At 37.5% G+C, this 136,210-nt stretch overlaps 20 protein-coding genes, 1 long non-coding RNA gene and 1 pseudogene across 34 annotated transcripts in view; 9 read left to right on the top strand and 13 right to left on the bottom strand.

The window, feature by feature from the left end:
* LOC103342179 (filament-like protein (DUF869)) overlaps positions 1 to 6,013 on the bottom strand; it is a 6,249-nt gene extending 236 nt beyond the window's left edge. The window contains exons 1-6 of the mRNA XM_008245777.2: positions 5,696 to 6,013; positions 5,435 to 5,587; positions 3,989 to 4,133; positions 1,393 to 3,892; positions 1,209 to 1,266; positions 1 to 658 (exon numbers count right to left, since the gene is read on the bottom strand). The exon at positions 1 to 658 is cut by the window's left edge and continues 236 nt beyond it. Coding sequence (XP_008243999.2) covers positions 167 to 658; positions 1,209 to 1,266; positions 1,393 to 3,892; positions 3,989 to 4,133; positions 5,435 to 5,548 — 3,309 coding nt within the window. The 5' untranslated portion in view covers positions 5,549 to 5,587; positions 5,696 to 6,013 and the 3' untranslated portion in view covers positions 1 to 166. The remainder of the gene's footprint in view (positions 659 to 1,208; positions 1,267 to 1,392; positions 3,893 to 3,988; positions 4,134 to 5,434; positions 5,588 to 5,695) is intronic.
* Positions 6,014 to 16,807: 10,794 nt separating this feature from the next.
* Positions 16,808 to 17,654, top strand: LOC148921038 (uncharacterized). The gene is made up of 2 exons (XR_016123260.1): positions 16,808 to 16,934; positions 17,430 to 17,654. It is a non-coding gene; the product is annotated as an uncharacterized LOC148921038 (long non-coding RNA).
* Positions 17,655 to 18,296: 642 nt separating this feature from the next.
* LOC103342180 (AP2-like ethylene-responsive transcription factor TOE3) lies at positions 18,297 to 21,934 on the bottom strand. 2 transcript variants are annotated; one of them, XM_016796731.2, is made up of 10 exons: positions 20,868 to 21,934; positions 20,708 to 20,733; positions 20,562 to 20,592; positions 20,381 to 20,468; positions 20,051 to 20,196; positions 19,889 to 19,933; positions 19,653 to 19,747; positions 19,398 to 19,555; positions 19,058 to 19,282; positions 18,297 to 18,964 (listed from the first exon to the last, which is right to left on the bottom strand). In XM_016796731.2, exons 1-10 carry the CDS (start codon positions 21,455 to 21,457, stop codon positions 18,746 to 18,748), a joined length of 1,623 nt encoding a protein of 540 aa, XP_016652217.2. In that variant the 5' UTR covers positions 21,458 to 21,934; the 3' UTR covers positions 18,297 to 18,745. The 2 variants fall into 2 exon arrangements, with proteins under 2 accessions (XP_016652217.2, NP_001313447.1); NM_001326518.1 differs by having other exon boundaries at positions 18,746 to 18,964; positions 19,398 to 19,579; positions 20,868 to 21,457.
* An 11,238-nt stretch (positions 21,935 to 33,172) lies between these two features.
* Positions 33,173 to 38,023, top strand: LOC103342181 (CBS domain-containing protein CBSX1, chloroplastic-like). Of its 3 annotated transcripts, none has more exons than XM_008245782.3 (9): positions 33,173 to 33,628; positions 33,827 to 33,914; positions 34,001 to 34,065; positions 34,316 to 34,450; positions 34,635 to 34,683; positions 36,667 to 36,719; positions 37,050 to 37,165; positions 37,254 to 37,303; positions 37,405 to 38,023. In XM_008245782.3, exons 1-9 carry the CDS (start codon positions 33,422 to 33,424, stop codon positions 37,461 to 37,463), a joined length of 822 nt encoding a protein of 273 aa, XP_008244004.2. In that variant the 5' UTR covers positions 33,173 to 33,421; the 3' UTR covers positions 37,464 to 38,023. The 3 variants fall into 3 exon arrangements, with proteins under 3 accessions (XP_008244004.2, XP_008244003.2, XP_008244005.2); XM_008245781.3 differs by having other exon boundaries at positions 33,317 to 33,628; positions 37,254 to 37,311; XM_008245783.3 differs by lacking the exon at positions 34,316 to 34,450 and having other exon boundaries at positions 33,330 to 33,628; positions 37,254 to 37,311.
* Positions 38,024 to 39,002: 979 nt separating this feature from the next.
* LOC148921037 (ethylene-responsive transcription factor ERF011-like) lies at positions 39,003 to 40,497 on the bottom strand. The gene has a single exon (XM_089041746.1). It carries the CDS (start codon positions 39,870 to 39,872, stop codon positions 39,372 to 39,374), a length of 501 nt encoding a protein of 166 aa, XP_088897872.1. The 5' UTR covers positions 39,873 to 40,497; the 3' UTR covers positions 39,003 to 39,371.
* A 4,077-nt stretch (positions 40,498 to 44,574) lies between these two features.
* Positions 44,575 to 47,958, bottom strand: LOC103342182 (RNA-binding (RRM/RBD/RNP motifs) family protein). 4 transcript variants are annotated; one of them, XM_016796705.2, is made up of 10 exons: positions 47,462 to 47,958; positions 47,254 to 47,316; positions 46,781 to 46,865; positions 46,614 to 46,682; positions 46,293 to 46,368; positions 45,994 to 46,042; positions 45,517 to 45,629; positions 45,364 to 45,433; positions 44,878 to 44,963; positions 44,575 to 44,788 (listed from the first exon to the last, which is right to left on the bottom strand). In XM_016796705.2, exons 1-10 carry the CDS (start codon positions 47,792 to 47,794, stop codon positions 44,746 to 44,748), a joined length of 987 nt encoding a protein of 328 aa, XP_016652191.2. In that variant the 5' UTR covers positions 47,795 to 47,958; the 3' UTR covers positions 44,575 to 44,745. The 4 variants fall into 4 exon arrangements, with proteins under 4 accessions (XP_016652191.2, XP_088910274.1, XP_016652190.2 ...); XM_089054148.1 differs by having other exon boundaries at positions 46,293 to 46,365; positions 47,462 to 47,956; XM_016796704.2 differs by having other exon boundaries at positions 45,991 to 46,042; positions 47,462 to 47,954.
* Positions 47,959 to 48,688: 730 nt separating this feature from the next.
* On the bottom strand, positions 48,689 to 51,450 carry LOC103342268 (SUMO-conjugating enzyme SCE1). The gene is made up of 5 exons (XM_008245879.3): positions 51,211 to 51,450; positions 51,037 to 51,120; positions 49,619 to 49,771; positions 49,417 to 49,530; positions 48,689 to 49,011 (listed from the first exon to the last, which is right to left on the bottom strand). The coding sequence occupies exons 1-5, from the start codon at positions 51,277 to 51,279 to the stop codon at positions 48,949 to 48,951; spliced, it is 483 nt and encodes a 160-aa protein (XP_008244101.3). The 5' UTR covers positions 51,280 to 51,450; the 3' UTR covers positions 48,689 to 48,948.
* A 4,040-nt stretch (positions 51,451 to 55,490) lies between these two features.
* On the top strand, positions 55,491 to 66,159 carry LOC103337705 (kinesin-like protein KIN-4A). 3 transcript variants are annotated; one of them, XM_089046521.1, is made up of 27 exons: positions 55,491 to 55,802; positions 56,170 to 56,293; positions 56,902 to 57,048; positions 57,146 to 57,295; positions 57,658 to 57,899; positions 58,377 to 58,564; positions 58,649 to 58,773; positions 58,988 to 59,024; positions 59,295 to 59,386; positions 59,521 to 59,628; positions 59,713 to 59,826; positions 60,394 to 60,487; positions 60,702 to 60,814; positions 61,541 to 61,639; positions 61,744 to 61,857; positions 61,938 to 62,054; positions 62,166 to 62,246; positions 62,920 to 62,991; positions 63,244 to 63,337; positions 63,418 to 63,443; positions 63,774 to 63,871; positions 63,953 to 64,051; positions 64,212 to 64,433; positions 64,708 to 64,870; positions 65,154 to 65,309; positions 65,399 to 65,715; positions 65,805 to 66,159. In XM_089046521.1, the coding sequence occupies exons 2-26, from the start codon at positions 56,177 to 56,179 to the stop codon at positions 65,609 to 65,611; spliced, it is 3,081 nt and encodes a 1,026-aa protein (XP_088902647.1). In that variant the 5' UTR covers positions 55,491 to 55,802; positions 56,170 to 56,176; the 3' UTR covers positions 65,612 to 65,715; positions 65,805 to 66,159. The 3 variants fall into 3 exon arrangements, with proteins under 3 accessions (XP_088902647.1, XP_088902646.1, XP_088902644.1); XM_089046520.1 differs by having other exon boundaries at positions 55,492 to 55,760; XM_089046518.1 differs by having other exon boundaries at positions 55,492 to 55,807.
* Positions 66,160 to 66,266: 107 nt separating this feature from the next.
* On the bottom strand, positions 66,267 to 69,816 carry LOC103337569 (Leucine-rich repeat protein kinase family protein). The gene is made up of 2 exons (XM_008240737.3): positions 68,151 to 69,816; positions 66,267 to 67,660 (listed from the first exon to the last, which is right to left on the bottom strand). Exons 1-2 carry the CDS (start codon positions 69,586 to 69,588, stop codon positions 67,095 to 67,097), a joined length of 2,004 nt encoding a protein of 667 aa, XP_008238959.2. The 5' UTR covers positions 69,589 to 69,816; the 3' UTR covers positions 66,267 to 67,094.
* Positions 69,817 to 73,923: 4,107 nt separating this feature from the next.
* On the top strand, positions 73,924 to 75,326 carry IRX15-L (IRREGULAR XYLEM protein (DUF579)). The gene has a single exon (XM_008240725.3). The coding sequence runs from the start codon at positions 74,089 to 74,091 to the stop codon at positions 75,040 to 75,042; it is 954 nt and encodes a 317-aa protein (XP_008238947.1). The 5' UTR covers positions 73,924 to 74,088; the 3' UTR covers positions 75,043 to 75,326.
* Positions 75,327 to 76,765: 1,439 nt separating this feature from the next.
* LOC103337548 (2-oxoglutarate (2OG) and Fe(II)-dependent oxygenase superfamily protein) lies at positions 76,766 to 79,776 on the top strand. The gene is made up of 12 exons (XM_008240714.2): positions 76,766 to 76,929; positions 77,051 to 77,166; positions 77,279 to 77,397; positions 77,515 to 77,578; positions 77,737 to 77,804; positions 78,406 to 78,464; positions 78,553 to 78,718; positions 78,844 to 78,863; positions 78,943 to 78,989; positions 79,177 to 79,257; positions 79,350 to 79,439; positions 79,531 to 79,776. The coding sequence occupies exons 1-12, from the start codon at positions 76,896 to 76,898 to the stop codon at positions 79,657 to 79,659; spliced, it is 993 nt and encodes a 330-aa protein (XP_008238936.2). The 5' UTR covers positions 76,766 to 76,895; the 3' UTR covers positions 79,660 to 79,776.
* Positions 79,777 to 80,046: 270 nt separating this feature from the next.
* LOC103337538 (FMN-linked oxidoreductases superfamily protein) lies at positions 80,047 to 82,163 on the bottom strand. The gene is made up of 3 exons (XM_008240703.2): positions 81,610 to 82,163; positions 81,426 to 81,532; positions 80,047 to 81,143 (listed from the first exon to the last, which is right to left on the bottom strand). The coding sequence occupies exons 1-3, from the start codon at positions 82,045 to 82,047 to the stop codon at positions 80,405 to 80,407; spliced, it is 1,284 nt and encodes a 427-aa protein (XP_008238925.2). The 5' UTR covers positions 82,048 to 82,163; the 3' UTR covers positions 80,047 to 80,404.
* Positions 82,164 to 86,546: 4,383 nt separating this feature from the next.
* Positions 86,547 to 88,390, bottom strand: LOC103337527 (putative WRKY transcription factor 7). The gene is made up of 3 exons (XM_008240692.3): positions 87,574 to 88,390; positions 87,332 to 87,457; positions 86,547 to 87,170 (listed from the first exon to the last, which is right to left on the bottom strand). The coding sequence occupies exons 1-3, from the start codon at positions 88,266 to 88,268 to the stop codon at positions 87,011 to 87,013; spliced, it is 981 nt and encodes a 326-aa protein (XP_008238914.1). The 5' UTR covers positions 88,269 to 88,390; the 3' UTR covers positions 86,547 to 87,010.
* Positions 88,391 to 94,396: 6,006 nt separating this feature from the next.
* Positions 94,397 to 98,578, top strand: LOC103337517 (beta-1,4-xylosyltransferase IRX14). The gene is made up of 3 exons (XM_008240681.2): positions 94,397 to 95,426; positions 95,713 to 96,273; positions 97,912 to 98,578. The coding sequence occupies exons 1-3, from the start codon at positions 94,690 to 94,692 to the stop codon at positions 98,147 to 98,149; spliced, it is 1,536 nt and encodes a 511-aa protein (XP_008238903.2). The 5' UTR covers positions 94,397 to 94,689; the 3' UTR covers positions 98,150 to 98,578.
* Positions 98,579 to 101,023: 2,445 nt separating this feature from the next.
* Positions 101,024 to 103,301, top strand: LOC103337508 (cysteine proteinase1). The gene is made up of 4 exons (XM_008240675.3): positions 101,024 to 101,514; positions 102,194 to 102,429; positions 102,535 to 102,675; positions 102,780 to 103,301. Exons 1-4 carry the CDS (start codon positions 101,070 to 101,072, stop codon positions 103,056 to 103,058), a joined length of 1,101 nt encoding a protein of 366 aa, XP_008238897.2. The 5' UTR covers positions 101,024 to 101,069; the 3' UTR covers positions 103,059 to 103,301.
* A 1,208-nt stretch (positions 103,302 to 104,509) lies between these two features.
* On the top strand, positions 104,510 to 106,487 carry LOC103337499 (transmembrane protein, putative (DUF247)). The gene has a single exon (XM_008240667.3). It carries the CDS (start codon positions 104,652 to 104,654, stop codon positions 106,254 to 106,256), a length of 1,605 nt encoding a protein of 534 aa, XP_008238889.2. The 5' UTR covers positions 104,510 to 104,651; the 3' UTR covers positions 106,257 to 106,487.
* A 292-nt stretch (positions 106,488 to 106,779) lies between these two features.
* Positions 106,780 to 108,364, bottom strand: LOC103337696 (protein RER1A-like). Its single transcript, XM_089044206.1, has 4 exons — positions 107,835 to 108,364; positions 107,517 to 107,697; positions 107,277 to 107,351; positions 106,780 to 107,185 (listed from the first exon to the last, which is right to left on the bottom strand). The coding sequence occupies exons 1-3, from the start codon at positions 108,224 to 108,226 to the stop codon at positions 107,286 to 107,288; spliced, it is 639 nt and encodes a 212-aa protein (XP_088900332.1). The 5' UTR covers positions 108,227 to 108,364; the 3' UTR covers positions 106,780 to 107,185; positions 107,277 to 107,285.
* A 532-nt stretch (positions 108,365 to 108,896) lies between these two features.
* Positions 108,897 to 114,289, top strand: LOC103337491 (phosphatidylinositol 3,4,5-trisphosphate 3-phosphatase and protein-tyrosine-phosphatase PTEN2A-like). 2 transcript variants are annotated; one of them, XM_008240660.2, is made up of 13 exons: positions 108,897 to 109,150; positions 109,583 to 109,843; positions 110,144 to 110,245; positions 110,340 to 110,396; positions 110,655 to 110,720; positions 111,359 to 111,535; positions 111,667 to 111,753; positions 111,853 to 111,917; positions 112,298 to 112,374; positions 112,969 to 113,015; positions 113,139 to 113,269; positions 113,443 to 113,509; positions 113,635 to 114,289. In XM_008240660.2, exons 2-13 carry the CDS (start codon positions 109,610 to 109,612, stop codon positions 114,112 to 114,114), a joined length of 1,590 nt encoding a protein of 529 aa, XP_008238882.2. In that variant the 5' UTR covers positions 108,897 to 109,150; positions 109,583 to 109,609; the 3' UTR covers positions 114,115 to 114,289. The 2 variants fall into 2 exon arrangements, with proteins under 2 accessions (XP_008238882.2, XP_016651126.2); XM_016795640.2 differs by having other exon boundaries at positions 109,003 to 109,150; positions 109,590 to 109,843.
* Positions 114,290 to 114,619: 330 nt separating this feature from the next.
* On the bottom strand, positions 114,620 to 118,833 carry SDN3 (small RNA degrading nuclease 3). The gene is made up of 12 exons (XM_008240651.3): positions 118,668 to 118,833; positions 118,218 to 118,400; positions 118,017 to 118,106; positions 117,804 to 117,872; positions 117,425 to 117,565; positions 117,207 to 117,323; positions 117,024 to 117,093; positions 116,757 to 116,857; positions 116,205 to 116,339; positions 116,007 to 116,114; positions 115,659 to 115,766; positions 114,620 to 115,415 (listed from the first exon to the last, which is right to left on the bottom strand). Exons 1-12 carry the CDS (start codon positions 118,698 to 118,700, stop codon positions 115,020 to 115,022), a joined length of 1,551 nt encoding a protein of 516 aa, XP_008238873.2. The 5' UTR covers positions 118,701 to 118,833; the 3' UTR covers positions 114,620 to 115,019.
* Positions 118,834 to 121,375: 2,542 nt separating this feature from the next.
* Positions 121,376 to 125,376, bottom strand: LOC103337472 (cytosolic invertase 1-like; annotated as a pseudogene). The gene is made up of 5 exons (XR_016124982.1): positions 125,242 to 125,376; positions 124,576 to 125,092; positions 123,955 to 124,209; positions 121,986 to 122,274; positions 121,376 to 121,709 (listed from the first exon to the last, which is right to left on the bottom strand). The product of XR_016124982.1 is annotated as a cytosolic invertase 1-like (transcript).
* On the bottom strand, positions 125,374 to 130,938 carry LOC103337687 (small RNA degrading nuclease 1-like). Of its 4 annotated transcripts, XM_089044173.1 has the most exons (6): positions 130,704 to 130,936; positions 130,489 to 130,557; positions 130,110 to 130,250; positions 129,889 to 130,008; positions 128,893 to 129,027; positions 128,172 to 128,801 (listed from the first exon to the last, which is right to left on the bottom strand). In XM_089044173.1, exons 3-6 carry the CDS (start codon positions 130,194 to 130,196, stop codon positions 128,793 to 128,795), a joined length of 351 nt encoding a protein of 116 aa, XP_088900299.1. In that variant the 5' UTR covers positions 130,197 to 130,250; positions 130,489 to 130,557; positions 130,704 to 130,936; the 3' UTR covers positions 128,172 to 128,792. The 4 variants fall into 4 exon arrangements, with proteins under 4 accessions (XP_088900304.1, XP_088900299.1, XP_088900294.1 ...); XM_089044178.1 differs by lacking the exons at positions 128,172 to 128,801; positions 128,893 to 129,027 and adding an exon at positions 125,374 to 125,566 and having other exon boundaries at positions 130,704 to 130,865; XM_089044168.1 differs by having other exon boundaries at positions 128,172 to 129,027; positions 130,704 to 130,938.
* A 1,789-nt stretch (positions 130,939 to 132,727) lies between these two features.
* SKIP2 (SKP1/ASK1-interacting protein 2) lies at positions 132,728 to 134,827 on the bottom strand. Its single transcript, XM_008240628.3, has one exon. It carries the CDS (start codon positions 134,593 to 134,595, stop codon positions 132,982 to 132,984), a length of 1,614 nt encoding a protein of 537 aa, XP_008238850.1. The 5' UTR covers positions 134,596 to 134,827; the 3' UTR covers positions 132,728 to 132,981.
* Positions 134,828 to 136,210: the final 1,383 nt, after the last annotated feature.

Below are 136,210 nucleotides of genomic sequence, written 5' to 3'. Positions count from 1 at the left end.
ACAAAACCCTCACTCACGCATTCTCCAATATCTCTCGAATGAGAATGACCAACAGACCTATAGCCTTTATTATTTTGCATTACAGGCGTGTGACAAACCAAACTGCCATCAAAACAGAGCGAGGAACACCAACGTTGTAATCAACTTATCATATGATAGAGATTGATCATGAAGCGATCGGAAGGGGTGCTTTTTTGCTGCTACCTTTCTTTCTCCATACCAGCTTTTTCCATAAACTCCCACCTCCCCTTTTCTTGCCAGGCACTATAGCTAAGGAACCAACAGTAGCATTGTCATCCTGGTATTTACCATTTAGAACAAGGATATTCTCAAGGGGCTCTATCACCCTATTAGGACCGAACGTGGAAGTTGAATTACTGTTGACCTCTTTTGTCTTTGGAGACATTAAATCCTTGATGCCAGCACCATCTTCTGCTAACATTTGATCTAGTAGAGAGGATCGTTGGTTCAGCTTCTTCGGTGGGGTTGGGCATGTGGCTTTGGCTTTGAGGGTATTTATATCAGTGGGATTAGTGATGACCTTGTCAAAAAGGGCTGCTTCCTTTGGTGCAGCCATTGCCTTCAACTGCTTCCCGAGGTTAAGTATTGTCTCTTGGCATTCGGCCAACTTTTCTGAAGCAGCTGTTATCTCCCAATCCTGAAAAATTGATCAAACATTATTTACCATCAATTTAAGCAGCAACAAGTAAAGATTTGGAATTCTTTTGAATTATAAGAACGGTAAGGCACATCATGCAATATTGCATCTGAATGACAAGTTGCCAACAAAGCACAATAGTATCCTTTTTGGATTGAATTGTTTTGTTTCAAGATGAATTCGCCCTTTACCATGAGAGAGAGAGAGTTCACATTTTGAAGCTGATCACTTTCAATGGTGTTTCTTATGGGACTGTACTGTTTCAGTGTAGATTTATTAGGTAAAGTAGACCACTAAATCTAGAAATATGAATATAAGTTGAATCTGAAATGCTACAGTTGTCAAGTGACTCATCCTTGATCAAGAAAAAAGCTACTATTCACATATCATTTCCTAGGCAATGAAAAATTTTCTTATTTGTAAAAGAAGATAAAATCTTTCATCAGGTATATGGTTTTTGTTTGGAATATGTTAGTGCAACTGGAAACAGAAATTAAGAATTCTCAGACAAATTGGTAAATGTAGGTGTAACAAGAGGACATTAACTTACATTTTGGGCTTGCCTTTCGTCTGGATTAAGATCGGAATTTGGGTTTTTCTTCTTCACACTGCCAAAAGAAACATATATCAGATGCATAAGATTCCTCAATTATTTTATTACATTAGTCAATATTTTTAAATAAGTAAAAGCTTTAATATGTAGGTATACTATCTTTGGTGGTATGCATCTGTACCTTTCAAGTTGAAGCTGCAGTTCCAGGCATGTAGCCTCCAATTCTTCGCAGCAGTTGTATTTATTCTCCAGTTCAACTTCTAGGGATGAAAACTTTTGGCGAGCTTCACTTAATTCAACTCTGGCCACTGTAAGCTGCGTGTCAAGATCTTCATTCATCACCTTGTGATTTTTAATTTGGTCCTCAATGATTCCTTTTGACTCTCTTAAACTTTGTAACTCTGTTCTCAAACTGGCTATAGCCTTTTCCGATTCCTTAAGCTGATTCATCAGGTATTCACTCTTATCACAAGCTGACTGAAATCTCCCTTCCAACTCTCTCTTTGCCGATTCTATATTCACCAATTCATCCTTTAATTTTCTGTTTTCTTTGACCAGATTGGCCTGCAGCTCTTCTATTTGGATGCTATGGCCATTTAAAGAAGTAGACGTGGGCAAACATGATAACTGTTCTCGTGGAACACGTAATTTGTCTGTATCTATAAAGTGACCAACCACTCCAACTTCTGCTTCACTTTCGCTTCGTGTATCATCCCAATCAAATTGTTTCTTAATTGCATCCTTCATGCTTGAAACATCTTGAAGTGAAAAGCAGTGGTTTAAAATCCAGTCCAAAGCAGTAGTGAGCTCTTGGGCAAACTTGTCAAGACCAGCCTTTCCATTCAACAGATCATAACAAGCATGAACAAATTGTTGTAGAAGATCACCAAGTTCAGAAGTTTTCCACTGGAAAACACGAACCATGTAGCCTGTGTATTCTGAATTCTTATATGTGGACAAGTTCCCATCCTTCCTGGTCCCATTCTCTGGGTTATAATCTGGAGATGGCACACTGATTCCCTCAATAAGCTCAATTATTTTACATAATGATTTACTCAGATCTGGCTGGAAGTGCTGATTACTCCTCTTTGGGCTTGAGACGTCCACATCACTTACTCCACAGGGTGAATCAGTTACTAGAGATCTATCTGAACCTTTCCATGAGATGCAGCTTTTAACAGAGGAAGGATTGGATGCATCAAAATGGTTTCCATTTGTCCTTGCATCAACCAACTCACCAGGCTTTGGATTTTCTGTGGATGCCAGAGCTAATCTTATATCCTCAAGTATCTGTTCAGGATTTCTTCCTGCAACACGGTTGTGCTCCAACACCAGTTTCACTATATCCTGAATCCAATTGGGAGCTTTACCATCAGGAATATTTTTAAATCCGGTCTCCCTGTTTGACATATTGAAGCCTGACTCACTGTCAGAAACAGGAACCATCTCGCTACCCACAAGTTCTGAGGAATACTCAGTTTCCAAGGTGCCAACAAATGCGTTAGCTGAAGAAACAGGAGAACCTGCACTTGGTTTATCAGCAGAAACCACTGCTAACTTTTCCATTTCAATAAAGTCATCCATCAGATTTATGTCTGAAGCTCCAACAGTTTTGCTTGTTAGTGATCCCTTTTGTTTTTCATTTCTAAAGTGCTCCAGTTCTGTAATCAAGGCAGAAGCCCATGAATCAGCACAACTAACCTTATCATCGCTGCCAATATCAGACATAGATGCTACAGACACTTCACGAGACATAAGACTACTCCTCATTGGCTCCATGGTTGTCTGGCCTCGTGATGATTCTTCAAGCGGTGTTTCAACTTGTGATAATTTTGAAGCTATACGAGCATACATGTTTCTAGAGAACTGGAGTTCATTCATCTTTTTATTGAGTGCTTCCTTGAGAGTCTGGTTTTCTTCTTCCATAGCATATAACTGGTCAGTCAGAATGTTAACCCTTTTGCTGGGAGTCTCAGGAAAGTTATCAACAGTAGAGTCATACATTAAACCATTTGGATTCAACTTTCTCCTCCTCATGTCAACAGAATCCCATCCTAGCATTTCAACTTCAGTTTTCATTTTTGCCAACGCAGCAGGACCTGGCAACCGCTTCCGGACCAGGAGACGCAACCTCTGACATTCTGATTCTAACTTCGCAATTTTCTTTGCACCCTCCAGGTTTTGCTTGTGTGATGCATCAGCGGTTCGACGGTTGAATTCTCTCTCCTCATTCCGGATCTCAAGCTCTTTCTCAAGCACTCGAACCTCATATTTCAAAGAAGCATTATCTTTCTCAGTGGATTCTAATCTACTCGTGAGTGCATTGAAATCAGCTTCCACCTGAGTCAATTGTTTTCTTAAATCTCCTATCAACTTTTCCTTCACTAAAAGAGCATTACTAAGATGGGTGTTTTCAGCACCTATTTTAGAAAGCGTTTTAGTGGTCTCTGATAATTTCTCCTCTAATACCATCTGGGATTTCTCAAATTCTCTTGATGTCTTCATCATAGCATCATGAACCCTTTGCTCCTGTTCTTCTCGAACAAAACGTAGCTGCTGCATACATTCCTTGAGGGCTGCATCCAATTGAACTATTCTTTCTTCACGAGCCGCTCTGATTTGTAAAGCTTTATCCAGTTCTTGCTTTAGAAACCCCGCATCTGCTTCTACCTTCTCCCAGCCTGCATAAAACACTCATATGAAAAATGAGACAATATATTAACTGAATGCACAGGTTATTGAAATATTCCAACACAACTCTTAAACTAATGAATTACCTTGAACAGCCTCCTGTGCCATTTTGGCATGTTTCTTCACAAGTTCATCTTTGCTGTTACATTCAGAAAGAGCTGAAGCAAGCTTATCACTTAAAGTTTTCAGATTGTTCTCCAGCTCTGCCTTCTCAGCCCGAATTGCCTCTATCTAAAGAAAAAGAAAACAGAGTAAAGTGAAAAATAGTACCATTAACACCTCAAAGTATATTCAACAGTTCCTAAATGAAAAACAAAATTCCTAATAAGACATATACAGCAACCTAAAACAACAGGCATCATTAAAAATTCTTAAATGATGATAACTAAATAACATACTCCCTTCGGAATTCAATCTTTCAGTTCTTTTGTCCACATTACGAAACTATTTGACAGCACTTAACTGATTATGGTCACCAAAATTCTAAAACTGGTTTAGAATTCCCACAGATACACAGGGGAGCTATATCTGTCATCCCTAGGAAATTTACTCTAAGCAGTATGTCTTTTCGATTGACATATTTATTATTGTAGCCCCAATCAGATCTTGGTTTGTGGAATAGAAAATCTTGATCAAATTTAGTCTCTCTTCAACGCTAATTTTTTACAAAGGGAAACTTTGAGAATTTAGGACAAATATGGTATGATGTCGTAAACACAAAAAACATGAAATTGCCTTCAAATTGTAATTTAAAAATTTATTAGACTGATTATTCCAGATTCGGAATTGCATCTTGGTATGGTATCACAAATTGGAAGTGCTAGAAAGAGGTCTCTCTCACCCGAGTGTATAGACATCTGAAGGGCCTGTTTATTTTGCATGATTCAGTATATCAACAAAATGTGATCAAAGAAGTGAATAATTTGATGGCAGTAGTTATTCGTACCGAAATTCAACACTAGTTTCAACTTTTAGATATAACACAAGTCTTGCTGGTGAAAACTTCTGACTGATCTAAATATCGATCTCAAGTTTGAAGGCTTAAACATATCCAAATAGAAAATTGTACTTGTCTAGACTGACCCACCTCCGTAGTAAAATCTCTAATCATCAGAATCCAATAAGAGATATATAGAAAACGAAAAAGAATCTCCCCATGCAATTATTCAATAGCTGACTCTTCCAGCAATTTATTATTTCTTTGTTTCACCAATGTAAATGCATAACCAATTTTCTTCATAAAACCTGGCTTTCCTTGAGCCAAAATAGAAAGAAAAAAATAATAGAGCAAAAATTATTTGATTTTAAGTATCTTCAAGTGAAGCATTGAGGATGGAGTACTTTCAGCTATGGATTGTACAAGAACAACCCTCTGGGGACTGGGAAGTTAAAGTAAAGCTCTGGCTTGGGCCTCCAAAAGTGTGCCTAAAGGGGAAAGTAGCATAACACAAGACAAACCATATACATTTATAGCTAATGTAAATTAGAATATACAATCATGGATTTCACTAAAGCTATGAATTCATAGTTACCTCATCTTCATTTCCTTTGCCCAAGACGTTGACTTTGTCTTCTGCTGCTGCTGCTGCTCCAACATTGGGCTTTTCTGTAGATTTCTTCCTCCAAAGCCATGGCTTGTGGTCCATGATTCATTCACCAACCACTTAAATACACTTGCTTCTTCTCTAAAAGCCAAACAGTCAATCCAATCAGAACAAGCAGAGCATGCAAACAGCCTAACCCAAATGCCAAAAATTAAAAATAATTAATAAATCAACAAATGAAGTACCAACCAGGTGAGCATTGCATGGATGATGATCCACAATCCAAGAGCAGAGAATGCCAAAAAAAAAAAAAAAAAACTTTCTCTATAGGAAGTGCAATAATGAGAAATGAAGACCCAAAAAACAAATCAGGCAGAGAACAACATCAATGTGAATGATAGCGATCACACCACCGACACAGAGATTTGTTTGCAGAGAGATGACTCAAAGGAGGGAGAAGATGATAACGATATAGAAAGAAAACCAACCACCAAAGCTTTAGCTTTTCTAGAGAGAGAGAGAGTACTGGACAGAGTGTGTGTGTTTGGTAACCCGGAAAAGTGGAATGAGGGAAAAGTAAAGAGTGGGAAAATGTAGAGAGAGAGAGAGAGAAAGAGACAGAGAGAGAGTATGGAGGAAGATACCGGTGGAGGGGGCCCTTGGATTTGGATCTGGGTTCTGACCCGAGAGCCGAATCGTACGTGTGGCAATGGGAGCCGTTGATTTTAGTAATTTTTTGTTTAGAGGGACAACAGTCGTTGGGTCTTGTTTTTTTCAAGGTCCTTTTTGCGTTCATCTAACGGACCGGAAGAGCGGAAGTCTCTGTCTTCGTTGACAAGAGTCTTCAACATATTTGATACTTCTGTGGGAAAAAGAGAATAAAATTTGTACCTACTACTACCTAGTAACACATTGTTACCAAATTAGAGTCACAAAATGTCGATTTAGTCAATGTGATTATAATTTATATGATGACATTTATCACATATACCGAGCTTAATTCTATTATTAATTTTTTCTAAGTGAAAACTAATTTGACATTAAATTTTGAAAGTTGCTTGACACCTATAGATTACTCAAATTTCTATTGAAAAAGAAAGCATATTGAGTAAAGCTCAGAAACGTCACTGAAGATTAATTGTCTATAAATTTAACTCGCATTATGAGATTCATACTCATTATTAATTCACAATCACTCCCACACAAAAACTCATATCTTATTTCTTTGTCAGAAATCCACAAAAAATTAATAGTTGGTGAGCTTCTAATATATCTATATGTAGGTGGTAATAAATGACAATGGAAAAATATATTGATTTTATAAGAAAAAAGATGCAAGAGGAAATGGTTTGACATTTTGCAAATAAAAATAATAATTTTGGAATTGTATTTATAATTTAGCTAAAAAAGTCATTAGCCACAAATGACTAATACAAACTAACCACAAAGGGTCATTACAATAACGAAGTGATCTAACATCAAAATTAAGACCTCCAATAACAATCACGCACGATTGAAGGAACTCTAACATAGTCATTCCAACTAAGAGTGCAAACTTAGACCAATCAAAAACAGATAAAGCTTGAAAAAGTCAAGTCATAACAATAAAAATAAAATTCTCACATAAGAAAGGTGGAAAGCTCTCACGAATGAGAGGTGAAAGCCTCTCACAGATGGAGATGTCAAAACTACACAAAAAACCAAAAAAGTCTCTATGCCTTATTCCAAATATGAAGGAACCGCAAAAAGAATCTCTACTACCGAAACCCAAGTGCAGATCTGACGGCGAGATGCATCTGTTTGTGATAAGTTGAGGAAAATTATAACAAAATGAAGATAAATAGGAGAAACCTTCTGTCTATTGAAATGGGGGAAGATAGGAGAATGGAGGAAGAGAGAAGGGAAGAGGGGAGGAAGAACATGGCTTTTTCCCCCCTCAAAATAAAAACGGCTCTAAAGTATCTTTTGGAAAAGAAGGGGCTAGGGTTTTCAAGAGAGATTCCTGAAAAACCATATGTACATTCAATGCAAACTTCTGTAAATTTTTGTTTCTAAAGGAAAAAGGGTAAAGACAGTATGATGATTATTGTCCGGATCGATCTCGCATAAAAACAAGATGCATGCTAAATATAAAAATGATTAATAATACAGTTGTAGTATCCTAAGCCCTTCTTTTATTTATTTATAAACGTAATATTATAATGCATATATATATATATATATATATATATATATATCTGATCATCGTGATGATATAGTTGACCCTGCGGTCCCTCAGTTGAATGTCATTGCCACCCACAACAAATTAGAAAAAAAGATATGCCCCCATATTCTAGCCAGCCCTTTATTTGCGTTACACTCTTGGTTGATTCTTTCTTGGACAAACAACCACACGTGATACTTACAATACTATTACTACTGGTGGGGGTGGATTATTATTTATAAATATATCGGCTTTTTAATTTAAGGTGGCAAGTAACTATTATATACATGTTGGACGAAGTTGGTGAAAATGGTTATTTAACGTTAATAATGTACAAGGCATGATGTGATATCGTCGTGACTTAAGACTAAAGAACTTCACATGGTTCATGCATGAATTCATAATCAAGTTTGACTAAAGTTCTAACCGATATTCGTTGTCTTAAAGTTTAAGATTAAGCGTTAATTTGGGATTTAATACGTATTTGAAACGTACACTAAAATATAATTACATAGTATTATATGCAACGATATTGCCTTGATAGTAAGTACAACATCAACAGTGAAAACCTAAAACCTGTGCAAAATGGGGTTGAATTGATGCTTTGCTTAATCAAGTTGTGTGGCTGGCAAGGTTCTCCACTCATCCTTTCATCCAAAAATGGCACTTGGCTTTGTCAAGTGTCGTGTTTTAATTACTTACTGTTGCCAGATGCCATCTCTCTCTCTCTCTCTCTCTCTCTCTGTGGGGCTGAATGGAAAGAGAGCTGCAAAGATTTAGAAGATTGCAGGCCCACTTTGCCAAGTATGGGGAGCACTAGAATCAGACTAGACGCTTGGTGTTGGTTGTTCTTTCGTCACATCTTAAGCTAGATTTTGTGTTTCTTCTTTTTCGTCTTTTTCACTCCCCTGAATATATGTGAATAGGTTGAAGGTCACATCTATGGCCTCTTCTCCTTGTAAAAGCGGCAACAATAATTTAAAGTCGGCTGGTTGGTGGACTGAGATTTGACTCAATTTTAGCAAATAGTAAATGGATCTAGTGGCACTGTGGCACTACATTTACAACTCTTTGATGCTTCCCCTTGCCAGCTGTTAGCTTGTGTTCTCTCTCTCTCTCTAGGTAGCCCACATTTATAGGTACTTATATTAGCTAGGTGTGATGAATAAGTCTTTACTCTCCCCAATTTGACCAAACTTACGACTCTGTATGAGATTAAAAACTGAGTTTTCAGGTCACACAGATGCTATCTGAGAATAGACTTTTTTTTTCTTGATTTTCTTAATTAAGGTGGTCAGTTATATGTGTATATGATCCCACCATGTGATGCATTGGGGGGTCCATGAATTTTCCTTCCTGAGAAAATATCTTGTAAAGTCTGGCCTAGCATGCAATGACTAATGGAGCCTACCAACAACCTGTAAAAATTGGCCAAATGCAGCCCAAGTTTGAGCCATTCCTTTGACCCCCTTGCCCTGCCTTAGCTTTCTTTGAGGCATTTTATTAAACAGTTTGCAGTCCTTGTCCCAGACTCCAAGAAAACAACCTATTTCTTAGATTCTGATTGAGGTTAGGGTTGATTTTACATGCAGTACTGCTTCCTTATGTGGAAAGGTTGCAATCAAGTTATGAAGAAGGAAGGAGATGGGTTTTATCAAACCAAAATCAAACAACAAACTTTGTCTAAAAGCCCAAGCCTTGTTTAACTTTAGGACCAACAAATCTTTAAAACAACCCAAAGCCCATTTAAGAAACTTAGCTCATTTGAAGAAAGAAGCTACTTGTTTGTAGCTACAAGCCTACAATCATCTATCAATGCACAATTTTAAACAAGAATAATTTTCCTTTGGCCCCCTTTGGTAATTCTCGTCAGCTTGTTTCAATTTCATGCCAACCCCTACTGTGGTCATAAATAGATCAATCTACCTAATTGGGTCATCCTGTTCTTGCAGCTGAAGCCTATATAGACCTAGCCTGGTCCAAATGATCAAAGACGAAAAGATAGGTAGGGGGAGGCCTGAAACCTAGCTACCCTAAACCCTCAAAATTTGGGCTGGTTGCTTTGTTTTGTAGACTACAATACTAGCATGTCTTCTATAATTGGAGTTTCAACAACCAGCTCTGGCAAACTGTTAGAAACCTCTCATCACAAACTTCAAAATTGCAACAAAAAGTACATATCAAGCCATTTTCCAGCCTTTCAAACTTTTTTTTTTTGGGTAAATTATTTTTCAGTCTTTCAAAGTTGCAAGCAAGCAAACCCACAAACATGTGTGAGAATAAAGGCATCTTAGCTTATAAAATAGAAAAGACTACAATTGGAGGAGGGTAGGTGACAGGAAAAGGTTGCTTTAAAAACCAAGCAACTTCCATTTAAAGGGAAGAGAGAGTGAGCGCAGAGTGCAGCCCCAAAGCCATATGAAACGACATGCTTCAAAATCAATCACGAAAAAAAGAAAACCCTAAATTGGGAATTCAAACAACTTTATCAAATCCCATTTTTGCTAATTTTGAATATGACGAGACATCCAGCCTTTTTTCTTTCTGTTTTTTGGTGTGATGGCTTTTGTTTGAAACACGAGACAGAGAGTCGTCTTTCCCAATTTGGAAATTGGAAACTCGTAACCAAATTGCTCATGCATTAAAATGGAAACTTATTTCATTTTCTTCATGCTACTAATCAATCCGCGAACTTTGACATTTTGACAAGAGCCGTGATGAGCAACTGTTGTTTGCTTGTCTTTGTTGACAGATGCGTTCCCTTTTATCACAATTTTCTTGAGTGATATCCAAGTCTTATCAGATATTTATAGTAATGTTGCTGTTTGTCACTCAATTTTTCTATTTCTTTCCCACCAATCTCACTCGATTGTGTTTTTCCTTTTCCTTTCTCTTTGTTGGGGTACATGAATGCTTGATTTTAAGAATATCAAAGGTAGATTAATTAGAAATTAGGGTAATTTTATCAATAATATGAGATTTGTAATTGTGATTATCTGGATAGTATACTTCATGACATGTGATTTTTAAAAACTTAGGGTTATAATTCAAATTATTTGGCTCGTATATAATTAGTGTTTTACTGGACAATGATTATCACTCACCTTGTCGCAATGTGGCTAGAAATTTCTCACCAAATGTTCTCATTCTATAATTATAAGTGATAGAGAACATAAGTTTGAAAGTTGCACCAAACTCGCATTCTCCCTTTATCTATATATATAAAGCAAAAGGCAAAGAATGGTGAAACATTCAAAATACTAGAAAATGTCATTTGCTAATCCAAACATTAAGAGAAATCAGATAATGAATCTTATTTTTATGGAACACAACTATCCATTATCTTTTTTAATTCTAAAATAAATTTTAATTTTTAAAAAAAATGCCTCTCGCAAGCGCAGAAGCGCGTGCGGAGAGGCTAATATATATATATAGATGAACATTTTGAGATGATAAATGGAACTGTTATTTTCATGATTGCTATCAAAATACAACTTTAATTGAATCGTTTAGTTAGCTGTTCCTGGCCATCTTATCCAGAACCCAATCAATGATGAAAAAGACCAATACTGCATTTGGTTATGATGACAATAGTGGAAGAGACAGCACCAACCAGCCAAACATGAGTTTTTGTACTTGAAAATTATTCAAATTTTCGCGTTACTTGCTATTATACGTACTAACTTTCATGAGAAAACATACCACCATGGAATACTATATATGTGTGTGCATTCTTTTTTAGATCCTACACTGGCCTATTTCTCCCTCTACTAAGCCAACTCATCACACTTTTCAGGAACATCACATGCAAGATGATGCTTTCATAAAAATGGAAATATCCAAGCCATGGTCATAATTAATTAGAAGCAAAGCTAAAAATTAGAGGAAATATTTAGTCGGGTCACATGGGGCAAGTGTAGTCGTTTGATTTGAATATCATAAAGAAAGTTAAAGTTTCTAACTTGAAAATCAATTAACAATAGATAGATATAAACTTTTTCAAGGTTTCTTAACTTTCCGACGTGACCCGATTTTCACATCCTAGCAACATGTGTGTGCGACAATGAGTCTAGTTGCTAGCTTAACCTTCACACACCCCACCACTTTCTTCATGAGAGGAAAGTGTGAAGGTGGGGGATGCATACCTAACATGCAAGCAACCTTTTAAAATCCAACCCCAATAATTCGATTTTACATTAATACCACCTCAGAGGGAACGAATGGCCACAGATGAATGGCTTTTCGTGGCCGCTTTTACAACCCCACCAGTTTTTGTTTTTCTTGTCGACAATCTTTTCTATTTTTGGAAACCATTCAAAATCAATTCCAATTATAGATTAAGGTAGAGAGATAAAGAGGCCTTTTTCTTTTGGGTTTTTCTCACTCTCATCTCTGTCATCTGGGTTCCACTTGCTATTAATAATTTTTGTGTCTAATTTCTAAGGGTAACTTTCAGTCATATGCAAAGTGCGCGAGTGTCATATGCGTTAGGATGGTCAATTTTATTGTATTGTATGTGTGCAATAATATATACATATACCACGTGCATGTGAAGGTATAGAATGTAATGTAAACAAGGGGAATGCTAGAACCTTCTTCTTTTTTCTTGACATGTTATTTCTTTACACTTAAATAATGTTATTAATATATTATACAAGTTAACTTTTGCTTTCCAAGTTTACCCTTATTAAATGTATTCAATTTATCCAAAACAAATTCACAACTTTCTTACCATCTTATTAATTTTTTTTTTAAACGTCAATTATTTTTTCAAAGAAAATGTTTGTTTTTTTCCAAAAAAATAGGAAATCTCCGTTTTTTTAAAAAACACAAAGGACCTTTTTAAAATACAAATAAAAATATCTAAACCCTTTGTGTTAAAAATAAAAAATAAAAAAGGGACATTTCCTCTTAAAAGCAGATATTTTCTTTTAAAAAAATTAAATTGACTTTAGAAAAAAAATTAATAAGATGGTAAGAAAGTTGTGATTTTTTTTGGGATAAATTGAATACATTTAATAAGGGTAAACTTGGAAAGCAAAAGTTAGATTGTATAATATATTAATGATATTGTTTTAAGTGTAAGGAGAATGACACATGTCAAGCAAAAAAGAGAAGGTTAGAGAGAATGTTCTAGCATTCTCATGTAAACATTTACTTCGTCAGAAAATTTTACTTTTATTTAAACTTGGTCGGTGTGCACTGTGCAGTTTGCCGAACGGCAGTCCTCGGTAAATGCAGTATTTTCAGTCAAGATCATGAGGGTCAAAATTAATGGGTTTAGAGCAGGAACAAAAATAAAAGCTACTTCAAGTTGGAGTGTATTAAAAAGGTGATCATCAACGTGGTATATATAAATAACAACACTCTTTTTTATTCAAGTTGGAGTGTATTAGAAAGGTGATCAGCAACGTGGTATAAATAACAACACTCTTTTTAATTTTGAATAAGGGATCAATGCGAGTTTACCGTTATTCGTAATTCATCGCCAACTTTGTCCCACCTTAACCACCTACGTCTAAGATCATAGGTAGAGTATCTCATTGCATTTATATAATATAGTCTCGTTGCATTTCAAAAATGTTATTTTGAACCTTAAACCATGAAAAAGAATTTCAGAAAAACGATCCTGTAACTGTGTCCATGGATTGGAAGTATAAAAAGAGAAGAAGGTACGTACTTGGGAATTTTCAATAATTATTTTATATTATATTTTATGGTGGGTGAAGCATTGGTATTCACCCAAACTTCTTAATAATTAATGCTCAGAAATTAAACTGGTGTATGGTACAATACCAGCACAGTTCCTTTAGGATTGGGTTTCGTTTGCTGTATTGGAGACAGAAGGTGGACAAAAGCTTAAGCTAGTAGATGCTTGCTGCTACCGGGCAAACTCCAGCTCCTTCTACCTCCATACATCTTCTATGACAAAATGAAGAGGATTCTTATAAAGTTTTTGGTTTATGCATCCAATTGTATAAACCTCATTAAACCACCTTGTAACTTAATACGGTCCGAACCATCTTTTTTTTTTTTCTTTTTCCCTTCAAATATCATCCGTACTAAAATAATCAACTAAGTAGTTTATCGGAAACATTATGTTCGTCCTTCACCAAAAAAAAAAAAGAAACATTATGTTCGTCTATTTATTTTACTGCCTTCGAATATTGCATCATATATGTAAATAAAATAAATAAATAAAGATAATGTTTAACTTTTAAGAGCATCCCCTTCGTATCAAAACTCTTTCTAAAAGGGGGACCATGAATCAACTTTATCTGTAGCCGTAGCATTCACAAACAGTACTTTTGGTCTGGTGGTCCAATCCAATTGCTAAATGGGACACCAATGGAGAATTCACAACAGAACAGCTCATTATCTTTTGCGATTTATGAAACTTGTGGATGAGAAAATTAGACATTTGAGGTGTGTGTATATATATATATATATATATATATATTAACAAACAATTGTGTGGGTTCTTTGATTCCTAGGCAACAAGTTTCTGTTTTGTTTTTCGTTTTCAACCATAAATAAAATTGTTGGATTGTTGTTGCAGGAAGTTGATGTCCTCACCCACCGTCTCACTGAACTCCCATGATACCATAATTGGTGTTCATGTTAATCAGAGACTAGGGTTTTGCTTAGCATTTTGAGGCAGGAAGAGGCCCTCTAGGAAAGGAAACTTTTGATCCCCTACCCCAAAATGGACCAAGCAAATCTGTTAATATTTCCTGAATTATAATTTGCAGAGTAATTGATAAAGTCCAGGCTATGCATATCATGTTATTTATTATTTTCTTGAGGCATCTAACGATACTTTTAAAAACCTTTCCCACTTACAAGTTATATCCCAATTCCACCCAACTGGGTTTTCAACAGTTTGGCTAGTGAATAGCCTAGATTAGCCCTTACCTACAAAACATGCCTTGTCCATTTTTCTTGACCTATTAGAATGGAATCGGCTGGTAGGGTTAGCCTGAGGACAAGTTATTTTTGCTTTTCTTAGCAAAGTTTCAGACACGTTCATGCAGCTATAGCTATCGCCTATGTTGGCTCCATCTATGATTCTACATATTTAGGCTAGTTTCGTCCCAATCCTTTGAATGCAGGCTCTTTCCTTAGTGGGGGGATCCTTTCTATATGCAAAGGTACCATGCTTTATGATTAAGCTCCACTCAAAAGGAGAAGGACCATGTCACGCCCACGTACTTTCATACCACACACTCACGCGTCAATAAGGTTCTTATCTCTTAAACAACATAAAGTATGTGTTAGAAATATTCTTCATACATGTCAAACGTATTTTCATGTAATCAAACCGTTTCTAATACTAGTACACTATGATCAAAATAAAAATTTGTACTTTTTGAGAACCTCTAAACTATCTTTAATATAGGCTTTTTATTACAAATGGTCCCTGAGATTTGCAAAATAAGCACCTTTGATCCTTTATGTTTTTTTGTGATATGGTTGGTCCTTAAGGTTATGTTCCGTACATCAAGCTCTTGAATAAAAAAATTCAAAAAGAGAAGGATAATGTCACGCCCACGCACTTTCAAACCACACAATCCTATGTCAATAAGGTTCTTATCTCTCAAACAACGTAAGTTTGTGTTATAATTATTCTTCATATGTGTCAAACATATTTTCAGATAATCAAACTGTTTCTAATACTAGTACAGTACAGTATGATCAAAATAAACAATTGTACTTTTTGAGAACCTCTGAACTATCTCTTAGAAATATTTCGATCCTTAATGAAAGTTTTACATGCTTCTAACAGAAAAGGGCTGCTAAAGCGCTCTCTCTCTCTCTCTCTCTCTCTCTCTCTCTCTCTAGTAGGCTTCTTCTTGAAGGGCAGATGGGACAAGAGGTGTTAAATTTTGAATGATATTATTAAAGAGGTCCGTGCAAGGGAAGGTGTGAGGGAGCAGATGGGGTGTAAATTTTGTGGACATAATAACAATGCCCAAAAATGGAAATATATGGAAGCAAAGAGAGTAAGTCAGAGAGAGATAAAGCAAAAGAATTGATGGGTGTTTTAAAGAGAGAGAGAATGGGTGGAAAGCTTAAGCGCGTCCCAGAAAGGGAAACCAAAGAAGTAGTTTGTCTCAGTGAATGATGAAAGCGATCTAACACACACACTGCACTGTGCACAGCATATGCATATATGAAAATACACAATATATTTTATATATTTATATATAATTAATTATACACCCTTTTCACAGTCAAGTCCCAGTCTGAGTCCTTCCCAGAGTCACAGTCACATTCATCAGAAATACGTATATGGTTTTGGACAGAAAACAAAAGTGAAAAGACAAACGGTACACGCACCACTCTCACCAATAATGAAACCAAATAAAGAAAACAGCCCCTCCAAAACCATTTCCAACCATTCAAGCAAAGCAATCACATTTATGGAAACCCTCTTATTAAATTATCCCAAGGCAACCCTTGTTTGTTTTATAAATACCTTCTAGGCCAAATGTCGCTTTTCTTTTGGTCCTTCTACTTGACTAGGGTTTTCATTTTCATCCCTATACTTACTTGATGTTGTAATTTTACGTACGTTATTCTAATCACGCAACACCCCACATAGCTTCTAATCACTCAACAGCCTACATAGCTTGTTAGCACGTAAATAACTCTCCGACATGTTATTATCAGATTATCAATACGATGAGTGTATTCGAACAACAACTAATCCACATGACAAATGACATCACGTTATGTTGCAAGTTGCAAGAATGTTGACAAGACAACATACCCATGTATATATAATATACCCAATCTATCTCTCGTCCTCGTTCTTCATAGTTTTCTGTTTAATTTTCCTTCCTTTGGTCCCCACATTGCTCAACAACAAGGGTTGTCTTGTACAGACCTAGTACACTCCAACACATATGCAACATAGCTGGGTTATCAATTATAGCCTCTCTCCTCTTTTTTTCTTTCTTTTTTTCTTCTGTGGTTCTTTTTTACACCATAATAATTAATGGTAAAAAGCATATGAGAGAGAGAGAGAGAGAGAGACTGGGATAAAATCTGTTTGTCTGAGTTTTAGCAGTGCTTCGTAGATCCGATGCAAAGGAAAGGATCTTAGGCAAAGGGCTTTAAGCTACAACAGGACAATGTCGCTTTGTTCTCTTTTGGAAAATTTGAGTTTTTCCTCCATTCAATTCACACCCAAATCATATAAAGCCGCGTGGCAGCGTTAGTGGTGCTTTGGACCACTTCATGGATCACTTATGAAGAAATCTACGGCACACAAAAGTTTCGGTATTATAAAAATAATAAAAATACATATTTATCTTCCTTGTTTAAAAATCAAAGTAAAATAACTAACGGGATCTAGCTAAGTATTTGCATATCAGTGGTCCTCAAGTTTGAAATCCCGTAGCACCTTATTTGTATGTGTGAGAAACTCCCTTGCTCCTTGTATCTCTTGTATTTAAAAAAATAATAAAATCAAAGTAAAACTGAAGCGTCTGTATGTATTGCTTCTAGTCTAGGTCAAAATAACAATGAGGTAAAGTGGCAGTGAAAATCAGAGGGGTACGAAGGATTCTTTGCTTCAAAACCCAAGTTTGCTGCTTTCACATGCAAGGGACAGAATCTCTGGCTCTTTTGTTAGCACTTTCAGATTTGCATTATTGCTCCTTGCATAGCTAATTACAAGCTTAATTGGTGATTAAAATATTTAATTAATCCACATTTTCCTTGTTAAAAATGAAAGTACAATGAGCTTACAGATGTTTGCTTTGTTTTGTGCAGGTTTCAAACTTCAATCAAAGATGCACAAGAATGTCGAGCCAGCTTTAGCTAAGTTTTCACCGGGAGGTACCTTAACTTAGGCATGCATTTACATATATTTATATTATAATGCAGACTTCAAGAAATGGCTCAGAGAGAGAGAGAGAGAATATAATTTGTATGCGCCCAGAAAAATCTTGGTGTGACGCGCATGATGATGAAAGCAGCTCTTGTATTTTATTCTCATCTGCCTAACTTACAATACCTAATTAATATACTAATTTATTAATTTATTACTGTATTAAAAATGACAAACAAATATAATAATAAAAATACGTTCTTCGTATTGTCGCATGTTCTAGGTCTAACTTGACCCCATTTTTCTTTAGTGTCTTTTGTGTTTGCTTTGTAATTAAAACAGACACGACTAAACATACGGGGATTAGGTGAGTTGTTTAAAATCAGTCGGTCACAAGTTCGAATCTCCATCTCCGAACTGACATGACTAAATTTTAAACCTCAAGTAGAACCCTAACCCCATTGGTCTCCATCTTTTAATTTTTTTAATTTTTTGTCTTTTGAAATATATGAAAGGTCCCTCTCGTCATAATAGCAGTGTCTGACTACTGCTTTTGGAGGATAGAACTGATTCAAAGGACACCGATGATGGGGACTATTCATCACCATTGGGTGATATTTCCAAGACAATACAAAATACCTGTTTTCGTAATGCCTGAATTTCTCTGTCTCCATCCACCCCATCTTTGAAGCTCAAATTTTCTTCCTCTCTGTTTTCTCACCAAAATAAATGTCATGCATTGCCCTCAACCTCAACCCCACTTTTAAGACACAAAAAGGTCGAATTATAAAAATAGAAAGATGACAACCTTTGGATCCAAAATATCATAACTTAATCTAGCAGCTGGGCGCAATAAGTCAGTAACACATGTTCTAGAATTACATATAAAATAATAAAACAACGATTAAAATTAAAATTAAAATTAAATCAGATATGTATTGTTGTCAGAACTCAGAATATCTAGTTGAAGATGGATTTTTTCCATTTGTTAGTTTGACCAATGACCATAAATTTCCCACAAAACAGGAGACTTTCCTTCCTCTCTTTTGTTTTTCCTTTCTCTTCCTCTTCTTGACTAGTTTCTCTTTTTGGGACTCTGAAAAAAAATTGGAGTTGGGGATCAAATCTAAAGGCTTACAAACACAAACATATCAAGGGGACTTGGTAATTAATTAGATGAAATGGGACATGGTGGAAATTAGGCAGAAAAATGTAGGAAGGGGGGGGGTCATGGCTCATTGGTCAAGAGGAGCTATAGCTAGCGTCTCGTGAGAGAGTGGAAGCCACTTTTCTGCAGCCAGCAATTTTGCGCGGACGGTCTGATTTGAGGTGGGAATCCTGATGATGCTGCAGCATTTGCAAATATATCGGAAGTCGGCATGCCGGATTGCCATTGTTGTTGGTGTGGGTGGTCACTCATCGAGAGTGAAAGATCACTGCCGATGCGGCCCCCTTCGCTGCTGCTTGGAATCTGAACCTGTGACAAAAGGAAAAATAATCACAATAATTTTAAGCAAATTGATCATCAACGTAGCAAATCATGAGTCGAAAATTATTTAATTGTGCTTACATGGTGGTAATTGTTTGGTGAGTTGAAATGTGGTGGGAAAATGTGAGGCATTTGGGTGTCTCCAACGTTAGGCCTCCTACTAAACTGCCCATATTTATGCATTTCAGTTGGGGCTGGAGAATGAAGGTTGGTTCTGAGTAGTAGCTGCATGGCTTCTGTCTCTAAGTATCCATCTCTTCTGTGTGCATCACTCTCCTCTCTAGATCGATCCCTTTGTAGGTTAAGCTATTAAATGTAAGAAACAAAAATAATTAGACGAATATATGATACAAATATGTATGGATCACACGTTCAAGCAAGAATTAATGTAATTAAATAAAAATAACATTTGTTACGAAACCTTTTGTCGAAACCCTTGATTCCGCCAATCGGCTTCGAGTTGCATTGAGGCAGAATGTTGAACTTCCATTGCAGCATTTTGGCCATGATCACTACTCCCAAAAGCTTGATTGTTTTTCTTCGAGTTTGAATTGCCCAAACTCAAATCGAGATTGTGTTCTGCAGGATTAACGCCGGATGATTCTACGCAAACACATATATCCAAATGATCAGATTAATTACAATGCATTAATAATGTTATTACAATTTGAATTACCAGAGGAAGGGTTGAGCTCGTTCTCGTAGATGCTGGGATCAAAATTAGTGACAGCTTCCTTGCCATTGCACTTGATTGCTGCTTTGTCATAGGCCCTACAAGAATTGAAGTAGCATAAAATTAACCCCCAAAAAAAACTCAAATCTTCAGGAACTGAACTCAACATTACGAGATATATATATATATATTTATATATAGAGAGCAGATCCGTAACACGATATCATGTATATATGTACCTTGCAGCATCAATCTCGGTATCAAACAAGCCCAAATACACGTACCTATGAAAATCATTGAGCAATTCATGAAGCAAGGAAGTAGTACAAGAAAACTGGTGAAATGAGAATTGAAGGGTAAAGCTAGAGAGAGAGAGAGAGAGAGAGAGAGAGGTTGATTACTTTTTGCCTAAAAATTGGCCCATCCTGGCCTCCCATCTCCCACACTTGTGCAAGGTGACCCCTCTATATTTGGAGCTACCTCTGGGGAACCCGGTGCTTTGTCGGCGAAGTACATGCACAAATTCTTCCTTTGTTAAATTGGTCATCTGTGTTTCATTTCATGCAAACATCCCAAGAAAATTATAACAAACGAAAACTCAAAAATAAAATAAAAGAAATTTATTTATTTATTTTCTGCAACTGTTGAAGATAAGGCATTAAAAAAAAACTGTTGAAGATAAGTTCAAAGCCCTTTCTCTTTTTTTTGGGGGGCCGTACACTCTCTCTCACCTGTTTCAAGTCTTCTTCATAATCCTCTATGCTAAAATTTATGTCAGCCTCCACTCCCCGGAACTTGATGGCCGCTCGATCATAAGCACTGCATAACACAAAATAAATTCTCATCTTTTTTCCAGCCCCCACATTTTCCCCCACAAAATTAAACCTTGGTTTTTGAAGATGAAGAGCTCACCGTGCAGCTGCATGTGCTGTGTCAAATCCACCTATTAATCGTATTATGGAGAAAGGAAAAAAACAGTCCCATCAGTAAACACGCCATAAAATAAAATTAAAATTGCAAGCCAAAGCACAAGGGCATCATTTTTGTCAGAGTCTTACCAAGATAAACTTGCTTCCCACAATCCCTGTGCCAAAGTACAAAATAAATTAAACATAGAAATATATATATTTATTTATTTATTTTTTGAAACATAGGAATAGTAACTGAAAAAATTAGTTACTAATTATGTGAAGTGAAATTAACTAACTAATAACTGACCAAATATGAGACTCCCATCGGCCAGTCCTCCGGTAAAACGTCACGCCGCGGTACTGAGAGCTCCTGGAGCGAGGCCCACGCCGGCTCTTCTTCATGGGCTGGTGGGCTGCCTCCACCGCGGCCGGCGGCTTCCCGGGGCTGCCAGAATCCGACTGCCCGAAATTGACCCCGACCCAGTGGGCCCTGGGAAACGACGACAACGACGAAGGAGGAGGAGCTGGAGGCGGGACGCCTCCTCGTGTGGGCCCCATTATTTCAGAGGTGGAGTCTAGCTCCACCGGAAAGAACTGTCGGGTCACGGTCACGGGCGGCGGATCACTATCCATGGACTCCTCGTGGGTCATGGAGAACCCGAATATCTTGCCCCCTCCTCCTCCCCGCGTCTTGGCGAGCTTGGCGGGGCCGTCGTCGTCTTCTTCCTCGTCTGATCCGTCGTCCCCGACGACCACGGCCGAGGAGCTTGAATTGGACACGGATCCGACCCGTTTGCCCTTTTCCTCGTCTCCGTCGGCCGAGGTCTTCTGGGAGGAGCAGCCCTCTGATTCATCGCCACGTGGACGCTGATCAGGCGAGTCATTGAGATCCCACATTTTTTTTCTCTCTCTGTCCCTTTGTTGGGTTTGTCTACCAGATGTTTGCTCTGTGTTCAGTATTATTTTTTACATCAAACCCAGAATTCAGCGTGGCAAACAAAAAAAAAAGGCCTCAACAAGAAACACGAAAAGGAAAAGTTAAAGAGAGAAAAGAGAGAGGTGGGTAATGTTGCAGGTTTTGTGTCTTTGCAAAAAGGCAAGAGTAGGAGGAGGGTTAATAGAGAGAGAGAGAGAGAGAGAGAGAGAGCTATGGAGCTATGAAGCTATGGAGCTATGGACTCCAAGATCTTGTGCTTGTATATGGCGCCTAAAACTGCCCAATACAGCATAGACGAGGCCAGTTTGAGTAAAGCCTTAGCCTCAAGCTTTCTCACCCCACCCTTAATACCCCTCTCTCTCTCTCTCCATCTCTAACCACTTGCTTCCTTTTCCTTTCAATGACTCATAATTCTCTCTCTCTCTCTCTCTCTCTCTTTACTTTTTATTTTGTGCAATCACTCAATTTTATAAAATTTTGTAGTATGCATTTTTGGCATCTATATTAAATAAAGATTAAACTTGAAGTTTTTGGGCTTTAAACTTGTTGTGTACAGTTCTACTTTACTGTTGTCTCTCTTTCTCTTTCTCTGTTTCTTTTTTTCTTCTTTTTTTTTTTTCTCTTTTTTTTGGGGTTATTGGTGGGTTCAAAGGAGCATGGATCAGATGGGGTAATGGGGAGAGAAAAGAAAGAACCATCTCTTTCTTACACAACTTTCCCACGTTAACCAAATCGAAAAGCATTCTGCTCTCTCTCTCTCTCTATTCTATTTACCCACTAATGGAAGTAGACAGCCCAAACACTAAAATAGATGGCTAATTACTCCATTGCCTTTATTAGCAACTTAATTATTTCAACGTTCACATCACAAGTCAACAAAATAATTAATTAATTAATAAAAAACTATTTGCTTTCACTTTTTTTCACATATTCAGGTATCTTGTGTTTCACCTGGTTTTTAGTTTTTACCATAAGGAAGAAGGGCAGTAAATAGTGGGTGGATAACCGGGGCATTTTGGGAAAGAAAAAAAAGGTGTAATTATCAAATCAAGGACCTCCTCTCTCTCAGTCTCAGAGAGAGAGAGGTGGTGAGTGGTGACCGGGTTGTTATTACTGGGTTTGGTTTGGTATCAGAAAAAGGAAATGGGAATAATGGTAGGAAAAGGAAGGTCTTTCCAAAAAAGTCCAATCCAAGAGTACGGGAAGAGGGCCACCTTTGCCTCCTTCGTTCTTCTAGCGACCAATGCCCCTTCCTATTTGCTGTACCTCGTATTGTTGTGGCCCTCCTCTCCTCACTCTCTTCCTTTCCCGCGTCTCCTACACTTCTACTTCTCTTCTTCCTTTTTTCTCTTTCACTTCATCTTTCCCCTTGTTAATGCTTTGAACAATTTTTTACAAATGACAAGATTACTTCTTCTTCATTCAAACTATGTTCCTTTTCACACCATTTGTGGTCCTTCCTTCACTTGATTAGTTTAGTTCAACTATGTTAACGGGGTGTTACAAGTATTCAAGAATTGTAACATGTGTAGGATTAGTAGTTCCGCAATTTGGAATTTCTAGTTTAGGTAAATAATACGTGTATTACAATTTAAGAGAATTTATAAGTTTACATACGCCATGTGAAAATACAATCACAAGTCAAAACTAGATTTTATAGGAATTGACTTTTTTTAAACATCAAGTGTCGACATTATCGTCATTATACCTTAAAGATTTGTTATCGAGATTGTTATACGGTCAATCTAATTCAGTAGTATGATCCAACACAAAATAATTAAACTATCAAACTTGTAATAAAAGAACCGAAACCATACTTTAGGCCGAATTACAAATTTAGTAACTCTAGTTTGTTAGGGTTTCTATTTTTGTTCTTATAGCTTAAGAATGCATAAGCATACTATTCTAGTTCACATTAAGTTGCAATTGGAATTGATAGAAGGGTAGCGTGGTCATCCCTAAATACCCAAGTTTTCTTAACATCTTTTATGAATCCATGTTTAGGGTGGGTTGGTGCATGACTATCCAGTTTTATAGGCACATTAAATTATGAAAACACCATTTGTAAATGAAAATGAAAACCAAAAAAATTCATGACACTCAGGGGTCCTCTTGAAATGAGAGCAAAAGGAAAATAAAAAAAAAAAAATCCTAGCCTAAGGAATTATAGTTGCCGTCCCCTTTCCCCTTTTCCCATTCCTCCCCTTTCTCTTTGCTGTGTTGGTTTGGCTTAGTGTTTTTTATTAGCATATTAGAGTTTTCATATCTACTTCAGATATGTGTAGTTTTTCTCTTTTTGAATTTTGCCTTAAAGGGCTGGCATTTTGGCAAATTTGATGTCTTGGATACTTTAATTTCGGGTTTGGTGGTCGTCAACGAGTTGCGGTTGTATGTGCCTCGTGTTGGTTTGCGACTATATGGAATGCAAGGATTGTAGTACTTTTCGGTTTTGAACCAATACGTGTTGAGAGAAGTCTTATATGTGCAAAGAATTATGATGCTGAATTTCAACAATCTCATTTGCTTCATCGTAAGAGGCCTTCTTTGTTAGTTCGTGAACATCATTTGCGATGGTACCCGCTATAAGATAGTTTAGGATTATAATGTTTTGAGACATATGTTTTACCTATAAATTTCAACCAAGAAATATTATTTATTATTGATCAAACTTAATCTTATTACTTGTTTCATATTCAGTCAGATTTAACCAAAGTTGCTTAAGTCATTTTCTTAGGATATGTTTTCATGGCTTGGTAAATGACACAAAAAGAAAATTAATTGCGATATGTTTACAGAAAAATAAGAGTAGGAGCGTGACAAGCAGTCTATAGATGCGCGTGTGGGTCTAAGTTCTAACTTGAATGCTGGAAGCCAACTCAAAGCCTGGATAGATTGGCAGATAGATTCGTAGATTAAGAGATAACATCATGCTTGACATCATCAACACTAAACTCCTCTTTTGCTTTATGTTAAACAAAGATATTTTCAATGAATAAAATAATATTTGGCATTAAAATATTCAGGAAAGATACATTTGTTTTTAGAGGAGAGAGAATAAGAACAAGCAAGATAAGCCAAGACAAATTTAAAGATAAAAAAAAGATAGAGAGTGGAATAGGAAAAGATTTTACAATTCTTTAGTTTTGTGTTTTTAGTCAATATTCTAGATGTCGACTATTCTGTACAAAAAAGGTTATGAATTTTTACATATATAATTGCAAAATTTCGGCTGTCTTCTTCTAATATAAAGATAATGAGTGCCGACAGTCTACGCACCACATTTTATAAATTTACTCACCAAAAAAAATAAAAATAATCACATTAATTGTCTAGACAATAAGGTATTCCGTAAAAAACTAGAATATTTTTCTCACATAAAAAGTGCTTATGAGTAGAAGTATAAATACAATCGGGGAATCACAAAAGGCTGGTACACCTTAGCCGAATAAAAAGTGTTTAATATAGAAACAGTCTCAAACGGGACCTAAGTACACTTTAATTAAGTCAAATCCAATATAGTAACAGTTACAAAAACTTACATTTAATTATGGTAGTTAAGTTTTTGTAGTTTTCTTTACCATAAAAATATCTACATTTTGTTATAATTATGAGAAGGGGGTGCTGGTGTCAGAGAGGGAAACAAATATTGTCTGAGAGGGTGGGGGCCCAAGAGAGAGGAGAGGTGAAAAGGGTGGTCACGTCACACAGCACCAGACAAAATTCCCAACAAGCCCCAACCCAACCCAACCCAACCCAACCCAACCCAACCCAATAGCAATTTATATAAAATCTGCCTCTACGCGTCTAATCTCTCCTCAACAATCTCATCTCATGAAAGAAGGATTCATTTTTCTTAAGACAATGAGTGGGAGGGCAAATGGTTGCCATTGCCAAATAAAAACCTTCTAATAATGGAAGTGGGACGAGGCTATGCTTCAAAAGAGGTTGTTTTCCCCAAGTGGAAACAGTACTGCTACCTTCCAAAGTGGGCCTCCACCATTCAATTATGTCTAGCCCAGGCCCACCTATCACTCTCCCCTCCATAATATATCGAAACCTCTAGGCCCACACCCTTTATGATCCTTAACCTCTTTCCTTTGTTTCAAACCTACCCTCCTCCTTCTGTCCGATCAATTTTATCCTTGTCATCCTAATACCGCCACACAGTCTTAACATGTGTAAAATTCGTTAATCATGGTACTAAAGGTGGTTTGAGATTCAACTGGATAACGAGATAGATTTGGATCGTATCGTATTGGATTATATCGGATTGAAGACGATAACACTAATACAGTGATATGTTTGATAACTACACCTGACATAATTATGAGACTGAATTAACAGCGTTAAAAACAGTGTTACAGTCATAGATAAAAATTTCCATTTTTGTCCGAGCCCTTTTTCTTTTTTCTTTTTTCGGTACTCGTTGGATCGTCCAACATTTTTCCTTTTGGATTGCCAAGGTCTAATCACAACTTTAATTTTGCGAAATTGGGTGGTTGGCATATGTTGAAATGAATCCACATGACAATTTTTCATAATTGTTTGTTGTGCATACCAACAAAAAAAGAAAAAAAGAAAAAAAAAGACTGCTAGTGGACAAGCATGGTGTTATCTCATTTTGTCTTTTGTCTTGGGTAACCAAAACAAAACAAAATGATACTACCACCACTCACCACCCACCACCCACCACAAGTCCTACAAAGCAAATTTCCATGCCCATTTGTGGATTTACCAACGGGCTCACAAATTTTACTCTATTCTTCAAAAGCATGCCAAATTTGGGCACCCTTTTCCTCGTGTAGAACATGGCCTTCATTAATGTCACACAAAGTAACCTACTAAACTTAAACATTGTGTTAATTTTGGATTATCAAAGAAGGAACTCACAAGCTTGGTTTTTAAGCTAATCTTGGGCTTACTTAAATAAACAAACCACATAGACAGATGTAAGGTGAAGAGAATGCCAATGAGAGCAAGATGACAGGTAGAGGTATGGCCATAATATGCATATGGAACTCTAAGGTTGTTAAATATCATATTTATTAGACATGCCATTGCCATCAAACTTTAATCTACATTTAGTAACAAACTCATTAAAGTATGGTTACAATAAATTATTTTAATGAAACTTAAGGTGTCTTAAGTATAACTAAACTTGACATAAGTTGACGTCAACTAACGCCATTTCTACATAATCTCATATATCCATAAATTCCAGCCTTTTTCTTTATGACGAGAACTACAATATTTATAATATTGTACGTGTAAAGTTAGGATTATTCAACCCATAAAGTATATGAGATATCAGCGTACTTATTTGAATTTGACAATTATGCTTTATGTCGTATATACTGTCTTCCATGGTAATGATGCTAATAACAATGTCCAAATACATGACATGGTTCATTGCCTCACCAGGAAAGACAAAAGGAGGACAAAAGAATGTCATAGACCGAACTTATGCAACCGTTATCTTAGATTAAAAAAAATATTATTTTGCATAAAGCTGCACATGAGAAACAACAAAGGTACATCAAATTGCACCATGTGTGTTTATGGACAGAAGTGGAGTGGAAAACCAAGAGAGAGATTTGCGGTAGGCCTTCGTGTACTTCCCTAAAATAGGAAAAACATATTTAAATATTTTCTGAAACCTCCAAAGATCTCCAATGAGGTAATGGGATCTCTTCTTTCTTTTTTTTCTTTTTTTTTTTTGGGGGACAAAATCTCCGTAGAGATTCTCATAGATCAGCCAAACAATGTTGTGAGAGAGAGAGAGAGAGAGAGAGAGAGAGAGAGAGATATAGAAAGTGAGAAAGTGGGCTTGGGCCCGTTGGTTGATCCAATTTACAAACCACCATAAGTTTTTGATAGTATTGACCCGGCCCATTTAAATTCCTTACCAAAATAGGTCTCCTAATAACTCTGGGATAGAGTTTCTTCTATAAATACAACCTATGTATAAAAATATGTACGTAACTTCAAGCCCCTAAAACCTATATACAACCTATAAGTATACCTAAACACATACACTCTAAACCTTCCAACTTCCACTATGGTTTCGGTAGTACTACTCACGATTTTAATTGATATGATTCTCATACTTTTAGTTTTGCTCGAGACGCCCTTAAAAAAGGTGAAGATATCGAGCCTCGATGAGATCAACCGCAGCTGCTACGGGACCGCTATGCTGATAGTTGTGGGGAATATCATATTTCTCGTGATGATTCAGAAGCGTGGGATGATGGGCCATTTGAGTCTTGAAACCACTCTCATTGTGTTGTCCCTATTGCTTGCCTTTGTGATAGACCGGCTGCATTGTCGTCTTGCTTCTCTTGAGAAGAGCATGGCTTGCAATTTAAAAAGGATCAAAGAATTAGAAGAAGAGAATGCTTGTTTAAATTTGAGGTTGAGGCACAACAGAAATCAGTGCATCCAATTTCATCATCAACCTTTACATGACCAAAACGTTGACGGGTATAAGAAATCAGTGCATCATCTTACCCAAAGTTTTAAAAAAAATGTTGCTGTAAATATTGAACGAGTATGCCATTTAGATTTAGGTAGCGAGAAGAATTATTTACACCATTAATTGTAACGATTTGGAGATTCTATGTACTTTTTTCTTCTTCCTTTTACATGGAAGTTGCTTGGAGAGTTAGAGGATGTATTTCAGTTTATTGCATTTTTTTTTCGCAATGAAATTATTGCCTTTTTATTTATTTATAAAATTTGTACATATACCATGCATATTTCATCCGATTAAAAGTGTATTTTATTCCAATAATAAGTTGGTATTGGATTTGATGGGGTTGGGTTGAGTTGGCCTAATAATAAGCTGGTATTTGATCTAAGAAATCATAAACCGCTATGTACGAGTTGTAACCAAAACTTAAAACTGGACTTAATTTTGAGTTAATTAGACCAAACAGCCTAATCCGCTCACAAAAGGGTTGGGTTAGCATAATAATGAGAGGATTTTGGGTCCAATAAATCATAAACCACTATATATGAAGTGGGTTATGAATTAAGACCAAAACCTACTCAATCCAACTCATATCCACCCCTAATTGGCATGCGTGACATGTGACAATGAAAGTTCGAATTTGATGGGGTAATTAGGACAATCATCTCTTGCATGATTTTCTATCTTGGAAATATTTAGTATGATCTTACAATACGTCTAACGCATGCACTACTAGTTTACTACTTCAATAGAGATTAATTTGTCACGGGACACAATGAGTAACATGTTTTGTCCAATTACAACATACGATATGCTACAAGTTTCTATTTATAATGGTCTTTGTGCTCAATCTCTTAGTTGTCTAACGAAAACGACTATTATTGGGGGGGACTTTTTTGCTGCCCAAATACAAAGTTCAAAAAAGTATGGTCCCAATTCATCATGTGACCCCAATTTACCAAAACCTTGAAACCATTACATTAGCATGCTGAAAATATTTTGTGATTAGAAATAAACTTTGATATGTGAAACTCAACTAATTAAATTGCAGGATGCCAACGGGTTTCATATTCAAATCTCCATGGCGTGGCAAAAAAATAATAATCATTTATATATAAAAAATTCCCTTTCCCAATATCGCTTGTAATATATATGTACATCAAATTGCAGGGATTTTGTACAGACAAGGGCAACAAACAGCCTCCCATCTCAATAATAGAGAAAGGCCAGAGATTTAAGCTTGGGGTTGTTTGTTTTATATGATCATTCTTGTTATGAAAAAGGGAAAGGGGAAATATTAAGGGGGGCCGTGAACACTGAAGAAGAGCGTTTGTCGTGAAGCTAAAAGAGGCTTTTTTCACATGGCCATTATTGGCATTCTCAGTTTTAAGCCTAGATGCTTTTTTATTTGTAAGCGTATGATTCAAGATTGCACCTTTGGCCCTCCCTACTTGATTCATACGAGCAAATGAGTTGTGTAACCAAACAAAAGAGTAATATGATGAACTGCGGGGGTCCATTGTTCTTCCTAGGCTTTATTCGTTGTTCTTCCTAGGCTTTATTATGTTACCTTGACGCCATTGTTAGGCTTATTAAAGTAGTTCAGGTCTATCTTTTCGGCGATTAGATTAATTTAGAATAATTTTAAAAAGCGATTATTCTAGTCATGTTTGCGCTTACTTTCCATTTGGAGTCTTTAGATTAAAACTCAAGAAATAAAATAAGTGCATAACCTAGATTACATTTACACTTTTATGTTGACTTCATATTTCCAACACAGTATAAACAAATTCATGTCCATCGAAAATGCAAATCATAAAAAGAAAAAGAAAATAATGATTAATTCTTTTATCCTCAAATGTAGAGACTTGTTTGAGAGTGATTCTGGATACGCTAATAATCACTTTTATGGAGAATCACTTTATGATTTTAAGTGATTTTATGGAGAAACATATTCCTAGAATCACTTAAAATTACCAAAAGTGATTATATGAAGAAGCACCTACATGGGAGGTGCTTCTCCCCGAAAATGATTTTAGCATATCTAAATTCACTCACAAACAAGCCCTAAATGTGATTGACATGATTGCAACAGATAAGCCAATAGATAAAATTGATTAAAAAATTAAATGAAATGGGTAAAAAGTTATGCTATTGTCAATCCGCGTTAACATTAGCATATTCCAAAACAAACACCATTACACAGTGCCTCACCCTCTTCTATAAGAGTACTTCCATCCCAAAGGCAAGGGCAAGGCAAAAGCTGTCACTATTCACATGAATAGTAGCAGCCATTGCATATTTTGTTTCCACCCATATGGGCAAGGGTAAGAGTAATTATTATTCACTTTAATTTATTTTTTATTTTTTTAAATACTTAAATGATTAATTTTGATAGAATTTTCGGTTGCCATATGTCACTATTTATTATAAAATTATCATATAAAATTTCAGATAACATTTTTGGATAAGATTTTCGAATTAAATTTTAGGATTAAATTTTCAAATTAAATTTTCGGTTGCTACATGTCCATATTTATTATAACATTCAGATCTCAAATTTTAGATAAGATTCTCGGTTGCCATGTGTCGATATTTATTATAAAATTCTAATCTCAGATTTCAAATCAGATTTTCACTATCTAAAATTACGTCATGTGTCATCTCTATCTTATAAATCCCTCTATAAAACTGCACCATCAACTCAGACCTCTCACACCATATCTTCTCTATCTTTTCATTTCTCAGATTTTACAGAACACATTCTACTCTCAATGTCTAAGGCCATCCCCAATGGTTGAGTCTCTAATTATGGTGGATAGAGCCCTATTTAGAGTTCCGATGAAATATTACAAGCTTTAAAGGTATCTTTCTCACAATGGGGGGCTCTATAAGTATATATATATATATATATATTTTTATGATGTAATTAATTCTCCACATTAATTTTGTTCTTGTTAACTTATTTTGTTTTAATGTATGTTTATGTTATATTAGTTTTTTTTTTACGAGCATTTCTACCAAAAAAATCAAAATTTGGAAAAGATTAAAAAGACAAATTTTGAAAGTAACACAATAAAATACAAAGTCCTAATGTTTCAAATTTGTACTTAAAAAAAGGAAGCATATTTAAATCTAGAAACATAGAACAATTGAAGTATGTCCATGAAAGGAAAAAAAAAAAAAAGCAAAGAGGAAAAAAAATTGAAACAATAAACATAAGGGGAAAAAAAGGACAGTTGCAACAAAAAAAGTAATTTTTAATGCTTTTCAATATGTAGAGCCCCCTAGTTTTTCATGCTTTTGCAAGTTCAGTTTTCAAAATGTGGGGCTCTAAGGCTCTATACAAGTCCACATATTTAGCATTATCTTTGGCCAGTTTTATGATATAGAGCCCAAAAATTATTTCATTGGGGATGCCTTTTTGCACTTGAGCTATATATTTACGAGCCCCAAGAAGGTAGAGCCCAATTTAAGACCTCCACTGGGGATGGCCTAACCTAAGGAGGGTGTTGGAGAGACAACAACGAGAATATGAAGAAATCAGGCGCAGATGTGCTGAAGAAGATCTTAGTGTATATTTAATTACAAGTTACTGCGACTCTGATTTTGTGTTGTTAAGTAAATTTGTATTATTTGTGGCTCTATTTCTCATCATATCATGGATGTGAGATTTTATTCTTATTACTATGGTATGACTCACACCATGATTCGGGAAAATTCTTTATTTTCAAATCGGGCCATGACAGGTTTTGATCTTTTAACCAATCCGTGTTGCTAGGTCCATTGTCATGGAAAAGCTTTCTTCTTATAACATCTCTTCATTTTAGCTTCCAATAGGACTTTGTTTTATGAGACATATGGCTTGTATCCATGACCATGATTTTCATCTCTCAGTCCTCCATGTCTTGTTGTTGTGCCTGCTGCTTTTCAATTGCATATGCTTCATATCGTTCATTGTCAACTTCTTCTATTTTCAAGTCTCTCTCAATTCTCAGTGCGCTGTTCTTAGCAATTTGCGCCAAAAATTGTGCACATTCAGTGTTCAAAGTACTCTCTCTCTTGGCATTTGCTGTCTTTCTCCCAATAAGTCTCGACTCACGTCGGATTGGTGAATCTTGATCCATTGGGGAGTCCAATGGCGAATTAGTTGTCGGTGAGTCGTGGAGCAGCATCTCATTAAACACAACTGTCAGACTAGTGGAAATAATTTTGAATCTCAAACAATTCTTCACAATGTCCCAACATTGGTGATTGAAGAAACTTTTTTTTGCCTTGACTAATGGCACCAAACTACATTTGTGCTTGAATAATCTATTAAAAAATTGGAAATGCAAGAAAATATAAAAAATTATGACATTAAATTAAATAAAACAACATTTAGAAATATTTTACCTCGTTGCCAAGATTTTGACCATTTCGAATGTTCTCCCTCATTTTTGCCAACGCATCTCTCCATTTCCCTAACTCTTTATTCAAAATTTTTCACATACTAGCAAAGACCATTTCCGTACGAGCCGAACCCGATCTTTCACAAAATTCTCCATGAATTTTTCTCCACATATGAGAGGATTTCATCTCATTGCCCTTGATCTGACAATGACCAACTTTAACCGAAGACTCACACAATAAAATATCTTCCACAGTTGTCCACGCGCCTCTGGCTTCAATAAAAGAGACCATTTGTATTTTTTCACAAATGGAATTTAGTAGTAGATTTTGTGTGGAAAGTGAAAAATATTGGAAGGAGATTAATTTGTATGAGGATTTGGTGTGGAAAATGAATAATATTAGTAGGTATTTATAGAAAAAATTTCCATAGTTTTTTGAGATTTTTTACAAATTTTTCGAATTTTTTTTTATCCAAAAAATGGACAGTCGTTGGATTTGAGAAATTTTTTGGATCGGAGGCTCTAGGTGAAGCCACATGGCTTGTAGCCGTTGGTTTCTGGCAGCTGTGGGTCAGGGCTAACGTCAGGTTGGCGTTAGCGTAAGAAATCCAAATTTTTTTTTACTGTTAACACCTGGAATCAGCAGCCCAAAGGCAAGGAGAGGGGCCAGATCTCCCCATGAGCTTGTCAGAGCTCGTGAGTCCCACGCCTTGCCCGGACTGGATCTTATACATTGGAGTCTCCTTCCGGGCCTAGGGCCCCCTCCTTCTTGGGCTAGCCCCTGGCGGTGGAACTGCTCTAAGGACGCTCTTGCATATGCTAGAGTGATGCCAAACCTAATCACAACTGATAACGCAATTTCCACCGTAAGATCGCCTATCTGGCCCACCCTGAAACCCTAGAGTGCCACGTAGCAACCTAGTCAGCTCAGTCAAATTAGTTTTTAAATCCGTTAGTATTTAACAGCTAGCGCGGTCTCGATCACAGGGCGGTTACATTGCAGGCCGCGCAGCTGATAACCAAAACCAAAACACAATTGCTTGCCAGCACCACTAGACACAGCCATGGCCTCGATTTTCGTTCCAGAACCTTCACTCCTGCCTAATTCCACAGCTTCCGTTTCTTCTCCGGCTAATCGGCTGCGGTGCCTGCTGCTATGCCGTCCAGACCGACGCCTCTTCTCAATCTCCGTCGCCACGTGTCGCGCTTTGGGGCTCCGGAGGTCCTTCAATGTCGCCGCCAGGGCCGCCTTGACGTCTAATTCCGTACCGGTATTTTCTTCTGATCTACTCCGTTCTCCGAATGTCATCTGAGTAATTTTGATTAGAATTTGTAATTGAAGGTGTTTGATCAAATCGAATTCAAACGGTTGAAATTTTGAAAATGTAGCTTAATTTGTGTCTTTGGCCAGAATTGGATCACTTGTTGTGATGAGCAGAATTGCTTCTGGTTTACCTGATAATGTGCAGGAAAAGAATGGAATTCATGTAGTTGGCGATTTTATGACGCATAGAAAGGATTTGCGTGTGGTTAAGCCCACAACTACTGTAGATGAAGGTACTATTTGTTGTATGAGGTGAAGCTTATTAGTGCAGTTTTGTAGATTTTTCATTTTCTGATGGAATTAGCTTTTATGCCTACAGCTATAGAACTTCTTGTAGAAAACAGAATCACTGGTTTTCCAGTGATCGACGACGACTGGAAATTGGTAGGTCTTCACTTTTCATCTCCCTTTTTTCTCCAACACTTTGTGTTTCCATGCATTCTCTTTCAAATTTCAGTACCAGACTTTCCAAATGATTTCCAATTTGCGATGTTTGAACTTATATATCAAAAGTCTTGTCTTACTTGTAAACCAAAAAGAATAAGAAAAAAGTATTGTCTTACTTAAGGTACATTATGTCATTCTGATTGTAAGTGAGGATTGTGTATTCACATTGGAATGGTGAATGGACCAGGAAATTTTTTCTCGTGGAGCATTGTTCTCCTCCCTCTGGTTGGTTCAGGATTTTGTTATGACCTCAAGCATCAAGAATTCACACACCTGCTTTGTTCGTTTTGAAACGTATCTGCAATATTCTCAGTATAATAGTGTATGCATGCGGCCAGCATTCAAGCAAACATTCCTGCGTTTTCTCATGTTAATGTTATAGAAACAAAAACGTCTTTCTTTATCTGAGAAGTTGTGACCATCCTCTTTGTTTAGTCAATATCTGTTTCTTGATTTGTGCTTATATGGTTGAGCAACTAATATACAGTGGTACTTTTTTGATGCAGGTCGGTCTTGTTTCAGATTATGACTTATTAGCATTGGACACCATATCAGGTAATTAAATATGTAAAATTATATCTTAGATTTTTTATTTTTTTATTTTTGGTTTATCAAATTTTGCCTTTTCATTCTAGTTATCTCTAATAGATTTCATGGTGTTTTCTCTCATTTTCATCTTCATTTGATTTATGATCATATCTATGTATCATTTACTTGATAGCTGGGCCACCACTTGAAAAAGGGTGATCTGAATCTTGTAAGCTCAGTTTGTTTGACATGCATTATTTTGGCTGATATGCATGTTAGTATATATTATTTTATTTTTTGTAAACATTTGACATTATTTTACATCCAATTAAAGTAGATGAGGACGTTGAGGTGGATGAGGATATTCATTCTGAGGTAGGGGGTAGCTTCGATTGATGATAAAATGAGGGAATTTCTGATTTTCTGGTCATATACAATGTGAAGATACAAATGTACTCTGTGAAAGAATAAGGCGATTCAAGGAGGAGAATTGAACAGTAGATGGATACCAAGAATGGCATTGGTGGAATTGATTAGGAAGGATATGTCCACAAGAGATTTAGTGAAGGATATAGCTCTATGTAGGATTAATATTAAATGGAATTTGAAAATTTCTGTGTGAAACCTGGTAAGTATGTGATTGGAATCCATGTAACAACGTAACCCAAATATTTGGGGTTACAGCTAAGCTTAACATAAAGAAACATAAGCGCAGATCATAGTGTACTCACTTTGGCTAGCAGAGTATTTAGTTTTATCATTGAGAAAAAAGAGGTGTCAAAGTGTCGGGCAAGGATCACATAGTAATTCACATCCCTTACAAAAGGTCAAAATGTTATTGTTTCCCTATCATTTTTTTTAAGAAAAAAAGAAGAAGGATAAACTACATAAAATGGGCCGGGTAGTTTGAGGAGTTTTATAAGTATGATTGTCTGGAATAGTTGAATTTCTTTCACATCCTGTTTGGAACCTCTGCAGAATAAGGAATTCACTACTTCAGTTCAGTTGCAACTGAGTTATATAGGTATGCCCTTAGAATTCGAATTTTTTTGGTGGGGAAATATTCGGATTTCCATACAGGTTCCAGTCTGACCAAAGTAGATTGGATTTTCTCACGGTTCCATTCATCTGTTGTGACCCTTTTTCTCATTCTAACGAGATCCCTGCATCCCCTTCTAGTTTCTCCACTGCTGCCCTCCCAGTTTTTTCATTATTCAAAGAGATCTCTGTCCCCCCTCTCTCTCTCTCTCTCTCTCTCTCTCTCTCTGGCCTTCAATCACTCATCTACCCATTTTTCTCATTGAAACCAAATGGTTTTAACTTACATTAATGCGTATGTTAAAGACATAAGAGAACACCAGATTGGTCTTTAGTCATTCAATCACTATCCTCCTATTTCTCTTGGTGTGGCATACGAATTTTGAATAGATGACCCTGATGTCTGTCTGTATTCTCCTTTTTGGGCTAGTGACGATGGGACTTTGTTTGATGGACTATCATGTTTTTTTCAAATATAGAAAAAAACTTTGTTTGATGGACTATCATGTTTTTTTCAAATATAGAAAAAAAAAAAAAAAAAAAAAACCTTTTTTAAAATTTTTGTTTGTTTTAATATTTGTTAGTTGTGTCTGGAGACGTAAATCAAATACTTCCAGTCTCTTGCAATTTTTGCATATTACAACAGTGCCAGTGCGTAACAGTTATCTGGTTAAAGAAGTGTAATTTTATTAGGACTATATTCATTTGTTTCTTCTATTGTTTTGTTCGGTATAAGTGAATTCAACTTAGTTATTCAGTTTAGTTTCGAACAAATGAAATGAATTGGAAATCAGTTCAATTTAAGTTAATATAGATAGAATTGGTTACAAATGATGTGTTTGGCTATGGATATACTCCTTTCTGTATGGTGAGGTGCTATGATCTCAAACAGAACTGTGTGATTTTCTGTGCACAATGATCAAGATGGTCATCTCTTACATAATACAACCGTCCAAATATTTCACCTGATAGGTCAAGGAAGAACTGACAACAGCATGTTTCCAGAAGTGGACAGCTCTTGGAAAGTATGTGACAAATTTTCTTTAAATACATTCATCCTTTACTGTTCTTGATGTTTGTCTGCATCTGTTTATATTGTTTTTATTCTACTTAACAAAAGATCTCAGTAATGGGGGTAAATTGGAGGGTGGTTTAAGAGTTTTCTTACACTTATATTTTTCTTGTATATCCCAAGAGAGGCAATTGATATCAAGAGGCGTAATGCTTTTCGCTCCATAGCATTTGAAATTACTTCCCTGCGAAGATAGCTTCAATGAAGTCTGACCAGTACTTTTCTATTTCTGCAACGAATAATTTGCCTTACAAAAATGCTTCTTTAATTGATATGGTTGCAGACTTTCAACGAGGTACAGAACTTGCTCAGTAAAACCAATGGGCAGGTGGTCGGTGATTTGATGACACCAGCCCCAGTCGTTGTTAGTGAAACCACTAATCTTGAGGATGTTGCTAGGTTTTGTTTTCCTGCTCTACTTTTTCCCATTTCTGCATCCTATTATCGGTCTAGCTGGAAAGGATTCATTTTTGTTATCTGATGTCAGATTATTGCTTGAGACAAAATATCGCAGACTTCCAGTTGTAGATGACAGCGGTAAGCTGGTAAGAGATGCATTATTTTCTCTTGATCTCTCTTTCGCTGTCGCCATAATACTCTTTCTGTATCTCTGATATGCCACTGTTTTCGCTATAAAGGTAGGAATTATTACAAGAGGAAACATCATAAGAGCTGCCCTTCAAATAAAACATGCTAGTGAATCGAAAACATTACAGCCAAACACATAAGGATCAACTTTCATTCCAGATGTTTATGGTGCAATCATAGAAGATGTTGGAGGAGCTGGTCTTCTTTATAGGCACAATTTTGACATGGTGTTTGTGTAAAACAGCAATGAGGTTGTATTAATTATGAATAACACAGAAACCTACCAGGATTAAGGGTTTATGGACCATCCATGCTTGTCCCTGCGAAGGGAGAGGAAAAGAAACAGTTGAGTGGTTAGCCATTGATGGAAATTCGTCTCGAAACCCATCAACTGTTGACAACCACACCCAATGCGCACGTGTATCATTTCTCTAGTCTATATGCTGTCCTGCGTTTGTTGAACTGAAGCGGCCATTGGATTGGTTTCATGATTGCCAAATTTTCCGCACTAGTTGTTGAACAAATGGTTGAATTGGGGAGGTTGTAGACTTTATCTTTCTTTATTGGACTTCTATTATTGTTGCGCATTTGTGCGTTTAAAAAAGAATAGAAAATGTATGATAGTCAAAATGATTGCCTCATTGGATTTAAAAGATTTTCCATTTGATACGCATGATGAAAAGAACATGTGGAACTACAATCAATCAAATCTTTGAGATGAAAGAGGGAAAGTGTATATTTCTTTTCCTTGGAAGTAACAATCAACAAGGTCATCCATTGGAGAAAATTTGAACTACGGTGCATGTAGATTTAGTCTTCTTCAACAGCTAACCTAGAACATCTACATCATTGAGATATGAGCAACTTTTTAAAAAATAATTAACAACTCACATTAGCATGGTAAGATATACCCGATTCTCCGCTAATCGTGGATTAATCGTTGCCGTTTAGTGGAAAGTTGCATGGAAATGGTTAAATTAAACCAAAAACATGGGTTACAGCTAATCCATAATTTGCACCAGCCAAAATCAGAGTGTTTATGGCTCTTAAAATCTATCTGCTAAATCTAATTGTCCTTGTCCAGGAGCACAGATGGATAGAGCAAGACATGGCAATAGTGTCATTTGACCAGAAATAGAATCTGAGACTGATGATGAGAGAGGCATTAGCTAGGGGGACAAAACCGATAAAGGGCACACTATGCACAACCATCAAATCACAATCATGCACCCAATTTGCCCCTCTTCCCCCTCCGTCCCACCAAAACCAAAACCCTACCACATCACCACCACCGGTGCACCACCACTCATACCCATCCCATATAATTGAAATTGATAATCCCACCCATATAATTCACAATCAATGAATCAGCTACAGTGGTGAGAACCAGGAAATACCTAACTCTGAAATCTGAATTGCTTTTTTCTCCAGTAGTAGTTATAGCTTTAGTGGTTAGCCCTGGCCCCCTCTGTCTCCCCCTTCCTGTAGGCCCTTTCTGCTCCCCTCTTCTCAACTTCTCTCTCTCTCTCTCTCTCTCTCTCTCTCTCTCTCTCTCTCTTTTCCTTTTTACCAATTCCATTTTTGCTCTGTTCCATCAAAATTCCCATCACCAGTTCCCTACCAAAATACCACTTGGAAGCTATATCTCTATCACCCACCAAGTTCCAACTAGGAGGAACAAATTAAAATTAAAATAAAGGAATAAATACATAGCAAAAGGGGAAAATTAGCTAATTTTCTAGCATAATTTACATCTTATATCACGTTTTCGTAAGGGCCAAAATTTCTCCATCAAAACGCAAAAATCTTTCTAAAAAAAAAAGGAAAAGAAAAGAAAAAGGATAGAAAAAAAACGGATACAGTAGGCTAATCTAATTCTCTAATCCAGGACCAGGACGAAAGCTTCATCATTGCTTCAGCCGTCACATACCTCCCCTGCGCATGTTAGCAAAGCCACCCCTCAATTTCAGAAACAAAGAGATTAAGATTAAGATAGTCTCCCTATCTCTCTCTCTCACTAATTCGTCTCCCACTCGCAGTCACCGTCCGAATTCTCCGGGTCGGGCATCTTATTCAGGTCGACCCGATCCACGAATCCACCCACGCAGGGCTTAATCTCAGCGGCTCCTCCGTTTGGCGCCGCGGTGCCACCACGGTGGTGGCGCATAGCCGTCTCGACGGCGTCCACTCGGGCGCCGACCTCTGTGGCCCGCTTGCGTATCAAAGCCGCCGACATGTCGCCGCATCCGCAGCCGACGCCGCCGGCTTCGACCGGCAGAGCCTCGGGAAAATTGAGGCGCGCCGACGGGCCCCGCAGGTAAAAAACGGCCGTGTCGTAGGCCCGAGCGGCGGCGATGGGGGTGGAGTAGGAGCCGAGCCAAATTCTGGAGCGCTTGTTGGGTTCTCGAATCTCAGCCACCCACTTGCCCCACTTCCTCATCCTTATCCCCTTGTACGGCTTGTCGTTCTCAACCCCTCGCTTCCTATTAGTTTCTGCCACACCTCCTCCACCGTCCATCTTCTTCTGGTTCTTCAATTGTTGAGGGGTTTGGTGTTTGGGTTTTTGTGGGTGTGAGAATGCAAAACGAGTGGGCTGCTTTTTGGGGGAGAGAGGGTTTGCATGCTACTTGGCCACTAAGCTTGCCATCTGGGTAAGCCTCCACGTCTCTGAAACCCAACAAAAGAAAACAAAAATCCCAAAATAAATCCAAATTCACCGACACAATCCCACCGTTTTTTCTTTTTTCTTTTTCTTTTTTCTTTTTTGGGTATTTGGCCTTATTAGCAGTGGTTTTAGGCAGACTCAGAGGACCCTGTCTTACAAAAAGAGGGTACTTGGCCGAGTGGAAGATGGAGATGCTCTGTTTTCTCTTTGCTTTCTATTTGCATCTCTGAGTCTGAGTAGTCTGAGTCTGAGTCTGAGTCTCAGTTTGAGTCTGAGAGCTCTAATAATCTTTTCTTCTTCTTTCTTTTTCTTTTCTTTTTGTTTTGCTTTTCCAAATGGACCAAAATGAGATGGGATTTATTTATACAATTCAGAATGTATAAATAAATAAAATATCTACTGGGTGGTGGTGGTGGAGGTAGTGATGGGAGAGCTGTCTGTTTGTGTTGTGGGCAACTGAAGTGGAATTCAAAGGTTGCGAAAAACATTTCTCTTTTCTCTTTTTATAAAAATTATAATGTTCAGGAAAGAGTCTTTAAAAATAATAATTCTTTTTAGTTTCATGTACAATTTGGAAAAATTATGCAGAAAAAAGAATATTGAATTCAACCAGACACCATGAAAAGAATATTTCAGTTATTTCCAACTGTTTTTTTTTTTTTTGGGGGCAATGTAAATAATATTTTGTATTTATTTTTATTTTTTAATACCGTTAGGAATTGACTTTTCCCTCCACGCAATAACGATCTCAATAGATAAGACGCTTCTCTCCTCCCCTACCTGTGACAGGTGGCGGCAAGGTAGGGATAATATGATAATTTAAAAATCGTAATGACCCCACCAAGTAAAAATGGAAAAAACCTGTTGATCATCTGATTGGGCCGGCCTCATTATTTTATGCATAAAAGGTTACAATCTGATTGTTTGTGTGTTTTGAGTTTGATTCCCTGAATTTACCGCCCCACACACAACAAAGTGATTGAGAGAGACTTACTTTTGTGGCGGTCGAATAAAATCACACTTCCTTTCCTTTGTAACTAGTCATAAACATTAATAGGACAAACAATGACGTTGGAGGATTAGACACTGTAAAGTTGAAGGATCTTGTCTTTCCTAGTATAGGTAGAAAACTAGACAACGGTTAAAAAAGAAGGAAAAACTTCTATACTTCTCTAAATAGAGCGTGAGGAGATTTTATGACAACAATCGTCCATGTGCGTGTAGATGATTTCTTGTTGTGAATGCATATAAAAGTTTAATCAAAGGATAATTATGGTCGGTTTATTATACAACATTTGTCCCTTGTCAACAATACATACATTATACATAATAATATTCCACAATCACATACACCTAGGGTTCATCGTTTTTTAACGCATCGTACGACCCACACAAACATGTGGTTCAAGTAAATCTTCCATTTAAATACTACAAGGAATGATCTTATGTGCTTGTCCCCGTCCACATTTTGTTCGCATTGTATGTTACCTACAACAAGGGTTATTATGACCAATAAACGAATCTCAATCATTCATGGATTTGTATGGACCTTATTGTATATATATTTATATAAAACAACAATAATTTATGATCTGGTTGGTTCCACATATCTTTGCAATTTGCATTCCATTATAGAAATAACTTGGATTCTAACAATTTTTTTTTTTTTTTTGGGGTCAAAAAGAGAAAATCTTTAGTGAAATTGTTCATGTCACACGACAGTGTTGAGTAACATAATAATCCAATTAAACAAAAATAACACATGTTTAATTAGATTTACTCATAAATCAAATACGCGACGAACAACCCCATTGTCAAGACGGACCGTCCCTATGGCTAACCTAAGTTATAGCCCAAGCAAATTTTATTTATTTATTTATTTTTTCTAGTCTAAAATAGCAAACCCAGCACACTTGAGTTCACTCCCCCAAGTTCCAATAAACCCATGTAAATGGACCCCAACTGACAGATTTACTGCATTGACTTGGCGGAGTTGTGTGTGACACACCTCCCTTTTTTAGTCCACCTAATGTTTCACCACACTTCTCAAATTTTATTAATATTGAACTCTTCACATAAATAAAAACAAAGAACAAAAATCTTCACATACATAAACAAAGAACATTAAAAGCCACACTTACCCGTTAAATTTTTGTTTAGATTAAAATCACACCCCATTCCTCAGCTTTAAAAATGTAATAAATTTTTATTTAATATTGTAAAATTAACATAAAAAAGAATTTTGAAAAATTAGTTGAGTATGATATATACATGAATTATTCTATTTTAGAGGTGGAAATGTTGGGTTTGAGTTATCTAGCATTAGAAATGAACTTAATAAGTTTATACGCAAAATAAATTAAACCCACTCTATTTTAAAATTCTGAATCCGTCCACACCCGGAAGTTTTTCTGGGCATTAAAAGTTGCCCATACGGCATTCAACAACAGTGGTTACGTCTGTGCGTTTTGTATGTAGTTCCCAACTTTATGCGCGGCTCAGAAGAAACCCACAACAATCAGACAAGAAGCTGTACATCATTAAGAGCTGCCACTACTTGCAAACATTTAAAAAGCACCACCGACCATCGCACTTACACTTTTTTCAAGTTTTGGCTAGTTCTAGGGTATGCGTTTACAATGCTCAACCTACAACTTTAACCACCATGGACAGCCTAAGGGACCTATAAATAAATGAATATACATATCATGGATTGGTTTTTCAGCTACATTTACAGCTTGGATGGCTACTTGTATTGTATTTTAGTATACGTAGCCAAATAATCAGTACAACAAAAGAAGGGCCCTCTTTCAGTGTTTTCTTGTGTTCTGATTTGTGATGGATAAATTTTGAAGCAAGTTGGTTAGTAGGTTGGAAGATTTAGAAAACAATGAGGAGGGTTGTTTTTTTTTAAATTTTTTTAAAATTTTAAATGTTTAATTTTGAAGCTAATTAAGCTAGGTATAGCTTTGGTTTATGATATTAAATGGGTCAAATTTGAAAGCTCTAGGTTTGAAAGCTAGATAGAGTAGGGGTGGAAAAATTGTAGGTGTATGGCATATGCTATGTCTTATTATGAGGCCAGTCTCCATGTGTTTGGTAATTTGCTCTTTACAGGGACTTTCAGCTGGGTTGGAAACAAACAAGAATGCTAATTCTGATTGATGGTTGAAATAAATAAATCTATTTTTTTTTTTTTGGTTAGGGTTGTTGTCCCCAAAAGTGGAGAGCTTATCCAATCTTGTTGACCTTTTTAGTCTCCAAAGAGAAGGATGAGGAAGTAATTAAGCTGCATTTATCAATCTAATCACGATTAGGAATTAAGCTAAGTAAAGAGCTAGCAGCTAGCTAGGCTAACCCATGTCGCAAATTCAATTGCCCTCTTTTGCATTTACTGTTTGGGTCAAAGACATTAATGGGGCAGCATCATCTTCCAAGGTCGGAGCAGGACCAATAATTCATGCGAAGGATGAGAACATTGAAAATCATCATCATCATCATCATCATCCTTCATTCATGCCATGATGACGTGGCATGCAGTATGAATGACAGAGTGTGACAAATCCGAGGGAAGTTAGTCCATCGACATAGGAATAGTTTAGGATGCACCATGTTGACCTTTTTCTATAAATCCAAAATAAAAATTACATGTCAATTGATGCGTGCACGGTGCACATGTCTCTAACTGTGTTGTGTACTATAATTATTATTCATTTATGTTATTTGATGATTTGAGGTTGAGGTCGTGTGTGCGCGCGCGTGTCCGCAGAAAAAAGAAAAAGAAAATAACAAGAGAAAGTCACATGTGTGGAAAATGGGGTGTCTTTGTCTTTGACATTTTTTTTAAATATATTTATTTTTGTTTGGAAGATGTCACATGGCATACACTTAGTAATTAACGATGGATGTTTATGTTACGTGCGTCTGTGCCGCCCTGCATGAATGAATGAGAGAGAAGGCTAAGATGGGTTCTTAATTATTTATTTTATTTTAATTATCAGTCCACTTACGTTGAACTACTTTTAGTATAGTTATGTTAGTCAATATTTACATTAATACAAATCCACAAGGTTTTTTTCTTTTCAGAGTGATACAATCCACATATTATAGTATGTGTCGACGAGCTTAACATTGAGATAAAATACGTGTTATAACATAAATGAATTGAACCACCACGTGATTTTACATGTTGAAAGATCTTTATGAAAATTTTGTTTTATGCAAAGTAATTTTCCCAGATAAGGACAGACGAGCCCAAACATCACAAACTTCAAACAGCTGCTTCAATCAATGCTCCTTCATCCGTGATCAGTTGAAAATATGTAGTTTTGATTAAATCTTGGACCCTTGTTGCGATAAAATAGTAAAATCTTGAGGATCTTCGGCGAGATTTTACAAATCTTTTTTGTTTTGTTTTGTTCAACTCGCAAGTTCTGGTCCGTATTTTTTTACCATTTACACTACCACTCTGTCACCACAAAAATACAGGGATCGCTTTCCATTCTGAATTTGAAGATATAAAACCATAGCATCACGAATTCACAATGGGAATGGAAAAAAAAAAAAACATTTCCATTATTGGGAAAATGACCACAAATCATCATAACAGTTTAACCCTGATACTACAGTCTACCTATTCTTGGTACAAGCTTAATGTAAGATGTGGATCCGCTTCTGTGGGCATGGAAACGAGCAAAAAGGCATACATCTTGTTATTTTCTTCATATTACTTTGGCTTCTTCCGCATTCCCATTCGTGATTTGGCATACCTGAGATTCTTGTTAAGCAAAACTTGTGACAGAGAAATCAACAAAAGCCAAGGACAGAAAAACTTTGGAGGTGAGCTATTAAAGGATACTCCAATCTCATGCCTTCGCCCGTTGTCGACGAGTAGAGAATTGTGCCTTGCAGATGACTCAGCGCTCCACTTGAGCAGGCAGTATCCTTCAGATAAGACAAAGAATATAATTAGAATTGCAAAGCAGCTCTAGAGGCGTTCGGATCAGGAGATTGGAAATTATACCGATAACTAGAGGCTTCTTCTATATACTTGACACAATAAAATCAAAAAATTTACAAAATGCAACAGGATAAGGATTATGGAATTTTACTTCCAATTTTCAAATGCTACCTACAAACAGAACATTCCATATCCAATGTAAAACAAGGTTCAAGTGTTCAAAATAAATGAGAACTATGTCAGTTTTCACAACAAGGTTCAACCCTGTTAAAATTAAACCAGAATTATATCAGTGTTATTTACATCTTATAGGCTCCCTCTCAGAAAGGCCGTGTTTTATGGTTATATTTAAGACGGATGATAGAACCTAACAGACATGGGTACCTGAAAATCAACAAATGCAACTGGAGCTCCATATGTGCTCTGCATCTTCAATTTTATGAACCCAGGGCACCTAATAAAAACAGTTAGAAAATGACATCACAGTATTGCGGACTATACATATGAATCTACAATAAATAAAATATAGCTACTAACCTTGAAAATACTTGAATCAGCTCTTGCTCCGTACAAGTTGGCCCCAAGTTAGCCACGAAAATAGTTGGGCATGGAGTATTATTTTGTGGAAAATGTTGTGCTGCAGAATTATTCTGCCAATGTATAAAGGCCAATAACACTCAGATGTCCGTATAAAATAAAAAATAAATAATTTTTTTTAAAAAACTCAGATGTCCGTATTTTTATATTTTTTTTTTTTTAAAAAAAAAAACACTCGCATGTCCATATAAAAAACAAAAACACTAAGATGACATTTCACATGCATATTATCTAACATTTAATTTAAATAAAAAGTGAGATTCCATAAGAAAATATATGAATAGGAGAAAAATACAAATAGATCTGCAAAAGGCAAGCTTAGCAATCCAGTATCTAACAAGCGATGAACATCGACTTGAAGATGAAACAACCCTGAAAAAATAAAAGAGTGCAAGTAGTGAAGAGATAAGATACCACGTTTCCAGCTATTGCCTCATGTACAGGTATGCCATTGAAGTTACCATGACTGAAAAGTGAAGGAAAAAAATAAATGAGTACAAGGAATTCCGTAGATTTATTAAAGTGACTATTTCAAAAAGGAAAATACTATACTCCAACTTCATGGACCAGGGCGTCCAGAAACTGCTTTTACTAATCCCTTGGCCTTTCAGCTAGTAGTAATATATTTTAAAATAAAATATGTGCTGATTATTGAGCTACAAGTAGTCACTTCCATGTAAACAAAACAACACGTGTGCTCAAGCAGTGCAGATGACCTTGGTGCAGATGGATAACCAATGATGTTGTAAGCAGAATTACCCATTCCAGGCATGTGAATGCTGCCAACACCTGCTAGTGCCCAAGCGTGCAAAACATGTGCAATGTGAGCTTTTAGAAGAATGTGTCCTCCAAGTGACTAAGTAATAGTTTCTGATCTCGTAGACCAGTCAATCATCAAATAGATACGGTAAAGAAAAGCAATTGTAAAGCACAGTGAGATCATAAAGTACATCAGGATAATTAGTGACAAAAAAATTGCAGACAAGAAATTCATACAAGCACTCCCTTACACAAGCAGTTAGAGGCAATCCTCTTACCAGAATCAGGAGCACCCCTTGAATATGATGAACCTCTAGCTTTCTTATCGGAGCCAGATCTTTCATCATCTACATACAATGATCAACAATAGCACAGATTGCAGTTCAAGTCAGTTAATATGTGTAAGAGAACAAACAAGGGACAAAGAAAGTGAATAGAAATAGACCTGTTCTTGAGCGTTTTGACCTAGAATTAGATTTTGCTAGATCAATATATAATGTTGACCCCTTCTCAAGATCAAACACCATCCCCTGAAAACACAGTTCGGAATCAAGAGCTCTTGGTTAAAATTTTCACCTAAATTTTACATATAGTGTAAAACTCACCAACACAGTGAACAATAATAAAACCCATACAAACAAACAACACAAAAGCCAACTGCTAGTACTAAAGATCCGCCATTCTCCACACATGAATAGGCATAAGCTATTTTACCCTAAGCGAGGCTCTTCAATTCAAACAATTTGCAACAGACTTATAAGTTGGGTGATAGTCCCGAAGATAACTATAAACTGTGAAATACCAACTAATACTATCCTAATTTCCTCTACTGTATAGATGAGACAGCATTGTATATTACAGCGTTTATATACAGATACCCAACTATTAATGTCACAAAACAATGCAAGGTCTACTCACATTCAGAGCATGCATTGCCCCGATCGCAGACTGCTGATCCAAGAACACCGCAAAAGCAAAAGGCTACATCACCAAAAGACCATGTCAGCCCACAACAACTTCAGTGACAAAAAACCGATTTATATTCCAACCCAACTGCAAAGCTCCAAACTTTTTGACCGCTACAGTAAGCTGATAATATAATTTAATTTTCAATTGTCAGCAATACCTGAGACTTCTCGGTTGGGGTCCGGAGGTGGGAGGACTCGTAACCCGGAAACTCGCGAAAGAGGTTGTAGATTTCTCGGGGCTTGACATCTTCGGGAAGACCCGCGACAAATAGGGTCCGGACCTCGTCGTGTGACGGTTGGGGGACGAGAGCGGGCGCGTAGGAAGAGAAAGGCGGTGGGTGTTGAGGGAAGTAGGGCTGAACCAGGTGGTGCTGTAGCGGTGGCGCCACCGACGGAGGCGGTTGAGGTGGTGGCGGTTGTTGGTAGTATGGGTAGTGGACGGAGCCTGGTGGTGGAGGCGGTGGCGGGTAATAGGCAGCCATGTCGTCCATTTTGGAGCCCTAGAAGAAGATGATTTTGGGTTTCGGGTTTTTTGTTTTATGATATTTGCATCGGCAGTGCTGCAGTGTCACAGATGGGCTGGGCCGGGGAAGTTGGAGCTGCGTGTATTTTATTTTATTTTATCAAAATCCTACCCTTCTTTTTGTTTCAAAGTCCCATCTTTTATTTACTTTTCGGTTGGAACTTGAAATTATTTAGATAAGATACTAGAAGAAAAATAACTAAATTTTGAGTGTGCTTCCAAAACTAAATTACGATCAAAATTATTTTCGAATATGAGATCAAAGCATTTTTCACTTGGTTAGACCCATTGGCTGTAATATTTAGTTTATTTGCAAGTGAAAATCAATTTTCACTAGTTGAGATCAACAAAAGTGTCACCATTATGACAACGGAAATAGGAGGAAACATTATTTGGGCATCAATTTATTGGATCCCCAAGTAAATCTTTAATCATGGGCTAAGTGAATCATGTCAACCATCAATGCTGTAAGAAAAAGTTTGGGTGATTTATTCAAGTGAACCATTTTAAGAGGAAGCTCATCTACTCATAACTGCTTTCTATTTAGAACATTGAAATTTTGCACTTCATGAAAAAAACACATGGAAATAATTCCTGAACGCTTCTCCGCCCTAAGATTTTCTGCCAAAGGTTAATGGACCTGATTATTTTGATCCGCGGATCTCAAAGTCTGCAATTTTCATTTTTGCAATACCTTAATTACTAGAAACAAAAGAGATTCAAAGTGAAACTGAATACGAATAAACACAATACCTTGAAATCAAATCAAATGGTACCTAATAGTGTTTGGGACTATTTTGGTGCTTGCATTAGCCTTCCTCACAACCAGGAACGAGAAACTCATGAAATAACACAATTGACATAGTCCTCCCAACACGAAAGATTGCGTTTCTCATTGACAGAGAGTATGACTGGATCACTCGCTAGTGTGTCATTCACTAGCATAATTTAATCCAAATGATAAGAGGAAAAATAATTCAAGCAAGTAGTTCTACACAGGATGTCAACTAAAACTTGCAAACAACAATCTCTTACATGAGCAGTTTTAACACTAAACAAAAGGCAACAACCGACGGTTACCAGAGTACCAGCATTTTCTTGGACTAGAAAGCCAGCTTTGCGTTAAACTAGAGGTGGGTATTGCTTGGCCTGCTGCCGAACCCTTTTCTTGTACTCCGTGGCATCCTGCATAAAGTCAAATTGCAGAGGGTAAGAACAAAAATCAAGCAAAGCAAAGGTAAATTAATTCCTGTTTAACTCATAAGAGGTGGTCACTTCTCCACACTTAATCCTATTCTCATATGCATAGCCACCAACAGATAGCACAGCAATGGCACCCTAAAGTTGCAGTCACTCAGGGTGAGTTCTGATGCTAATTGCCACTGCCAGGATTAATGACGCTAGATGAGACTCTACTGGACGTCCCAATAATATGCCATCACCTCAGAAAATGTGGAAATGCAACCTTCAGAGTTTGCATGATGTATACTGCATTATACTAGCTTTACATTCATTAAAGAAACAACAGAGCCTTCCCTCCAAATTTTGCTGAGCAATGGGGAAACAAAAAGTTGCTAAGGAGCAACATACCTGAATGAAGAGGTGATACCCTTCTGTCTGTGCAGGATCAGCAGGATTTGGCTGATCCAGTAAATCCTGAATGCCCACAAGAATTTGCTTCACGGTTATTGCTGGTCTCCAACCCTACATATAAGACGAAGAAAGCTCACTAATTCTCCATGCCAAAGAAGTTGCTATATGTAGAAAACTTAAACAAACAGAAGGTACTCACACTGTCCTCATTAAGAATTGATAGACAAACAGTTCCAGATGGATATACATTTGGGTGGAAGAAACCTGGTGGGAATTTACACTTTGGAGGCTTGCTAGGGTAGTCTTCACTGAAGTGAAGGGTAAGTGGGAAAAAACCCCCCTCCCAGTCAGTCTGCAACATAATATTAGTAAGAAATGTTAATGCCAACAGAAAACATTACATTTTATGAAAGCCTCTTTATTTCTTCTAATTTAATGTACATTGTCCACTCTAAATATAGTAAAGGCATGCTGCTGTTGATAAATAACCATATAATGCTCACATTGCCTGATATAAAAATCCTTTTTTTTGGGGTAAATTTCCCTGAAGTACAAACCCTTCAAATAAATACCCCATATACATATTTAACACAAACGATGTTGAATGGACATGAAAACAATATCCTAAAGGCATAAATTTGAAAAGCAAAAACTACGACATAAGGAGATAAAGACACTACAGATAATAGAAAAAAAACCCCCAAAAGAAGGCCATTCCTGCTGAGTCTTCAACTAAAATCAACACAAGCTTCTGCATTATGGTACAAAATGTCAGAAGCTACATACACCAAAAAAAACACAAAATTATTCCATCTCTCTAGATAAAAAAAAGCCTTGATTCCAAAAGCTGAGGTATGGTATGTAATAACAAACTTTCGAGTATGAAATGGCTCTGTATTTTTTTTATTTTTTATTTGGCAACACCATTCAAGTTAACATATGAATCATTCTCCACGGACCAGATCAGCACAAAACATGGATACCCTTGAAAACGTCAAGACCAGACTGGCTCACAAATAGAGTTATAAAAAGATAACTCATTCAACCTTTCATTACAATCCATGAACACGATAATTTATGAAAGTGCTCAATCCAACTAAATCCCATCTCAATCATGCAAGTAACACTAACACCTCATGTTGCAGACATGTATTCTCAACAATAAATATAGCAACGCTCTTCTTTTGTCAGAGAGTTTAGTACGCTATGCATTGAAACCACACATTCAACATGGATTCACCTCATCAATGGTACTGAAAGACAACTCGTACCAAACTATGCGGCAAAACAAACAACAAATAGGCAAGTATAATGAATAACTTAAGGAGTTCTAGGAGAAGCTTTCTGCAATAATTTTTTTTTTTCAGTCATTTGATCAATTAAGAAAAGGTACTTTGCACTAAAAATTTTCCTTGATTGTGTTATGGCAAATTTTCCTGTCTTCTCCATAAGAAAATTAGTAACCTTTGAACAAGAATGAGAAAAACCCATCTCAAATGGAGTAACTCCCTTTACCCAATACTCTATTGGAACTAAGAAAACCAAACAATTCACCAGAAAAATAACAAGACCATAAAAACAGTAAAATTCAAAGTCCCAATAAGTTTGAGAGCTTACACCGGTCTTGCCAGGAATCGTGCAATGCCACACCATCAAATTCACCGTCCCATCAGATAAAGTCTCCGGCTTCGCAACAAAACCCTAGAACCCAAAAAACTAAAAAAATCAAAACCCAAAACAAAAGATTTCGCAGTAATTCGGCGAAACAAAGATATGGGTAGATGTACAGACATGAGGGTGGTTCTTCCGCCAGGCCTTCCGCTCCTCGGCAAGACGACCACGAGCTATGCCTCCAGACATGGCGTTGTTTGTGGGTGGGTGGGGTTCGAGTTTCTTTCTGGTTTGGGGGTTTTTTTAAAGAGAGAAAATTGAAGGCAGCGACTTTCGGTTTTGGTGGCTGGTGGAGGTGGTGCGAAACAGCAGATGGATGGGGGCGATTCTCACTTTTATGGGGCTTCGAATCAATTGGATTATAAAAAGCGCTGCTTCCGTAAAAGTCAATGAAATTGCTAATTTTTAATTTTGTTAAATTCTGGCGTGAGAACCACGGCACTGTAAGTAGTTCACGTGACTCACCCCACCACGCTTGAAGTGACTGCTTATTAATGAGCTACATTGATTGTACGATACTGCGGGCGTCGATGCCGTAACCAGAGGTTCCAATTCTATGGGATGGGCCCTATTTTAAGGCCCATTAAGCCCATTGTCCTATGCTCTTTCATGGGCTTTATGCATGGGTCTTGAGTAATTGGGCGGGAACTTTTTATGGGACCCACCCAAGAGACTTTATATATTTTTCTAAAGCGAACATTTTTACTTATCACTTTAATCCAAAGTGTATACTCAACACCTATATCAACACTTAACATGTGTCCATAAGCATAACCATAGTGATATAAATCAAAGCAAAAAGTTGACTATATTTATACATATGGACACATGTCAAATATTAAGAAATGTGGTGAGCATACATTTTATATTAAATTTGTGAGCAAAACTATTTCTTTTTACCAAATATATACGTGTGCATCCACGTGTTCACACGTCACTAAAGAATTGGGAACCGCCTAAGTTATGTAGGTGAAAAAATAAAAATGGACCATCTAGGTCACGCATGGCACAACATTCAAATTATTTGCTTACAATTTTACCAAATATATATATATATATTTGTGGAGACATTAGGTTTGGCATTGAAATATTTTATAGGTTAGGGTGCTATTTGAAATTTGGATCATACTTCTGAGGTTCAAAATATAACTTACACAAAAAAGTTAGAGATTAAACCCAGTATAAAAATACATTAAGTTTAGAAGCGATTGAATACACGTGATGTTAGTGGTTTTTTTTTTCTATAAATAAATCAAATCAGGGAAGGGATGATGGAAGGAGATGAAGCCTTCACTAGTATACAACCACATTCAAATTTGACAAAAACATAATTGCAATGAGACCTGCCAACCAAAGAATTAGGTTTTCAGCGGTTACAATTTGCTTAACCGCTGAAAACACATCTTATTGCAGTGGTGCACGTGGATATGTTGACAAGTGCATGAAGCTTGACCTGGAAAGAAGAGAGATAAAGCTTTAGACTTTAAAGCCATTGCACCTTAAATGGGCAAGACAGGGCATGATTTACTAAAAGCAAGGAATTTGTAACTGGGATACTTTGAACATCTGGTTCTGGAGGACCACACCACATGATCACAGCTGTAGTTGTATAGAAAGAAATCATCTTTATACACTTACTATTCCACGTTGCATATACTCAATTGAACTACCCCTTGAGGAAGAACTTTTTGTACGTTTTCGTAATCCGACCTAACATATCGGCGCGATGTTATAAATTTACTCAAATTATAACACGTGTAGTGTAGTGAGTCTAGGTTAACCCACGCCTAAGCTTAGGGTTGAGTTATTAATAATTGATTCTGGTAGATTTTGTGCTGATATATATATTGTTGGTATTTTGTGTTTGTGGGGGAGAATCATTTTAGAAAGCATAGAAAGTTTGCATAGGGGATGATAAAGATGGGAGCATCGAATGAAAAGGCCCACGAGGGCAGGGCAGAAAGCACAAACTACAAAGAACGAAAGTAAAAAGAAAAATGGAATAAGAGCAGGAGCTCCAATCTTCTGTAAACAAAGTCATAGGGAAATGGCCAAAGGTAGAGGAATTTCTTGATGTAAACAAATCCTATGTAACATGAATAAATTCCTTTTGATCATTGTGATCGATTGAGGCTAAACTTTACAAGTCCAGAAGAATAAAAAGTTGAACTTTAAGGCAGGTTCGCAAGATTTTCAAACCATGCTTAAGCTTAATTATTCATTTGTCTACAATTACTTCCCATATATGAAGCACCATTTTGCATAAGAATGCTTCTACTACCACCTTCAAGTTTCAACATGCTCACGTTATTCTTTTAATCAGTCCTGTTAAGTTCTAAAGAAAAGAAGAAGAAAAATTAATTACATGCCAAATGACGTGACAAATGATATATACAACCAACACATTGACACATCATGTACACAACCCACCACAACTAGTATGGTGCCTTTTGGTTTTTTTGTTCGCAAAATCTGCTGCCTTGGCAAAGGTTTTTGAAGAAGAAAAAAAAAACCTATATGGCCTCCATCAACTACAACACGAGGGAAATATTATTTTCTCAAGTTTATTTGTATTCTTTGTTTCTTTTGATAGTGTTTAATGAAATATTATTTTTTGACCCCCAAAAAAATAAGGAAAGCTTTTAACGTTGGACTCAATAAAAATTCTCGCAAGCCCTTCAACTCGCATTTGCAGATGTAGTAAGTAATTGAAACTAACAAGTGGGAAGAGGCTTTCAAAAACGGAATGTTAACCTAATTTTATTGTTCTTATGTTTACAACTAGTACATATGTGAAACTTAATTATTTATATTTTTGCACTTTGCATTTGTGAAGCTTATTCGGTTGGTGTCAATAAATTTTGATGGATTCAAATTGCAAAGGTAAAATTTTGAGCTAGCCCACCCATCGAAAAATTCATAATTTTGCCCTTGAATGTGCATATTATAATTACTTATTCATATTGTGGTACATAAAATGTGTCTTTGTATTGATTTAAGCTGTCAATGTCCTGTGTAGTTGTGCAACCTAACCAATCTCTCTGTTTTTTTTGTCACCTGTGTTAGAACTAGCTTTCTTTAATATGCAACCTTAGAGTAAAATTTTTGCACAAATGACCATCATTTTTCTACAATTACAAAGCAAACCTTTTCGATGTAGACCTTATTGAGTATGACTTGTCACCTTATTACGAAAACAAAGGAAGTGGCTTGCAATTCAATTAATTTTTTTTAAATAGTTTAACTCTAACCTCTCTTACTTTTTAGACTAGCTTAGGTTGGCAAAACTCTTGTCGGTGCAGTCCGTATCACCTAATATATATATATATATATATATAAACAAGAAGATTATGATAACATCAAAGTCTTAAAACAAAACCAGTCCATATCCAAAACCAATAGGACTATTTGATATCATTTGATGGGGCCTCATTCCGGATACTTGGCTCGTTTTGGGGAGAATCCGATGGATGAAGGTTTCGAAGGGTTAGGTGCATAGACTAGAAAGCTTGAACTTTTCTCTTTTGAAGTTGAAATCTTTGTCTTTTTTATACCCCTTTTTTGGGTCATTCTTCATTTCTTTAGGAGAAAGGACAATTTGAACAAACCTTATAACAACAACATTTGGGTGAGCTAGCTTAATGCTTCAATTGTCTTTTACCACATTCATATCCAAGCTATGTATTTACAAAGAAAGGGGCGATGGTTCTTGCTTTTATCATCATATGATTAAAGACATTTCTCTATCTCTTTTGTTTTTTTCTTTCTACAATTCATTAATTACCCAAACAATGACTTTTTCTTTTTCTTTTTCTTTTCCCAAATGTCAAGCACAAGTTTATAGTTCCATAAACAGAAGAGTAGAGTTGAGCCCAACCATTTTTCCCAACTTATATGTTATTTTCGCGTTAAGGGCGTAGCCAAAGTTAGGCTTGAATTGACTTTTCCCTCCACCTATTTTACAATTCCCTCTAAAGCATCTTCAGGGACGTCTTCAAATTTTAATCAAATTTTAATTAAAATGGCTAAAAAGCTATTATGAGCCAAAGTTAAGCTAAAAATCCTAACTACGTCTCGCATCCAATTGAGTTCTATTCTAGTACTGTCTTTTTAATGTGATCATCTGGTGTGGGATAAAAAGTTGGTGTGCGTAGAATTTTCCATATGTAAAATATAAACAAATATAAAAAAGAAGAAGAAAAGAAATAAAAACAAATATAATACCGTTATCAAGCAGAAGTTAACTAACAGTGGGAGATTTCTCAGCTTCATGCCCAGTAATATCACTGCAATTTTAGAATAATATTTTATGGTTTTTGCATCTTGGTAACTGAGTGGAGGCACATTATTTTTTCTCCTTCTTTTGTGTTACCGAAGAAAAAAGATAATTATATATACTTGTTTCAAGGTATCTCTGTATTTTTTTATTTTTGTTCTTTTGCAAGAAACCAAGTACTGTCGACAGTTGGTAATACCTCGAAACCAAGTGTACGGTTGAAGACTGGAGGTTGGCTGGCCTTAGCTTTGGCCTTTCTGAACAGTAGGCAAGTGGAAGCACAGCACACTGACTGGGAACTGGAGGGCAATTTGGGAAAGCAAAGACAGACACACACAGCAGCAGCAACCAAGCAACCAAAGTCTTCAGCTTGGTTTGGCTTTTGGGTGACTCGGTCAGTGATTGAGCAGTCAAGAACAAGGAAAATGATTTGATAGTAACGTATATTTACACCAAGTATTTCTATAATTGTATTGCTTCTGTTGTTGTTGTAGTTGTTATCTCTGCCTCCTTGCCTTTGCCTTTGCCTTCTGCTAGTCTTCTTTTCAAACCAATCCTAAACCCCGCCCTCCCCTTTTTTCCAACCACAACTCTCTCTCTCTCTCTCTCTCTCTCTCTATGTGTCTGTTGAAAACCCACTTGTTGTTGCATCATTTTCTTCATCCTAACTCCAACTGATTAGAAAATGAGATCAAGATTCTAACAAATTTTATCTCTTTCTGTATAACCCATCTATTTGCATGCCGTTTTTCTCTCTTTTTTCACTCTTCCCTTTTTCAATTCACTCTCTTTATTTGTGATAGTAATTCAATGGAGGCTTCAGAGAATTGCTGTGTCAAGGTAGCCCTTCACATTAGACCGCTTATTGATGATGAACGCCTTCAGGGTTGTAAGGAATGTGTTACTGTCACACCCGGAAAGCCTCAGGTACTCTGCTTTCTGTTTGCAATAAGGAAGTGGGTTTCTTGATATTGAAATTGTTGGTGTTACTGTATTTGGATATCTGGGTTTTGTTTTTTAAGTTAAGATTAATGTGAGGTTTAGTTTGTCTTTTTGGTGCATAGTCAAATGAATTGTTGGTGTTTCCAGATTGTACCTCTGTCGAATTAATGGAGTTTTTGTAATTTTGTGTTTCATCTGTTATGTGTCTCTGTTTTTGGAAGTGGGCATAAAGCATGAAGAATTAGAAGCCATTCTCTCCTTTGTTTATGTTACTTATCGTTCATAGGACTTAACTAGTTTGGTTTTTTTACAATCTGAAATTTGGTAACAACCCTATGCGGTGGTGTGTGATAAAAATCCAGCTTCTTGGTAAGTGTTAAATCATAGTCTGTTACATTTTTCTTTTCGGATATTTTCTGTTTCTACTGAGTCATCTTGATTTAGGAAAGTTAAGATAGAAGGTGATAAATTTAGGAAAGTTAAGCATTTGGCATAATACCTTTTTTCATATTAGGTGGCTATGTTTGTGTTTGCAATTTTTTCGCATGCTGTCATAGTTGCTGATAGTACGATCTTTGTTGACCATGGTGCAGATAAAAATTGGCCCACATTCTTTTACATTTGATCATGTCTATGGAAGTGGTGGAGCTCCATCACCTGCCATATTTGAAGATTGCATTTCTCCACTTATTCATGGTTTATTCCAAGGATACAATGCTACTGTACTCGCTTACGGTCAGGTAATGTCTGTCCTGTACAAAATGTGCCTTATGTTTGAACAAGACCATGCATCAGGTCTCCTGTTATTTTAACAGTTGAAATATAAATATGCTGCAGACAGGATCTGGAAAGACATATACCATGGGAACTGGCTCTGGAGATGGCTGCCAGACAGGGCTGATTCCTCAAGTTATGAATGCATTGTTCAACAAGATTGAAATATTGAAGGATCAAACAGAATTCCAAATGCAAGTTTCCTATATTGAGGTACATTCCTTATATTTTTCATCTTCCTACTTTTTCATAGATATGTCCTCAGTCATGTGCTTCGAAAAACTTGTAAACCATATGCAATGACCAAAAGGAAAAGGCAAAAAGAAAGAGAAGTGGAAAATGTTATAAGCAGTCTTGATTGCCTGTATTACAGATGATACATCCCAAAATATCTCTAATTTTTCAAAGGCGACTCGAAAACGGACCTTCTTCTGGAGAGGGGTCCAACTCAAAACAATGATAGTATCAGCAAGTCTTTCTACAATGGCTAGTTATCTATTACTTTTCATAGAACAATCTCTCGCCAATTGTTTTTTCCATAATAACATAATTAATTAGAGGGTTTACATTTTCAGATTCTGAACGAAGAAGTGTGTGACTTGTTGGATTCTCTATCTATGAAAATGGAGACTACAAATGGGCATGCCACAAAAGTTGGAAGGCATCCGATACAAATTCGTGAAAAGTCAAATGGAGCTATAACACTAGCAGGATTAACTGAAGTTGCTGTAAATTCGTTACAAGAAATGGCCACTTGCCTGGATCAAGGATCATTAAACAGAGCAACGGGGAGTACAAACATGAACAACCAATCTAGGTAAACCTTGAATTTCAAATTTTCTTTGCCATGCAAATTCACTTTTTGCTGACTGATAAGGTCAGTTTCAATGTTTTTTTTTTTTTGGGTTCTGACCCCCAAACCCTGCAATCTTGTTGGGTAAGGTCTGTTTGTCATAATGGTCGGAAATATTCAATTGTTAAGTATATCCAATGCACTCATTACTTTCCAGCTTAGCATGAAAACTCTAAATTTTGTGAAATATCAAGGTTTATAAATAAAATTGGGAGGAACTTGGTTCTTTATAGATATCTTCAGCCTGGGACTTATTGATAGAGTCCTTGAATTCAAATAATTTTGTTTATGGTATTACTGTTTCCGGGATAAAAAAATATCATTTGCAAGGATGCATTGGTGTAACAATTGAAGTGCTAGAAAATCTTGTTACACTTACAGTTTAAGAGTGAATGCCCATAATTTAATGGCATATGGTTCCAATTTTTATGGTGGTGCCAGTCGATCACATGCCATCTTCACAATCACATTAGAACAGATGCAAAAAATCCGTTCAGCTTTTCCCGGGAATGACACTCCAGATGAGGATATGGGTGAAGAGTATTTTTGCGCAAAGCTCCATTTGGTAGATCTTGCTGGATCCGAACGAGCAAAGAGAACAGGTTCCGATGGTCTTCGGTTAAAAGAAGGTTGGTAAACTGTTTCTGAATGTAATCGTAATGTAACTTTCAATCATAAGGTAATGAGACTTGTAAATATTAACTTATGAATAGGTATACATATTAACAAGGGACTTCTTGCACTTGGTAATGTCATCAGTGCGTTGGGGGATGAGAAAAAGCGAAAAGAGGGTGTGCACGTCCCTTACCGAGACAGTAAACTGACTCGACTTTTGCAGGTTAGATAAACATGACTGTTCTGCCTGTTATGCCTGAGATATAATTTCATGTAAAATCTTAGCGTTAAATTTCAAATGTACATGCTGATGCTGGCATGGCAATGCGTCAACATTACTTTTGAAACATCACTTGTACACTGGGGGATGAAGTTTCTGTATTGGCTTGCTTTATTTTTTCCTGTTCTGATCTGGATTCACTTGTGGATTTTGGCAGGACTCACTTGGTGGAAACAGCAAAACTGTAATGATAGGTAACCCTTATGAGCTTGTTACGATGATGTGTGCTTTGGTCCAGTGCCATTAAGAATATAGTGTGACATTTATTCATACTTCCCTTGCTCAACTATTTCATTGAACTGAGTGATGTGTTTTCCAATATGGAAATAATTTTTTATTGGAAGAAATAATCTTGGATCATTTGTCTACTTTTCAACAAGATAGTCTGGAATTTATCTCCTCTTTGATTGAAGATGGATGCCTTTCATGCTTCTTACTTTTGATGAAATTTGCTATTCTTCCAGCTTGCATCAGTCCTGCTGATATCAATGCCGAGGAAAGTCTTAACACTCTGAAATATGCAAATCGTGCTCGTAATATCCAGAACAAGCCTATTGTAAGTTTGTCAGATGACTTTCTTATGACTAGGTTTGCTAAAATTCCCTTTACACACTGTGTTAGTTGATGAGTACAGTGTTTCATATTCCATGAATTTGGACCAACATGAAACATTCTTGTTTTTGGGTACAGGTTAATAGAGATGTGATATCCAATGAGATGCAAAAGATGCAAGAGCAGCTAAAATTATTGCAGGCAGAGCTATGCGCTCGTGGTGGAGCTCCATCAGATGAAGTGCTGGTATTTTGCATAAAATAGATTTTTCATTGATTTAAATTAATTTATGCACCTTTTGATGGACACAAAAAGAAATTGGTTGCATAGGTTCTTAAGGAAAGGATTGCTTGGCTTGAGGCTACCAATGAGAATCTTTGTCGAGAACTTCATGGATACCGCAGCAGATGTGCTGTTGTGCAGCAGTGTGAAACAGATGTGCAAGTATGTCAACGGAATTTTACTGTTTATGTCTTTCATAAGTGATATTTAGCTGGTTGAGAATTTAAAAATATCATGTCGGTAGTTAAGCCTTATATCTTAATGTATAAAATCTTGAGCTTATACAATCATTGTTAACGGGGTTTTGCGTTGGATGCTCCAACTATAACATGGTATTAGAGCGGGCAATTCATCCACATGTTGGCCCAATTTACCACACATGCTTTCACATCACATTGTCACCCAATGTAATTCATACATGTGTTTGGCACAATCCAGCCACGCGTAAGGGGCTGTCGGGAATTTAAAAATTCCACAGGAAGCATTCTAAGGCTCAGGCTTAAATCTCAGTATATTAAGTCTTGAGCTTCTTCTACCCATTGCTAATTGGTTTTGTGTTTGATTTTCCAACTTCAACATATCTTTTACTTATTTGATTGAAAAAAGTTTTCCTAGATGTCACTAACTAGGTATATTAAGGTTGTAGTTTGACATCATATTCAAATTTATATAACAATTTACGATTTAATTGCTGGATGATCTTCATGTTGATATTTTTCCACTTCTCAGGAAGGCCCTGTTTGTTTCCCAAAAAGTGATGGACTTAAGAGGGGCTTCCAGAGTATGGACTCATCTGATTATCAGATGGGAGAAATTACATCAGGTAAACACTCATTCCGTTCATAATTTTGACCAATTTAGAAGAATGATGTTTTTTCTTTTAATTTTCTTTAAATAAGAAAATTTAGAATAATGTTGTTAACAGGCCAATTTTGGTTGGGCTTGATTTATGAAATGCTTATTCTGATACATAAATCATCTTTTTACTTGGTAGTTTGGCCTTCACTTTTTTGGAATAAAATTGCCAAATTTTGTAGGCGAAAATTCTAAGGAAATCGAGGAAGTAAAAAAAGAGTGGGAGCATCAACTTTTGCAGAACACTATGGATATAGAGTTGAATGAGTTGAACAAACGCTTGGAGCAAAAAGAGGTTTTACTTTCATCTATCTTTCCATATGCAAGTTATCCATGGGATGGGATTGAACTTGAAGAAAAATACTTATAATCCAACTAATATATGTACTATGTTTATAAGTTCTTTAAATAATTTCATTTCATACATGCATAACTGATCTAATGGTTGAAAAATATAAGTAAATATGGTTATGTTCTGTATAATATATATATATATATTTATTTATTTATTTTTTGGGGTGAAATTTCTGTATAGTATTTCATTATAACATGCTGGGTTCCTAATTTTTCAATTCCGCAGTCTGCAGATAGTCCTACTTTGTTATGATTGTAATCTTTCTAATATTTTATATATCAGAAAAATGAATACATGGCTCAGGAATGCTTAAAAAAAGAACAGATTTTTTTTTTGGGGATGCAATGTCAATCTGGACTGTTCTTAGACTTTTGCTTCTGTAAGTTTTTTTTAAAAATTATTAATAACTGTATAGTGAATATGTACAAGTATAGTCTTGATTCTTGAGTAGACTTGCCTGACAATCTCCAAGCAAATTTAATTTGGTGTGACGTGAAGTCGTTTTCACTTTCAGTACCTTAATTATTTCTGAATTAACTGAGCTGGCAGTCAGTGTCTCAATCAACCTTCATTAATCCTTTTGGCATGTTTTTATTTATATAATGGAATGGAATGATAACCTTACCTCTGCGCTACCCCAAAGTCATGGCTTCCACTTTTTGGCAGTCTGAAATGAGACTTTTTGGAGGGATTGACACTGAGGCACTGAAGCAGCACTTTGGAAAGAAAGTTTTGGAACTCGAAGAAGAGAAAAGAATTGTGCAGGTCAAATAGAACATGTTTGACTCTTTTTATGTTGCTAAAATATATTTGAATTTTGATTGTTTAATATTCCCTTATTTTATGGCTGATATTCGTAACAATCACAGCAAGAGAGGGACCGCTTATTGGCTGAAGTTGAGAGCCTTGCTACTAACTCTGACATACAAGGACAAAAAATGCAAGATGTGCATGCACAAAAATTAAAGTTTCTCGAAACACAGGTGATGCTGTGAAATATTTAGATGCCATTCTGCCGCCTATATTTGTGCTGATGGTTGAATGTTTCAATTATGAACCACAGATTTTAGATCTTAAGAAGAAACAAGAAAACCAGGTCCACCTTTTAAAGGCAAAACAAAAAAGTGAGGAAGCAGCAAAGCGGCTGCAAGCTGAAATACAATATATCAAAGCTCAGAAGGTTGGTTCTCTTTTCTCCGTATTTCAGACAGTTCTGTAAACAATGATGTGAATTGTATAATTTTTTTTGTAACTTTTGGGTCTTTGTTACCTGGTTGTTCTTCATATGCAGGTTCAGTTGCAGCATAAAATAAAGCAAGAGGCAGAACAATTTCGACAATGGAAGGCTTCTCGTGAAAAGGAATTGCTACAGGTGCTGTACCTTCCATAAAAATATGTAATCTGGTCATCTTTAATACCTCCAAATTCACGGCTGGTGGGTTTTTAGTAAAGATTTTATTATTTCCTTGAGATATATATATATATATATATATATATATATATTACAATTGGATATTGGAGCATTTAAGCAACTGGATATCTTTACTTTTTCAGGAGGGGTTAAGAGCTGTAATGTTTGTTGCATGCACTGGAAATTCAGAAATTTATGTTATGACATTCCCGTTAAATAAAGACATATCATCATGTTTGAGAGAACTGAAACAGAATATGAAGACATTTCAATAATTACAAACTTAACCTACTGTTATAAATCTGTGTCTTGAAGCCAATAATTTTTTTCTTAAATATGAAGTGCAACAATGCTTTCTTTTGGTATCATGTTGTTGTATTACCTTACTCCGTGGACGGTTTGGTCTAATGGGCTTCACCTATCATTTTGTATCGTATTACACATTTTTTAATGTCTCAAAGTGCTCTTGATATTTTGGAATTGGTTGCCAAAAGTAGGCCCTGTAATCCTTTTGGGGTTTCCTTGTAAAGGCCATTTTATTTTAGTCGTGCTAATTCTTGTTATGTCATTGCTTTCTATTCTTGTATTATTTAGTGCTGGTTTTGAAGTTTGATTATGATTTTATCACAAGCAGCTAAGGAAGGAAGGGAGGAGAAATGAGTATGAACGGCACAAGCTTGAAGCTCTGAATCAGCGCCAGAAAACGGTAAATATTTATATTTGGAAATGCAAGCTGACAGTTAACCTTCCCTTCTCTCATTTCGACCCCCAAAAATAAAATAAAAATTCCCTTCTCTCTGTCATCGATGTCTGCTTCACCATGCGTGCTAAATTGGTAAACTTTAAAAATGTTTTAAACAAGATATATGCTATGTTGGGAGTATGGGGTAAATTACTTTTTCTCATTGATATTAAAATTTTTATTGAATATTGCCAATCATTTTAATCGATCTTGCAGGTTCTTCAAAGAAAGACAGAAGTGGCAGCAACTGCTACCAAGCGGCTTAAGGAGTTGTTAGAAGCTCGCAAATCTGCTGTACGTGACAACTCAGGTAATTCTTTTTTTTTATTCTTTTGGAAGTATTCTTTTGTTACATAATCTCATTTCCTAATTTAGTGTTGTCTCCATCAGTTAACAGGCATACTTCAGCTAGCCAGGTAAAGATCTGTACTTTTCATCTTAGTGCAATTTTTAAATTTAATGTTGGGAACATCCGTATGTCAAATCCAGCAACATTTTTATAGGTTGGACAGCTTAGGCTCACAATGACTCATCCCTTTTCATATCTGGAAAGAAATTAATGTATAGCCAAAAGTATGCTTATTATTATTAGCATGGCTTGTTGGTTTGTATTTACTCTAATCGATCGTTAAGCCTGTGGTTCTTTTAAACCCAGCCTAGAAAACTCTAAAGGAGATTTGTTTATTGACCTATTATCTCTGCTATAATTTTATATTAAACAATTTCAATATGAGTTGCATCTCCAGAGCAATGAAAGATCTTTACAACGGTGGCTTGATCATGAGCTCGAAGTCATGGTGCATATGTATGAAGTTCGTTTCGAATATGAGAAGCAAAAGCAAGTGTATGTACTTTTATTTTTCTGATACTTTCTGTATATTGCAATGAATATGTTTAGACTGCGATTAATGAGAAAGTATTGTAGGCGAGCCGCACTGGAAAAAGAATTGGCCTTACTTAAACAAGCAGATCAGCTTTCTTCTGAAGGGCAGAGTACCCAAAGAGGAAAGAGTGGATATTCCAGGTATGTCTGCTAAATTTTTTGATGTATGTATGCATAAATATGCAGATTTAAACAGACAATGACTACACATGCAAGTTGATATGCAATGCAATACAATTGTCGTGTTTTGTTAGTATGATACTATCTCCATTTTGACATTTTTGTATTTTCAAACAATCAGAGTGTTATCCATGTCACTGGATGCAAGAATGGCAAGAATAGCTTCACTTGAGAACATGCTTGGCATGTCTTCAAATGTTCTCGTGGTGATGGCTTCACAACTGTCAGAGGCAGAAGAAAGGGAGCGGAGCTTAAGTGGTCGTGGGCGTTGGAATCAGTTGCGTTCAATGGGTGATGCTAAGAACTTGCTTCAATATATATTTAATGCTGCTGCAGAAGCAAGGTGCTTATACAACCTACATAGAATCTGATGGAAGCTTTATTGCATTCTTGAGGATTACTTTATTTCAACTATTGATACACATTCTTTGATGCTCAGTGAACTGTTTAAGATTTTTTAAGAATAGTATATGATGTTTGGTCACATATTTTGAGATATAGTTTTTGTCTGAGTAAATATTACCTCTTCGCAACAGCAAATAAGAAAATTAACAATGAATAGTCCCTAAGTTGTGATTACAATGTGTGAAGTTTATAACTTGTTCCTGTTTCAACAGGTGCCAGTTGTGGGAGAAGAATATGGAAATTAAGGACATGCAAGATCAACTGAATGAGCTTGTAACTCTACTGCGAAAAAGTGAAGCACAGAGAAAAGAGCTCGTGAAGGAACAAAAAGTGACAGAACAAGCTGTTGCTGTTGCCTCAAGTACATCCGCTTTGGTGAGACCACCTGCTAAACATGTCATGGTTTTCAACATTTCTTGCGTTATAACTTCTTCTCATCCTTAGCTTGGGAAATTTACTTGGAAACCCTTGTTTATGAGATCAATATGCTTATCTACCATGATTTAAATGGTTATTTTAAAGCCTAACATCCTAATATCTGATAAAGCATTATTTAGTAAGCTCATATTTTACTCCACATTTTCTGTCTCAAATTTATACCTCTCCGTCAATTTTTGACTTGTTCTTACTACTACTTAAATGGGATGGGACTCAACAGGGGAATTCACGCACTTCATTAAAGCACTGTGTCGATGATATGAGTGGTCGTTTATCTCCAAGGTCGCTTCCGGCACCAAAGCAGCTCAAATTCACACCTGGAATAGTTAGTGGGTCAATTCAAGAGTCGGCAACATTTCTGAACCAGACACGAAAGGTAATTCATTTGCTTTCAGGCTATCTTTAGTGTTGTAATTCTCCTCCTTGCTTAAGAAAATAGTCATCATTGCATCATGGTGAGTGCAGATGGTACCAATTGGGCAATTGTCTATGAAGAAACTAGCAACTGTGGGTCAAGGAGGGAAACTTTGGAGGTGGAAAAGAAGCCATCATCAGTGGCTGCTACAGTTTAAATGGAAGTGGCAGAAGCCTTGGAGACTCTCAGAATGGATCAAGCACAGTGATGAGACAATAATTAGATCAAGGCCTCGCCCACAAGCTCGGATAGATATTATGTGATAACTTCATTTTCATCAGCTTCCTTTCATGTTGTACTTGTACATACATCTTGACTGCCATATATGATCCAACATATGGCTTGGTGAAAACAACTGTAACTGCCGGTAATCATTCTCCTCCTGTTATAAAATAGAAGCACAAAAGGCTTCATTCTTGAAATAATGAAACTGCATTCTTTGTTGCCTGCATGCAGGATGCAGGGGTGTTGTAATTTGGCAGGAGGATGGTAGGTTCGACTAACCAACTTTTCATGCAAGCAGTCTCATGAAACTTGCATAAGACGGCCAAATTGGAGTGCTGTTGCATCTGGTGGAAGAAGACACGGTCATGCAAGAAATAGGTGGTTTATGATGCTAACATCTGGTGTTGATATGTTTTCCTTTTTCCTTTTCTGTACATCGTCCATTAGATACATAGGCATACCACTTAGTTTGTCAGAATTTGGCTTTGGCATGTGATCTTTTGTTTTTGTACTTATTTTCTCTTTTATTATGTGACAGTTTTACTCAGACAAATTTTTTAAGTCAAATGAACATAGACTTCATACACTTTTTTACTTAAAATTCCAATTGGCTGATAATAAAATTCAACCTGAAAGTTAAAGCACAGTTGCCCTAGAAATCAGAGCTCATAATTTAGCCATAGCAATTCAGTCTTGCAAAAGATATGGATGAATAAATGGATCTATGGATGTTTATCAAAATACAGCAACCATTCTGAACCCATACCCCATTCAACGCACAGAGAAAAAATAGAAGGATCAATCTGTCATCTTATCACTACATCCCAGCTACCTTTCATTCAATAGGGATAGGTTTTCCACCTTAGCAAACAACAAACTCATGCAGACCTGGATTACGTGACTTGATCAAGACAATGTACCCACTCCTTGCACTCGAGTTTGGTCAGGACAATATACCCACTCCTTAACACTCAAGTTTGATTCCTCTTCCCTAGTCGCTTAGGACATTGTCGCTTGTATAAAAGACAACAGAAAACTCATTATTCAAGCTCAGGAGTGAGCAATTGCCCTTTCATTGCATAGGTCCCCAACAACAACCACCCGCACTCCCGTCTGTGCTGGCCCTAACATTACCAAAATCACCAACCACCAGCATATTCCTGCCAAAGCCCTTATGTCTTTATTGGCATTTTCAGACACTACCTTGCACCAAAAGCCACATTAACTCCCGCAACACTGTACAGTTCTATGGTGAGAACTGTTGTAAATACCAAACCCTCGAATCATAAGCATTTATAAAATCATTATACATCTGCCATTTAACAGATTACATTGGCTGGTCGTGTGCCTGCAATTACAAAAATGCCTTCAAGCATCGCCTATAAATGAGTCGTTCAACCTTAGCCCCATAAATTTACCGTTATAACTTTTTCTCAGGAAACCCTCTGAGAGATACACGTATTGACACTAGCTCCTGCCTTCATTTCCTTCTTTGAATCCAATATTTGTAAAATTCAGACTCTACTGCTTTGAAAATCCAACACCTGCATTATCCTCTGTCATCACACTCTCTTTAATCTCCTGTATCATCTTCAGCACTTGCCACATTGCCGGCCTCTGTTCCGGAGATGTCAAACTACATATACAAGCAACCTCAGCAAGCATTCCAAGTTGATTATCGTCCCCAACATCATCGTCCCTCATTGCTCTGACCCATTCGGGCACGTCCGTGGGCACGAGAAGCGGATGTTGGGACGGATGTTTACCCGTCAAAAGTTCAAGCAAGAGGATGCCAAAGGCATAGACATCGGATTTAGAAGTGGCTCGACGGCTGGACTTGCGTATCTCAGGGGCTTTATAGCCTGCAGAGTCAGGATCTTCATTTGCAGAAGTGTCTGCAAAGAAGGAAAGGCCGTAGTCCGTGAGACAGGCCCCGAAGTCGCCTCCAAGAAGAACATTGGAGGACTTGAGATTGCCATGGATTAAGGTTGATGATTGGTGAATGTAAGCAAGGCCTTGAGCCACATCTTCCGCTATCTTCAAGCATGATGTCCAATGAAGAGGCTTTGCTCTAGTTGATTTAGAACCTGTTCATACATAATTGCAATTTATTAGCAACAGCTTATAAACAAATGGCTTGAAGTGCAAAGAATCAACTAGTAGCTTGTTTTCTTTTATTCCTCCTACTTTTTCACTAACAGGGAAAATCTCTATGAACCACTTCCTAATTGGTTAGGAGGTTGTGATACGTGCAATCACTCGCAAATCACCTCCTAGGTAAACTCGAAAGTGTTTACGTATGTAAATTCAAAACTAAAACGTCTGAATTTACCGTCTCATGCTCATGAAATAATACAAGTGTAATATGATCCATACAAGTGTTTGAATGATGTCATGATAAAAAAAAATCATATGATATGGGGTCAAACTTTGAACCATGAGCACCAAGGGGCCAACCCGTGATTGTCGGTATTAAGACAGAAGTGATATATGACTGAAAAGCAAAACCCAGTAAAACCACAGACATTTTAACAAACAGAAAGCATGCAATCGTTTCAGCGTTTTTACCACACTTACCGTGAATGAGATTGAAGAGACTGCCATTGGGTTGGTGATCATAGATCACCAGCCGCTCTCCCTTGGCCTGAAAATAAGCTCTCACCGGAACCAAATACGGATGCCTCAATCCACCCACCGCATCCATATGTTCATCAAACGCTTCTCTGCTCGTAATCGCAGTCTTACCCGCATCCAATCTCTTCACCGTCACAATCAACTGGTTATCCAGCACCGCCTTGTACGTAGTTCCAATCGTACCCCTCCCAAGCAACTCCGCCGAGGCTCTCATCAGCTGCTCCAAACTGTACAGCTGGGCCTCCCCATAACAAAACACCAAGTTCCCACTTCTCGGAATCGCTCTCGGTTGAGCTTGTTCAAATTCATCAACTGTTTTCACCTTACTGGGATACTGCATCCCTCTCTGTTCTGTCACTTGGGTTTCGTTTCTAAAAGCGTTCGGATTTGGATTCGTGTGAATGTGATCAATACCTTCATTGATGGAGGTTGGTTTCGTGGCTCCATGAGTGATAGTCTTTGTTCGGTTTCTGGCCACTGCAAAGAGGCATAAGAGACCGGCAATGAGGAGCGCAACCCCAATCGCGAGCCCGAGAATGAGACCAGCTTTCGTGTGATTTTTGGGGGAAGGTTTCGACAGAACCACTCCTTGCGACTGCGCACTCTCCACTAACGGCTCCGATGCCGGAGAGGTAGCACTCGCATTGCGAGATTCGAAGAAGGGGGCACGTGCGCTGCACGCCCTGTTCACAATCTCGCCGCAGAGGCTCGGGTTCAGCTGGAACGCCGACGCGTCGAACCGGGACAGAGTCGGCGGGACCGGCCCGGTCAAGTCGTTCCCCGAAACGTTGAAGACGAAAAGGAAAGACTGGTTCAAAGCGGGGAGGGTGCCGTTGAACCGGTTAGACTGGAGTTGGAGGGAGGTGAGCCGGTCCAGAGCGGACAGCCTCACCGGAATGGGACCGGAGAAGTTGTTGAAGGAAAGATCGAGAACGGAGAGGCGGTGGAGGGAGAGAATGGAAGGCGGCAAGGCGCCGGAGAAGTCGTTGCGGTTCAAGAAGAGGGACTTGAGGTTCTGAAGAGGGGAGAGGTCGGGGATTGGGCCGGAGAGCGAGTTGTTGTGGAGACTCAAGACTCGGAGCTGGTCAAGGCGAGTGAGAGTGTCGGGCGGAAACTGGCCGCGGAGAGAGTATGATTGCAGAACGAAACGGACGACGCGGCCCTGAGCGCACTTGACGCCCTGCCATTGGCAGTAGTCGAAACGCTCGTTTAGGGTGTACAGGAGCTTGTTGTTGAGGTCGGCTCCGGACTTGAAGGAGAGGAGGGCGACGGCGTCGGAGGAGGGGAGGAGGAGGTTGGGCGGCGGCGGCGAGGGAGGAGAAATGGAGGGCTGAGATTGGACGGTGGTGATGAGGAGGAGGAGGGGGAGGAGTGGAAACATAATGGGTTTATGGAGTGAGGAGGAGGGGGTTCATGTTCATGGTGGGTTTGTGTAGTAAGGAGTTTGAAAGTGGGAAGCAGCTGGGTGGGTGTGTCGAGTAGCGTTGGTGGAGTCTGTGTAGGGGTCACGTGAAGGTGGGGGATAGGGGAAGGGAGTGGGAAAAATGTTGGTGTTGGTTTCTGTAGGGAACTATTTTCTAGGCCTCAGATTTCTCGAGCTTTGATTCTATTTGGCGCGTCAACTTACGTGTTTTTCGTTACTGGGAAAAGGTTTAAAACTAGGAGACTGATTTTCTCACCCTCCATTTTTATTTACTTATACTCTATTTTTTTAAACAAAAAAAAGTGTAAATGGATAAACGGAGAGTGAGAAAATTATTCACCTAAAACTAAGCTACGCAATGAGTAATCATTTGTTTGTTAAGTGAGTGTTATTGTAGCTTCGTCAAGTAGCATTAGCATGATGATGTTGTACTATTAGGTTTACTTCAATTCTAATTTGTGTATACTTATTAATATTTAGAAATATGTTAGTATAAGTTGTTGTGAGTCATTCTTAATGAGGTCTAATTTAATGGAAAATGACATTAGCTTGCATACTAGTAATAATCTCATGTTCGAACCTCTATACCACCGTGATATTGTGCATGCAAGAAACTTTATTTTTCTTATAGTTTAGACTATCGTTTGTAGTTTCGAAATGATGAATTTTAAACCCAGTACACTTATTATAATTTGTGTCTACTTTTAACATTAGCATTCATGTCACACCCATAGATCTGTCCAATTACTGGGCTAAGGCTCATAGGAAAGTAAGTACGGTGGAGGAAAAGTCGTTAAAATGCCACACACAGGTTGAACAAGCAAGTATCCTCCCTTTAAAAAAAAAAAAAAAAAAAATCTTGAATTCATCACTGACTCACGTTAAACACAATAATTTCTCTCTCTTCATGGTTAAAAAAGTTAAAACTTGGTAAGCAATGGGCAATCATTTGTTTGGTGGTAGATATTTAGATAAACCTTAATCATCATTAGCTGATTCGTTGCTTTCCATTCCACCATGCCAAATTTGTACATTATTATCGCAACCTCATAGGCACAGCGACGGAGATTACAACGCACGCGATGTATGGTGCGTACCTTCCGTTGTGTAGAGATCACTCTTTGATGCTTGGAGGTCCTCGTATAATAATAATATATAGTTGGACTGGACTGGACTGGAGAATACTATTTGACCTTTGATTCTTATTAATGCTGTCAATAAGTCAGACTATCCATCCTGGCATTTTTAATGTTTTGTGGCTTTTTTATTTTGTTGCTCAGCATTTGCATGTTCTTTTGGTATATTTTTGGTGGTGGACAAATTGTTTCACAATTCTCATTTGGACAGAAATGCTAACCTTGGTTGTTAACGGAGAAATGCTAACGTTAATCGTTTATTATATTATGTTATGGAGTTCAAAATATGTTAAGATTAGAACTTGCTAGCAAGCGAGTGAACGACTGACCCAAACACAACCCTATAAGTATAATCAACTCATCCAAACACAACTCTAAGCAATAAAGAGTACCCTCTTTGTGTCGGGGCAACAAAAGTCATTGCCTCTTTGTAGTGCCTTAATTCTTGTGGGGAAAGTTTGAAGTCAAAAATCCCTTGTGTTGTGGGGACACAATGGTTCTTGATCATTGCAGCTAAGATAAGCAAGCATCTTCTTTTCGTGCTTCTTTTTTCGGAAGGGGTCATTCATCTGCCTCATCTTTCTCATGATCTCACGGGCTCGAAATATGTGTCATCCTTGTCAAAAGAAAGGGTTGTTGTGCTTTCGTTTTCCTTTGCGCCATTTCAAACACAACAAAGCTAATGATTTTTTCTTCTTTTCAAACATGCAACAAATAATTTCATAGCTAATCGAGCCACAAATTTATACTCTACACACATAGCATCTTGGGGGCGGAGCTACACTATGGCTAGGGTGGGCTCTAGCTTAGTGCAAAGTTTGGGAAAATGAAATTTACATTTAATTTGTAGGCACTACAGCTCATTTTACAAAAATTAGCCTAGTCCATCCAAGCAAAAATCACTCTATTTGATCCAAATAGATCTCAAGTTAGCTTAAATTTTTATCCTTTTAGAAAAAGGGTATACTAGTGATTTGCCCCCTAAACTTGTACCTAAGTTTCAATTGACCCCCTATCATATTTTTTTAGAAAATTAAGGACACGAACATTTTTTTTGGCCAATGTGCCCTTAATGTCAAAATTTGGCACTTCCCATCCATTCTGTTGTCAAGATGGAGGTTACTTTTGTCATTTCGCGTGAATTCCACCTCTGTGACCCATGACCTCTACCAGGTAAGGACCTCCTCATCTCATAATATTGGGTTTTGTCCTAAACCCTAGATCCCCTTTTATTAGGGTACAAAAATGGAGGGAAATTGATTTGGGAAACAACGAGCCAAAAAGAAGGAAGTGATAGCTGAAGCATGGGTTGAGTTGACTGGAGACGCGAAATGACAAAAGTAGCCTCCACCTTGACTGCAAAATGGATAGGAAGTGCCAAATTTTGACATCGGGGGCACATTGGTGAAAAAAAGAAGAAGAAGTTCAGATTCTTAATTTTCTTAATAAAAAAAAGGATATGGGGTTAATCGAAAGTTTGGTATAAGTTCATGGGGCAAATTACCAATATACCCTTTAGAAAATGAATAGAATCTTATTTAGATTCTTACCTAGATAAGAGATCATAGCCCACTCCTATAAAAATTTATGATTTCACCCTTTGCTTAAGTCGGACTCTCTCTACACTTTTTAGGGCCTTGAGAGTCCCAAATGACTACAGGATCATCGATCTACTCTACCTCGATTCACCATTTCGAACCTCACCCACTCTTTCATTCAGGGTGGTTAGAAGCAGGGAAGGATCTTCCGCCTTTAAGGTCATAGCACCAGCACCGGGGAATAATACTACGTTCATAAGTAGGTTTCCGCCTATGCGGATCCCACTTTTATAGGGAGGTAGTTAATAAAGTAGCGAGTAAAAGTGGTCCAATCCACATAACAACAATTTTCATCATGATAGTCTCTGGCTCAATCCACAACAAATACTCTGTTATGGTTAGAATAGATCCACTCTGTTACTATTGCATTATAACCATGGATCACCTTCGGCATAGAAGAAGATTTGGGCAAGAGAGAAGTTTATCTTTCTTAGCAATGGCACTAAAGTATTGTTAGGGGGAGGGGGCAGCTAGGGATAATGAATCCTGGACTTGGTTCCTTCAACAATTTCTAAGGTGGGGTGGGGAGATAGGAGGAGGATAGGAATTGGAGTTGGTTTCTGAAAGGCAAAGGGTATCTCTAAAGTTAACTTTTGTTATATAGTGTGATGCCCATACTGGTGTTTTGTGTCATATTCCACCTACTTCAAGGCTTGAAGCAAACATTTTATTGCTGATGCTACAAGCTTAGCACACAATATTATGAGGCACTTAGATTGAACTGGTAGGAAAAGTTCAAGGGAAAAGAGCTGAAAATGCATATACATATATTAAGAACAAGGAATTAATTTAATACTAGAAATTCAGTCTAATAATTTCAATATATTTTTGTCTAACAATCATTGCCAAATATATTGTTTCCTTTGACAGAGGAAGACAAGCCACCAATATTTAGTACAATACTAAATAACTATACAACAACCTTGGGCAATTTGTATCTTTGTTTGTAGGGGGGCTACCTGTTAATGTTGTCATCTTCATAATGAGTTCCAAAGTCTCACTCATGTATTTGGTAAACATAAACAAACCCAACTGCACAAAGACAGGAGCACTAAATATTCTAATAAAACATGTTTATTCAATGGGGGAATGGATCAGACAATCTGAATCAGGTAAGTTGTCATCTTCAAAGGCAGCTACTTACTTGAGGAATTGCATATTTAAAGAGGTTACTTGAGATGTGAAGCTGAATTGAACAAGGTAAAGCGACTTGAGGCTTGTAATTAGTTATGGGGTCACTAGTACTACAACAAAAAACACCCATACCCATAACCCATCTACCTTCTCTCTCACCAACTACCCCCATTGTTTTCTCCTCCCACTTCACAAGCACTAAAATACATATATACACATACATACTGGACAGAACATAAACAAATAAAAGATTGCATGGAAACAAACCACCAACTAAAGAGCAGTTATAACTAATAACAATAAACAATAAACAATTCATTCTCAATTTTTTAAAAATAATTTGATTTCTAGAATGCTTAGGGGGTGATTGTAAGGTCACCTTCAGTTTCTTCATCCCACATTGCTTCAGTTTTCTGCTTGCTTATTCAACACAATCTTTAAATCATACCCTCTCCAATATTCTCAAAACAGAAAACAGAGAAACAGAGATATAGAAGAGAGAGAGAGACTCACCTTCCATTGTAACACAAGCCACACTCTGATCAAAGTATCTCTCTCTTTCTCTGTTTTGATCTCTCAATCCAGTTGAGATGAAGAACATCAGCAACACAAAGCTGATCCTTCTCCACCCCTATATCCAGAAACAAGGAACATCCAACCGCCTCTGGCTTCTAGCCTTCATGTCCATCTTCACACTCGCCTTCCTTCTCACAATCATTTACACAGGCGGCTTGTACGCATACTCATCAACCACAACAACCACCATCTCCGCCGCCACAATAACCACCACAACAACCTCTTCCACCGCCGTCCCCCAGCTCCCCACCACCGTCATCAACACCCTCCTCTACTACGCCGCCAAATCCAACGACACATTCAAAATGTCGTACGCCGACATCAAGCCCATCTCGGACGCCCTCCGGAAATGCTCAACCCCCTGCAACTTCCTCATCTTCGGCCTCACCCACGAGACCCTCCTCTGGAAGGCCCTCAACAACAACGGCCGCACCGTCTTCATCGACGAAAACCGCTACTTCGCCGCCTACATGGAGGAGAAGCACCCGGAAATCGACGCGTACGACGTGCAGTACACAACAAAATCGAAAGAGCTCAAGGAGCTGGTGGCGGTGGCAAAAGAGCAAATACGGAACGAGTGCAGGCCGGTGCAGAACCTGCTGTTCTCGGAGTGCAAGCTCGGGATCAACGACCTGCCGAACCACGTGTACGAGGTTGATTGGGACGTCATCCTGGTGGACGGGCCACGTGGAGACTGGCCGGACGCGCCCGGGCGGGTGATGCCGATATTCACGTCGGGGGTGCTGGCGAGGAGCAAAAAGGGCGGGAACGGGAAGACCCACGTGTTCGTGCATGATTTTGGCGGGGAGGTGCAGAGGGTTTGCGGGGAGGAGTTTTTGTGCAGGGAGAATTTGGTGGAGGCGAGTGAGACGCTGGGGCATTATGTGGTCGAGAGGATGGAGGAGAGTAGCTTCCAGTTCTGTCGCAGCCGTCCATCGTCAAATTCTTCATTATCAGCAGCATCTTAGTGGTGGCTGTGGGTGGTGTTTGGAATTCATAGTAATAATCGTTTAACGTCATCATGGTGAAAGATTCATCAGAGTGTTATTGGGATATGGCATGAAGGAGGTAAACCTGGGTTGGGTTTGGGTGTATATTTATGATTTTTGCTCTCCTTTTTAGATTCTTTTGTCTTTTTTCTTTTTCTTTTTGTTTTCTGTGGTGGGGCATGTGAAAATAATTCTTCTTTTTTCGGCAAGTGCAAAATGTAATTTTTGCACTAAAATCAAAATATAAGTTTCAGTTACAAGCATTTTTCCTTTTTCTTCGTTTCCTATTTTAATTTGTGGGTGAAGTCAGTAAATCCGCCCCCTTACATCTAAAAAAGGCCATTCAATTCGTTCCAGCTTCCGACCAAAAAACGAAAAATAAGAACATGCCATTTCCAGTCCATTTCAGATTTCCCAAAGGGTCACCTTTGGACGAGTGTTTTATAGTTAGGGTCTTAGTCCTTCGCTAAGATTCTATCTCTTAATTATTAGATCAAATTGGTTAGTCGTTGAATTAAATTGGTTAGTTTGATTTAACAGTTAAGAGATAAGACCTCATCTAAGGATCTTAGATCCTCACTATAGAATGACTCCATTTTTGGACTCGATCAAAAAAATTGGACTTGGGTTGGCCTTGAGCCTGGCCCATTTAAGCTTGTAGACAATTGACAGATAGGGCATACGCATCTTGGGACAAAGGAGACCAATTGACTCGTAAAAGTTTATACACAAACTTCAAAAAGCTAATTGTTGAAGAATATAAGTCTCACATCAAAAACTTGACTAAATGAAATATAATATATAATGAACGGTTCCACAACTAATATCACCGATGCCTTTTGTGATAAAACCCTACACTTACTAGGCTTTGTATGTAGTTAAGTTATGGACAATATCATTGTTGCTAATAGTTGGCTGCTAACTCGTCTCTCTGAAATTTTATATGGTATTAGAACAGGTTGATTGATTGGGCCTTAATTGGGCATTTATCCTTACCACCTAATATGTAGTATTCAAATGTTGGGCAATGTTTACCCTTACTCAATGCGTGGTGCTTACGTGTTGGGCTTGAATGATTAACTTAAATATGGGCTTAGCTTCACTTGTGGCTCATTATGTGGTGGTCTCATGTAAGGAGACATGTTGAAGAATATAAGTGAACAGTTCTACTACTAATATTACCGAAGCCTTTCGTGATAAAACTTCGTACCTACTGAACTTTATAAGTAGTTAAGTTGAAAACAATATTGATTTTACAAGCTAAAGCAATGGTCTTAAAGCAAGCTTTAATTTGGGCTAGCCGCATGAAATTTTCAAAGGTGAAAATAGAAAGAGATTCTAAAATACTTATACAGATCATTACAAACAAAACTCAACTACCTTGGAGTATCCAATCAATTGCATGAGACATATGGAAGCTTTTGGACAAGTTATCTAAAGTAAAATTTCCCACATTTTCCGAGAGGCAAACATGGCTGCGGATCAGCTAGCAAATGGGCACAGTTGTAATCATTCACGGTTCAGTAATTTTCCTATTGATGTTGTTACTATAGTTTATTTTAATTTGTATGATCTTAAAGATTCCGCAGGATCTTTCTGTTTTCGAAAAAAAAAAGGCCATGGCAAATAACGATAAAACCCGCAGCAAACAAGACAAACTACAACACATCATCCACACACACCCACATGTCTATTAATCAATTAGCCCAACATTATAATTCATGATTCGCTTTTGAATATACAGGGGTGTATTCTTGTTCAAGTTCTGGAACTGTGAGAGAGAGAGAGAGAGAGAGAGAGAGAGAGAGAGAGAGAGTAGTTTCTTCACCGCCATGGCAACAGACTTCAAGTCCATACCCATAATCGGTAAAACCTACTCATCCACCTAGCTCGCTTTCACCTCACATGCTACCCAAAAGCTAAAGATGCCATTTTTGATTGATTTGATTGTGTCTTGCGTTTTCTGCACTTTGGTATCTTAATTCAGATATTGGTCCCCTTTTGGCCAAGTGTGATGATCCTAAAATGGGTCAAGACTCTGGTGTTGCTCAAGTTGTCAAACAATTAGATCAAGCTTGTAAAGAGGCTGGCTTTTTCTATGTGGTACTTCGAATTCTCTTCATTCAATTTGAACCAATGAAAGATAGAAAGATTTTTCATTTTCTGTTTCATAATTTTTTTGAGTGTTATGGTTTGGTGCTTTGTATTTGACCAGAAAGGCCATGGTATTCCTGAGACTCTACTCAAACAAGTCAAGAATCTGACACGCAAGTTTTTTGAGCTTCCATATGCAGAAAAACTCAAAATCAAGATGACTGCAGATAGTGGATACAGGTTAGTTGGAATGGCTTTTTATATATGCAATTCGTAAATGAGGATCAATTTTATTTATTTATGAATGATTAGCATCTGTATGCTTTGTATTAACAGATGGCTGAATTTTTCATGCAGGGGATATCAGAGAATTGGGGAGAACATAACCAAGGGTGTACCTGACATGCATGAAGCCATTGATGTAGGTCTTGTTTGTTGCTTTATGATTTATAGGTGTTTCTGTAGCCTATGAAGTAAGACATCATGTAGTTTTATATTTCTGGATAATTAATTGGACCTGTTCTTTTTAACCTTTTGTCTGCTGTCAAAATCATTATCATTTTGTTTCACCTCTAACAGTGCTATAAAGAACTGAAACCCGGGATGTATGGAGATCTTGGAAAACCTATGGAAGGATGTAACCAATGGTATGCACAAATTAAGGCCTTTTCTAAATCTTCCATTACAGATTAAGTAGGCAAGAATGCATTCGAGATTCGTATCAATCAACTTTACAGTCTGTACTTATCTTGATTGCTATGTAATATGATAATTCTTGGGCTGATCTAACATCATGACTGAACAAAGAGTTATCCCGCCATTGTTTACTTAGTGTAGTACAATTCTAGCTCTGGCCTCCAGGTTAAGGGCTTCTATCCAAGCTCTCCATTTGGAGGCATGGAACACACAGTCATCCTGAGAGCCATTGAACAAATTCATTGTTATTTTTTATTTCGTAACCTTGTTATTGTAAACTGCTAATTAATGTCGAAGTTTTGAACATCATTTGTGTATAAAAGTATTCTCTAAACCGCAGTTCCATACTTGGCTATTTCACACTGCTACTTTTGACTCGATTGCAGATTGCAGAATTAAGTTGATAATAATTTGGGCGTTAGATTGTGACTATCATATTAAGCATCTTTGGTCCTTTTTGCTACTTGTTTCAAGCTTGTTATAGGATTTTTTATGGAATGGTTACCTGATATTACTGGATTTTTTTGTTTTGTCTTATGATCCTTTCTGCAGGCCAATTAAGCCCACAAACTTCAAGATGCTGATGGAGGAATATGTTAGCCTCTGCACAGGCATGCTTTCCATGGCAACCAAGCTTTCTTCCCTTGTTTACCCTTTCATACTCTTCTAGTTATAACTTTTGTTTCTTGTTGCTTTTAGAACTTTCAAGAAATATAATGCGTGGAATCGCTTTAGCATTGGGTGGTTCACCATATGAATTTGAAGGTGAAAGAGCTGGAAATGCATTTTGGGTGATGCGGCTCATTGGTTACCCAGGTGTACACTCTGCTAATGACTCAGACATTCCAAAGGAGGACATTGGATGGTAAGGCAATATTACTGCCTTTTGTGCTTGCACTTTTCCCTTAACATTTGGGTACATAAAGTGATGTTCTTTCTTTTTATTTTCCCCGTTGCTCTCCTTTTGTTCCTTTGGTCGAACATTTCCAGTGGAGCTCACACTGATTATGGTAAAGTTTCTTCACCCTTAGATAATGCAAAGCGTAGAAAATCAATAAATCAATAACATCTAATGTTGTTCCATTGCAGGTTTGTTGACATTGGTTAATCAGGATGACGATATAACTGCACTTCAGGTAAAATCTGATTAAAACTCCGTTTCATTTATGTATCAGTAAGCAATGGTTTGAGGCCAAGTAAAAGACGCAGTCTTTGTGCGAAGTTTTCTTTACAAAGAGGAGAAATTTCCATTTCTAGACCATGTTCTGTTTGTATCCTTCTACTCTAGTTTCCACAACAGTTGAATTGAATGACTTGTTGAAGGTGAGAAACCATTCGGGCGAGTGGATATCAGCTCCTCCTGTTCCGGGAACATTTGTCTGCAATATCGGAGACATGTTAAAGGTAATATTAATCTGTGCAATTAATTCTTCCCAATTTCCGTACCAACACCTGGATTTAGTACCAAGTCATTCTCATCTCTGAAATAAGTGCAGATTTACTCAAATGGTTTATATGAGTCTACTTTGCATCAAGTTATCAACTCCTCCCCAAAATATCGGGTGTGTGTGGCATATTTCTATGAGGTGTGAAGATTGCCCGTTTATTTATTCACTCGTCCTTTCCTCTTCTTCCTTCTTGTATTGTGTTTTACAAATGCTTTTGTTGCATGAACAGACAAATTTCGATACAGCAGTGGAGCCTCTGGATATTTGTAAAGAGAGGACAACTGGAGCAAAGAAATTTGAAAGAGCTGTTTACGGAGAACATTTGGTTAAAAAAGTCCAAACAAACTTCGTTTATTAGTTGAAATTTAGTGTATAAAACAGTAAGTCATTACCGTATCGAGTCAAAGAACTCTGGTAATTTGGTGAAACTAGTTTTCTTCTCTTTTTTCTTTTAAGAAAATATTCTTTGGGTTCATATTTGTTGTCATGAGATTTGAACTTAATACCTACTCAAACAAACTGGACAACGAAATGACACTAGACCAAATGGTCATTCGCAGTGAAACTAGTTTTGAAATCGTTAACGTTGAATGGGGATGGTAATGTTGACCACCCGCATGGATTTTGGCATTCTAGCTGGTAGGGATTGAATTGAACAAGTCTTCAATTTGGTCCCCTGAACTTGATCATACACTAAATGCAACATATAAACAAACCCAGAAGCCAAAGTGAAAAAGAGTACAGATTACAACTATCATACAAGGCATTCCACAAACTGAGTCGAAATACAGAGAATCAATACCCTTCTCCCACAATGGGATGTCAATACAATTGAGGTTTCTCCCTTTCTTTTTAAGGGGCCCTAGACTCAAATACACTAAATCATCACCACAAAAGAATGTAGTATGGTAAATAAATAGGCGGTCTTCTCCTCCTATGTAAGTTTATATCAGTTGAATTAAATTAAATAAGAGCCACGAAACCTAACATTACAAAACTCGAAAATGATAACAAAAACCTAACGGAAAACCTGATTCTTAATTCTGATTTTGGCAAGACTCCTATATCTGGAACAGCACCTCATTCAACCAGTATCACAAAGTTCAAGTGGCCGAACCATTCGCACAAATAGTTGCAGCATTGGTCTCTTTAAGATGAAGTGGAATGCCAGCCCCAAGCTCTCTAAGCCGATCTACAAGACTATAAAGAAACTCAAAAGTAAGTATGGATTGTGCATTAAGATCTTCTCTTATATGCGGATGAATTCGAAACCACTGTCCCAGCATCTTGTGCACATGAGCACGGATCATACGCCAAGGCACAGGGTATTGCTCACAAAGCTTCAAATACTCCACCAAAAGATCTGCCTGGTCCAGTTTCCCATCTCTCTTGCTTTCTTCATTCCCTGGTACCCATTCGGCAGTTCGAAATCCAGAAAAAAGAGCTGGATTCTCAAGAAGAGATTCCGCAGAAAGCACCCCATCAGCACCAGTCGCTTCCAGACAGTCGTGAACGTCATCCATGTGCCTGATGTTTCCATTGGCAAGGACGGGGATTCTGAGAGAATTTTTGACAGCCTTGATGGCATCCCAGTTCGCCCGGACTTTCTTCTGGTCTTTCTCATCTCTTGTCCGGCCATGGACGGCTAAAAGTGAGCAACCAGCATCCTCTAACATCCTAGCATACTTAATTGTATCTTGTAAATCCGGAAAGATACGGACTTTGCATGAAACGGGGACATGAAGGTTTTGAACCAAGTTTTCTACTAGAGATTTTATAAGAGGAAGGTTATCCATTAGAAAAGCTCCATAATTCCCCCGCCTAGCAATACGCTGAGGACACCTGAACAAAAATTCACACTAACTCAATGATTTGAGGCTTTCAATCCATAAACCCCACAATAAATCAAAGGGTATTCAAGAATTTGAAATAGGCGTGTTAGTGTGCAACGTTCTCGAGCTAGTTTGGCACATGCAAACCAGAAATCACTTCAATATTTGAACATTTCCCAGTTTGTTTGCTAGCCACTAACACTAAATTTAAAGCACAAGTCTTATATTAATACAGTCCCATTTGAACAAAGATGCAAACTTCATAAATAAAAGAAATTAAACAAAGAATTACCCCAAATTAATGTCAACATAATCACAATACGGCTCCACTCTCTTCGCAGCCTCCAACAAAACTTCAGGATCATTAGCACAGAATTGAACAAATAAAGGACGGTCCTCCTGCAACACTAAAAAAAATCAAACCCACCAACCAATGAAAAATTGCTATCTTCATCACCAAATTCAAACACTGTTACCTTGCAAGTGGTAAATTCCTGGTCTCTATACTTCTCACTCTCAGTGAAAATGCGAGAGTGCAGCATGGGCGTGTACGCAGCGTCGGCGCCGTACTTGCGGCAGAGCATCCGAAACGGGAGCTCCGAGTTGTCCACCATTGGAGCCACAATCAATTTGGGCCGGCCCAGCTTCGACCAGTGAGCCCATGCTCGCTCGATACGCGACTCGCCGCTCAAGCAGAGAGACGGCGCCGTATCGGCAAAATTCTGCTGTTGTTCTTCTTGTTGCTGGTGTTGGTCGGAGCAGAGGACGTCATCGAGGTCTTGCGGTGGGTCTGAATGGAGAGTCCGGGCTTGGGCTTCGGGTGCGGTGAGAAGGGAGGCCATGTGAGGCTTGGGTGTGAGAGGATTTAGGGTTTTGGGAGAGAAGAGGGGCAGATTGGGAATTTTGAATCTCATGAGCGGACGATGGGGATGGAGGAGAAGCAGCCCATCGCCGCCTTTGGTTGTAGATGGGACGACGATACGCTACGCTACTCAGTAGAGGACACTGTGAATTGCGTACGGGTTCGAATTGTTCGCACGCAGAGGCTTAAAGCTAGGGCTGTACGACATGGCCTTTTGGTGAGTTAAGCCCATCAGAGCCCATTCTAGTGACCAACTTGGGCCTTAATTTGGGCTGCCACTCTGATACCCATTTACACAATTTCTACCATGAACAATAAATAATTTTAAGATTAAACAATGAGGAAGATGAGGCGGCAGCACTTTCCCAGTATCGCTTGTATAAAAATATAAAATACGAAATCCTTTTTCGGAGTCTTATTTACTTTTCACTAAATTCCGAGTGAGGTCATTCCAATGTTAGTTTATTTTATTTTTCGCAATAGAACAGAATATGTTGAATTCTGAATTCATTTGGATGAGTACCACAAAACCAAATAATGAGTAATCGTGAAATAAGTATGATTAGCAAAGTATGGGGTTTGAAGAGACCAAGGCTTGACTTCCGTAAAGATACAATAATCACACACTATCGATGCAAGTTTTGTACAAGTTCCGAATTACTTTCCTCATATTCGACTTTTCAAGTGGATAAATTCCCCATTGTCGGGGAAGTCAAGTCTAGACCTTATACAAATAGCAGAACAACTTAAGTAAATGTCGAAAGTCATTGTTTTTCCTTAAAAATGGCATTAACAAGAACGTTATGTTTAAGCAATCCTTTTATTGACCTAAACTTCATATACCCATAAAATTCATTTTAAATCACCTACAACCCTTCCCTTTATTTTTCTATTTAAAATACCCAATTTTTTCAAATAATACCTGATGACTAGGATTCAACTAAGCAAGTTACCTAATATAACTTAAAATTTGATTTATTGTATTTTTCATATTCCAAAACTACTCATATTTATAAGTTAATGTGTTATGGGGGGTGTAACTAATGACACACGTTGAATCCAAACGGTTTTAATGGATGTAGGAATTAATTTAGAAACTTATTTGAAATTAAATATTGAATTCAACATTAACATATGGTGCATTTTTGCTCACCACTTTCACCCTATATGTACCCTCACCACCCCTCCCAAAAGTTGACACATGTCCATGGGTTTAACTATAGTTAATTATTTATTATTTATTATTTATTATTTGTATTTGATGACATTATTATGAGAGATAAACAATACTTTAATAATAAAATTCCTGATTTACCCTTATTCTAACCTAGCAAAATTTCCACTTTTCTAAATTAATTAACAACTACCCAAATAATAATTGGACATTGGCTTTATGTCCCGTGCTTTAATATGAATCTCAATTCACAGGCTTTTAATACTTTGAAGTACATGCCCAAATACATATTAATAATTTATAGGTGATTAACGTTTTGGTTTATTTAATATAAAAAAATTATGTTGTTTTCCTCTTATGAATTATACAACTAGTAATCTATTTTATTATAGTTGTATGAATAATAATATACATTCTAATTATGTTGAAAAATAATTTGATAATCTATTTATTGTTTGTTTTTTGAAAAACATTTTTTTTTAAATGAACCTATTTTTTCTCTAAATAAAGCACATATTACTTGTTTTATGAAAAATAATTTGATCATCTTTTTATTGTTTGTTTTATGAAAACAAATTTTTTATTATTTATAAATGAACCTATTTTTCCTCCAAATAATGTACCTACTTTTTTTCTCTGATAATGTACTTAGTAAAACAATTTACCTAGTATAATGAACTATTTGTTGGCTAAATTTTATATCTTTTTTTTCTCTAAATAATGTACCTATTGCTTGTTTTATGAAAAATAATTTGATAATCTATTTATTTTTTGTTTTATGAATTTTTTTCCTCTAAATAATGTACCTATTTTTTTTCTCCAATAATGTATAACTAGTAAAACAATTTGTCTAGTATAATGGGATGATTGATATTGTCAAACCCAAAAGAAATGGGGTGATTGATATGTTATTAATAGGGAATTTTAATTACAATTATGGAAGTTAATGAAATGTTTGGAATAAATTATAAATAAAATATGAAGTCTGATGGCAATGATGTAAAAACGTAAGAATACTATGACCTCTTATATCCTACTGATCATTTAAGTTTGAAATTGGGTTTTAGACATAGATTTATAGAATGATGGGTATATGTCTAGGAAATAGAAATTGTAGGGACCTATATTGGACAAGCCTTATATATATATATATATATATATATATATATATATATATAAGCAATGAAAACAATTCTATAATCTCTTCTAAATAGTTTTATCCTTAGTTGTAGCAAGCAACTCGCGGCTTAAGTGATTAAGAACATTCATCAATGCATTTTGAATCATTTGCTTTGATTTTCTCTGCTATGATCTGCTTGACTTTTCACCTCCATATGACACATCATTAAAATTTAATCTAAAATATTTAAAGTTTGACACATCATCTCTAAAATAAAAATCCAATTTACTACTAATTAAAAAACAAAACAAACAAAAAAAACCCTAATTGAACTATCAAGAAAGTTAACTGTTGCAATTTTTTTTTCTATCTCCCTTTCTCTTCAACGTCCCTCCTTTTCAACTGTTTTTCTCTTCTTTCTTTCTCTGCAGCTTTTCCACCCAATTGCACAATTTTTTTTTTATGGGAGAAAATGCAATTTTCTTATTTTGTATTGGTTTGATTTTTATTTTTTTGGTCAAAATTGTATTGGTTTGATTAAAGACAATTTTTTGTACTTCTTTTGTTGGTTTGTTTGCTGTAATCCTGAGTCTTTTTTTTTCTTTATTGTGCTCCCTACACCCTGTTGGATTTGATCTTTTAGAAATTTTTTTGGCTTTGTTTCTCCTGATGATACCAAAACATTGAAATCCAATTCAAAGCCAGACAGAAACCCAACTAGTTTCGGTGAGAAAGGGGAAGTTTTCAATTGTTGCAGTCTTGCAGAGATAGGAAGAAAACCAAAAAAACATGGAAGAGCATGTAGAAGGGACCAATAAATAAGAGCATGTAGCTGGGACAAAAAATAAGAGAAAAGCATGTCATCAAACAAACTCGGAATCCAGATATTGAAACATGATTTCTCTTTTATCTAGGAAAACAACGAAGGAAAACTTTTTTTTGGAACCACCCTCTTCAAACAATGGATATGGGAAGATATTTTTTTTAAAATCTTGTAGAGAGGAAAGAGGAGATTACAGAGGTTTTGGGGAAGGAAAGCTTGCAGAGGTCGTTAGTTGGGTTAGGGTATTTTTGTTTGTTTTGTAAATAGTAGTAAATTGGTTTTTGTTTTAAAGATGATGTGTCAAATTTTAAATCCCTTAGATTAAATTTTAATGAGGTGGTGTGTGGAGCACAAAAGTCAAGCTGTTCATGGCAAAAAAAATCAAAGTAGAGGATTCGGATCCTTCAAGGTATTGTGTCGAGCTTACTCTATTAATTTTGATTGTACAAAAAAGGAAAATTTGTTATGATTATATTTCCTTTATTTTGGAGCTCCCTCCTTACCATGTAAGCAGGAGTTCATACATTCCTGCCAATAGTAGTGTGACGTGTGCAAAAGTTTTTATTTTTGTGTTTTTAATGAATTATTTTGTATACGTATCAAACTCTGATTCGTAGAAAACATGAGTAAACAGTATCATTTCGGGTTTTGTCATGATAAGTTCAATGCTAATGAACGTGTATTTGTTTTTTATGGGATTGAACTTTGCGCATTTGAGGAAGCCACATGTGAATGATGAATTTTGATAAGGATACCGCACCTTGGGGACCATACTTACATACCAAGATTTGATTTTTCGGGCCAAAGGCGAACAAGAACAAATTAGTGCACAGCCATGAAAGGGCCCCATAATTGGTCAAAATGATGAATTGCGCACCCACAAAATTTGACTTGAGCATTAATTTTCCTACTAGATCTGGCTTTGAGGCAAAGGAAGTAGCAAAGCAAACAAGAAAGGAAAAAAAAATTATTGCCCACCCACAAACTTTGACTTGGGCATTAATTTTCCTACCATATCAAAGGCTTCCACACCTTTGCCTCCAAAGACTTTTGTAGGCCAACTATCTTTTCTTGTCTTTCAATTCCCTCCAAATTCAGCCAACCTTTAATTTTTTTTTTCTTTCTCCCAAGAGACCAAAGAAGAACCAACAAAATTGCATTGAAAAAAAAAGTCATCAATCGCCCAATACCCACCTTCAGTAAATTAGCCGTTTCCAACTGGCCAACTGCCAACGCCACAGGTTCCTTTGGTCAACCGTCACAAATACGACATGTTGGTCCACTTCTTTACAATTCTTTGACCCGGTCCCTTTCGTTTCTTTAAATTTTTCTCCTTTCACTGTTTGTAATGAATCAAATCAAAAGAAAAAGTAGAAAACTTTGGGGGTGATGGAAGGAAAAGTAGAAGGTAGGCATCCAAGACAAGAACCAAAGTAAAAGCAAGCAATCAATCAATCCAGAAAATTAAAAATAAAAATTATCTACAAGGAAGGAAGAAGAACCCAACAACACCACTTTCCCCTTTCCATTCTTTTTTTTTTTTTCTTTTTTTTTTTTTTTCCAATGGGAAAGAAACCAATTAGACTAATCACTAAATAATACCAAATCCACCATCCTCATTTCTTTCTGGTTTAAATAAGAATACGATTAATTCACAGTGTTTGAAGAGTGGAGAAGGAACCCCATATTGTACAGCAAAATGAACTAATTTAACTCAACTCTCATCTCCTTCGAGATGGAACTGAGTCTTACTCAGTCGGCGTCCGAGTCCGAGTCCAGCCGGAACTGTAACTACTACTGTCACTACTAGCACTGCTCTGCTACCCATTAATTTCTCTCACTAGGAAAAGATGAACATACAAAGGCTTTTTCTTGCATGTTTCTGTTTTTTTGATGATCTAAGACGATTCTAGAATGAGATTGGAGGTCTCTGCAACTGAGAGAGAGTGATTGTGCTCGCCTTCATAGGTCACTACAAGCATTGCTGGATCATCGAGAGCTCTCTCTACATGTTTTCGAGCTGGGCACCCTCTGACACTGCTGCACTTATAGTATCCCCTGTTTCATAAAAAACAACAACCAAAACACAGATTAAAACAAGACCAAAACATCTCAAAGCCTGAAAGCCTAAAAGGGTTGCTATTTCAGAGTTTTAGGCAGAGAAAAGTGTGAAATTGAACTAATTGAACTTGAAAGGTCAAAACTTCCCAAGATTATACCTTGGATGTGGAGATCCCTTAATGGGTTTCTGTCCATACTTTCTCCAAGAGTAATCATCAGGTGGAATATCAGCCATCTTTAAGCTTATAGCTGGAACTCTCACAACCCTTTTCAATCTCAGCTTTCTGCAACAAACCCCACAACCCAAAATTTCATTTTAGTCAACAAGTTAAACTCGACCAACAACTAAATCGAATTAATTAGAACGTAGAAATTGATTGAGAGAGAGAGAGGGACCCACCTCTTCTTAGAGCAATGGCAGCGGCCGGAGGACCCAGCACCGCACTTGCCAGAGCCCAAGTTATCAGAACTGCACTTCCTCTTCAACGAAGCTGACGAAAGCGGTGGCTTTCCAGCTGAAGACACCTGGGACATGTTGGTAATTTGAAAAGCCGAAGACGACAATGGCTGCTTGCTGTCGGAGTCTCCAGTCAACGACGACATAAACGACGTCGTAGCTGAATAGGAGAAATTTATAGTGGTGGAGGAGTCCTTGGTGCTCTCGAGCACAGTACTGTGATGATGCAGAGGAGGCGGGATCTGCTGGATCGGCGTCGCATGGTAAACCTTGGTAGACTCTAAAGGAGCTTGCTTGACGAAGGTCTCTTGGGTTTGGGCTTGGTTTTGAGAAGAAGAAGAAGACCCAGAAGTCAAAGTCAAAGGTGCTCGCCGGAAGCGGGCATGGCCGGTCCGGGTACGACCCAGAAGAGAAATGACCTTCTTGAACTTGGAAACGGCGACGTCCGCGACGGCTCTGCAATCCATGTCCATAACCATGGAAGGGTACTTATCTTGGTGCTGGTTCTGCTGAGCCTGAGACAAGAGTCTAATGAGCTTCTCAACGCTCTCGAGCCCAGAAGCTGCTTCTTGCACCGCGTTCTCTTCCAATTTCGCAGAGAAGCTGCTGTTCCTATAACCCATAAAATCTACAGCCATCTCTGACCTTCAGCATAACAAGAAAAAAAGAGCCCAAACAGAGAACCAAAGATAAAAAAGCTAAAATAGAGAGAGAGAAAGAAAGCCAAAGCAGAAAGAAAAGCGTAAAAGAAGTTGAAGAAGGGGTGTTGATAAAGGGTTGCCTATGAAGTGTTTGTTGTAATGCGTCTACGGTCAAAATGATGGCATCTATATCCGGTGGCCCACTAGCACTTGCCGTCAAGATGTAGGTGCGAATAAGATCCAACCACACCACACAATTGAAACAGCAGCAGCAGCTTTGCTTTTGGCAGTGCACGAATATTTACAATTTGTTTTTCTTCTTTTTTGCTGTTTAAATTGTTAAACTAATGAGGGTTTGATGCTTGGTGTCGGATTAACATTGACCTGCCCTGCTTTAGTCTTATCAGAGTTTCAATTTGGTCAAAGCTGGTGCCCAAGCCGTTGGATTGAAGAGTGATGTGGATGATCTGATAGTCTGTGTGAGGAGAGAGAGGGCTGAGTGTGACCAAATGGAAATATTTTTGAGGGAAAAAGACAAGAGTTGCTGTCTGGCAGCTTGATAGAGTTGACTTTGTCTCTGGGCAACTTTCATGAGGACATTCATATTTTTCTTCTTTGTGTCATGTGACAGTGGCTTACTGACTTGGGTGGGGGATTGGATTGGATGGATGGAGCCAAAGGGGTTGAGCTGTGATACTAATTTATTTGTTAGTATGGTTTAGGGTTAAAGTTGTTGTTTAAGAAATGCTTTTTGGGTTGATTTCTTTTTTATAGTTTGGAATGGAAGAGGACCACGGACATGTTTCTTGAGTGACTTCATGTGCAATGGAGACACGAGGAGTTTCCTTAATCAACCATTTGCCATTTTGTGCAGGCTTTGCAGGCTACTCTCTACAACACTCCAAAACCATCACAAATTTGATCCAAACCCATCAAAGGAGAATTGGTCCATGCAAATTAAGCGTGAGAGATTTCGAATTGGCCCCAAAACTAGCCACAAAATCAGCAAAATGGTGAAGAAAATATGCTGCTTCTAGTTGTAGGCTTGTGCCTGCCTATGTGTTGTTTCTTTTCCGTGTTGAAATTATACTCAATCAAATCAGACCCAACAATAGTGTGGAGTTTTGCTATTTTCACCCCTTATTTCTCTACTTACATTATTCTCAAAATTTTAAAGACAACTTTCCCATTTATAAAATTACTTCTAAAGACTTAGAGAAAAATATTTAATATTTAAAATAATTAACTTAAATGTAAAATGCATCTCCAGCTTTTCATTATAAATAAATAAAAATTCCCAGAGAGTTCGGCCAACAAGCCACCGGAGTCCCTTGTTCATATGTCTGACCTCGGATGGATTACCTCGTCCTCCGATGGGTCATGCGTTTTAATTTGGTATTGTGGAGAAGTTCTGTGTTACTATTCTTGGTTTGGATTAGTTTTTTATCTTCTCTTTCTTGATCTTGTAGTGGTCTCGTTGTCTTAGCGTGTTTAGCTGTTGTTGCTGACCTTGCTCCTATTTCGTTCCCCTTCTGGTGGTTTAATGAAATTATATTTGAGAGAGAGAGAGAATTTGGTTGAATTAATTAAAGAGTAGTTTAGGAATAACGGTGGGTGGAAAAATAAGATTGTATTTTTTCAAATTTACAATATGAGTGAGAAATAAGACGGGGTGGAAATAGCAGCACTCATTCCTCCGTAACCAAAGGTTAATTTTTTCAAAAATTAATGACAAAACAAATTTCGTCCAAAAAAACGACAAAACAAAAAAACGATATATATAGATTTGGACGCGTGCAATAGGCACGTGTGAGGCTGATAGGCTATTATGAATTGACTAGGCTGGTACGAAAGTCAATGGCCGGAAAGCTGGAGGAAATTGACTAAATGGTGATGTTATGAATTAGAAGAAGAAGGAAAAATAAACGTGTTGAAGTTGGCTGCCTAAATTTTGACTGCACACCCAAAAGTCATTAATTTACGGGGGCGGCCAATAGCCATAAATACCGACGTAACATCCATAATTCATGCTTAAATAATGCTTAAGCTCTGTTTAAAATTAATATTAAATACCGACGTAACATCCATAATTTTTTAGATTATAAACCAAAGAATAGTATAAATCAACTAAAATATATATATATATATATTTGGAAATATTGAAAGAGGCACAAAGTAAATTAAACCAGAAGTCTACGGATTCTATATTAAGCTTTCACATGGACAAAGTTGGAGTCTGAGTTTCTTAATCCATTTTAAGGAAGAGGATCTTGTTATTAATTGGTTTTCATAAAATTGATTAAGTAGAGGAGACAATATATAATATATCCACCGAATCATATAAATGTTTTGACTTAAATAAACTGTGTTTAAAGTTAGACATATACATTCGTGTCTATAACACTCATTACGTGAAGAGAACCTCTCCCTCGTGAGAGATTAGGAATATAAATCCAAAGTCGAGCATTGCTTTCTGGTTTCCATGGAAGAGCAAAGAAGCATGCAAGTGGTTTCTTAAAAGAGAATAAAATTTGATTGTGAATTGTGATCGGGTAGGTAAGGGAGAATTTTATTCATAACCACTATGGGACGATGTAAGCCAGTCACAACTCATATGCATGTGTCTTGTTATTACATTATTGATCTAATCATCCAACACACTCCCATCATCCCATATCCATTTCAAATGTATGGCGTTTGAATTCGAATGGATTTATTCACCAACTCCACAACCATGAACCATCCCCTCCTACCTTTCGTTTCTTATTCATTTGTTCCTTTTTGACTCGTAGGACGGTGGACGAGACTCGAATTACGAGTAATGTTATTTTACCAGACTTACATTGTCTCTTGAATTTAAACTACACGTTCAAATAATGATGAAACTTGTGTTTGGAGGCCCACTTTATGTTCTTAAGTTTATAGCTTAGTCTTTAGCATGGGAAAAGGCAAGGGAAGATGGTCAAAGCTATACATGGTTAAATTATTGCATAAGCAATAACTACACCAAAGATAAGTTGGTTTTTTCTCATTGGTGGAGCCTAGTTGTGACTCTTATGAGAAACCTTGGTGTGGAAAGAAATAATGATGTTTTGGAATTCCAACCCAACATACTGTGTATGAATAAGCTAACAAAAATTCTTCACGTCTGAAATTAGTCAACCGACTTCAAAGGGCGAGTTAGAATTTGATGGACATCAACAACGTCTTTTTCAACAGTTTTAAAATTTTAAAACAAGTGAGTCACATCAGAAAAACTCTCTCTAACAGTCTTTTTAATCTCAGTTATCAAAGCTGCAATCTTTTTCTTTCTCTTCATAACTAATAAGTTGATTTTGACTCTTCAAACATTTACTTTAAAAAGACAAAACATACCTTGAAAATGTTAAAAACATGCAATTTTTTCTCTTCGTATAATAAATACATAGACATTTAAAACATATATATTTTTCATATTTTTCATTCTTTTTTATGATATTGCATTAATTGAATTGAAGAATTTGTTGGAGCAAAAATTATTCAAGTAGCAAATAAGGCTTTTCAAATTGCCAAGTAAGTCAACAAACTTTAATTTAAAGAATTTATTTGCTACTATTGTTGGAGATGCTTTTACTCATTTACTTGGAGCATCCACAATCATGCTCTCTATTTTTCAGTTAAATTTTAGCTGAAAACATATAAAAGTTATTTTAGTTGCTCTCTATAAAATTTAAACTCCAATCATGCTCTCTAGTTTAGCGAGTGATAAATGCTATAATTTTTTTTTAATTGGTTCATCTCTATTAAAAAAAAGATAAAAATAATTAGCATTAATTAAAAGTTTGAAATACTTATTAAATAAAGCATCATTAAATTATAGGGAGCCACTATGATTACTTTCTCTCTCCTCATATTTAGAAGTTCCTACAGGTTTTCCCATTTTAGGAGGTGGATAGGAAGCATGGTTGGAGTTGTATTTTTTCAATTCCTCCCTAAATTTTATCTAAAAACGTGGTTTAAAGTGCCCATTATGGATGCTCTTACTAACTCATGGTCTGGTAGTTTTTCTTTTGCAACATTATGAGAAGAAGTACTAAATTCAAACAAATATTATAATGTAAAGCTAATCAAGTCCCAGGTCCACTATTCTCACTTGGGCTGGGTTATTATGTTGGGCAAATGTGAGATATGGCCCACGGTTTAAACCAGGCCCAAGCATTTTTATAACTAGTTTACAATTTTGAATTTAAAAAAAGCAAAAAAAAATCAAAGAAAATTATTGATCCATATATAAAACGTGCACCGACTTGATTTTTTTTTTTTTTGGTTTTGTTGGGCTTACCGACTCTTATTTGTTCCCATAAATTTAAGCAAAAATCATTCTCAATTTTTAGCGATGAGATTTTATCTTAACCAAATTCAAGTTGTTTTGGTGTCTTTATATGACTAAATCACATATATGCACATTGTTTTTCCGACAGAAGTAATATTGGAGGATGGGGATTGAAAATATGACTTCACTTCAAATGTAAGGATAACTGCTATTAACTACTTGCAGTTGATATTTGATTTCCTCATACTTGCTTCTTTTTTCTTCTTCTTATTTTAAGGCTGAGAGAGATTGCTTGCCTCAGTCTCAAGCAAACAAAACAATGCAGGGTGTTGTGGAGCTAATCAACTTAATTACAACCACCCACCAACCCCATATCCTACCATTCATACTGTGTTCCAATCACTTTCATTTCCCTTTAGACAAACATCACTTTCATTACCCAAAATTGTAGTAGCAACAATTTGGAAAATACCACTTGCTTCAACTTCTTTTTGAACTTTTTTTTTTTTGCAAATAATATGCACATCATTGCAAGTTGCAATAAAAAGGCCAAAAATGCAATAGACTAGAGCTCTAAGACTCCAAATTTCATCCAAGATCTTATGTATTGTTCTAGTTTGATTCGATTTTTCAAAGTCATGGCTCGACTTTGTACTAAAATCACACATGATTCGAATCAACATTTCTCGTCCTGACTTATGAACAATTCGATGTTTTAAATTAGTGGTTGGCTTAGGTCTGTTTGTGTAAGTCAAGTTAGGAGATTGAGATTTGTTAATTGCTAGGGTTCATCATGAAGAGTTTGTGTTTTGATATGTTTGGTTTCCCTTTTTTTCTCCTTGTGCGTTTGTTTGTGTTATATAATTGTTGGGCATCCCTTTTTCAGCTTTTGGGCCTTTGTCTTCCTTTGCTGCTGTCCCTAGCCTCCTGAGGGATTTGGGCTGGTAGCACTTTGATCATCAGGTTCAGGACTGTGTTTTTGGTCAACCAAAAACAAAAAAGTTAAGTTGGTTTAATTCGGATATAGAGAAAACTTTTTGGGAGTGGGACCAATCTAACCTGGGTCAGGTTACAACCCCACCCTGTTATGGGTAAATCTTGCTAATTATGCATCCGAATAGTTTTCATATCTTACAAAATAGGATAGCATTTAATTAGACCCAAATATAAACCACAAATTAGATTCCCCACAAACTGTTTTTCAAACCAGTCAATAACTCCCATAGCCTAATTTCTCATTAACAACTTCTTCAAATCAGCAATTGATTGTTGAAATTGAAAACCCTTATTTTCCAATTTTCCATCCCCAAATTAATCCAAAGTTGGTCCATCTCTATCACTCTCCTCACTCCTTAGGTCTCACTCCATCAAGCATTTAGTTGACCAAATAATAATAAAATGTCACACTCCCATCAACTAATAGAAGTGAATCTATACAATTAAATATCAATAGGGTATTAATTGGATTAGTCAGGCTTTTGGAGTGTTCCTAAATGATCATGATTTCAAACCCTTATGGTATCAGTGTGTGTGAGTTTTGGGCGGAAAAAAAAACCCATACAATTAAATAAAAATTTAATTAATTGATTATAAATAAATAAAAAAGAATAAAAGAAAATCGTTGCTTGCATTAAAAGCGTGTAATTAAGCAAAGAAAATCCTCTTACCAAAAAATGGCCAACCAAACTATCCCTGTCTCAGACCCAAAACAAAACCCTCCCTGTCCGAACTTAACCAAAGCCCGCCTCGGGCCCACAGTTTTGGGCCTCTCTCTCTCTCCTCTCACTTTCTCCCCTCTTTCTCTCTCGTTGCTTTGTGTCTGAAAGCAGACAAGAAATACAGAAGAAATTGAAAAGCAAAGCAAATCTAACCACCTCAATATTCATTCGTGAATTCAAAGAAATCTCTGATTAATTTAGCTAATTAATCAAAAGATTAAATCACCATCATCGCCACCATCCCCAACCTCCTCTCTGCACGCTTAACTAACTTCAAAGGAACTCAAATGATATAGTCAAGAAGACCACACAGCAAACATCATACCACCACACTTCCAATTCTAGCTCTGCTTTCTCTCTCTAGGATTCCAAGGAGAGAGAGAGAGGGATGAAGCTCTCGACGTTGCAGCAGAGCTACCTCAACAGACGGAGCAACAGCTTCAGAGGATCAGCGCCGTTGGATTCGTCTTCAGACGGCGTGATTAAGTCTCCTGCGACCGTGTTCTGGCTCGTGCTCCATGGCCTCTGCTGCCTCATCAGTCTCGTCCTCGGCTTCCGCTTCTCTCGACTTGTTTTCTTCTTCCTCTTCTCCACCTCCTCTTCGAATCTCTATCCGGTGCCTTTCCGGTCGGCTTCTGAGCTCGCCGGAACCCTAGACCTCCCCGCCAACCCGATCACGAACCTCGAGTTCACTCTCAACAGGAATACAACCACCGCGAGCTCCAGTAGCCGGGTCGTCGTCGGGCGGCACGGGATCCGAATCAGACCCTGGCCCCATCCGAACCCGACCGAGACGATGAAGGCACATCGGATAATTGAGACGGTTCAGAAGGAGCAGCGGAGACAGTTCGGAGTCAGCAACGCCAAAACGGTCATCGCCGTCACTCCCACTTACGCTCGGACCTTCCAAGCTCTACATTTGACTGGCGTAATGCATTCGCTTATGCTGGTCCCGTACGACGTCGTTTGGATCGTCGTCGAGGCCGGTGGGATTACCAATGAGACGGCCTCGATTGTTTCCAAGTCGGGGCTCCGGATCATCCACGTTGGGTTCGATCAGCGAATGCCCAATACTTGGGAAGGTCGTCACCTGTTGGAGGCTCGGATGCGACTTCATGCGATGAGGTGAATTCTCAGTTTTTTCATCTTCATTTTGTTTATCTCGAGTGCTTTTGGCTCAGTTGCTTGCTATCTGTTTATTTACTTATGTTAATTGTTCTCAGAAGATTGCTGTTAAATTTCAGGAAGAAAAAAACTTAAAAGCTTAACCAAATAATTGTGGATAATCCAATTAGACTGAGGATTTTTATTTGTTATTGTGAGAATGAAGCAATTGAAGATATCTTTAGTTATAAACTGTGGGTTGCGTTTAGTTTATGAATTTGACTTTTGGGATTGTGTGATGGAGCAGAATTGTGAGAGAACAGAAGCTGGATGGGATTGTGATGTTTGCGGATGATAGTAATATGCACAGTATGGAGCTTTTTGATGAGATGCAGAACGTGAAATGGTTTGGTGCTGTTTCGGTTGGAATACTTGCTCATTCAGAGAATGCATATGACTTGTCTGACTCCACGATTCATAAAAAGGAGGATGGGGAGAACCCATCAATGCCTGTTCAAGGTCCTGCTTGTAACTCCTCCAATAAGTTGGTTGGTTGGCACACCTTTAATTCATTGCCCTATGTGGGAAAGAGTGCAAATTACATTGATGATAGAGCACCTGTACTACCCAGGAAGCTGGAGTGGGCTGGGTTTGTGTTGAATTCCCGGTTGCTTTGGAATAGAGCTGAAGATAAACCAGAGTGGGTTAAGGATCTAGATAGTATAGGTGGGGCAGATGAGGATATAGGGAGTCCTCTTTTCTTGTTGAAGGACCTATCTATGGTTGAGCCACTTGGAAGTTGTGGGCGCCAAGTTTTGCTCTGGTGGCTCCGCGTTGAAGCCCGTTTCGATAGTAAATTTCCTCCCAGGTTAGTCTTTCATCTTTTGCTCCTATTATTCATTTGTGCAAATTATGTTGGGTCTGTTCATTATTATTATTATTGAATCATGTTAAATATACTCAAAAAATGTTAGGAAGTATTGAACTTGTCCATATTAGGCTGCTCTTGCTCTGTTGTTGAACTTTTGTACGAATGTGCTACATAACTTGTATGATTTCTTGATCTGCTGATGACCAGCACGCTAGGTTCGGGGGTGACACTGAAAGATGCTCCCCTGTTTGCCTTTTATGTCTTTATAAATCCCAATGGGGTGATGTACACCTTAGTAACTTATTATATGTTATCTATCATATACAATGCTGGCAAACTACTTGATAATCTGTGAAAGTTTTTTTAATGGATATAGGTAGATATTTGCCAGCCAATTTAGGTGATTTACTTGTGTCCAAAACTCGAATCCCGTACCTAGATTCAAGGCACATATGGCGTATCTCTTTTTGTATTTTTTAGGTATTCTGATAGTCTTATTATCAGTAAATGCAAATTTTGGCATTTGAAATATTCTATTAGTAAGTAGGTAAGGAAAATATAAATTATTTTATAGAAAGGTATTTTGGTAACACAAGGCCAATTGGTTTTGCACTTAATAAATATCTCAGTGGTAATCAATCTTATTCTGATTCTAATTGTAGACAATTGATAAATATTCTAATGGCAATGACTTATTCCAGTTCCTTCTTATTTAAATTAATTATCATCCCGGTTTTAGTTAAGTAAACATGCCATAACATTTTGAAGGGGTGACTGAGATTTGAGAAAATTGTGGTTATGCATGGCTGGTGGTGGTTGTGGTATGAGTTTGACAGAAAAGTTTTGTTTCATAGCTGGTAGTGTATATGCCAGAGTATATGTAATTGTTGTCCCACATCTTAATTGTTAAGTTTCTTGTTACAGTGGATACCAACAAAAATCTTTCCTATTGCAACATTATATTTTCTTTTGAATCTACTGCTTAAATTCTACAGTGGTCGCGGAGGCCCACATGTGAGGGTTCGAGTGTTACAGATATAATTGTGTTAACATTTTATTCGTATAAACTGGGATTTATATTTGATGTCCATTTACCTCGCTATTGGTAGTTTAGTTATTGGTTGCATGAGAGCAATTCTGATTGGAAACTTGAACCTTGCTCCTTCATGAATTTGTGCAATTGCACCTAGTATTTAGTTTATGTTTTTTTTTAAAAATGCTTTAATAGGACATTAGTATTATTTCCTTATCCCAGCAAGAATCGATAATTGTGGGTAAGGATGTTGATGGTTTATGGTCCCAAGGCAAGCCCAGGTGAGATTTTTTGTTCCTTTTTTTCCATGTAGTTATTATATAGGTTTAAGGTTTAGCCCAGTCCAAAATGTAACCTCCACCCTCAAGTAAATCTAGCCCACCCCATTCCGAAATCATGGGTCCGTCCCTCTTTCTTTGTTGAACTCTAGTGATCTGATAGTCAATAGTGAAATTTATCTCACTAGAAATGCGTGATATTTTTCATCCATGGACCATCATAGTTTGATCTATAGTTATGTTTGATTCTCCTTGTAGTCAGCTTTTCATCATGTTTATTCTGCAATCCGTTTGAGTAATTAGTTTGAATTTTGTTTTGTACAGATGGACTATTGATCCTCCCTTGGAAATTACTGTACCATCGAAACGTACTCCATGGCCTGATGCTCCTCCTGAACTCCCATCTGATGGAAAAGTAGAAACTGGAGTCGAAGAGCGCATAGTGAAGCATTCAACAAAAATTCGAACAACTAGAGTGAAGAAAAGTTCTCGAAGCAAGAGAAAGCGCGAGACAAAAATGATCGACATGCAGGCTACTGCAAGGCATACTGAACAAAACTGAAACACGTGCGATTGATGCTCAAAATATACAGTTGTGTGAATTTGAGACTTCTTTGGGTCTTCAGCATCGACGAAATTCATTTGAAGAGGGATCACGGTAATTTTAGTTGAAAGAGGCAGAAAAGCAAATGTTCTCGGCGGGTACGTACAGTTAGGCACCTGTAATAGGGGGTCAGTTGATATGTGCATTTGAGTGGTTTCACAATTCATTGTTTCTTTTGGGGATTTGGGTGCTTGATATTGTGGCCTCTTGCAGAAAAGTACATCGACCGAGTCGTGCTGCATCTGATCTGCTGCTCCCTTGCAGGAAGTTGTATTCAAAATTTTATACATATTTTTCTAAATAGGAATTATAGAGTTGTGTTCAGTTGGATTTCGTAGAAACGATACATCACCAAATGTAATAAAATTTTCATTCATTTCAAACCAATGCCTTTGTGATTTTACTTGGAAGCAACACGAGCCGACTGAGCAATGCCTTTCCGTTCATTTCAAAAGCTTGGTAATCTGCAATTCTTTCTCAGAGTGACACGTACATAAATGGCCCAAAGACAATGAGAGCAAAACCTTTGTTTGGGCACATCTCATTATCCCTTTGTTTTGTACGCACCCAAAAGAAAAAGAAAAATCCTTTTGATAGGCCCAGTTGTTTTATTAAGCCCTAAAGAATGATAAATACTTTCATGGAATGAGGATAACACTATTTTGTTATTTCCGATTAATCACGATATATCACGCGTGATAACTTTTTCACATGACAACCTGTGATTGACCGAATATTGTAAAATAGTATTATCCTTGTTTCATACAAGTTTTTCTGTTAAAGAAGGCAGAAAATAAAAGGCTCACTGATAGCATTCTTTTGAAGTTCCAAGAAAAAGCCTAATTTTGGAAAAAACAAAAACAAAAACGCTCGCTAACTGTAGGCGTCTCTTGTCCGAAGGAGAAAAACTTGCCTACCTGTAGGCTGTTGCATACAAGGGGTGTCTTGCATATAAGCGGATGTAAGATACTTGTTGCATGTTGACAAGTTTTTCTCCATTTGATGGACATCAGTTTACCCTCTAAATTACGAATTAGGATCTGTGTATTGTTCTAACATGTTGTATAAATATGGGGTTTTGCAGTCTATGAGATTCATGGAATCGATTCCCATCAATTACTCTTTGGTTTAATAATATTTGTTTCCACTTGATTGAAAGGGGTTTTATGTTCGACTCATATGAATGATATGGATAATATATCTGTAATGAGCCCGATACCTAATTGGTGATAGTGTAGTCTTGTAATGTGTGCATTGGCCCAACATAAAAATATCTTGTAATTATTTGATCGTTTGTTAAAAAAACTAGAATCAATGTACATACTTACACAATTGAGGACTCTCCTCTCTCTCTCTCTCCCCGTCATCATGCATGTTATAGAATTAAGGTATGGGTATAAAGGAGTTCGTTTGGGGAGTTAAACTGGAAAACCTCCATAACGGGCGTGATGGGCCGAATTAATGGGGGCTGTAATTATTAGAGGAATGGTGGGAAGAGAGAGAGAGAGAGGAGAGTATGATTGGTCATGGGTGACGGGTAGTTGATTGATTGATTGATTTCGTCACCTCATAGCAGTGACTGTTAGTTGGATATGCATATCCATACAACGTGACTTAACCTTCCAACTTGCAAGTAAAAGAGAGACAGACAATCAAGTTGACCCATCCATTCCATGGTCCATCCATAGAAATTGGAAAATTCATAAAAGAAGGTGGTTTGAGAACCAATTATTTCAAGATGATGAGGAGGGAGCGTTCTATTATCGTCTCATACAAGTAATTCTTACTTATCCATGAAGATTTTTTTATTTTATTTATATGAATTAAATGTGAATACTTTATATATAAAGTTACATTTATATATATATATATATATTTCTTCTTTCTTCTGGTTTAAGTAGTCGGGGATTTAATAGTGAAATGGATGAATGAATCTAACTATATTTCCAGTCTCATGCTCCTTCCTTCCTCTTGACGAAGAAAGAAAGGAATAATGAAATCATACACTTGTTCTTTTTCTTTTTCCTTTTTTTGGGGTAAGAAAATGATAGAGCATACATGCATATGGGCCTTTTTCTTTTCTTTAGGCTGCTTTAACCCTTTCGCACACTGTTCGAGCACTTTGACTGGTGGATGGTGGAAAGGGGCAAACCTTACCTCCAAGTTAACCAGTAAGTGGATTCAACGTGGCAAAAACCCATTTCCTGCAGCCTGCGGGGGAAGACGAGTTCCTTCAACTTGGCAAATTCCAAGTTCCCAAGCCCCCATGTTATTGATTGCAGTTTGCTTGCGCAGTCCTCCTGTCCTCCGCAGTCCATACATCATGCATTGTTGGACCAAACCATATAAAATTCACATGGTGTGTGTGGCAGTTTGTAATCCATCCAATCCTCTTTCATCTCCCTTTCCCAATACCATTTATTTACATTAACGGCATAGAAATATCTTTTATTATTAGACTCACAACATAACTTATTTATTTTAAAATCTGAATTATTGATTAGGTTGATTCGTGTAAGAAATTCTGAATATACCGGTTTAAATTCATAATTTAACAATATAAAGTATTTAGCCTCATGGCTTGTTGCATATTCACTTTTGTTATAAAACATAACCCTAAAATATACATTGTGGTCAACTTATATTATAACATGTGAATTATTAACAGTAGGTGACGGTGTTATAGTTGGACACAAAAATTTATCCTCCCCCTTTCACAAAACAAGTTTCACACGAAAACATTATTTTTCCTTTATGACACACCAATATTCTTGAATATTAAACTCTCCTGATTTTTCCTTTATAAATCCAAAGGACCCCCTACCTTTCTGCACACATCTCTTTGGAGAAACACAAACAACACCCTCTTTCCCAAACCATGTCGTCAACCATGTCCCTAACCATCTTCACTCTCCTCCTCCTCTCCTTCACCCTCTCATCTTATGCCTCAGGCGTTGGCTCTCGAAGCGAGGCCGAGGTCAAACAAATCTACCAAGAATGGCTTGTGAAGCACCAGAAAACCTACAACGGGATTGGAGAGGAAGACAGGAGGTTCGAGATCTTCAAGGACAACTTGAGGTTCATTGATGAGCACAATGCCCAGGACCGTCCCTACAAGGTTGGCCTGAACGCTTTCGCTGACCTGACCAACCAAGAGTACCGTGCCAAGTTTCTGGGCACCAGAAGTGACCCTAAGCGTAGGCTCATGAAGGCCAAGAACCCTAGCCAAAGGTATGCCTTTCGTGCCGGTGAGGCGTTGCCTGAATCTGTGGATTGGAGGGTCAAGGGCGCTGTCAACCCCATCAAAAATCAAGGAAATTGCGGTCAGTAATTTTTAAAAAAAGTTGTTTGGTTGATTTAGGAACTTGATTTACATGGTACTTTGTTCTTAAGATGGTTGTTTAATCGGTTTGATTAATCGTGTCGTGTTCGGATTCATCTATAACTCAAGTCGTTTGATTAAAATCGGATTATTTGTGTTCAACACCAACTCTTTCTACTTTTATTTTTATTTTTATTTTTATTTCTTTGGTACAAATATGCTCCACTTTATTTATTTATTTTTCTGGCCACAAAGGAGAAGTAAATGATAGTGGATGCCCTACGTTACACTCCACTATTGCATTTATTGATCCACCAAAAGGTCGGCAGCCAAGGCTTTGCTAGTAGTTTGGACTTTCGGTTGGGAGTTGAGATTCCTGACAGCTCACGTGAAAGCAGAATTAGAATATTACTTTTTCATTGGTAAAGAAAGGAAGTGAAAAAAAAAAAAAAGTTTTTAAAAGTCTTTTATTTATTTTCCCGTAGTTCATAACAAACGGTATAGATTATATTAATTTAGATTATCGCTTGTATTTATATATATATATATATATATAAATATCTCTCATCAGTTGCAGAAGAGTCAACTTTCCATGTTTGGTTTGGGCCTTTTAAGGACCACCACTCGGCCTACACGGGCCCAACCTATCTGACAAAAAGATTGAAATTTGTTGGGTGCAGGAAGTTGCTGGGCTTTTTCGACAGTGGCAGCTGTGGAAGGCATTAACCAAATAGTCACAGGCGAATTGGTCTCTCTTTCAGAGCAAGAGCTTGTTGACTGCGACAGGACTTACAACGCAGGCTGCAACGGAGGCCTCATGGACTATGCCTTTGAGTTCATCATCCAAAACGGTGGCATGGACACTGAAAAGGACTACCCTTACAAAGCATACGACCAACAATGTAACGTTGCTCTGGTCAGTCCCCAATTTTCAATCCCCATTAACCTAATTACAATAATCTTTTTAGGGTAACGTTCTTTTTTCTTAACAAACAATTTTTTTTTGAATCATAAATTGCAGGAGAACAATAAGGTCGTTAGCATCGACGGATACGAAGATGTTCCCGCTTACAATGAGAACGCTTTGAAGAAAGCCGTGGCACATCAGCCCATTAGCGTTGCTATTGAAGCTGGTGGCATGGCTCTACAACTCTACCAGTCGGTAAGCACCTACATGCATATGACACCGCATATTTAAATATAACAGTCTTAACAACATAACATGTCTGTAAATTACTCATTTTATTTCGGCGGTGTGATTGGCAGGGTGTGTTTACTGGTGAATGTGGGTCAGCTTTGGACCATGGTGTGGTTGCTGTTGGGTATGGCACGGAGAATGGAACAGACTATTGGCTTGTGAGGAACTCATGGGGCACCAATTGGGGTGAGAGTGGATATTTTAAGATAGAGAGAAACGTGGCTGCCATATACACTGGCAAGTGTGGGATTGCAATGGAGGCTTCTTACCCAACAAAGAAGGACCAAAAGTACCCAACAAGCTCTTTCCTTGCTGAAGAAGACATCAAAATGGTCACAAGTGCTTGAAAATGGTGATGGGGTCTTTGGATAAATTGTGGGGTTTGCATGCCCGATGTTTCTTTTTGTGGTCTATGTTGACAAAAAGGATGGCGAGGCTATTGTTATTTATTGATTAGGATAAACCATCGTTTGTAAATAGTTTGATTTATGTACTGAAATTGCACTTGGAAAACTGATAATGGTGCAATCCAAATTCCTATTTCAATGAAAATTTAGGTCCTGGGATTAAACCAGGCACTTTTTATGTAAGTTTCTTGCGTTGTTGTTATTGTTTGCACTTGATTAATCAAAATGTCACATGTAAAGGAATGACTTGAGGTTTGATTTGGAGGCATCAAACGAAATTCTATAATAATGGTGTCATGTCATAGATAGACCTATCATGTGGACGTTCATATTAGCAACAAGATCATTTTATTAAATTTAAGTGAAGTTACTATTTAGATGAATCCTGTGGCTAATATGAAAATTCACATTTATGGTCCATATATGACCTCACCATTACAAGATCATTTCATTAAATTTAAGTGAAGTTATTATTCAGATGAATCCTGTGACTAATATGAAAATTCACATTTATGGTCCATATATGACCTCACCATTACCATAGAACGACTCGCATCATCAAACCCATCAAGGCCTCCAATGATTTTAAACATTTTTGGGATTGGGTTGTCTGATTTTTAGTAGTACATGGGTTTTGGTTTAGAGAGAATACATGGCTCCCAACACTTTCTTTTCTGCCTTTGGAAGCCCTCAGAGCTGGCAAGGGATATAATTTTGGTTTCACTGGCAAAGCATATAACAGAGATCATTTCCTTGCAACTTTGTTAACAGAGTGGAAGGAGGCCACGATTAAACACCAAACTAGCCTTTGTTTTGGTATTAAATATTAATATTCTGTAAACTTCTTCTGTGCATGTTCTTTGTTCCACGTGAAAAATGCAAGAACAGGATGTTTCTGGCAATTATTAATATAATCTATCCCATCTTCTTTCTACCACGTGCAAGAAAGTCATAAACCTTTTAGGTTCGTTGTCTAATTAGCCACTTGTGTGACTTTGTGGTAGGACCTTGTTTGCTTCAATTAAAGTTCATAAATAAACCCTCTCAACCTTTAACAAGAAAGGAAAATTAGGTGTTTTAGGTCATCTACTAATTCATTTTGTGCTCATGTCTAAAATTACGTCGTTTTAAACTTCTATTTAGTTATTTTTTTAAAATTTTAAATCTGATTTTATCCTCTCTCTGTTTTTTTCCCCCTCCTTGGAGAGCCTCTTCAATCTGATCTAGTGGGGAATTCTTAAATTCAAAATAGCTAGCATGACAATATGATGATGGAACAACATACCCCACAAGTTAGAGACACAAGAATAAACCGTGAGAGTAGGAATAGAACATTACATCTAAAGGGTCTGCATAATTGGTTTAGGTCTATTAAAGTATCAAATAAAAAAATCATCTAAACCCAATTTATATCATGATGTTGGCAACAACCCCATCATTTTCAACCCCTTCATAGTTGTCTTGCCCATTTGCAGGTTGTGCTTTTTATTGCTTAGTATCCAAGCCCAGCATAGAATTCATTCTCAACCAAAAATGGTTGCTGTCTTCAACAAAGAGCTCTTGAGCTGGTACCTCATCACAGTCAAACTCAGAGAAACAGTAGAGTCTGGAATTGCAACAACTCCTACCTCCACTAACAGATCAATTGAATTACCAGAACAAGCTCATCAGCAGGTGCAGAAACAAGAGCAGCAACCATCGCCCCTCCAAGTTGTGATCCAAAATGGTGGTGATAAAAAATATGAAGATGGACCGAAGTCACCAGATTCCGAGTGGGTGATCAACATCAAAGACAAACTTGAACAAGCAGGTCAAGACGATGCAGCAGGTACGTGGGCAAAGCTCTGCATCTACAGAGTCCCCCATTACCTAAGAGAAGGTGATGATAAAGCCATTGTCCCTCAGATTGTGTCATTGGGGCCTTACCACCATGGCAGGAGACGCCTTCGCCAAATGGATCGCCACAAATGGCGTTCGCTTCACCACATGCTCAAGCGTACCAACCAGAACATACAGCTCTATCTGGATTCTATAAAAGAAGTTGAAGAGAAGGCCCGTGCTTGCTATGAAGGACCAGTTGCAATGGGGATCAGCAGCAATGAGTTTGTTGAAATGATGGTGCTTGATGGTTGCTTTGTGCTGGAGCTGTTTCGTGGTGCAGCTGAGGGGTTTAAGCAACTGGGGTACCCGCGAAATGATCCCATCTTTGCAATGCGTGGTTCGATGCATTCGATTCAGAGGGACATGATCATGCTCGAGAATCAGCTTCCACTTTTCATCCTTGATAGGCTGTTGGGGCTGCAGTTTGGAGATCCTGAGCAGAAAGGACTTGTAGCCAAGCTAGCACTTCGGTTTTTTGATCCTTTAATGCCAACAGATGAGCCGTTAACAAAGAGTGATAGAAACAAACTTGAGTCTTCACTTGGTTATGCAAACACCTTTGATCCACTCTCTGATCAAGGTGGCCTTCATTGCCTTGATGTGTTCAGGCGAAGTCTATTGCGCAGAGGGCTTCAGCCTACACCGAGAGTTTGGATCAAGAAATGGTCACACGCCAATCGGGTTGCTGATAAGCGGAGGCAACAGTTGATTCATTGTGTTACAGAGCTTAGGGAGGCTGGGATCAAGTTCAAGAAAAGGAAGACAGATCGGTTCTGGGATGTCAAGTTCAAGAATGGGATTCTAAGAATTCCTAGGCTCTTGATCCATGATGGAACCAAGTCTCTTTTTCTCAATCTTATTGCGTTTGAGCAGTGTCATCTTGATTGCGGCAATGACATTACTTCCTATGTGATCTTCATGGACAACTTGATCAACTCTCCACAGGATGTGGGGTACCTCCATTATTGTGGAATTATTGAGCACTGGCTTGGCAGCGATGCTGAGGTTGCTGACCTATTTAACCGACTTTGTCAAGAGGTGGTTTTCGATATCAATGACAGTTATCTTTCTCGTCTGTCGGAGGATGTAAACCGCTACTACAACCACAGGTGGAATGCTTGGCGTGCCAGTTTGAAGCATAACTACTTCAACAATCCATGGGCCACCCTCTCCTTCGTTGCCGCTGTCGTCTTGTTGTTTCTCACTTTTGCGCAGACCTTCTACGGAGTCTATGGCTATTACAGGCCACCAAACTAAAGTTCATCATCCAAAGCATTTCCTCTTACAGTCTTTGGTTGCAGAGTGAGTGTGGTTGCGATGCACAAATTCCATACAATACCGTGATTTCATCCATTTTTACAAGCCAAGTCATGCTATACAAACCAAGTTTATAGGTTGTTTTGGATACACATTGTAACTAATGCATATGATTCCTATGATCTCATAATTGAAGCAATAAATTATGAAAGAAAGTTTTACTCAAAGAAACCCTTCATCATCGGCACGACAATGTCCTCTAAGGTATCAATGTCATCCAAACTTCAACACAGAGTCTATGTATGATTCCAATTTTTAAATGATAGCACTACTACCCACAAATGGTCTATGACTACTTCAAGAAATTGTATAACTTCATCTCTAGTTCAGAAGCTGGGCATAGCTCTTGTGCCACAAACAGGAGACAATAATTACAATTCCAACATAAACAACAACCAATAAGGCAAAAGGCACCTAGATTGATACCTCAAAAGAGTCGCATGTGAAAGAAGCATAATCCGAATAAACAACAATTTTCAGCGTTAAGCCGAGGAAATTAAGTGCATTGAGCCCAGATTAAAGTACACGATGAAAAGTACAACTAAAAATGACATAACCCAATTGCAGAGGATGGCTAGAATTTCCCACTGCAAAAGCTCATGAAAGTACATGCCACTGGATTAATTATTTGGCAATAGAAAGTAGAGCATGTTCCTTCTATACAAATGGATCCTTTATACTAGAACTCAAAAAGGAAAAAGGCCTTCAGCAACCACTTCATCTTCCCAAAGCAAAATATTACAGAGGGACATAATCAAGCTGGTCCAGAGGGATATTCGAAGGGAACCAAAAAAATCATCCAAGATGCCAGAATTAGCTCCTCAAGATGATTCCTCCACACCATATATATCTTCCAAAAAAACCCTTGGCTGTTTAACATAATGTATCATGATGTATCAGTATAAATTGTCACCTATAACCTATGTATAAACAGAAGTGAAAAAAATTAACTGAATGTACCTGAAGATTTCAGTCCCTGGGGAGGAGGCCTGCGGTCTCTGTTGAAGATGAAGAAGCTTTCTTTCCATCGTACCGCTGCGAATCAGAACAACCAAATATGAATCACAGAAGAAACGGGATAATGGGCATGAAACCAATGATTGAAATAAAAAGATGGGAATCGCGGAAGACAGAGGACAATGGGCATGAAATCAATGATTGAAATAAAAAGATGGGTTGGTTTAGAGGGTGAAGGCAAACCTGTTTCCCAAAGGAGAAGGGAACGTATTTGTATTTGATCATGTGTACTATCTGTCTCCTCATAGTGAGAACGAAGAGCACCACCCAGTAGAAGAGAAGTATAGGCCAGAACACAGGTACATCAAATGCACTGAAGAACGTCATAACAAAAGCAATGCAAAATGCCTTCGCGATAGAGTACCTTCCACACAGAACCACAAAATCAAAACCAAATTCTATAATAAGAGACCACCAAAAAGGCAATTCAACAAACACAATCAGGGCAATTGCGATTTAAAACCAAAGGCGAGAACTACATAATGAAATGGGGGAATTTACCAGAACTTGAATTCAGGGAGGCGGCGAACGAAGGGTCGAAACTCATCGGATCCGCGGGTGGGAAGGGAGGGGCCGTCGGAGGAGAGGTCGTGGATCTCAGGGTCGACCTGAGGAGAGAGAAAGCCGATGAGGAGGTTGAGAATGTAGATCCCCAAGCCATACGACACGACGTAGAAGCCTTGGACCAGGTACACGCGGATGACGTAGACCAAGGCCACGCCCAGGCACGCCAGCCACCGGTACAGCACGTGCGGCGTCGTACGGTCGAGCACGTGCTGATAACGGCGCGAGACGCCGTAGGTCCAATCGGAGACGGCGGCGAACGGCGATCCCTTGAACGGATCGTCCGCGGCGGCTGCGGCGAGACCCACGCCCGCCGCTCCAGCGTCCATTGCCGAGTTTGTTGTTTCTTTGGTGGTCTCTTTTCTTCTCTCTCTATCTCTCTCTCAATTTTTCTCTCTGCGGGCGCGCGGCTTTTTCTGTTTATTTGTTGTCGTTTGATTTGATAAATGCAGAGAGCTTGAGAATGGTTTTGTCTGGGCTATTTCATTCGGAGGAGGAGACCTCGGTTTACTGATCGTCCGGTTCGACCGGATCTATTTCCGGTTTACTCAGCCACAATTGGATCTGGATGGGATCTGGGCCTGGGCCATGTACGCCTATTGGTCCCACTTGCTTTTTCTTTCTACCTTCATGTTTTTTCTTGTTTTATGTCAATGATCATCAAATTTTTTAAGACGACTCATCTTGGTTTTATAAATTTATTTTTTTAATAAATAAAAAATAAAAAAATAAAAAAATATAGTGTGGTAAGGTAAGATCCAAATACAAGAGTTCGTGTACAAAGATAACAACTTTTAACAACTTGAGCTATGAACCCCGGCTCATTATTTTTATGTAAGGTGGAAAAAAAAGAAAACAATCAGGCTTTGATAGGAAAATTTGCATAAAAACTTATCGAGCAACAATCTATGTGCGTATGTGGTCTTACCTATGTAAGAGAGAAAAACCGCAATCTAAAATCATGTAATATCATAAGCATAGACTACCGCACCGTTAAACTACTCAAAAGATAGCGGATAAACGCATCTCTTAACAAAAAGAGTTTACTCCAAACAATTACTCAAAAAAACCCATATAATTAGTGGAAGCTTGTATAACGAATAACGGCCAGCAAGAGTGAAAGGTTCACGAGGCGATAATCACACCACACCCCCTTTTCTGCAGCATTCATTTCATTTCAATTTTCATTATAAAACCGTGAAAGGGTCTTCGCCTTTACACAATCCTTTGCTTCAAACCCAGACTCTGTAACGGTAAGTGATCTCACATTGCCCATTCGATACTTTTATATGCTACAATTTGGCACCTGATCTTTTGAATTGATCAATTCGATCGGTAAATGTTGAAGCGAGTAGATTCGCAGTACATAAATTCATGAATATGAAAATTTCACTTTGTCCATCGCAAAAGCAATCTTGACAGATCTTCCTCTCTGTGATGTATGGTGCATTGTTATTCATCAACAACTTCAATTGTTGTCTTCAACCCATGTTTCTATTTGAGTGCATTTATTAGCTTTGAATGTGAATGCTTTGGTTAAATCCTTCATCTGGGTTCCAAGTTCCAATGATTGAGCTTCTATCTGAAGATGAAATCCTTTGCTTATTTTCCTGTTATAAAGCAATCACTTTGTTGGTGGTATCTATTGATGTGGACTTGTAGTGATACATGCTTTACCTGGGTAGTTTTTAGGATCTCCATTGAGTTCCAGAATGGATTCAAAATCTAATGACTCGAAAGCTCAACCTCCTGCTCAAGATTCTGGTGTTGAAAATTCTACTGCTGCTGCTGCCTCTGGTCAAGATAATAGTAATCAATATGCCAAAGCGGTCTCTGGGGTTTTTCAATCATTTACAAAAGGTTTGGTTAATACATCTCAAAGTGCAGTGAAGGCTGTGCAGGTCAGGGCTCGCCATCTAGTCTCTCAAAACAAACGAAGATACCAGGTAGATTACCAGAGTTGAGAGCTACTTCAATTTTTATTTCTTCTAGATTAAATACTGCTGAGTGTAGCTACAAATTCAAGTATTTTATTTCCATTTGGATTTCTGTTAGAATGCGAATGGCGGTTTATGGATGGGGAAGCTGGGTAGGTTGCTAGCTTCTGTTATCTCCCTTTAGTTGATTGTCATTGCTTCATGTCTCCATCATAGATTGCCATATTCATTTTCAAATCATACAGATTAAATCAAAGAGCCAAAACTCATGAAGATCTCCTATTTCATCTATTTCCACTAAATTTTCAGGAGGGAGGTTTTGATTTGGATCTGACATATATTACTGAAAATATAATTGCTATGGGTTTCCCGGCTGGAGATATAAGCTCTGGAATTTTTGGATATGTTGAGGTAAGAAAAGAAAGTGGTATATGTTTGAAGTTTAATAGGTTAAGTTCGCCTGTATCATTTGCAAACATTACCAACTAAAAAAAATGTTATTCAGGGCTTTTATAGAAATCATATGGAAGAAGTGATCAACTTTTTGGAAACTCAACACAAGGTAAGAACTGGATCTTAAATTTTAAGGCTGAAATTTTTACTTTTTACTTTATGCAACATGAAAATCTGGTTATGATTCAAGAAAAGATCAGCATTCCACTAATTACCAGAAGAAAAGTTGTAGGCTTAAGAATATGGTTTACATTTCTCTGGATCATGTCCAGTTACGGTTCTGTCGTTTTTTAAATTGTGACTTCATTGTTTTTTTGGCCAACAATTTATTCACAAAATTTATGTCAAATTGACATTTGTTTTACAGGGAAAATATAAAGTGTACAATCTTTGTTCAGAGAGGTTGTATGATGCATCACGATTTGAGGGGAAGGTGTGTTTTCATTTTCACTTGCATTATGTTCAATGCTTTACAAGAAGTATAGGAATTTGATATTCTGTCTTATGGAAAATTGCAAGATTCAAAATTTTCTCTGGTATATCTATTGGCATAACTCAATACATTAAATTCTTGTCTTTGTACCAGATAGCCATGGTGGAATGTCAATTAATTTGTCAGTGCACCAGGTTGTGAGACTGTGTCACTAAGATTTCTGGTTCTTGATGTTTGCACAAATGTGTAGCCTTATAATGGAAAAATTAAGGCTGGGTTAAGTGCTTGAATTTTTTATTTCTTTTTTACACAAATTGCTGATGACTTCTGTATCACTGAGGGAGCTTTTAAAGTTTTCCACTTCAAACTCACATCTCGATTAAATAACAAAATAGACACTAATGAAATCATAAATATATTATGTGAATGATGTGAAACACTTAATGAGAGCTATGATTTATCTTCTCTGTGTTATATATTGAGAAAGAATACTGTTGAAAGCTTGCCACTGGGATTTGAATATTTATTTAGAATGTGAAATGGATCAAGAGGTTTTAACTTTTCAATGTTGCACTTCTGTTTTCCAGTTATGTTGAATAACAGCTTCTTTAATATTTCACTTCTCTGAATGTTTTAAGGCTGCAAGTTTCCCATTTGATGATCATAATTGCCCCCCAGTCGAACTCATAGCATCATTCTGTCGAAGTGCTCATTCGTGGTTAAAGGAGGGCATTGAAAATGTTGTTGTTGTTCATTGTAAAGCTGGTATGGGGAGGACAGGATTAATGATTTGTAGTCTTCTCTTATTTCTTAAGGTGAGATGTATAATCAGAACCGTTACGGTTTGGGGGGTTTATGGCAGAACTTGAAATGTTGCGCTTCTTTTGGATCTATAGTTCTTCACTTCTGACTATAATTTCATTTTTCTTTTGTCATCTCTCTGCAGTTTTTCCCGACGGCCGAGGAGGCCATTAATTACTATAACCATAAAAGATGCATAGATGGAAAGGCTCTGGTTCTCCCAAGTCAGATTGTCAGTGTCAATTAACCTTTTTGATTCTGTATTTTTAAGGTTGATGTTCCTTATCTTTTGCCATCATTCTGATTAACAATTTTTCTATGCTTTTCCTAGAGATACGTCAAATATTTTGAGCATATCTTAAAAAACTTCAATGGAGAAATCCCTTCCCCTCGAAGGTACACTTCGGATATCTTCCTCCAAAATAGATCAATGTGACCATGTACTTGTATGTGCCCATATATTATCACACACACACACACACACACACACACACATATATGTATATACATGCATATGTATGTGATATGGCGGTGTTGTAATGAGGACCTAATTTGGGGACTTAAGTTGAAGGCTTGCATCTGAGCTATTGGATTGGTTATAGATGGTTAAGGTGCATAGTGGTTGAGATGCATCTCAGTCGTCTATAGCTAAAGTTCTCAACATAGATCATTATTTGATCACCTACCTGTATATTATGTGTGTGTGTGTGTGTGTGTGTGTGTGTGTGTGTGTGTAAGGCTCCATTTTAAAAGGTACTAAAGTTGTAATATTATAGGTGCATGCTCAGGGGATTTCGGCTTCACAACTGCCCTTATTGGATTAGGCCCTCCATTACAATCTCTGATCATAATGGTAGCATTTTACTTTGCTGCTGCCACTCATTCCTATCAACCTTGCAATATATTGTGGTGTTTTGAGTCATCGCACTTTTCATTTATAGATATAATATGCTGTTATATTTGTTAATGTTGATCCTTTTTCTGCTACTGTTCACTTCCTGAACTAGTTACTATTGGACCTTTTGAGTTGTTCGGGTAAAAAGAGCATTTACGATGAGAGAATGTAATACTGAGTTATAGACTGCACTTCTCAGAGTTACCCTTGTGTATTAATACAATCCTTGATGCTGTAATGATAATACATTTTGTTTGTTTGTGTGTGTATGTGTGATTATCCTCTCAGCACTGATGTTTGATTGTTGAGTTTTCTTGCGTGTGCATGTTTTTATAAGGCCTGATCATGAGAGGAAATCTCTGTAACTTGTAATGAAACTTACAGTATGATGTCAGTTTTTGATTCCTGCAATTTCTTGTGCTTTCTTTTTTGTATAATGTCAAATGTATAGAATTTTTAATTTTTTTTCCCACCTTTGCACATTTAGAAGGCTATGCACTGCGCTTGTCATTTTTTTATGTCAGTTATCAAGATGTTTTCCTTAATCCACAGGAATTTTATTTTCATCAAGAAAACATCCGAAAACAAAAGATCTAATGGTAAGTGTTTGTTAAAATAAAATGGGTGCATATTAATTGTATGCTTGTTATTTGATCTCCTTAACACCTATGTCCACGTGTATTGAATTCCTTATTTAAAGGCCCCCAACTCATTTTTTTCAGCCAGAGGATTTCTGGATCAATGCACGGAAGAAAGGGATTGTAGTTTTTGCTCTACCAGGGCAGCCTGGTCTGGCTGAGTTAGTGGGGGATTTCAAAATCCATTTCCATGATAGTCAAGGAGATTTCTATTGGTCTGTACACCGATTCTTTATTTACTCTTGTTATGTTATGATTGAACTGTCCACTGTTTTAATGAAGAATGTAGAGATCTGTAACTTGTGTCATGCATTGTTTGAAGGAACCTGCTTAGTAACATAATTTATGATTTCTTTCATAATTATTCCCTTTGTTTTTTCACTTTCAGCTGGTTAAATACAATGACAGATAACAGAAAAATCTTAACCGCAGATGACCTCGATGGTTTTGACAAGGTAAATGGTGTGACCTTATGACATATAATGTATATCAAATGTAGATCATATCTCCCTTTTTCTACCATCTGTTTCTATTTCTTCTTGGTGCTTGCTGGTGAAAGGCTGTTGGTTGTGATTTGCAGAGAAAATTACCTTCTCCAGGATTTCAGGTTGAAGTTGTGATGATAGACTATGACGGTACATTACCTACAAAAGCTAAAGCAGATTCTTCCAGTAGAAAACCTGAGGGTAGCTCAAATGATGCCTCTGTTTCAAGTCATGGTGTTGCAGCTAATCCCAATCAAAATAAAACTCCTCAGCGTGAAGATGGTGATGATGTATTTTCAGATAGTGACGGAGAGGAGGCTGGGGATACAAAGAGCACACAAGCACAAGGTAATTCTAGCGCTGGACTTCCAGCACCTAATCATGTATCTAACACCAGAAGTGAGGATACCCCGAAGAATAGTTCTTTGAAAAAACCAACTAGTGATGGAGTTGAAAAATCTCACCTGGTCCATCACTCCCGCAAGCTGAGCTCATCTGGGGCAGAGGATATTAGGGCAATAGCTGCGGATGCTTCAGTTTTCTCTTTTGGGGATGATGATTTTGATAGTGAATGAAGCAGGTTTGCTGTTGCTTGAAACTGTATAAGACACACCAATGTATAAAACATTCCATACACATGATTACATTGATTTTGGAAGGATCATAGGGATCGGATGTTGGTTGATTGACTTCATTGTTTTCACCATAGGAATCAAATGTTAAGTAGGAATGATTGGTCATTTGTTATTACCTTCCAGTTTCTTTGGTCTGTCCCTAGTGGCCAATCAAATAGAAAATGAAGACAGAGAGGAGCAAATTTGAACAGGGGAAAGAGAAAACTGCTCGAGACGTTCACAAGTTTTTCTTTTTCAAATTTAACAAAATCCACCAGTCAGTCGGTCATTCTTTGTTCAGCTAGAATTCATCCCAAGGGAATTTGCTAAATATACCGGGCAGAATTTTTTGAAACTATTGTCAGGTGACAGAAATATCACAATGAGTATCATATATAATTCTAGCTAAACGAAGAAAACTGACTGGTAATAGAAACAGGTTGTGCCTTCTTAATGAGCAAAAAGATTCAATGTTTGAAAGAGCACCTCTATTCGTACCTGAACCAATTGAACTCAAATGGTAACACATTAACCATACATCGATTCCTTTTCTGTTTAGAATAAACAAACATATTATCACCACTAAAAAATTACATATAACCACTATTACATTCCCAAAAAGAAAAAACATTCTGCATCATGGAAAAAATTCCCTTAGATGAAGCTGCCAAAACTGGCATACTTTTCAATGAAAGTCACACAGGGAACCGTAATGCAGAAAAAGACCTTCAACCTGTTCTTTTTTGTGGCTGGATGGCATCTGCCCATCACACTTAAAGAGTTACAAGTTCGCCAAAAAATTTGCAATGTCATGCCTTCCAAAGCAGCGGATAATTTTAGAATAATTCAGGGCCACACTTAAAAGTCTACTTCCCTTTTTTCTTTCCCCCTTGGTATTTGGAAACAATCTTATTCAGTGTCGAGATTTCAAATTCCTTATTTTTAAGTTGCTGCTTCAATCCTTCAATCTCTTTTAAATGATCACAACACTGCTCTGACACCTTTTGTTGTTCTTGCTTCAATCTTTCTATCTCTTTAAGGTGGTCGCAGCACTGACTTAAGTCTGCCACCATCTCCTCTTCTATATTCTGATCTGTCTTTTGTTTCTTATGTACACCTGAGTTCTCTTCAACTTCTAGAGCTCTCTTAGAAGAGACTTGGGCACAGGAATCATCTTGTGCCATTTTACGAACGTATAAATCAGTTAACACACCCTTGCTGAGCTTAAATGAAATAAGCTTCTGTGGCCGCCCAGATGAGTCCTATATAATAAGATAGATTAACAACATTATCTATTTATAACCAACTAGATCATAGTGCCTTGATAGAAGATGAAGTTTCCTTGTAATGACAATTAACCTCATCACTTAAAAGAACACAAATGAAAATCAACTGCTAGTATACCCAGAAAATACACTTGCATGAAAAGAAAGGATGTACATAATAAAATATTATATACGTGATCAGCATTGTGAATGATATAAATATACGTATATGGTATGTACCTTTTCCTTGTTGCCTTGGACTTTTTCATATGCTTGATCTGCTTCTTGTGGATTCTTAAAGATAGCAAAGGCAGAATATTTATCTCCTTGAGCTTTAACAGAAGGTTGCTGGAAATGATTAACCACATTAATTCCACAGTAAGAAGCAGGGAAAAAACAGGAAGGTTGGAGAGAAAGAAAAACATGATACCCAGACTATTTTATCAAAATGCAAGCAGCCCAACTTAGTATCCTTCACATGATGTGTGGAGGTCTTTTGCATGTAGAACAGTAACGTAATGCCTCCAAAGAACACTGAACCAACGTAATCTATAGAAAATTTAACAAATCAAGGGATATATATTGAACCTTGACTTCTATTGTATAGTTCCCAGGAATGGCATTGTGCAATTCTTCACTAGGCACTGTGATTGGTATCCTGTGGAGAAGTAGCTTTGCCATATTAACTTCACGTACCTACAAATGAAAGAGTTATTAGGACAATAATAGTGTACCTGGAATCACTGCCTTGGGGTTTAAAATATAATGAAAAATTAAAAAACTCACATCCTCCTGAACTGGGGGGATAATATCGCCAATTTCACGCTTTATCTTAGCAAGAACAAGTTTCATTGCAGCACAAGCATCATCTAGACAATTGTGTGGAGAACCTGGCTTCCGGACTTCATAACCCAATACAGACTGGAAAAAACAAAAAGATAAATGGAAAAACAATTCAAGACTCATGCATCTCAAACAGCCCAAACTCACGGTTGCTTTGATTTCATTCTTGTGATTGTGATCCAAATCCTTAAAAACTTAATCCTACAAATAGCTCCCAAGTGCAATTATGCAATGCCAAAAAAAAAAGGAGATCAATCACAAGTTATCTATGCCACCATCCTAAACAGCCAAATTTAGAAAACATTTGCTACATTGCAACAAGTAAGGAAGTAAAGACCAAAAGATTTCTGGTCATTCCAAATTTAAAATGGATGAAGAAAAACTGAGAATCAATTGCAGAATCATGCCATAGACAACTTAATAGATTTCACAGTGAGAACTATATGAATATTTGACTGATATTAAAGTGAGATAAGCAAGTTTTGTAAAACTTGCCTTGCACAAATTATTCAAGGAAGGTTTTCTAAAAATAGGCCCATCTGAATATTTAAAGATATATGCAGTATCAATCACCCTTGCATGGTCTATCTTCAATGCTGTAAACAAAAGAATAATAATAAGAAGAAAATTGAACAATAAAACAGAAATCAAAAGAACTGCAAAGTCATATTGCACAGAAACTGAAAGGAAAACAAAATTCAATGAGTTGATTATGCAATCAAAAAGGCTCAAGTATACTTATAGAAACATCAGTTTACTTACCTTGCAGGTCATTACACAAACTGTGTCCCACTAAAATAGTTTCACCTGATAACAACTTCTTCAAGCGTTTCTACAATATGCAACAAGAAGTTCGGGTATTAAAAAATAAAATATGTTCATAGATGATCCCTTGAAACCAGATTATAAAAAATTCCTTTGAAACCTATAAAAAAACATTAATACCTGTATATCAGCCAATGTACATGTAACTCTATCCAAATCTGATGCAGAAACTCCTGTAATCTCAGTTCTGTAATCAGCAACTTTTTTACGAGGGTTTACTAGTTCATCTAGCTTGACCTGAAAGGCCAAAGTCCAAATTTAAAGGGTTATAGAGAAGGGATTTTGAAAAGGTCCAACTACTAATCAGGTATCTAGTCTAAGGAGGAGAGCAGCTATACCTGTAAATTTTCATCAACAACACACACTTTTACTAGAGCTTCAGAGCCATCTTCACATAGAACCATCTCACAATCAACAGCAACCATTCCATTTGAAATCATCGCCTTGGACTTTTTACCGCGCTTTGAAACTACCCAGTCCTGCTTTGCCATTTACATAAGTTAACAAACCAGATGACCAGGTAAAAACTTACATCCATTTGAAGAAATTAAGATGTCTAAAAAAGGATCATAGGCAAGTAGGAAACAGCATATTCTGTGTAGGAAGTAAAAATGGAAGCTAAAGACATGCAGAAATGCAAGAAAAGATTTCACTGCAAGCATACACAAATTTATGTAACTTTAAAACAAAAAGTAAGCAGAGATACTGCCAGCAAACCTGTTCATGTGAAGGAAATGAATAATCCAATGGATATTGTGGGTGTTCGAGAGTTGAACGGACAAGACTCTGCACAGCCACCACCACGACAAAATTAATACTATCTAACAAATTGTGCATATTGAAAATCAAATGGCAATTAACAATTATGGCAACATGGCTCTCTGAAACTACTGGCAGCCAACCAATAACCAAATTTACAAAAAAGAATACCTGCTCTGGGGATTCATTTTCTGGAAAAGTCTTTAACAATTGATCAACTGCTTGGCGATTTGAATGGCATTGGACAACTTTAGCCAAAACCTGGAATTAGGAAATGGGTAACAATCATCATCTGAATAAAGTATCATATCAAAAAGTGTAGAACTTAAAAGTTGAAACTCCCCATGCACACTCTGGACACAGTTGATTTACCTTCAAGTCATCCTCTTTATCAAATGTCTTTAAATACGCAGTCAATACATCATTTGACCTCTTTCCGGGATCACTCAAGCTAGCCCCAAACTTCTTATCATAAATATTTAAGAACTGCTTCCAGTCTCCTTTATTACCCTTCATTCCCCGCTTTTGGGACAACTTCACAATTTCCACAAGGACCTATCCACCACACATTTTAAGAGTCAAACCAATTCACACAAAGCATCCAACTTTTCCCATAAATTTAAATAATATTGCATATTGAAAACATATATAGAGAAGCTAAATTAAACTTGAAAGTTGATAAATTGTTAGTTTGAATTTGTTTCTAATAGGGTTTTCTCGGCAACCAAACAAACATAAGTATACGCGAAACCAAGCGAACTGAGAAAAAATTATGAGCTAAGAGTTTGAGCCTGTAGTGAGATATAAAGACAAAGGAAGAACCTTTTTCTCTGCGGTGGCGATAAAAGCATCCATTGGAAGTTTTCTGGTGAAGGACCAAATGCCAGGCACAGAGTCACGGCGCGAAGTTGGTGTGGCGGGCGGCTGATGGGCAAACCGGTGACGAGGGTTTTCAGTTTTCCGTATAGGGTTTAAACTTTAGCATATATGATTCCTGAGATATTCAAGGGTATTTTGGATATTTTCGGGGGATGGATTTTCATATTATTTTCCATTTTCTTTTGCCTCCTTCCAAATCTACAGCAAAAAAGGGTGGACTAAACTCAATAACTGCTAAGAATTTTGGACTTGGATGTAAGAGTCTCAAATAACTTTTTTGATATAAACCAAAAAAATAGGCTTAAAGTGATCATTTAAAAGAAAAAAAAGAGATACAACTTCTTTGTTTTATTATTAGCCACCAAGGAAAAGAAGTGGGGAAACCAATCAGACTTTCTTTTCATATTTCGATGGGAAACCAACTTTTATTGAGACAGTAATTTTGTCAAGTGAACGTACATGTGCACAAGAGTACGCTGGTTTAAGTCAAGTTCCTGCTCCTACTGCCAATTCCAAAGGTATACGGTGTGTGCGTGCGTGTAGAATCATTAATTATTTACTTAGAGCTAGAGTTTAAATTTTAGCCTAGGATATGATTGGTCTCAAATTCTGAGATTATCTCAACACGAGGCGTAAGTATATATGAATATTAACTTCTTGTTGATCTTTGTCCTCAATCAACAACTAGTTGTTCCAGTTGAGATTGTTCGTTACAATGGGAAGAATTACCCTACCTGGGCCAAATACATGCAGTTATACCTAAAGGAATTAAATGTTGCGTATGTACTCCACGACCACAAGCCATGCACCAGGGTTGTAGGACATGATCATGAAGCAGCAGCAACAAATACTGATCAACAAACTGCTCTGTCAAAGGCTGTTCCAGAAAAATGGCTCCAGGACGACGCCTTACGTCGCCGGACGATCTTGAACCATCTATCTGACTATGCCTTCCAGCTTCCACTATTACTCGACGGAAAGCAAAACTACAACTGGAAGGCAACTATGGGATGCTATTTCGGAAGATATAAGATCAACATTGGGAGTAAAGAGAGTTGTGGTTGGAAAGTACATGGAGTGTCGTATAGTAGAGGAGAAGTCGATTGTGAAGCAAGTTGAACAACCTAATGAGATTTTCGATTGCCTTGCTGCTTTTAGGGTTCCCGTGGATGAGATGTTTCATTTCTATAACATCATCAACAAGCTCCGTGCATCTTGGAAAAATGTGGCCTGGAAGTTGCTGTTCGATAAGAATCTCAATCTATCAATGGTGATGGAGCGTTTGAGAGTTGAAGAAGAGTCGCCAATCAGGGAGAGCACCACTAGTTTATTAATGAATTTATTCATCATTAGCTAGCAACCATTTATATTATATAGCTTGCATTAATTTTGAAGAACGTTTTGAGCAGCTTAGTTAGAGCTAGCTATCTACGATTGTGCGTCATTGAAAAAAATTATTTTGATAGGTAGGTACCACAAATTGCTTTCTTAATTAGTGCTAATTTCAACAATTTAAGTGTAGTACGTGTATTTCTAGCGCGAAGGTAACGGCGTCGTGTACATGAAACGACACTAAAAAGTTGCATCCCCCATCAAAAGGCAAAATTAACGGTACATGAAACGACATTGATATGGTGCCACGGAGGTTTGAATGTGAGACCACTCGGCTATACCCAATTGACTTTTTCTTTATGGTTTTGAAAGAAATAACAAACAAAAAGTAAAAGTTAATGAGTCCTAACGTCCAAGACTCGTGGGTTTACGTATAAGAGTATAGAGATGAACCTAACTGACTCTCTCTCATCCACTTTGAACTGAATTGCGAAGGTCATGAAGGGCAAGCATTGGAAATGGCTCCTCAATTAGAAACCCACCTACAGACATCAATTACCATATTAGAGCATGCATTATCTACCATTAAGGGGGATATATGAATATGAGTGGTATATATTAATATTCCGTTTCAGTTGGACAAAGCAGTCAGAAGTTTTGGGGTAGTATAAGAGATCAAGGAGATGTAACTCATATGGCAGAATAGCAGTCAAGTGTCTCTGAAATCTTCTGCGACCGGCTTTCGGGAATCCAGTTCATTTCGGAGAATGATGGAGTACACAGGACTAAATGTTACTTTCAGAATTCTTACAATATGCTAAAAACAATTTTTGACATATCCTATATATTGTTTAGAGTAGTAAACGTAGACGTTCTAGAATGAAACATACATGAATTTACAATTGATTGAGTGTGGAAGTGCAGCAGTTCAGGATACAGGATTGAAATACTAAGGCACGAGGAAATCTGTTTTAGCCCTCAGGAACTTTTAAGTTACAAGCCAGAATCCCTCTGCATTGTCGTTTTCTCTCATCCAGTTTAAGAATCCATAAAGTTCATATTAGTTTCCCAAAACTATTTCTAACAAAATGCTGCAGATTGTTTGAGAAGGAAAATAACACTGATTTACAACTGCCAATTGGTACTGTATAAATTTATTCAAGAAACTCTCTCACTAGTAATTTTGATTGAACTTATGCACAAGAAGGAAACATAACAAATATGCTCAGGGATCATGAGTCAACTTTTCAAGTGAAACAGTAATTTGACTAACATTAATCTAGCAAGGGATTACCATCATAATTCTCCTTGACTCCAAATTTAGCAATCGAAGGCTCTGGGTTGCTGTTTTGAGCCATAAACGACATGATACTTGAAATAGATTTCATGTGTAAATGTAAATGATACTCATCAACTAAAAATATATACAGATGTGAATAAGAAATGATCAAAAGAAATCAGGAAAGTGGCATAAAAAATTGTTTAGTAACTGTCAAAATTGTTTAGTAATCGTAGCATTAGTACTGACAAGACCTTCTTATGGAGCCATTAGCCCCTCAATCGTGTAGGAAAGGGACTTTGCCCAGTCAGCTTTGAGAAGCATTGTTTGCATTGCATCACATTGTACCCGGGATCAAGTTTCTGCTGCCATCCCTGAAAAACATATTTGTAAAGGATATATGTTTTTCTGAGACAATAAAATTAAATTTATAAATAGAAGAGAAAGGAGTAAAGAATATATGACCAACAGAGAAAAGCAGAACAAAACGGTGTGAAATAAAAAAGAAAAGACAACTTGATAATCTGCATATGCTTTAATTTAATCTCTTTGTACCTATAAATTGCACATGCCTATATTGCAAAGATTACAGAAATTCGTAAGAGAATTTCCATGCTTCAGCTGCAGTAGATAAAGGAAAAAGAAATTACCTCAAGAACCAAAGTGGTTACCATGACAGTGAGTACAGACATTGCCATCAACATTGACTCTATGACGCCTTTCTTTAGTAACTGCTGATACACTCAGCAGGATGTACCAGATCACCTTCTGGAGTACCTCAGAAAGTGAATGCCTCCTCCACTTGCTGTAAAAAGAAGAAGATGTTCCTTTGCACTGTTAAGGGACAGCTTCCCAATTTCTCTTCCAGGTTGTCTTTTTGATCCAAAGATGAAGTCTTTCACACAACTTTCAGCAGACTCTCTCTATCGCCCTCTTAATCTGCCATCACAAATTTGTGCCATTAGCCTTCAAAACAGTTACCGTGCACCAAGTATAGAAATTATTTAACAAAACCGATATCTATCAAAAGAACCTATGACAATCGCCAATGGTACCAATGAAGAAATTGAAAGTTTTCCAAGACACAGGAAAAAGGAACATGAACAGAGAGAAGAATCTCAGCTCAGCTAAAGGCATCCTGCCTTTTAATATAGATGGAGAGACAAAACATGCTTTACATTAAACAATCTAGTCTTTAACTACCTAATAATACCTCAGCACTAATCTTAGCCATAATCTGTTCCAAAGGCCAAGATGCCATCCTTATAGACAGAAACAACAAATTTTTTAAAAAGACAATCAACAGCACCTCTAGCAGGGAAGGTACTTTGCAATAACAAACTCCTTTCACGTGTGCACCAATTTCTAAATTCTAAGCCCAAAATTTGTCACTATTCCATTGAGCATCATATAGTTCTAAATTCATGAACACTCCTACAAGCAGCCCACTACACAAACTGGTTCACATTATCATTTCAATAATGAGATATGGCAACAACAGGAGAGACGTCATAAACAAAATCAAACCCAAATTTGGTCCATAACTAGCAACTCAAGAAGATCCAACACTAATTTTTCATTTTCTCCCAACCATTTCTCAACAAGATCCAGTAGTATTTTACAAAGCCATAATCAGCAGTCAAAGAGTAAAGGTACAGACTTTGACACTTGTTCAAGTCATGGATTGGGCTCAAAGCCATAATTTTTTGTTCTTGATCAGCTTGACACTTGATATTTTCCCACCCAAAGTTAGTTTGTTATATCTTCACCCTAGAAGCATGTGAATAGAGGTAGCAAAGCCACCAGCAGCAGAGGTAGCAAACTCTAATATAAAACTACTCTCTACATTGCAATTGAATTTGGATACTTCTCATTGTTTTCTTTTTCTATTTTTTTTCCTTTTGATTTTAATAAGAAATTTAATGCCTCAGATTTTACATTTCCAGCCCACAATGGATTTGCTTGCAGATTGAATTTGACCCTATTTTTCTCTGTTCTACTTCTTGATGATTCCTCATTAAATAACATATCAGGAGTATCAGACAGAGATATGGAGGAAGAAGCAATGTGATTTGATGAGGTTCGTCCAGAGGGTAAGATAGCTAAGATATTGGAAGTATATATAATATATAATGAAGAGTTAAAGCTTCTCTAGGGTGTTTATGGACCCATACGGGGTCTTTTAAGAGTCGTTATATACGGCTATTTTTGCCCATCTATATATTGAGTGGAAAACAAATCTCAACTTATCTTAACCACTTGAGCTACAAGTCTTTTGAACATATATATTGTTTCTCACATTACTTATTTCCCCAAATCACAAATTTGGCACATTTGTAAAAATAATTTTATCAAAAACACACAGAAAAATATTTGCACACCTATCAAACTGAATTTGGCAGGAAAAGTGGAGGCAAATTTTGATCATAAAAGCTTGAAATACTTAGCCAAATAATTGGTAAGCAGAACAATGGCCATGTTGCATTACTTTCCAAAATACCTATAGACCATTTACTATTCAAAACCAGATATTAAGAAACTGAAAAAGAAAATGCAGGGGTTGTATACTCAGTAGCATACTAGCAAATCATGTTAATGAATCACACAACTGCAACTCACAAAGGGTTCAATTTTGAAGAGAGACTAGATGAAGTGTAGCAGGGTTTTCCATCATCAGCTTGGCCACCAGATATCCTGCGACGGTCCTCGGCACCAACTTTCTTGCTTCCTTGCCTACGTATCTGCCCACCTTCCCGTCATAGTACTCTGGCCAATTGTCTTTCAACATCCACCACTCCACTTGTTCGATGGCTCTCTTCGCCATCTCCAGCCTGCTAGCCTTGATACATGCCGCGGTAAACAACCAAAACAGTGCTGCAACAAAATGTCACAAACTACGATGAGAAATTCGTGTATGCACCTAAAGATTTTGATTGAAAATGTGGCTGGAACCAATAATAAAGATGTTTAGACGATCCTCGCTTTTCATCCCCTGACTACATGTGAAGATACTTGTAGCATAATTCCATCCACTAAACAAAATCAACAAGAAGCCTACTCATCTATAATTGGGCAATGTTCTTCACAAGTAATTGAAATGTCTCAATTGAATTAGGCTAGCACTATGCATTTAAATAGTAAAATAAAACTACTGGAGGTGCTAAAAAGGATAAACATAACTACTACATAGAAGTTAACAAAGATATAAATAAAAAGGAGAGCTAACTCCAGGAAACTAACTTGGCCATGAGCCACCATTGTGATAACCATCCACTCATGTCCCTCTAATGCTTGGTATGCAATTTTTAGAGGCATCTCCCCAATCAAGACCTCCCAGTGCTCCTCAATCAAGTCCATAATAGCTGTAGCTTGCTCAGGTGTTGCTAGAGAGCTAAGGATGGCAACACAATTCCCCACTAAAAACCACCTGAAGTCCATTCGACCTGTGCTAACATTGCCAATGAAATACCCTTCTCGCAACGGCATGAAATCAAAAACCCATGCAGGAATGGAATCTGGAATGACTTAAACTTGCCGGCAGCAGTATGGGAATACTCCTTGGTTTTGTAGCAGTAGATCTTTAGCTGTGCAACATTAAACCAGTAACAGTTTTGGATGTGAGCGTAGATCTGCGAGGCGCTTACCTACCTGCTCAAGGAGTTCCTTAGCATCTAGCTCTTGCTCCAACAGTCCTTGTGCACACCTCAATGCAAAAGTAGAAAAGAGCTTGAATCTCAATTGGATAACCATAAATGCCCTGTTCAGAAAAGCAAGCAAAGGTGGTGAAATTCAGTTCAGTGGAGCCTCAAGTTATGTTATCCTTTGAAGTCGGGTATCGAGTAATTTTATATATACTTGCTAAAAGTGTCAAGAATCCTAGAAACTATCAAAAAAGAAAAGACTCACCATCATGATATCAATCATGCAACATCTGTCGGCATAGAGAAGTGTCGGGAATGTGTCAAAGCTAACTGACAGATAACGCCTTTTGCACCTCAAGAAGCACTTTGAGTGTATGGTCACCAATGCCTTCGGTGTATTATCTCAATAAAACGATCCACCATAAAGCAAAATCTATAGGTTCAGCTCTTACAAGTGTAAAATCATCAATAGCCGTCCCCCAACCTTAGAGGTGCATGGTCTGTAGCAGGAAAGTCTTTACACTATGTCGATCAGGGTCAATTTTCATGAGTCTGGCCAAACCACAAGGGACAAAGTCTCTCACAAAAACCTGCAGGAGGTTCATATGACATAATCAAAGACATCATAACACTAGACAGAAATTTCTCATATTAGTCAGTCACTCTGTATAATTCATTCATAATGCCACCTAACAATTAATTTAAGCAATATAAGGGACAGACACTAACATTGGATTGATATATACCAAAGCTTTAACCTACTACACCCAAATGGTTATTGATGTACACACACAATGCTTCAATTGCCTATCCAATCTTTGATACAATATTTGTATAACAGCATCTATGCGCAGAGACACTAATAGGCTAATTAATTTGTGTCACAAAATCATCAAATGCATGAAACCAAACACAGACATACATTGGATTTATATATACCAAAGCTTTAACCTACTACACCTAAATGGTTATTGATGTACACGCAGAGTGCTTCAATTGCCTATCCAATCTTATATATCTGTGAGCAGAGACACTAATAGGCTAATTAATTTGTTGTGTCACAGAATCATCAAATGCATGAAACCAAACAGACATACATGATTGTTGATGTCCGCGTTGAGAGCCAAAAGCTGCCAAACTTGTTCAAATGAGCAAGCGCTGCTGCTCTCAGTCTGATCTTCCGCTTCTTGGCAGCAGCATCGGAAACCTCCACCACATGTCTCTGTCACCGTCGGAAGTCCCGATTGGAGCCTCCACAAAAGTCATTGTGCAGTGGCTCCTTCATATGTCTCAGATCCGGAGGCGCTTTGTAATAGTCCTCTAAGAAGAGGTCTATGACACTACTCTTCTCATGAAGGCCCGATCCACCGAGGGAACGGAGGTAGTGGAGCACCTCAGAAGTAGTTTTAGGCTCCTCGTTTTTTTTGTGTACATAGAAAACAAACTTGAATGTGGAATAACATAGCGAGTCGTCTAGATTTTTATAATACCCTCTAGTGGCTATGTCTTCGACTTGTGGTTTTGAAATACCTTCAATTCCTCATAGAGCCTGTTGCATCAATTCAAGGACTCTCAACAATGCAAACTAGACAGGAGAGAAGTTAGCATCGAACACAATGACATTACAATTTTGCTGTTGTGTGAGGTTGAGGTCTTTACAAAGCCCATCAATTGTCTCGTTCAAGAGAGTTGGAAAGTGCTTTGTACTAAATATTTCGGTGAGGATTTGGTCTATTATCTTATCTCCCTCTTCTCTGTCCAAAATGCTAACCCTTATCAGCAGCACCATGGCCATGGCAGATAAGATAATAGACCAAATCCTCACCGAAACAAGACAATTGATGAACTTTGCAAACATCTCGACCTCACACAGCAGCAAAATAGTAAAGTCATTGTGTCCAATGCTAACTACTCTCCTGTCCAGTTTGCATTGTTGAGAGTCATTGAATTGATGCAACAGGCTCTACGAGGAATTGAAGGTATTTCAAAACCACAAGCCAATGACACAGCCACGAGAGCGTATCATAAAAACCTAGACGACTCGCTATGTTATTTCACGTTCAAGTTTGTTTTCTATGTCCACAAAAAAAACAAAGAGCCTAAAACCACTTCTGAGGTGCTCCACTACCTCCGTTCCTCGGTGGATCGGGCCTTCATGAGAAGAGTAATGTAATAGACCTCTTCTTAGAGGACTATTACAAAACGCCTCCGGATCGAGGCATATGAAGGAGCCACTGCACAATGACTTCGTGGAGGCTCCAATCGGACTTCCGACGGTGACAGACATGTGGTGGAGGTTTCGATCTGCTGCCAAGCGGAAGATCGAGAGCAACAGCGCTTGCTCATTTGAACAAGTTTGGCAGCTTTTGGCTCTCAACGAGGACATCAACAATCATGTATGTCTGTTTGGTTTCATGCATTTGATGATTCTGTGACACAACAAATTAATTAGCCTATTAGTGTCTCTGCTCACAGATATATAAGATTGGATAGGCAATTGAAGCACTCTGTGTGTACATCAATAACCATTTAGGTGTAGTAGGTTAAAGCTTTGGTATATATAAATCCAATGTATGTCTGTGTTTGGTTTCATGCATTTGATGATTTTGTGACACAAATTAATTAGCCTATTAGTGTCTCTGTGCATAGATGCTGTTATACAAATATTGTATCAAAGATTGGATAGGCAATTGAAGCATTGTGTGTGTACATCAATAACCATTTGGGTGTAGTAGGTTAAAGCTTTGGTATATATCAATCCAATGTTAGTGTCTGTCCCACACAATGACTTCTGTGGAGGCTCCTAACCGGATCTTCCGGCGGTGACAAAGGCAAGAGGCATGTGATGGAGGTTTCCGATGCTGCCACCATGAGTATCATATATAATTCTAGCTAAACGAAGAAACCTGACTGGTGGTGATAGAAACAGGTTGTGCCTTCTTAACGAGCTCTACTAATTCCAAGCAGATCATCCAGCATAAAGGAATCAACCCACGCTGGAGCAATATCAAAATAGTAAACCACCCAAAATTCATATTTTTTACCAGAAAAAGAAAAAAGGTCATTCTTTTTCTATCATAAGAAAATCTATCTTTTTTATCACACGAGAGAAAAGACTGTAGACCAAAACCAAAATGGTAATTTGAAACAAAAGAAAAAAAAATCTACAGCATAACTTTCAGATCATAGAAAATACAAACTAAAAACAACATTCAAAAAAAATAAAATTATGCAAATTCTAGATGGGAACAGATCTGAAAGATCTTCAATGAAAGGTATCAAAAGAAATCGAACCCAAAAAACTACAGCACTCAATATCTAACTCAGAAAAATATGAAGAACAAACAAAGAAATCAGTTTTAAAAAAAGAAAAATGAAAAGAGAGAAGAGATGAGAGAAGAAGAGAGATGAGAGATGAGAGAGCAGAGACGACCAGAAGTGGCTGAGGGAGACGATGTTGAGGAGAGGACATTAGAGACGACGCTGAGGAGACGACGCTGGAGACGACGCGGAGGAGATGAAGCGAACGAAGAAGACGACGAGAGGTAGTCTTCGAAACCCATGTCTCTACGTGGGTTTTGATATCCAGCGTATGCTGGATTTATATCTTAAACAAAAATTTAAGTCCAAGTCAGTGTGTGGTGCAATTAAGCCCACCAAACAACAGACTGAACTCATGTCTATTTTAATTGAAAAAATCTCATCCAGGTCTAGCCCACCAAACAGAGCCTTAGGGTTTATTAATGAATTCACTAGTAATCTCAAGTTTAATATGTAAGTTTTGTCTAGCGAGTTTTCAAATTCTGGATCAGCCATTTAAGGTACCTACAATTGAAAAAATTATTAGGACAATAATGGTGTACCTGGAATCACTGCCATGGGGTTTAAAAGACAATGAAAAATAAAAAAAACTCACATCCTCCTGAACTGGGGGGATAATATCGCCAATTTCACGCTTTATCTTAGCAAGAACAAGTTTCATTGCAGCACAAGCATCATCTAGACAACTGTGTGGAGAACCTGGCTTCCGGACTTCATAACCCAATACAGACTGGAAATAACAAAAAGATTAATGGAGACTCATGCATCTCAAACAGCCCAAACTCATGGTTGCTTTGATTTCGTTCTTGTGAATGTGATCCAAATCCTTAAAAACTTATCCTAAAAATAGCTCCCAAGTGAAATTATGCAATGCAAAAAAAAAAATCCCAGATCAATTACAAGTTATCTATGCCACCATCCTAAACGGCCAAATTTAGAAAACATTCGCTGCATTGCAACAAGTAAGAAAGTAAAGATCAAAAGATTTCTGGTCATTCAAATTTAAAATGGACTAAGAAAAACCGAGAATCAATTGCAGAATCATGCCATAGACAACTTAATAGATTTCACCGTGGAAACCATATGAAAATTTAACTGATATAAAAGTGAGATTAGCCAATTTCGTAAAACTTGCCTTGCACAAATAATTCAAGGAAAGTTTTCTAAAAATAGGCCCATCCGAATATTTAAAGATATATGCAGTATCAATCACCCTTGCATGGTCTATCTTCAACGCTGTAAACAAAATAATAATAATAAGAAGAAAATTGAACCATAAAACAGAAATCAAAAGAACTGCAAAGTCATACTTCAATTGCACAGAAACTGAAAGGAAAACAAAATTCAATGAGTTGATTATGCAATCAAAAAGGCCCAAGTATACTTATAGAAACATCAGTTTACTTCCCTTGCAGGTCATTACACAAACTGTGTCCCACTAAAATAGTTTCACCTGATAACAACTTCTTCAAGCGTTTCTACAATATGCAACAAGAAGTTCGGGTATTTAAAATATAAAATGTGTTCATGGATGATCCCTTGAAACCAGATGATAAAAAAATCCCCTGAAACTTATAAACAACATTAATACCTGTATGTCAGCCAATGTACACGTAACTCTATCCAAATCTGATGCAGAAACTCCTGTAATCTCAGTTCTGTAATCAGCAACTTTTTTTACAAGAGCGTTTACTAGTTCATCTAGCTGGACCTGAAAAGCCGGAGTCCAAATTTAAAGGGTTATAGAGAAGGGATTTTGAAAAGGCCTAACTACTAATCAGGTATCTAGTCTAAGGTGGAGAGCAGCTATACCTGTAAATTTTCATCAACAACACACACTTTAACTAGAGCTTCAGAGCCATCTTCACATAGAACCATCTCACAATCAACAGCAACCATTCCATTTGAAATCGTCGCCTTGGACTTTTTACCGCGCTTTGAAACTACCCAGTCCTGCTTTGCCATTTACGGTAGTTAACAAACCAGATGACCAGGTAAAAACTTACATCCATTTGAAAAAACTAAGATGTCTAAAAAAGGATCATAGGCTAGTAGGAAACAGCATATTCTGTGTAGGAAGTAAAAATGCAAGCAAAAGACATGCAGAAATGCAAGAAAAGATTTCACTGCAAGCATACACAAATTTATGTAACTTTAAAACAAAAAAGAAGAAGAGATACTGCCAGCAAACCTGTTCATGCAATGGGAATGAATAATCCAATGGATATTGTGGGTGTTTGAGAGTTGAACAGACAAGACTCTGCACAGCCACCACCACGACAAAATTAATACTGTCTAACAAATTGTGCATATTGAAAATCAAATGGCAATTAACAATTACGGCAACATGGCTCTCTGAAACTACAGGCGCAGCCAACCAATAACCAAAGTTACAGAAAAGAATACCTGATCTGGGGATTCATTTTCTGGAATAGTCTTTAACAATTGATCAACTGCTTGGCGATTTGAATGGCATTGGACAACTTTAGCCAAAACCTGGAATTAGGAAATGGGTAACAATCATCATCTGAATATGGTATCATCAACTTTCAACTTTTAAGTTCTACACTTTCCGTATAAACTTTAGCCTATATGATTTCTGAGATATTCAAGGGTGTTTTGGATATTTTCCGGGGATGGATTTTCATATTATTTTTCACTAGACTCTCCGTACGCGCTTCTGCACCTGCTAGAGACTTTTTTTAAAAAAATTAAAATTTATTTTAGAATTAAAAAAGATAATGGGTAGTTGTGTTCCATAAAAATAGGATCTATTACCTGATTTTCTTTTAATTTTAATTTTTTAAATATGAAAAAGTGTGAATTTTTACCATATTATCATCATTTAATTAATAATTTCAATTATTAATATTTGCATTAACTAATGACATTTTATGATATTTTGAATGTTTTACCATTCTCTGTATAGATTTTCTTTTGCCTTATTCTTTTGCCCTTGGATTAGTTATAAAACAATAATTTTGGGCGTCATTTCCTATATCATGATATTTTAATTTATCCGTAATCAACATTAAAATAAGGAGTTGCATTCAAAATACACATTATTTGTGTGTTTACTAATTATGGGAAATAAAAACACTAGTGAGTAGCACACAGTATTACGAATTCAATTCGTAATTTTGAAGGAATTGGAATCATTGGGTGGAGAATAATGGTAATCTTATTGTTGGAAAAACAACCCATAATAGTCAATGGGGTTTAACCGAGTAGAAAAAAGTCTTAACTTGCAAACCATAGGTCTCAAATTTGAATCCTCACGGCATCATGGTTGTGTCTTCATCCCTTGTAATTTAGACTATAGTTTGAACTGAAAAAAACATCATCATAAATTCACTTCTTACCCATTATCATCACACAATTTCTAAAGTTTCAAGGTTACAATTCTCTTTAACCTACTAAGTCCCATCCCTCAATTTTTATTTTATTTTTGGATCAAAAGTCACGTCCCTCAATTATAGATCAGTAAACATGTGATCTATTCTTCAAATCCCAACTAATAATTTGGGTTGGTAATAAACAGTTGGGATAGGTTGGTAATAATTATATTAACAGCCCTATTTAGAGGAAACACATAATCTTTTTTTTTTGGACCAAAGAGGAAACACATAATCTGCCACAACAATAAGTGGGAATATTGAAGAAAAAGGAGGGTCAAGTTGGTTGGGCTGCACAATCTGGCAAGATATACACAATAGCTTTTTTCACGCTGGCAATAATACTGCTGGGAGGACAAGCATGCAAGCAAACCACCATGACCTTACAATGTTGGAAGAAATTCAGGAACAATGCTTCTGTAACGCTCACAAGCTGTCTCTCTTGTATAACGCTCACAATCAAACCAAAACCACACACACAAAAGCTTAACTTTGCCCTTTTCAACTTTGTATAATTGCTTGCTTTGCCATTTCAAGTCGAAGCTAGCTGCAAAAGTTTGATCTGTGACTCAAATAAAACCAAATCCTCAAGCCTCAACCCACTCAGGCACTTAGAACAGAATCAATGCATCACACTCCAAAAGGCCTCTCAATACAACAGTATCACCCATACAAATTAAATTGCACAAGGGCTATATGCAGCATGAATTCAAACTCAACCAACACAACCACACAGATCAGAAAACAAATACAAGCAGTTTCGGATTCTCTTTGATCGAGCAAAAACTGATTATAATGTACTTCCTGCATCAAAACTCAACCCCATCCAGCGGATATATATTCCATCGATCACAATAGTAGAAACAAGCCACACAAGTCCTACCAATCTAATAGTAGAAACAAGCCACACAAGTCTTACCAATCTAATAGTAGAAACAATCCACAAACTACCTTCAGCTCAGATAATAAAAAAGGGCCCAAAAAAAGGGAGGGACAAATGATATCAAGGGGAAAATGTAGGAAAAAGTAAACAAGTTCTCAAAGAAGCAAATTACCAAAACTGCAGAAATGAAGTATGTATGCTTCCTGGACAATTGACCTAAATAAGTACAACTTGAATGCCAGCTTTTCTGAAGGCATTTCCTTGCGAACAAAAATCCAACACAGCATCATAAGGCCGAAAATGAATACAGAAGAAATTCAATTGATCAACAAACTGTAATGTAAAACAACATGACAACGTGAGCTGAGGCCCCGAAGGCAACTTTGGTCGCCCACATATAGATTCCCTACGAGTTTCCACTGGAACTACTCTCATTAACTGGCCACCTTCTGAATGTGCATGGAACAAAGCTCCTACCTGAAAAAAACCCAAACTTTGTTCTAAACAATGCCAATGGACCATTGCTACTTGATGGGGCAATAGCAACCGCTACGTGATCCATCTGAAACTCCATCCCGCTTTCTACAGCTCCACTTGCACAGCCACTAGGATCGATTGATCCAATTTCACCAGCATCCCAATTCACAGTCAAGGATCCTCTCCGTTCTCGCAACCACTCTGCGGCCTCACCGCTCACTCCTCTGCACTTCTTGACCTTAATCTTGGCCAAACTAGGACAACCCCAAGCAAGCATTTCAAGACCAACATTGGAAATTGGGCACCCCTTGATACAAAGCTTCTTCAGCGCCACGCATTTCGCAGCAATGCAAGCAAACTCTGCATCCCCAATTGAGCCACTACCGCAAAGCGCCAACCTTTCCAGCTTCTGGCAATTGGAAGCTATTGCCGTCAAGCTCAAAGAGGTGGGATTGACGCCAATCAGAACAAGCTCTTGTATGTTTGGGCACTCTTTAGCTATGGCAATCAAACCCTCATCCCCAATCCTATTTGTCCTCCATCCATCAATGTGAAGCTTCCTCAGTAGCTTACAGTGTTCGGCAACACAAATAAGACCAAAATTCGAACACTCAGGAGCCTTAACAATGTGCAAGACCTCCAAATTCGAGCATTTCGAAATTCCCGAAAGCCCCAAATCGGTCACTTGCAACCTCTCTAGGTGAATTTCAATCAAACCCCGATATCCATTTCCAAGCTTTTCCAAAACCCTATCCCAATCCCCCAAACAGCGGATTAGCTTCAAAGTCTTGAGATTTTTTGAACCGACTATAAGCGGTCCAAAGCACTGTCCATTAAGTATCTCCTTCAAGGTTATAGATTTCAGCGAGGACGACGCCATCTCTGCGCCGATCGGCTCCGAGCCGTCTTGGACGCCACGGAGCCGCTTCACCGAGAGCTCCTCGAGCGCCGTGCAGTGCTCGACGACGGCATTCATGGCTTTGGAACCGAACATGCACGAGCCGCACGATAGCTTCTTCAAGCCTTTACAGTTCTGCGCGAAAGAGGCCATCCCAAGGTCGGTGATTTCGCGGCAGCCACGAAGCTTGAGCCGCGTGAGGCTCTTGCAGCGGATCGAGATCAGGACCAAAGCGTCGTCGTCGAGGCTGATCGATTTGCGATCGCAGCGAAGCGCGAGCTTCGTGACCGAGTCGAAGCGAACAAAGAGAGAAGGCAGGAAAGGGAGGAGCCCGGCTTGGGCTTTGAGAGAGAGGCGGTGCCGGCTCTGGCCGTCCACTCGGAACCACCGGTGGCAGACGAGCGAACTCTGTTTCCGGTCGCCGGAGCCGAGGAAATGGAAAATACTGGCCAAACACTCGTCGGGAAGATCGGCAGTGTAGTCTCGTCCGTGAGCGACTTCCTCGTAAAAGTCGTGTTCTTCGTCGGGCTGAACCGGCGAGGAGGAAAGAATCGGCATCGGTTTGAAGCTGAACCGGCGGCTGGTTGAGATTTCTCTATGGCCATGCTCCGCTGGAGCCTCGGGAAAGGAAGAAGACTGTCCCATAGTTCTGCCGCGACTGAATTCGACGCGCCGCCAGAAGAGCGTGTCCGGGAGAGAGATGGGGAGAGAGTTTTGGTGGTTGGCTCCGATTTTGGTTATTTCAAAGTTTGTGATTATCTATCTAGTTTGGCTGCTTGTGTGGGCGTTGGCGCTATAAACTTATAAAAGGAGCGTAAGCCGTACGTGTGCTTGTGTGCGAATGGGTGTGTGTTTTTATGTGAGCACTGAACTATGAAAACCCGTCAAATGGGGATGTTCCGTGACCTCCTCGCAATCTCCACGGGCCACGGCCGACCATCATTATTCATGCATTGCCGTCATAGACGCGCTTTATTTTCTATCATTTTTTATTTTGTCGATTATATTTTGCACCTTTTATTTATAGGATGAACTATGATATTTTTGCATTATGTCTTTGGGGACTATGTAACAATTTTGTCCATATCTTTTAAAACTGTTACAATATTCACCATTTGGCCTGTCAAACTATGAACTTAACCGTCTTTTAGCACTTTGTGAATTCATTTTTTCACTTGTACGAATACTAGGTTAGTGTTATTTCCATCATTTTCCACTTTGACATATATAATTTATTGCTTGTTTATATGAGATTTGTTAACTTACACAATATGAAATTAGCGTTTAGGCAACGAAAAATGAAATTCATTTAATTTTACATCAAGAAACAATGAATATACTCATGAGTAATGTCATTATAGTATAACGATTTGAAAATTGTAATTTGAAAATGTATTTTTCTCGTAAATCTGTAAAAGATAATGAGCAAGCCCTAAGAGACACCAAATCATATAGGTATAGAGTGATTGATATTTTCTTTCTTTCATTTAAAGTTTTGAAGTGCGCGACTTAGCCAAATAGTATGTTGGACTAACGAATTAATGAGGTGGATTATTATGTGATTTAGTGATTGTGTTTTGTTTGTTGACCCCAAATCCTCAGTTCAACTCAAATGGTGTAGGTGCCGTCTGAATTCGTATGCGTGTTTTGGTTTATGTGAGCTCTAAAACCTTTAAAAAAAAAAAAAAAAAAAAAAAACAAGTCTACACAACGTAACCGTTTGACTAGGACTCGGTCTATACCGTTTAGCCATGCTTGAATTTCAGGTTTACTGTTCTGCCTAAGTTATTAACTACTATAATAATAAATAATAAAAAAGTGGAAAAATAAAAGAAAGAAATCTCTGGTTGGTTGTCAAATGCATGAATGAGTGTTGATTTGGGTGCATGCACATTTTTCTTTTGCTTTGATATAAAGAAACATATGAAACATGAATGCTAACCCTTTATTGGTGCTCAAAAGAAATAATAAATATTTTGAAAGATAGAAAGGGGAAAGAAAAAAAAAAAAGAGAAAGAGAATCAAGTGCTATGTCCACTAGTTTTCCCTTTTCTCTCTTTAAAGGCCATGTAATGACTCATATGTATTTTGAGACCCTACTCCCATGAGTTGCCACATTTCCATGACATCCAAATGAAGTATGCAATCGAATGGTGTTGAGTAAATATTCTTAATCACTTAAATTATTACAAATTTATTGTTATGCATATGTCGTATGTATTTTCCAAAATAACACTAATTTCTTAGATGAGAATAATCT

The sequence above is a fragment of the Prunus mume genome, linkage group LG1 (genome assembly GCF_029339155.1).
Source record: "Prunus mume cultivar Tortuosa linkage group LG1, ASM2933915v1, whole genome shotgun sequence".
NCBI classification, from domain to species: Eukaryota; Viridiplantae; Streptophyta; class Magnoliopsida; order Rosales; family Rosaceae; genus Prunus; species Prunus mume.
This window is presented reverse-complemented; position numbering and strand designations above follow the sequence as displayed.

Coding starts and splice junctions, on each gene's coding strand:
- LOC103342180 (NM_001326518.1), bottom strand. CDS start 21,457: ATGTGGGATCTCAATGACTCGCCTGATCAGCGTCCACGTGGCGATGAA. Junction 19,580..19,652: donor CGAGCTCAACCCTTCCTCTG/GTAATTCAAATT, acceptor GTGTTTGCGTAG/AATCATCCGGCGTTAATCCT. Junction 19,283..19,397: donor ATCAAGGGTTTCGACAAAAG/GTTTCGTAACAA, acceptor TACATTTAATAG/CTTAACCTACAAAGGGATCG.
- LOC103342181 (XM_008245781.3), top strand. CDS start 33,422: ATGGCCTCGATTTTCGTTCCAGAACCTTCACTCCTGCCTAATTCCACA. Junction 33,629..33,826: donor TGACGTCTAATTCCGTACCG/GTATTTTCTTCT, acceptor GATAATGTGCAG/GAAAAGAATGGAATTCATGT. Junction 36,720..37,049: donor AAGTGGACAGCTCTTGGAAA/GTATGTGACAAA, acceptor ATATGGTTGCAG/ACTTTCAACGAGGTACAGAA.
- LOC148921037 (XM_089041746.1), bottom strand. CDS start 39,872: ATGGACGGTGGAGGAGGTGTGGCAGAAACTAATAGGAAGCGAGGGGTT.
- LOC103342182 (XM_016796704.2), bottom strand. CDS start 47,794: ATGGACGACATGGCTGCCTATTACCCGCCACCGCCTCCACCACCAGGC. Junction 46,043..46,292: donor GGTTATCCATCTGCACCAAG/GTCATCTGCACT, acceptor TTCACTTTTCAG/TCATGGTAACTTCAATGGCA. Junction 45,434..45,516: donor CTGATTCAAGTATTTTCAAG/GTTAGTAGCTAT, acceptor TGTTTTTATTAG/GTGCCCTGGGTTCATAAAAT.
- LOC103342268 (XM_008245879.3), bottom strand. CDS start 51,279: ATGTCTGGAGGCATAGCTCGTGGTCGTCTTGCCGAGGAGCGGAAGGCC. Junction 51,121..51,210: donor GGCGGAAGAACCACCCTCAT/GTCTGTACATCT, acceptor TTTGGGTTCTAG/GGTTTTGTTGCGAAGCCGGA. Junction 49,012..49,416: donor GGTATCACCTCTTCATTCAG/GTATGTTGCTCC, acceptor GACTTTATGCAG/GATGCCACGGAGTACAAGAA.
- LOC103337705 (XM_089046521.1), top strand. CDS start 56,177: ATGGAGGCTTCAGAGAATTGCTGTGTCAAGGTAGCCCTTCACATTAGA. Junction 57,296..57,657: donor TGCAAGTTTCCTATATTGAG/GTACATTCCTTA, acceptor TTACATTTTCAG/ATTCTGAACGAAGAAGTGTG. Junction 60,815..61,540: donor AACGCTTGGAGCAAAAAGAG/GTTTTACTTTCA, acceptor ACTTTTTGGCAG/TCTGAAATGAGACTTTTTGG.
- LOC103337569 (XM_008240737.3), bottom strand. CDS start 69,588: ATGTTTCCACTCCTCCCCCTCCTCCTCCTCATCACCACCGTCCAATCT. Junction 67,661..68,150: donor TCTCTTCAATCTCATTCACG/GTAAGTGTGGTA, acceptor ATGTATGAACAG/GTTCTAAATCAACTAGAGCA.
- IRX15-L (XM_008240725.3), top strand. CDS start 74,089: ATGAAGAACATCAGCAACACAAAGCTGATCCTTCTCCACCCCTATATC.
- LOC103337548 (XM_008240714.2), top strand. CDS start 76,896: ATGGCAACAGACTTCAAGTCCATACCCATAATCG. Junction 78,864..78,942: donor TGGAGCTCACACTGATTATG/GTAAAGTTTCTT, acceptor GTTCCATTGCAG/GTTTGTTGACATTGGTTAAT. Junction 79,258..79,349: donor ATATCGGAGACATGTTAAAG/GTAATATTAATC, acceptor AAATAAGTGCAG/ATTTACTCAAATGGTTTATA.
- LOC103337538 (XM_008240703.2), bottom strand. CDS start 82,047: ATGAGATTCAAAATTCCCAATCTGCCCCTCTTCTCTCCCAAAACCCTA. Junction 81,533..81,609: donor AGGAATTTACCACTTGCAAG/GTAACAGTGTTT, acceptor TTAGTGTTGCAG/GAGGACCGTCCTTTATTTGT. Junction 81,144..81,425: donor TATGTTGACATTAATTTGGG/GTAATTCTTTGT, acceptor ATTTTTGTTCAG/GTGTCCTCAGCGTATTGCTA.
- LOC103337527 (XM_008240692.3), bottom strand. CDS start 88,268: ATGGCTGTAGATTTTATGGGTTATAGGAACAGCAGCTTCTCTGCGAAA. Junction 87,458..87,573: donor TGCCATTGCTCTAAGAAGAG/GTGGGTCCCTCT, acceptor GGTTTGTTGCAG/AAAGCTGAGATTGAAAAGGG. Junction 87,171..87,331: donor AAGGGATCTCCACATCCAAG/GTATAATCTTGG, acceptor TTTATGAAACAG/GGGATACTATAAGTGCAGCA.
- LOC103337517 (XM_008240681.2), top strand. CDS start 94,690: ATGAAGCTCTCGACGTTGCAGCAGAGCTACCTCAACAGACGGAGCAAC. Junction 95,427..95,712: donor ATGCGACTTCATGCGATGAG/GTGAATTCTCAG, acceptor GTGATGGAGCAG/AATTGTGAGAGAACAGAAGC. Junction 96,274..97,911: donor GATAGTAAATTTCCTCCCAG/GTTAGTCTTTCA, acceptor TGTTTTGTACAG/ATGGACTATTGATCCTCCCT.
- LOC103337508 (XM_008240675.3), top strand. CDS start 101,070: ATGTCGTCAACCATGTCCCTAACCATCTTCACTCTCCTCCTCCTCTCC. Junction 102,430..102,534: donor AACAATGTAACGTTGCTCTG/GTCAGTCCCCAA, acceptor CATAAATTGCAG/GAGAACAATAAGGTCGTTAG. Junction 102,676..102,779: donor CTCTACAACTCTACCAGTCG/GTAAGCACCTAC, acceptor TGTGATTGGCAG/GGTGTGTTTACTGGTGAATG.
- LOC103337499 (XM_008240667.3), top strand. CDS start 104,652: ATGGTTGCTGTCTTCAACAAAGAGCTCTTGAGCTGGTACCTCATCACA.
- LOC103337696 (XM_089044206.1), bottom strand. CDS start 108,226: ATGGACGCTGGAGCGGCGGGCGTGGGTCTCGCCGCAGCCGCCGCGGAC. Junction 107,698..107,834: donor CTCCCTGAATTCAAGTTCTG/GTAAATTCCCCC, acceptor TCTGTGTGGAAG/GTACTCTATCGCGAAGGCAT. Junction 107,352..107,516: donor CCTTCTCCTTTGGGAAACAG/GTTTGCCTTCAC, acceptor TCTGATTCGCAG/CGGTACGATGGAAAGAAAGC.
- LOC103337491 (XM_008240660.2), top strand. CDS start 109,610: ATGGATTCAAAATCTAATGACTCGAAAGCTCAACCTCCTGCTCAAGAT. Junction 112,375..112,968: donor TACAATCTCTGATCATAATG/GTAGCATTTTAC, acceptor CTTAATCCACAG/GAATTTTATTTTCATCAAGA. Junction 113,016..113,138: donor CGAAAACAAAAGATCTAATG/GTAAGTGTTTGT, acceptor CATTTTTTTCAG/CCAGAGGATTTCTGGATCAA.
- SDN3 (XM_008240651.3), bottom strand. CDS start 118,700: ATGGATGCTTTTATCGCCACCGCAGAGAAAAAG. Junction 115,767..116,006: donor ACTATACAATAGAAGTCAAG/GTTCAATATATA, acceptor AATCATTTCCAG/CAACCTTCTGTTAAAGCTCA. Junction 115,416..115,658: donor TCCAAGGCAACAAGGAAAAG/GTACATACCATA, acceptor CTTATTATATAG/GACTCATCTGGGCGGCCACA.
- LOC103337687 (XM_089044168.1), bottom strand. CDS start 130,196: ATGGTTGCTGTTGATTGTGAGATGGTTCTATGTGAAGATGGCTCTGAA. Junction 130,009..130,109: donor TTGTTGATGAAAATTTACAG/GTATAGCTGCTC, acceptor CCGGCTTTTCAG/GTCCAGCTAGATGAACTAGT. Junction 129,028..129,888: donor GTACATTGGCTGACATACAG/GTATTAATGTTG, acceptor TGTTATTTCCAG/TCTGTATTGGGTTATGAAGT.
- SKIP2 (XM_008240628.3), bottom strand. CDS start 134,595: ATGGGACAGTCTTCTTCCTTTCCCGAGGCTCCAGCGGAGCATGGCCAT.